This window comes from Ovis aries, chromosome 2, assembly GCF_016772045.2.
Source record: "Ovis aries strain OAR_USU_Benz2616 breed Rambouillet chromosome 2, ARS-UI_Ramb_v3.0, whole genome shotgun sequence".
Taxonomy (NCBI): Eukaryota; Metazoa; Chordata; class Mammalia; order Artiodactyla; family Bovidae; genus Ovis; species Ovis aries.
Genome location: NC_056055.1, coordinates 106248314 through 106392492, shown reverse-complemented (window position 1 = coordinate 106392492; position 144179 = coordinate 106248314). Strand labels below are relative to the sequence as shown.

Genomic DNA, 144179 nt, shown 5'->3' with positions numbered 1-144179 from the left:
TCTGCAGATATCCTCAAGATTTATCTTTTTCTTTCCACAGTCACAATCTAGTTCTAATTCCATGTCAACTGTACTACTGTGAGTTCTCTAAATGCTCTACCATTTCCCTCCCCCCTGCCCCACCATAATCTTTTCTCCTGTGAGCTAAGTTATACTGAGCAGTAAGTTATCCACCTCACACATTTTTGATCTATTATCTATCTATCTGTCCGTTTCAGGATCCTTTAATATTTATCAGCAAATACAAGAAACCTGCTAGTAAGTCGTATTTTTTTTTCTATCACAGTAAATATATACAACACATATGTTCTATGGAGGTGCTTGATTGTAAAAAGAGGAAGATGATAGGCAAGAGTCTTTAACATTGCAGGGAATCACAGTTTTGTAGATTACATCAGTTCAGTTCAGTCGCTCAGTCGTGTCTGACTCTGTGACCCCATGGACTGTAGCACACCAGGCCTCCTTGTCCAAAACCAATTCCCATATTTACTCAAACTCATGTCCATCAAGTCAGTGATGCCATCCAACCATCTCATCCTTTGTCATCCCCTTCTCCTCCAGCCTTCAATCTTTCTCAGCATCAGTGTCTTTTCCCATGAGTCAGTTCTTTGCATCAGGTGGCCAAAGTACTGGAGCATCAGCTGCAGCATTGGTCCTTCCAGTGAATATTCAGGAATGATTTCCTTTAGGATTGATTATTTGGATCTCCTTTCAGTCCAAGGGAATCTCAAGAGTCTTCTCCAACACCACAGTTCAAAATCATCATTTCTTCGGTGCTCAGCTTTCTTTATAGTCCAACTTTCACATCCATACATGACTACTGGAAAAACCATAGCTTTGACTAGACAGACCTTTGTTGGCAAAGTAATGTCTCTCTCTCTCCCTTTTTTTTTTTTAATATGCTGCCTAGGTTGGTCATAGCTTTTCTTCCAAGGAGCGAGTGTCTTTTAATTTCATGGCTGAAGTCACCATCTGCAGTGATTTTGGAACCCCCCATAATAAAGTCTGTCACTGCTTCCATTGCTTCCCCATCTATTTGCCTTGAAGTGATAGGACAGAATGCCATGATCTTCGTTTTCTGAATGTTGAGTTTTAAGCCAACTTTTCACTCTCCTCTTTCACTTTCATCAAGAGGCTCTTTAGTTCTTCTTCACTTTCTGCCATAAGTGTCGTGTCGTATGCATATCTGAGGTTATTGATATTTCTCCCGGCAATCTTGATTTCAGGTTGTGCTTCCTCCAGCCCAGCATTTCTCGTGATGTACTCTGCTGCTGCTGCTACTGCTGCTAAATCACTTCAGTCATGTCCTACTCTGTGCAACCCCATAGACGGCCTCCTACCAGGCTCCTCTGTCCCTGGGATTCTCCAGGCAACAACACTGGAGTGGGTTGCCATTTCCTTCTCCAATGCATGAAAGTGAAAAGTGAAAGTGAAGTCGCTCAGTCGTCTCCGACTCTTATTGACTTCATGGACTGCAGCTTACCAGGCTCCTCCATCCATGGGATTTTCCAGGCAAGAGTACTGGAGTGGAGTGCCATTGCCTTCTCCAGATGTACTCTGAATATAAGTTAAAAAAAGCAGGGTGACAGTATACAGCATTGAGGTACTTCTTTCCCGATTTGGAACCAGTTTGTTGTTCCATGTCCAGTTCTAACTGTTGTTTCTTGACCTGCATACAGATTTCTCAGGAGGCAGGTCAGGTGATCTTGTATTCCCGTCTCTTTAAGAATTTTCCATAGATTACATAGACATTAGAAAATTATGCTTTTCTTCTTAGCACTTTTCAAAATAAGGAATCATTGATTTAGTGTTTAATTTTTATCTCTGTCTCCAGGGAATGGACCACAGCTGTTAGTTCAATCTTATACTCACCACCTAGTCCATAGAATGGACACTATGCCTTCTCTATTTGTATAATTCTAATAGTGTTTGGTGCAGAATTCCATTAAGTGTTTGACCATAAAAATGCTCTATTTCTATCCTAAGAAACAAGTGATTATAGGGAAGAGGTAACAGACACCTTCAGAATGCTCAAGTTTTGTTTCCAATATACACAAGCTTGTTGATTAGAACTAGAAGCCAAGATTTTGGCAGAACCTGGATAATGATTCTGAATCTATATAATGGTTAGCTAGAGCATAGAGTTGACTGTTGCTCTCTTATTTGTCCTCTGAACTTACCTTTGGAAGCATGCCAAGAGAACAAACAAAAGAACCTTTACTTTCTATCTACTTTTTAATCTCTTCCTTCTCCTCCTCCTTCCCCTTGTTTTTCCTCCTCCTCCCCTACATTCTCTTTTTTCCCTTCCCCCTCTTTTTCCTACTTCTACTATTATTACCACACCTTTCTTTTTCTTCATCAATTTTAGGGTTGTTATTTCATTGCTAAATCATATCTGACACATTTTGCGACCCCAAAGACTCTAGCCCACCAGGGTTTTCTGTCCATGTGATTTCCCAGGTGAGAATATTGGAGTGGATGCCATTTCCTTCTCCATGGTATCTTTCTGATCCAGGGATTGAACCCATGTCTCCTGCTTGGCAGACAGATTCTTTACTATTGAGCTACCTGGGAAGCCAATTCCAGGGTTGCAGTAAATAATTTTGCAATTCCTGTCATACCCTGGGAATTATAGAAATAGTTCTGTTAATTTTAGAAATGTACAGTGGAAAGACTTAAAAAATAAAACTGAATTATTATATTTTTTGCTTTGGCCACTTTTCTTTCTTTTTATTTCCCTAGAAATTTGAGAAACATGGCAGGTAGTTCTATAGCTCCCAGTCTTGCCTAAATTCTTAGAAAAGCAGACAATCTTCTCTCTGTAATGTTCTTGTGCTTAATAATGCTACAGAAGATTGAGATTGATGTATGTGCACTACCATGTGAAATAGATAGTGGGAACCTACTATATAAGGTAGGGAGCACAGCTCGGTGCTCTGTGATGACCTAGATGGGTGAGGTGGGGGAGTGGGAGGGAGGTCCAAGAGGGAGGGGATGTATGTATATACACAGCTGATTCACTTTGTTATACAGCAGAAACTAACCCAACATTTTAAAGCAACAATACTCCTCTATAAAAAATGTTATGGAGAAATAATCTAGCTTGTTGAGATTTGTATGCTTCCATGTTGTTGATATCTATTATATGTGGCTGTGAGGGAAACTGAGAAATACAATCCAGAGAGTGTAAAAGTAAGGCAGTGCAATGGCTTGAAACCAAAATGGGGTTGTTAGGACAGGTGAAAGGGTTAGTTTTGAAAATGGGAGCAGGATATTTGTGACAAAACTGGAAAAGTGAATAAGAGAAAATAAGGTAATATTTTCAGATTAGAAAAGAAAGTCAACAAAGCTTACTATTAATGACTTAAATCTTTTCAATGAAATAGCCTCTGCATTTGGGTGTAAAAGACACATTAAGAGTTTGAGGAATATGAAAATGATTTAAACTAGCCTCTAAAGGAAATAATGAAGAAAAGGTTGCTAACTAGTTCAAGCTTTGTTGAATTCAGTCAACATGGTTTTGAATGACTACAATCAACAGTACTGGGTACAAGAACAGAGAACATGGAAACCATAGGATTAACCCCAAAGAGGGGATTATCATTGCTGGTATAACAAAATTCCAGGGAAATGAATAAGTCTATCTATATTTGTTTATGAACATCACTGAATTGACTTACTCTAAACGCTGCTGCTGCTGCAGCTAAGTCACGTCAGTCGTGTCCATCTCTGTGTGACCCCATAGATGGCAGCCCACCAGGCTCCCCCGCCCCGGGATTCTCCAGGCAAGAACACTGGAGTGGGTTGCCATTTCCTTCTCCAATGCATGAAAGTGAAAAGTGAAAGTGAAGTGGTGTCCGACTCCTAGCGATCCCATGGACTGCAGCCTACCAGGCTCCTCTGTCCATGGGATTTTCCAGGCAAGGGTACTGGAGTGGGGTGCCATCGCCTTCTCCACTCTAAAAGCTAGGCTGAGACAACAGAAAAAAAATGGGCCTGAGATACAAAAAAATTGTGGAAGCAAAATAAAAATGGAGTTGATACTGCAAAAAGACTCTCTAAAATGGAGCCAAGAGGCCATTTATGACATGGTGCTTTTAAGTATCTTGTAATCTAAAATAACTTGCAACAGCCTATCTACTTAACAGACCTCTATCCTAAAGTAACTTGTGATTCCTTAGACAAATATTTCCTGACTCACATCAGAGTCAATCACAAGTCTCACTGGCAACTTTTTTTTTTTTTTTGGATGTGGACCATTATTAAAGTCTTTAATGAATGTGTTACAATATTGCTTATGTTTTATGTTTTGTTTTTTCCACCCTGAGGTGTGTGGGATCTTAGTTCCCTGACCAGGGATTGAACCCATACCATTTGTGTCGGCAGGCAAAGTCACTAAAGTATTACTCTGTTCATCAACTAGCCACTTGCATTTCTTGACACATGACCTATTCATCTTCAAGCCAGAAAGGAAGCATTGGAATCTTTTCCCTGCTTCTTACCTCTGACTTGTTCTGCCCATAACCTTCTTTCATAAATATAAAGTATGATGGGGATTGTGAACCAGCTTAAAATCCTACAATACATTCTAAAGTCCAGAATAAGTCATTTGAAATTACATGTAGCTTTTTTTTTTGAAAAAGAGGTTTGTAACTTTTTTAAAAAATGTTTTTATTGAAGGATAATTGCTTTACAGAATTTTGTTATTTTCTGTTGAACCTCAAGATGAATCAGCCATATATGTACATATATCCCCTTCCTTTTGAACCTCCCTCCCATCTCCCTCCCAATCTCACCCCTCTAGGTTGATACAGAGGCCCTGTTTGAGTTTCCTGAGCCATACAGCAAATTCCTACTGGTTATCTATTTTACATTTAGTAATGTGATTTCCATGCTACTCTCTCCATACATCTCACCCTCTCCTCCCCTCTCCCCATGTCCATAAGTCTATTCTCTATGTCTGTTTCTCCATTGCTGCCCTGTAAATAAATTATTCAGTACCATTTTTCTAGATTCCGTATATGTGTGTTAGAATATGATATTTATCTTACTCTTTCTGACTCAGTTCACTCTGTATAATAGGTTCTAGGTTCATCCACCTCATCAGAACTGACTCAAGTGCATTCCTTTTTATGGCTGAGTAATATTCCATTGTGTATATGTACCACAACTTCTTTATCCATTTATCTATTGATGAACATCTAGGTTGCTTCCATGTTCTAGATACTGTAAATAGTGCTGCAATGAACAATGGGATACTTTTTCAACATTGGTTTCCTCAGGGTATATGCCTAGGAATGCGATTGCTGGGTCATATGGTGGTTTTATTTCTAGCTTTTAAAGGAATCTCCATACTGTCTTTCATATTGGCTGTATCAATTTACATTCCCATCAACAGTGTAAGAGCGTTCCCTTTTCTCCACACCCTCTACATCATTTATTGTTTGTAGACTTTTTAATGAGGGTCATTCTGACCAGTGTGAGGTGATATCTCATTGTGGTTTTGATTTGCATTTCTCTAATAATGAGCGATGTTGAGCATCTCTTCATGTGTTTGTTAGCCATCTGTATGTCTTCTTTGGAGAAATGTCTGTTTAGGTCCTTTCCCCACTTTTTGATTGGGCTGTTTGTTTTTCTGGCATTGAGTTTTATGAGCTGCTTGTATGTTTTGGAAATTAATCTTTTGTCAGTTGTTTCATTTGCTATTATTTTCTCCCATTCTAAGGGTTGTCTTTTCACCTTGCTTATAGTTTCCTTTGCTGTGCAAACCGTTTTAAGTTTAATCAGGTCCCACTTGTTTACTTTTGTTTTTATTTCCATTACTCTAGGAGGTGGGTCATAGAGGCTCTTGCTTTGATTTATGTCATCGAGTGTTCTGTTGATGTTTTCCTCCAAGAGTTTTATACTTCCTGGTCTTACATTTAGGTCTTTAATCCATTTTGAATTTATCTTTGTGTATGGTGTTAGAAAGTGTTCTAATTTCATTCTTTTACATGTAGCTGTCCATTCTTCCCAGCACCATTTATTGAAGAGGCTGTCTTTGCCCCATTGTATATTCTTGCCTCCTTTGTCAAAAATATGGTACCCATAGGAGCATGGGTTTTTTTCTGGGCTTTCTATCTTGTTCCATTGGTCTATATTTCTGTTTTTGTGCCAGTACAGTACTGTCTTGATGACTGTAGGTTTGCAGTATAATCTGAAATCAAGAAGGTTGATTCCTCCAGCTGCATTCTTCTTTCTCAAGACTGCTTTTGCTATTTGGGGTCTTTTGTGTTTCCATATGAATTGTGAAATTTTTTGTTCTAGTTCTGTGAAAAATGCCATTGATAATTTGATAGGGATCACATTGAATCTGTAGATTGCATTTGGTAGTATAGTTATTTTCACAATATTGATTCTTCCTACCGAGGAACATGGAATATCTCTCCTCTGTTTATGTCATCTTTAATTTCTTTCATCAGTGTCTTATAATTTTGTGTGTATAGTTCTTTTGTCTCCTTAGGTAAGTTTATTCCTAGATATTTAATTCTTTTTCTTACAATGATGAATGGGATTGATTCCTTAATTTCTCTTTCTGATTTTTCATTGTTAGTATATAGAAATGCAAGTGATTTCTATGAATTGATTTTGTATCCTGCAACTTTGCTAAATTCACTGATTAGCTCTAGTAATTTTCTGATATTATCTTTAGGGTTTTCTATGTACAGTATCATGTCATCTGCAAACAGTGAGAGCTTTACTTCTCCTTTTCTGATGTAGGTACCTTTTATTTCTTTTTCTTCTTTGATTGCTGTAGCTAGGACTTGCTGAACTATGTCGAATAATAGTGGTGAAATTGGACACTTCTGTCTTGTTCCTAATTAGGGCGAATGCTTTCAGATTTTCTCCATTGAGAATAATGTTTGCTATAAGCTTATTGTATATGGCCTTTACTGTAGATTCCTTCTATGCCCTTTTTTCAAGAGTTTTTATGGTAAATGGGTGCTGAATTTTGTCAAAGGCTTTTTCTGCATCTATTGAGATTATCATATGGTTTTTATCTTTCAGTTTGTTAATATGGTGTATCACATTGATTGATTTGAATATATTGAAGAATCCTTGCATTCCTGGAATAAACCCAACTTGATCATGGAGTATGAGCCTTTTTGATATGTTGCTGAATTTTGTTTGCTAAAATTTTGTTGAGGATTTTTGCATCTATGTTCATCAGTGATATTGACCTGTAGTTTTCGTGTTTTGTTTTGTCTTTGTCTGGCTTTGGTATCAGGGTGATGGTAGCCTCGTAGAATAAGTTTGGAAGTGTTCCTTCCTCTCCTCTGCAATTTTTTGAAAGAGTTTTAGAGGGATAGGCATTAGCTCTTCTCTAAATTTTGATAGAATTCTCCTGTGAAGCCATCTGGTCCTGGGCTTTTGTTTTCTAGGAGATTTTTTATCGCAGCTTCAATTTCAGTGCTTGTAACTGGGTTGTTCATAATTTCTATTTCTTCCTGGTTCAGTCTTGGAAGATTGAACTTTTCTAAGAATCTGTCCATTTCTTCCAGGTTATCCATTTTATTGCCATATAGCTGTTCATAATAATCTCTTATAATCCCTTTGTGTTTCTGCATTGTCTGTTGTAACCTCTCCTTTTTCATTTATAATTTTGTTGATTTGATTCTTCTCTCTTTTTTCTTGATGAGTCTGGCCAAAGACTTGTCAATTTTGTTTATCTTCTGAAAGAACCAACTTTTAGTTTTATTAATCTTTACTATTGTTTCTTTCATTTCTTTTTCAATTATTTCTGCTCAGATCTTTATGATTTCTTTCCTTCTACTAATATTGGGAATTTTTTGTTTTTCTTTTCCCAGTTGCTTTAGGTGTACAGTTAGGTTGTTGTTAGGTTGTCTATTCAATGTCTTTCTTGTTTCTTGAGGTAGGATTTTATTGTTATAAACTCTATGGATTTCTTTTGCTGCATCTCATAGATTTTGAGTTGTCGTGTTTTCATTGGCATTTGTTTCTAGAAATTTTTTTATTTCCCTTTTGATTTCTTCAGTAACCTGTTGCTTATTTACAAACTTGTTGTTCAATCTCCATGTGTTTGTGTTTTTTACTGTTTTTTTTTTTTTTTCTTGTAATTGATATCTACTCTGGTAGGGTTGTGGTTGGAGAAGATGCTTGATATGATCTCAATTTTCTTAAATTTACTGAGGTTTGATTTGTGACTCAAGATATGGTCTATCCTGGAGAATGTTCCATGTGCACTTGAGAAGAAGGTGTATTCTCCTGCATTTGGATGGAATGTCCTGAAGATTTGAATGAGATCCATCTCATCTAATATATCATTTAAGACTTGTGTTTCCTTACTAATTTTCTGTTTGGATGATCTGTCCATTGGTGTTAGTAGGGTGTTAAAGTCTCCTTCTATTATTGTGTTACTGCCAATTTCTTCTTTTATGTCTGTTAGTGCTTGTCTTATGTATTGAGGTACTCCTATGTTGGGTGCATACATATTTATAGTTGTTATGCCTTCCTCTTGGATTGATCACTTGATCATTATGTAGTGCCCTTCCTTATCTCTTGTAATCTTCTTTATTTTAAGGTCTATTTTGTCTGATAAGAAGAATGCTACTCCAGCTTTCTTTTGCTTCCCATTTTCAGGGACTATTTTTTCCCATCCTCTCACTTTCTGTCTATATGTGTCTTTAGGTCGGAAGTGGGTTTCTTGTAGACAGCATATATGTGGGTCTTGTTTTTGTATCCATTCAGCCAGTCTGTGTCTTTTCATTGGAGTATTTAATCCATTTTCATTTGAAGTAATTATTAATATATATGTTCCTATTGCCATTTTCTTAATTTTGGGGGATGCTTTTGTAGATCTTTTTTCTTCTCTTGTGTTTTTTTGACTATATAAGTCCCTTTAACATTTGTTATAAAGCTGGTTTTGTGGTACTGAATTCTCCTAACTTTTGCTTGTGTGAAAAGCTTTTTATTTCTCCATCAATTTTGAATGAGAGCCTTTCTAGGTACAGTAATCTTGGTTGTAGATTTTCCCCTTTCAGTACTTTAAATATATCCTGCCATTCCCTTCTGGCCTCCAGAGTTTCTGCTGAAAGATCAGCTGTCAAGCATATGGGGTTTCCCTTGTATGTTACTTATTGCTTTTCCCTTGCTGCTTTTAATATTCTTTCTTTGTGTTTAGTCTTTTTTAGTTTGACTAGTATGTGTCTTCTCATGTTTCTCCTTGAGTTTATCCTGTGTGGGACTCTTTGTGCCTTTTGGACTTGATTGACTATTTCCTTTTCCATGTTGGGGAAAGGAAACTATAATCTCTTCAACAATTTTCTCATACCCTTTCTTTTTCTCTTTTTCTTCTGGGACCCCTATAATTCAAATGTTGGAGTGTTTGATATTGTCCCAGAGGTCTCTGAGACTGTCCTCAGTTCTTTTCATTCTTTTTAGTTTATTTTGCTCTTCAGAAGTTATTTCCACCATTTTATCTTCCAGCTGACTGATGCGTTCTTCTGCTTCAGATATTCTACTATTGATTCCTTCCAGAGTAGTTTTAATTTCAGCAATTGTGTTTGTCTCTGCATCATTACTCTTTAATTCTTCTAGGTCTCTGTTAATTGATTCTTACATTTTCTCCATTTTGTTTTCAAGGTTTTGATCATCTTTACTATCATTATTCTGAATTCTCTATCAGGTAGTTTGCCTATTTCCTCCTCATTTATTTGGATGTCTGTGTTTCTAGTTTGTTCCTTCATTTGTGTAGTATTTCTCTGCCTTTTCATTATTTATTTATTTTTAAAACTTATTGTGTTTGAGGTCTTTTTTTCCCAGGCTTCAAGGCTGAATTCTTTTTTCCCTCTGGTTTCTTCCCTCCTAAGGTTGGTCCAGTGGTTTGTGTTAGCTTTGTGAGATTTGTGCTGAGTTTTGTTTGTTTGTTTTTTCTCTGAAGGGCAATGCTGAGTGAGGTGGTAATCCTGTCTACTGATTGGATTTGTGTTTTTGTTTTGTTTCTTGTTTAGATGAGGCATCCTGCACAGGGTGCTACTCGTAGTTGGGTGTTGCTGGGTCTTATATTCCAGTGGTTTCTTTTGTATGAGTTCTCACTATGTGATACCTCCTAGGGTTATTTCTCTGGTAGTCTAGGGTCTTGGAGTCAGTATTTCCACTCCAAAGGCTCAGGGGTTGATCTCTGATCAGGAATGAAGATTCCACAAGTGGCTTGTTATGGCATTAAGTGAGATTAAAACACATATCCAAAAATGAGAAACCAAAGAGAACCCCAGAAAAATGGCAGTTACAAAATCAGGCAAATAATAATTAAAATAATGGAATATGCACATATACATATACACCCATAAGCAAAATCAAAACAGTCCAGCAAAAATAAAGTACAATAGATTGACCTGGGGAACAAATGAAACCAAGAAATTTTCTACCAGAATAGAACTAAGTAAAGCACAAACTCAAAAACAAAATTAAAGCATAAACTGGGGAATAAAATAGTGAAAATAAAACTAACAAATATGTTGAGAGGAAAGGAGAGAAAAAAAAAGAAAGAAAGAACAAGTAGATATGCAAAGTTAAATAGAGGTAGATGAAGAAGATTTATATACATTAAAGATTAACTGCCAGGGGGAAAGAACAGTAGGAGAGGGAAGCAAAGGAATAAATGTAGAAAAATATAATAGGTTTAAAAAATTAAAACAAAATTATAAAAAAGAGAAAAAAAATGGAAGAAGAAAGAGAAAAGGAAAAAGAAGGAGAACTCCACAGAACTACAGAAGCCCAGCATAGAGGCAGAGGTTTAGAACAACAATAAAAAGTGTAACTGAATACACACATATACATATACGCTCATAAGCAAAATCAAAACTGTCCAACAAAAATAAAAGACAATAGATTTACCCAGCAAACAAAGGGAACAAAAAATTATGTCTACCAGAACAAAACTAGCTAAAGCATAAACTGGAACACAAAACTAAAGCAAGGTGCCAACTGGGGAATAAAGCAATGAAAATAAAAATAACAAATATGTTGAGAGGAAAGGAAAGAAAGAAAGAATATATATGCAAAGTAAAATAGAGGTAGATAAAGAAGATTTATATATATGAAAGATTTAACTGCAAGGGGAAAAGAACAGTAGGAAAAGCAAACAAAGAAATAAATGTAGAAAAAGTACTAATAGGTTTAAAAAATTTAAATTAAAAAAAAGAGAGAGAGAAAAAAAGGAAAACTTTCCTAGAACTGCAAAAGCCCAATGTAGAGGCAGAGATTAATAACAACAATAAAAAATCTGACTGAGGAAAAAGAGAAAAAGCTCAAAAGCTTAATTAGATTTCATAGTGCCAATAAACTCAACAACTACAATGGGGGGGGGGGCAGGGGAGGGTAGGAAAAGAAAAAGAAAAAAAATCCAGAAGAATCTACAGAACAAGTCAAAACATAAGAATAATAACTGTTTCTCTTGAGTCACTGCTGTCAGAGTCCTTTCCTTTGCTGGGTGTCTCAGTCCCCCTCACCTTCCTAGGATGCCCTCTAACACTGTGCTGGTCTCTGGACCTGCTGTGGGGGCAGCTCAGTGTCTAATCTGGTCTTACTCACCTGTGTTCTTGCCTCCAATGTCCACAGCTATCAGAACTAGTGTTTCCTTTTGTGGGAGTTCTCAATGACCTTTTGTATATTCCGTAGACACAGAGTCTGGCTAGTTGATCACGTGGATTTAATCTGCAGCTTGTACAGCTGGTGGGAAGGCTTTGGGTCTTCTTCCTTAGTCACACTGCCCTTGAGTTTCAACTGTGGTTTTATTTCCACCTCTGCACTTGGGTCATCCACTGGGGTTTGCTCCTGAGGCTGACCTGGAGGACTTGGGTTTGCCCCTGTGAGGGACAGGTGTGGAGGTGGTGCAGCTGCTTGGGTGGCAGGTATTCAGGGGAGTTGATGGCTAGGGCAGCAGGAAATATAGTGCTTTAGAAGAGTATGGTAACAAATATTGGCCAATATGCTCCAGTATTCTTGCCTGGAGAACCCACCTTTCCTGACAGAGAAGCCTGGCAGGCCACAGTCTACAAGTTCGCAAAGAGCTGAACACTACCAAAGTGACCCTGCACGTATAGAAAGAAAGTGAAAGTGAAGTCGCTCAGTTGTGTCCGACTCTTTTTGGACCCTGTGGACTGCAGCCCACCAGGCTCCTCCGTCCCTGGGATTCTCCAGGCAAGAATACTGGAGTGGGTTGCCATTTCCTTCTCCAGGGGATCTTCCCGACCCAGGGATTGAACCCAGGTCTCCCGCATTGCAGGCAGACACTTTAACCTCTGAGCCACCAGGGAAGCAGACTTTATTTGCCTGTGGCAGCTCTTGCCCCAGTGAGAACTGAATGTGAAGATGGCACGGCTGCCTGGCTTGTGAGGACCTTGGTGGCCCCAAGTGTGCAGAGACATGGACTGCCTCCACCGCGTGGGAGTTATTGTCTTATCCGTCTTTTTTCGAGCATCTTGTAGCTTGTGATCAGAAGACCTCTTTGGCCAGTCTTTCTCCATAGCTCTGCCCATTCAGGCACTTAGAGGGCTTCTTTGCCTGGGGTCCTTCTCTGTTGTTCGGCATGTCAGGCACATAGAGGGGGCCTCCCTGGCTGGGGTCCTACTCTGTAGATAGCGGGTCAGGGACTTAAAGGGGCACCCTGGGTGGGTTCCTACTCTGCAGTTCAGTGAGTCAGGCATTTGATGGGCCAGCCTGTCTACTGTTCAGCTGCCAATGATGGTGTGTGGTGGAAGAGTGGCTATGGTGATGGCTCCACCCCCTATGCATGACTCAGCAGTGTCGCCTTGCTTCCAGGGCTGCTCAGCTTTCCTCCACAGGCATTTCCCACCATAGTCTCCTCTCTCGAACATCCCCTCGATCTGTCTCTTTTCAGTCAACAGCAGTCCTCACCCAGGGATTGCTCTATGACCCCTAAACTCCAGCTCCCAGCTGCTGCATTTTCTAGGGGATCTGTGTCCCTCTCTAAGGTATGTATGGCTATGGCAAGGACTGCCTGATTCTCATTCCATTTAGGCTGCCAGAGATCAGCTGTTTCACTCTCAGCCTTAAATGTTTCTCCCTGACTCAGACAATTGCCCCTATGTGGGGATTGGACCCCTGCTTCAGTTCCCCCACCTGCCGAGGGAAGGCCCAGTCCTACTAATACTCCTGTTTTCCCCCCTAGTTCCTTCATCCTACGGAGTTTTTCATGGGTCTATATATTCTTTTCCACTCATCAGGTACACCAGTCCGCTATCAGCTGGTGCTCTGCATGCACTTTCTTGTCTGAAGGTGTATTCCTGATGTATCCGTGGAGAGAGATGTACCCCACATCCACCTACTCCTCCGCCATCTTGTTCTCCCCCCTGAAATTACATATAGTTTTGGTTGCTCTATTACTGTGTAAATTTGTAGCTTAAGTGCAGCTATTCCAGTGTAATGAGACTGAAGGATATAAGAATCATCCAAACTGGCATTTTGTTAAAAAAAAATAGATGGAATATTAATATAATCTATAGTTTGTGCCACAACCTTTGGATGGCTAAATGCAAATCCCTTGAAAAATAATGACCATCTTTTTCCTTTTTGTTATATATCATGTTTCTCTGATGTCTATCGCAATAAGTTCTAGAAGCATAATAGAAGAAATAGCCTTCTTTTATATACACACTAGTTCATCTATTTTGACTTTGTACTTACAACTCATAATTTCAGTCATTATTTACGCCAACTATGTCAAACGGCACTCATGTTTCTTTTCTATTTTTTTCTGTTTGGTGTGGCTTATGAATATGCAATTATATTTCCCCATTTCTGTTGTTTTTCTTAACCTGTTTTTCCAGAACAAATTCTCTTCATTGAGTAAAAATGCCACATTGAGTTAAGCTAGATCTTACTGATGACCTTGTGAGTGCTCTACTAATATATGCTGTCACTTTCTACAACAAAGATGTTAGTTAAAAGCATCAATTGTGGGATTTAACAATTTAATAACATTTTATTTTATTTGCTTTTGCATGGATTGATAAAACAAGAAGTGATGTTAACTTTTTGTTTTCATTTTAGAAAAGGGATGAATCTCTAATTTTTAACTTAGGATGTCCCATCATTGGATACTTTTAAGAATTTGATTTGTGTAACTAATATTTGTCACGTTGCCATGTATATAATCCAATCACCTAGACACTGTGCAAACATCTCTGGAACTTGGCGACAGAGCACAACTTTCCATAACCAGTGTATCAGCCAAGTCCCCAAATTCTCACTGTTTACAGATATCTGTCCTTATGAGACAACTCTGAGAAAAATGAAACATTTTGTGGTAAACAACTTTTCAAGCTTGAAGAATCTGTGCACTCTGTTTCTTTCATCTCAATCAGTAATTCAAAGGAATTAGAATTAGGAAAATTATTGTAAAACAGCAAAATCATATATTAAAATGTTTTTAAGCTGCCACAAAATGGCACTATCTGTGCAAGTGAACATATGGTTTAATCTACCTGCCAAATACCTAAATGTTTACCTCTTGGAAAATAGAATGTATAGGTTAAATAAATTTTCAAATATTTTTGTCTTGTAATGTCATTGACCCGGTATTGGGGGGCCGGGGGGGGGACGTTGTTTCTCTTCCAGGTGAAAGATATTCTTGAGTAGTCTCTCCCTGTTTCGTTGCTAGACAACGCCTCTCCCACTGGTCTTCCTTGGATTTTTATTCTTCTGGATCACTACCTAGATGTTTGTCCCTGTCTCAGTCTCAGAGATGAGGGATGTGTGTGTGATGTGACTGTGGGTGTGTGTGTGGGGGGTGTAGGTAAAATTTCCAGAAGCAGTCTTGTTTTGCAAAATGGATGCAATTGTCAAATGCAGTAGGCTAAATATCTCTGAAAATGGGTGACAAGTTACAATTTCTCAAGAATCAGATTGATTTTATTCTACTGATTTTCTAAGGAAACAATCACATCTCCACTGCTCAAGTTTTACATCATCATTCCCTGCAAAATTGTGCTTTCACTTTCCGGCTGAGAAACAAAAAATACAACACTTCACTTAATTAAGATAATAACTGGAGAAGTGGATGTGTTGCTACCCCCAGAAGGGAATGTGGTAACCAGAAGTTGAGCAGATGAAGAGCTAAAGTGACTCTCCAGCTTTTCTGAGTTAGGTTCTATGGTCTTTTTATTACTTTGTCTGAAATGCAAATTCCCAGAATGCCAGACACACCCATATTCCAATGCAAGTACAAAAACAAAATCGAAAGCCAACCCCTGTTGAGTATATTGCTAGTCATTTTGATTGGACTTACTCCCTCCCTGCTGCTTCTCACCTCTACTAATTTGGATTATCAAAACTGTCTCTGTTTATTGGGGATAATGCATATATTTAAGAAGGTAACACACAAGGGGCATTCCTCCGTAGAGATACTCAACTGATAAGAGTCCCCTCTTCTTGCTAACGACTGTGAACAATACCAGATATTACTGATGTGTTTTTTTCTTTTTGGGGGGTTGGGGGGAGCAGCTGACTTTTGTTGGGAAAAGTAATAGAAACGAACCCTTATATCCAGCCCTTGTTGCTCTTGGGCTTGTTTTCTTTTCTCACACAAGATTAAAGGATACGTTTACTTGAGATTCTACGTTCTGGCAAGCTTGTTGCTGAATTTGGCAGGAGCATTAAAATATCTTTATTAGAAGCCATGAATCAAGTTCCATCTCAGAATTCATAATCTTCCAAACCTGGCTGCCTTCTTTTGTCAAACTTCACAGAAAGATGTGGCTTAAACTGAAGCTAATTTTCATATGCAGACATCCAATGAAAATGGTAAGTCTTCTATAGCATATGTGGGAAGTCATTGTTTAAGTGAAAACACATCTACCTGTGGTTTAAATATCTGTCTATGGAAGTTCTGAATATAAGCCAGATAACTTTGCCTATGAAAAGAGTTGGGTTGTAAAGGAACTCTGATGGATTTTGAAAAGCGCCAATATTTTCTTTGAGTCTGATGAAAATCCATTGGCTCTGGTTCTTTAAAGATGCATGTTGGAATTGTTATAATGGGAAATTCTGTCAGTTCTTGCTTAGAGCAAAGGTTTGAAATTGCTTTCTCAAAATTGTTTCCAAGTTCTAGAAATCTAGCCTGAGGGAGCCTAAAATCTCAGAGATCTACAAGACTTAACCTGCCACTCAGGCATGAGTCCAGCTATCAAGGGAAGCTACAACAATGAGGGGATTTTTAAAATATTGGCAAGAGATTTTAGCATGTGTTGAGGCTCCTCTAAACTTGAGTCTTTTTTTTTCAACACCAGAACTGCAGCCACAAAGGCTTTTCACAAGTGAAAGGTGACATAAAACATATAAATCTGCAGAATGGGCCCAGAGAATCCCAAAGCCTTCTTTGATGCTAGAAATGGTAGTGAGAGAAGAGCAGAGCAGAAACCAGTCTCTTGATCAAGGTTAAAAGTGGGAAAATATAATCTGTCCAAGAGGTCAAGAGAAGCATCTTCAAGGTGAGTTTTGTGTGCACTATCATTCTATATGAGTGACAGTAGGTAGACTAGAGTAATAATTCTGGCTCGACTCTAAGAATCATAGAATTGTCCATATAATAGAGTTGAATGACATTTTTAGAAGACCATTAGGTAGCAGAAGGCAATGGCACCCCATTCCAGTACTCTTGCCTGGAAAATCCCATGGACGGAGGAGCCTGGTAGGCTGCAGTCCATGAGGTTGCTAAGAGTCAGACATGACTGAGTGACTTCACTTTGACTTTTCACTTTCATGCATTGGAGAAGGAAATGGCAACCCACTCCAGTGTTCTTGCCTGGAGAATCCCGAGGACGGCAGAGCCTGGTGGGCTGCCGTCTATGGGGTCACACAGAGTCGGACACGACTGAAGTGACTTAGCAGCAGCAGCAGCAGGTAGCAGATCACTGTTCATGTATGCTACAGTCGTGGACATCAATGCTTTATACACCTACTGCTTTGTACAAAGTAAAACTACTTTGATTGTTTATGGAAACACTGTTCATGAGTTGGAGGCATTAGCTTTATATTTTAAAATGCTGTGTTTTTAAGATTGGATGTGATTATTTCATAGAGAATAATTCTATGTTAGCACAGACTAGCAATAAGTCTATGTTAACAAAGACTGAAATAGCACTCTCTATTTCAGCTCCTATGACTGCTTCTATAATACCTCCTCGATAGTTGAGCTGTGGATTTAGTGGCTAAACAATTCAGGTACATTATGTCCCTTTAGGTCTCAGATGACCCAAGAATGCATTTTTTTCAGTTGTGTAATTTTTCAGCTCACTGAATACACTGTAATAGGTTGAATCCTGTTGCTGCCAGTGTCTGTCTTGTTTTTAATTGTTCAGAGCACTACACCAATGTGTGACCCTGTTAGTTTGAGACACAGAGATTAGGAAATGGAATACCTTAGCTAATTGTGAGTGCATTTAACACACCAGCTGGCACATCTCACAGCCACTGAGTGTTGTAAACATTTTCCTTGTATATAAAGTCTTACAGTACAAACTTGACTGAATGACTGAGGAAACAACATGCCATTGTTTCTCCTGCAGTTGGCATCTATTTAGAATGTTTGGCTTGGAAGTTTATCCTTCCCTTTCTATAGAGCTAAACCCTCTGTCAAAAATTAAATGGAGTTTGAGCAAATTCTCCAGGAACTAGGAGGTATTTGATGAAACTCTGTTTTGTTTTCCAAGGTAATTGCTGTGCCCTTCTTCTCTGGTACAGACTGCCTGTCACAGAAATTCCCATAAATTAAACTTATTTCCATGAGGTGGGGAGATGAGGAAAGAACACCTCTGTTTTAGTTTCCTCCGCGGAATAATACATATTTGCTTTATATCATGAGAGGGTGACAGGTTTAGATTCTGCTTCCAGATGTCCACATGGTTTAATTAAAAAGAGTAATACATAACTTATTTTCTTTTTCTGATCCAGAAAGAAACAGCTTCATGTCAGTTTGTAAGTTATAAGTCAAAGGAAACTGTTATGTAAATAAAGGAGATTGATAAAAGAGAAGAAAACAGGACAAGTTGAAGGCACTCTGCCCAGAAAAAAAAAAAAAGCATATAATAAAAATGACTTAAAAAATAAAACAAAGGCCGAAATGTTTATATGATTTAGCACAGTCTGAATTATATGTAGCTCTGGCCTCTGAGATCCTCTCCAATCCAATATATTTGTACACAGCTCATGTCCTAGAGTCTTTGCGATACATTTCAATAAAACTCTTTAAAGATGAAACTAAAAAAGAAAAGAGAAACAGTATGAATAAGCAGGTTAAGACTATGATGGCTTACCTAAGGCAGATATTCATCAATCTAGACATATACTACTTGGAGTAAGTTTAATTTATAAACATAAAATTCCATAACCCCTAAAAATTAAGATTTTCCTTTTTAGTATGAAGTTTGGTATATTTAAAGCCTCTTGACTTTGTTTTTAAGCAAAAGGATGTATAAGAATTTCATAGACTTGCTCTTTTGTTTTACAAAGTCCATTTTAAATAAGGAAGATTGAAAAAGTCTTTAAAGATCTTGGAATTCCATCTTGTTTCTATCAACAATTTAAAAACAACAAGCTAGTGTTTTCAGAGAAAAAAATAGAATGGAAAATATTAAATACATGGATTTTAGATGGAGAACTAAAAAGTTCAGTATCACACAGTATACATTATATTTGAGGCCATATTTAAAACTGAAATACTGAAAGGAAATCCATTTAATCTTTGGAAAAATGCTTCTTTTCTTTTATAATCATCTGCATGCAATAATTTAAGCATACTCATTATCTTATTACTGAATATTCTTAATGTTTGACAATTTAATACATGGAGATTCCTTGCATGTTTTTATTGAATATATTACACACACACACACACACACACACACACACACACACACACGTATATATATGTAGTACATATACCAGAGAAGGCAATGGCACCCCACTCCAGTACTCTTGCCTGGAAAATCCCATGGATGGAGGAGCCTGGTGGGCTGCAGTCCATGGGGTCGCTGAGAGTTGGACACGACTCGTGACTTCACTTTCACTTTTCACTTTCATGCATTGGAGAAGGACATGGCAACCCACTCCAGTGTTCTTGCCTGGAGAATCCCGGGGCAGGGGAGCCTGGTGGGCTGCCGTCTATGGGATTGCACAGAGTCACACATGACTGAAGCGACTTAGCAGCAGCAGCAGCAGCAGTACATATACACATATTATATATATATTCATGTATATATTCACCCAATCTATAAACATCAATATTTTGAAAAGTGCTGAATATTCTGAGAATTCGATTGAAAAATTCATGAATGAGTTTTAAAACAATTTATATATATTTAGATTCAGGAACAACCAGGCTATTCAAATAATTTCAGCTTTGAGTAATTGTGCTTGGATGACCAAAGCAATCCTGTTGAATTTTCCTAGTCATTTTTTGGGAGGGTTGGGGTGCAGGTGGAAGTAAAACTGTGCAGGCTGCAATGAGGCCTTGACAGACCTTAACCTTCTGGTCAGCTGGTGTTTCTGAGCTCAATATGGGACCTGTTGGGATACTTACTAATTGAGTAAAGATAAAAATTTTGATACAATTCACACAATAAAATAAAATTACTCAAGCACTTACTTAACACATACATAGATAATTATAGGTAATCTACTAGGCTTCCCTAGTGGCTCAGATGGTAAAGAATCTGCCTGGAATATGGGAGACCTAGGCTCAATCCCCGGAGAAGGCAATGGCACCCCACTCCAGTACTCTTGCCTGGAAAATCCCATGGACGGAGGAGCCTGGTGGGCTACAGTCCATGGGGTCGCAAAGAGTCGGACATGACTGAGTGACTTCACTTTCACTTTTCACTTTCATGCATTGGAGAAGGAAATGGCAACCCACTCCAGTGTTCTTGCCTTGAGAATCCCAGGGATGTGGGAGCCTGGTGGGCTGCCGTGTATGGGGTCGCACAGAGTCGGACACGACTGAAGCGACTTAGCAGCAATAGCAGCAGCAGGCTCAATCCCTGTGTCAGGAAGATCCCTTGGAGAAGGGAATGGCTACCCACGCCAATATTTTTGTCTGCAGAATTCCATGGCCAGAGGAGCCTGGCAAGCTACATTTCACAGGGTTGCAGAGTCAGACATGACTTAGGTGACTAGCAATTTCACTTTCATATATGATATATTAATTACGTAATTTCTCTTTAAAACTTACAGGAATCCAGTGATATAATTACTATTAATTTTGTTAACCCAATTTTCTATTTTAAAAAAATTAAAGTAGAAAGAAGTTAGTTACTTAGTAAAATGGAGATTCTTAGTAAATGGAGTTAGTAAATGGAGATTCTTCCATTTATGGCTAATCAGACCTGGCTTCCTGGCTTGGATGATGTTAAGGTCCTCTTTCTGATCTGTGCAGGAAGAAATGTGCTAAGATTTATTTGGCATGTGGCAGACCTGAAGTTAGACCCGAAGGTAACAGCTCAGACAGTTCTTTCTTTAGATAATGATTATTCAGGAAAAAGCAAGGGGTTGATTTTAAAAATCAAAATTAGTTCTGTCACAAAAGAACAGAGCTCATACCCAAAGGGAAAAAAAGTAACCTTAATTGGTGTGACCTTCTGCTGTTACTCAGAAGCCTTTGGAGTCTGTCCCTGTCCCTGATGAATTAGCCAATATGTAACTAACATATAAAAGAGAAGAACTTTAGACCTGCATTGGGGAGGCTGAGACTCTAAACTTCTAATTTCTAACCCTCTACCAGTGAGTCAAGTGGCTTAAAGTATGTCATGGGAACACTGGGTAACCTATTAACAGCACAAACAAAAGCAACATGCTCAAATGCTTTCAAAGAAAGACATTTTAAACACAAGATATTATCATTATTGTACTTAGAATAAGAAAATAAAGCCCATTGCTATAGCCCTAAAATATTTCCTCTGGAGCTTAATTTTCCCAGTATTTAATGAATGTTTTGGTCCATTTCCTTGCAAATGTGCGAGAAGGCCAGAGGAGAAGTAGAAGAAGGTGGGGCCCTGGATTATCCAAGAATAACACGATAGGAAAATATAGGAGCATTTAGATATTCAAAATCTAAAGTTTGCCACTGAACTATGTTTATTATTTATAGATTCTTTTTAAGACTTAGAAGTTGTCTTCTGATGTTTGGGTAGCTAGAAAGGTAAGAATAATAAATTATTTTTTTTTAATATAGACATATTCAGTATTTTCTCTATATAGAATCTCATGACTTCTGTAGTTTCATTTGTTTTTGTTTTTCCCCTCTAGGAAATATGCCAGGATACTGAAGGTTAGACGTCATACTGAAGACTTTACCTAAGATTTTAGCAAATGTCACATCTAAGGCTGGGATTTACACAATCAGAACTTCTATCATTAAGGCAGACATTTTCAGAGGAAAATACAAACTAAGCTTCCAAGTTTGCCTTTTGCCATTATTTCAAATTCCTTCTGATAAGTATTTCATGTATTTTTTAGAAGTTGGATTCAGACTCTTTGGCTATGAGAATAAATTATATTATCAACTGATCATGATGGCCATCGTGAGAATGGTGTGCTAATGGACTTCGCTAATTTTCATTTTTCAGCACCACAGTTAGAATTTTTTTTTAGAGATTTATAAATCCATTTAATTTGACCACTTGAGGCAAAGAAACAATTCACTGGAAAAGACCCTTGTGCTGGGAAAGATTGAAGGCAGGGGGAGAAGAGGGCAACAGAGGATGAAATGTTTGGATGGCACCACCAATTCAATGCACCTAAGTTTGAACAAACTCGGAAATAGTAAAGGACAGGGGAGCCTGGTGTGCTGCCATCTATGGTGTAGCAAAGATTCAGACCTGACTTAGGACCGAACAACAACAAACCCATTTAAATAGATCTTTCTACTGAGTCTAGGATTCTCTGCTAGACTGTACTTGATTTAGCAACTCCAAAGTTCCCTTCTGGATTGCATTACTAATTTCTAGGGTGGAACTGGGTGTGTGGGTTGAGGAGTAATGAGGAAAAATTAAGACTTTGTGGATCATATGGTTTGATAAAACTTTGATATTCTACCAGGCATAGACAGCTTCTACCAGAAACCCTATGGAGGAGGACAGACTGCTGGCAAAAGAGCTGCTGTGAAACGTAGAAGCTGAACCTAAGCACTGTAATTTTAAATATTTCCTGATTAAACAAAATGAAAGGTCAGAATCTCAAAAATAATAGGATATGACAGTAATTTACTGGTAAATTGGTACCATGAGGCTTGAATGGTGCTCCTTTTTACCCGAAAGCAAACCATAAACCAGATATACAGGACAGAAGTTTTCACTTTGTACATGACATTAGTTTCTCTTAATTTGAAATTTTACACACCAGAGAATTTTATTAGTATTATCAGTTTTTTCCTTTATAAAATATTAATTCAATACCAGGTGGTCAGGTTGTAGTTTTATACCTTAATATAATACCTGTGTGTGTGTGTCTGTGTGTGTGTGTGTGTGTGAGTGTCTCTGTCTTTCTCTCTCTCTTTTGGTTAAAAAGAAATTAAAACATATTTTTAAGGTCTTATTTTTTCTGTAGGGTAAAAAAAAATATATTCTTCCCAAACTGATCATATAGACATTACTCCTTCAAGCCACTCCATAAGTATCTGGACACCTCCCTTAAATCAAATGACCTTTTATCTGATATGTTAGGGAAAAGGCAGTTAAAGATGGAGTGAATAGATAACAAATGGAAAGAAAAAGAAGGACCCCATTTTTTTTTTTTTTGAAAAAGCAAAGTTTATTGAATGAAAGCTGAACCAGCTTTTAGCTATGTCTGGATGCAATTCTAGTAGTTAATCATTGCCTTTTTTCCAGTGAGACAAGTAGAAGTTTGTCATAAAACTGGTTCCTTTCCAGTTTGGATGGAAAGTGCAGCAGAGAAATCATGTAAATATCTTGTAAAGACACACTGCCAAGAAAATCACTGACTGGCAGGATCCGTGAAGTGAGGGGGTGGAGAGAGGGAGGAGGAAGGTAAATCCTAAGGTTTAGAATGTGGCATCTATTCAGTTTGCTCACAGTAGATTTCTAGCTTGAACCCTCTTCTAGTTCAAGGACAAGTTCTTAGGACTTTGCCAATTGTTGGTTTCAAGGTTCATATTCAGATATAGTCATGCATAGTCCAAATATTAAGATATAATTTATAAATGTTCTCTACATAGACTGGCTCTTGAGGAAAGAACAGAAAGTGAGCTTAGGTTTTTGAATAATCTTCTGTCTCTTTACTACTCTTTTCTCATCCCTACCTTATGATCTGGTCTCCACTGAGATTTGCCTTCCTCTTTAGTGAAGAATGATCCAGAACTCTCTTCCACCCCATTCCTCCACTTAATAATGTTTGTATTCTATTTCCTGAGGGTTGTTTCTCTGCTCAAGCTTCTGATAAACTAGTGCCTGCTGAGTTGTTAAGTAATAAATAATTGCTCTTTCTTTGCCCATCTAAGATTATAATTTCGAATAATAAGATCTTTCAAACCTTTATCTTGTAAGCATGACTAATGTTGGGCATTTTATATAATAGAGTAACTGGTTAGTAGAGAAAACATTTTAGATTAAGCAATCTCCCAATGGCTCATTCACCTTTCTGGGCATGTTTTTCAAACAGAACTTTCAAAGTTGGCATCCAACATTTATTTAAAAAGCACTTGAATTGATGACCATGTATATATTCTTAAAGGAGTGCTTGGTTCTGGTAAACTTAGTACTTGTTTTTTTTCCAGGAAATGCTTTGAATCCATGAAATCTTATAGTGAGTGAAAATAAACAGTAGTGATTCATTTAACCTTTGCTACAGTCTAGTGTTCACTCCCTAGATAAATTCACCTTCCCAGATGATTTATATATTAGTTGGGATGTTTTTGGTTTTAAATAACAGACCTCGAACACAAATTAGCATAAATTATAAACCAGATATACTGGCTCCCATGTCTGAAAAGTCTGGGCATGTTTTGATTGAGGCAGTCTCCCAGTTTTTTTGTGATTTCTTTGGCTATGCCCTCTTCTGCGTTCTGGCTTCACCTCATTCTCACTCTGGTTCTCATCACGTTCTCAAAATGGCTGCCAATAGCAACCAGGGTAACATGTATACTTGTTTCATAGCCAAGGAGAGAGTGTCACTTTCTATAACCATTTAATAAAAGTCTTGTGATTTACTGTGATTGGGCCAATCGCTGTGGCCAGGAAGAAACCAAATGCTGATTGATTGAGGTTTGGGTGAAAGGTTCTATTGAACTAATCTTTGTTTTAAGTGAGGAAAAATAATATAGCTTGGAGCTGGGATGGAGTCAATCCATCTGGAGCTCATGGTGGTTGGCACATTATGGGATGCGCTTTTGTAAGGAGAATCTGAGTGCAACTTGCCAAAAGGGAAAAAATTCTAGTGTTCGTCCCTCAGTCATGTCTGACTCTTTGAGATCCCATAGACTGTAACCCACAAGGCTCTTCTGTTCATTTAATTCTCCGAGCAAGAATACTGGAGTGGGTAGCCATTCCCTTCTCCAGGGGATCTTCTTGACCCAGGGATCAAACCCGAGTCTCCTGCATTGTCAGGAGGGTGATGTTATCTGCATATCTGAGGTTATTGATATTTCTCTTTTCAGTCTTGATTCCAGCTTGTGCTTCTTCCAGCCCAACATTTCGCATGATGTACTCTGCATATAAGTTAAACAGGATGGTGATATACAGCCTTGATGTACTCCTTTCCCAGTTTGGAACCAGTCTGTTGTTCCATGTCTGGTTCTAACTATTGCTTCTTGACTTATATACAGGTTTCTTAGGAGGCACATAAGGTGGTCTGGTATCCCCATCTCTTTAAGAGTTTTCCACAGTTTGTTGTGATCTATACAGTCAAGTTCACCACTAGTTATCTATTTTGCACATGGTAGTGAACATATGTCAGTACTATTCTGTCAGTTTATCCCACCCTTTCTGTCCCCCTGTGTCAACTTTAAAATTACAATTAAACAATTGATTTGAACTTGTGGTGTATGTGGCCAAATAGTGAGAGAGTCAATTCCTAGGCAGGTTGATAAGAAGTCCAGGGGTCCCCAAGGAGAGATGGGTCTGAAATTCTTAAGGAGGAAGAAAGGACAAATGTTTTTTTTCCCCTCTACATTCCTTAGGATTATATAACAATAATGTATCCTTCTTGAGGACAGTATCTGGAAAAAAACCTTCTGGTTAATCCTGTTATCTTAAAAAGTAAATTATGGGAGTGGGTCTAGTGAGGTCTTTACAACCTCCAGACATTTTTTTGATTCACTGTAATAAGTAATTAAAAAGTATAGAACTCCATTGCTCACACTAGTGAGGGGATACTCTTTCTGCCCTCTCCTGATGTCTATGTCAGAAGCTTTCTCTATCTCCTTTATACTTTAATAAAACTTTATTACACAAAAGCTCTGAGTGATCAAGCCTCATCTCTGGCCCCGGATTGAATTCTTCTCCTCCGGAGGCCAAGAATCCTGGTGTCTTTCGTGGTTCAGCAGCAACCTTACAATAGGAAAGGCTTTTTTTCTAAAACTTTAATGACTTCTGAAATTCTTGAGGGAATTTCAGGTTTGTCATATTTATGAGTTTGATATAGTATTGGGTTTACTAAAGTAGTTTAAATACTTGAGAAAGTACCTGGAGGAAATTTTGCTTGTCAAGTCAGGTCGGATTAGGCAACAAATACCCCAATCTTATGAATGTTGTCTAAAATGATAAAGGCACCTGGTTGCAAATTAGGAAAGAAGTACATCAAGGCTGTATATGTTCATCCTGCTTATTTAACTTATATTCAGAGTACATCATGAGAAATTCTGGGCTGGATGAAGCACAGGCTGGAATCAAGATTGCTGGGAGAAATATCAATAACCTCAGATATGCAGATGACACCACCCTTATGGTGGAAAGTGAAGAACTAAAGAGTCTCTTTATGAAAGTGAAAGAAGAGAGTGAAAAAGTTGGCTTAAAACTCAACATTCAGAAAACGAAGATCATGGCATCCAGTCTCATCACTTCATGGCAAATAGATGGGGACACTGTGAGAGACTTTCTTTTGGGGGCTCCAAAATCACTGCAGATGGTGACTTCAGCCATGAAATTAAAAGACATTTGCTCTTTGGAAGAAAAGTTATGACTAACCAAGACAGCATATTGAAAAGCAGAGACATTACTTTGCTGACAAAGGTCCATTTAGTCAAAGCTATGGCTTCCCCACTAGTCATGTATGGATGTGAGAGTTGGACTATAAAGAGAGCTGAGCACTGAAGAATTGTTGCTTTTGAACTGTGGTACTGGAGAAGACTCTTGAGAGTCCCTTGGACTGCAAGGAGATCCAACCAGTCCATCCTAAAGGAAATCATTCCTGAATATTCATTGTAAGGACCAGTGCTGAAGCTGAAGCTCCAATACTTTGGCCACCTGACGCAAAGAATGGACTCATTGGAAAAGATTCTGATGCTGAGAAAGATTGAAAGCAAGAGGAGAAGGGAATGACAGAGGATGAGATGGTTGGATGGCATCACCGACTCAATGGACATGAGTTTGAGTAAACTCTGGGAATTGGTGATGGACAGGGAGGCCTGGCATGCTGGAATCCACAGAGTCACAAAGAGTCAGACACGACTGAGCAACTGAACTGAACTGAACTGAACTGAATTTGTAAGAAACCTTGTTTAGTGAGTTCTGTAACTTGAGGGATCCAAACATCAATCAAAGGCCAGTTTGAAAGTCATTGTTAACTTCTGAAGGTATAAATACAAATTTATGATGTTTATCTATATATCTATTTCTCTATGTCTATCTATCTATAAACAATAAGATTAAGAGCCTAAGGGAAACTAAATTTTAGAATATTTACTTTTTTGGGGGCAGCACCACAAGCTTGTAGGATCTTATTTCCCCAACCAGGGATCAAGCCCCCACCATCTGCATTAGAAGCACAGAGTCTTAACCACTGGACTGCCAGGGAATTTCCCTAGGATTTTTTACTTTAATAAATTAAATATCAATTTAAGAGAATCCCAATAGTTACTATTTGTTCTTTCTTTAAAAAAAAAAAATTAGTGCTCTCAGAGAAACTGAAGCCTGACATTCATAAAAGCAAATCTTCAGAGAGAGAGAGAGAGACAAAGAAGATTCAAATAGATGAGGAAAAGGGGCAGTGCTAATACTTTGAGGTCTTGATCCCAAGTGCTCCTGTCATCAGCTGCCCATAAGTTATGAAATACATCTTAGTGTCCTTATAATTTTTTTCTCTTGAAACCAAGAGGGTGAACTCATGTTTTTCCCTAGAATCTCTTGTGCAGAAATGTAGTTTGTGAAACACAGACTAGAGACACTCTCATCTCTAACAATACTAACTACGAGAGACAAAGGACTTCCTTGATGGCTCAGCAGTAAAGAATCTGCTACAAAACTGGAGATAAGGGTTTGATCTTTGGGTCAGGAAGATCCCCTGCAGGAAGAAATGGCAACCCACTCCAGTTTTCTTGCCTATAAAATCCCATTGACAGAGAAGCCTGGCAGGCTACAGTCCATGGAGTGGCTAAAGAGCTGGGCACGACTGGGCACGCGCTGGTGCACACACATGCACACGCACACACATACACACAGGAGAGTTAGAAAAACTCTCCAGGATGGGAGTGATGAGACTGAGAGTTTTATTCCTGACCTGCCATGCTTTTATCACAGATGTGTCAATTTCTCTGTTTATTAAAAACAGATTTGATATTTGAGCCCTGCCTCAGGTGGCTGCGAAGGAAATAACTTCAAAATGTGTCAAAAAAAAAAGTGATTCTGGTTCAAGGTTGCTAATAATACTGTTGCATTTTAATGATGCTGTGGATGCTTTCTTTAACTTAGTGGTCTTAAAATTTTGAGTTGTCCCCCTTGTCACAGCTCACTTCCCACATGGCACCACTATTCTGATTCCTAACTGTGCCCTGTCTGTGTTTATATCTTCATCTCCATGGTTACTGGATGTACTGAGTTTGCTATCATCTATCCTATGGAGTTTTCCCACTTAGTTTTCCCACTTAGTTACCCAGGCTTTCAGGTCAACTTTTATCTATTCCATTCTGAAGTCATCTCAAAATCATCTTCTCAAATGCAAAAACACCTGTACTATTTCTTTTTAAATATTTAAGAATAGTCGCTTTACAATATTGCGTTACTTTCTGCCATACATCAACATGAATCAGCCACACGTGTACATACTTCCCCTCCCTCCTGAAGCCCTCTCCCATCTCCCACGGCATCCCACCTCTCTTGGTTGTCAAAGAGCACTGGGTTGAGCTCCTTGTGTCACACAGCAAGTTGCCACTTGTCAGACATCCTGGTGTGCAAAGTCAAGTGGCCCTTGGAAGCATTACTACAAATAAAGCTAGTGGAGGTGATGGAACTCCAGTTGAGCTATTTCACATCCTAAAAGATGATGATGTTTTCCACTTAATATGCCAACAAATTTGGAAAACTCAGAAGTGGCCAAGGACTGGAAAAGGTCAGCTTTCATTCCAATCCCCAAAAAAGGCAATGTCAAAGAATTTTCAAACTACTGTACCACTGCACACCTATCACATGCTAGCAAAGTAATGCTCAAAACTCTTCAAGCCAGGCTTCAACAGTACGTGAACTGAGAACTTTCAGATGTTCAAGCTGGATTTAGAAAGGCAGAGGAACCAGAGATCAAATTGCCAGCATCTGTTGGATCACAGAAAAAGCAAGAGAATTCCAGAAAAACACCTACTTCTGCTCCACTGACTAAGCTAAAGCCTTTAACTGTGTGGATCACAACAAACTGTGGAAAACTCTGAAAGAGATGGGAATACCAGAGCACCTTACCTGCTTCCTGAGAAACCTGTACGTGAGTCAAGAAGCAACACTTAGAACCAGAACAACAGACTGATTCCAAATTGGGAGAGGTTTATGTCAAGGCTGTATATTGTCACCCTGCTTATTTATATACAGAGTACATCATGTGAAATGCCAGGCAATGAAGCACAAGCTGGAATCAAGACTGCAAGGAGAAATAGCAATAACTTCAGATATGCAGATGACACTACCCTAGTGGCAGAAAGCAAAGAGGAACTGAAGAGCCTCTTGATGAAAGTGAAAGAGGAGAGTGAAAAAACTGGCTTAAAACTCAACATTCAAAAAACGAAGATCATAGCATCTGGTCCCATTCAGTTCAGTTCAGTCACTCAGTCATGTCCGACTCTTTGCGACCCCATGAGTCGCAGCATGTCAGGCCTCCCTGTCCATCAGCAACTCCTGGAGTTCACTCAAACTCACATCTATCGAGTCGGTGATGCCATCCAGTCATCTTATCCTCTGTCGTCCCCTTTTCTTCCTGCCCCCAATCCCCTCCAGCATCAGAGTCTTTTCCAATGAGTCAACTTTTCGCATGAGGTGGCCAAAATACTGGAGTTTCAGCTTCAGCATCATTCCTTCCAAGGAACACCCAGGGCTAATCTCCTTTAGAATGGACTGGTTGGATCTCCTTGCAGTCCAAGGGACTCTCAGGAGTCTTCTCCAACACCACAGTTCAATAGCATCAATTCTTCGGTGCCCAGCTTTCTTCACAGTCCAACTGTCACATCCATATATGACCACAGGAAAAACCATAGCCTTGACTAGACAGACCTTTGTTGGCAAAGTAATGTCTCTGCTTTTCAATATGCTATCTGCTGCTGCTGCTGCTGCTAAGTCGCTTCAGTCATGTCCGACTCTGTGTGACCCATTGACGGCAGGCAAATAGATGGGGAAACAATGGAAACAGTGACAGACTTTATTTTCTTGGGTTGCAACTGCAGATGGTGACTGCAGCCATGAAATGAAAAGACACTTGCTCCTTGGAAGAAAAGCTGTGACAAATCTAGACAGCATATTAAAAAGCAGAGACATTATTTTGCCAACAAAGGTCCATCTAGTCAATGTTATGGTTTCTCTAGTAGTCATGTATGGATGTGAGAGTGGGACCATAAAGAAAGCTGAGCACTGAAAAATGGATGCTTTTGAACTGCAGTGTTGGATAAACTCTTGAAAGTCACTTGGACAGCAAGGAGATCAAACCAATCAATCCTAAAAAAAATCAACCCTGAAAATTCACTGGAAGGACTGATGCTGAAGCTGAAGCTCCAATACTTTGGCCACCTAATGTGAAGAACTGACTCATTGGAAAAGACCCTGTTGCTGGGCAGGATTGAAGGCAGGAGGAGAAAGGGACAACAGAGGATGTGATGGTTTGGATGACATTACCGACTGGATGGACATGAGTTTGAGCAGGTTCCAGGAGGTGGTGATGGACAGGGAAGCCTAGCCTCATGCAGTTATGGAGTTGCAAGGCGTCGGACACGACTGAGCGGCTGAACTGACTGAATGCTTATGTTTCAGTGATACTGTCTCTGTTTGTCCTAATCTCTCCTTCTGGCACTGTGTCCCCAAACCTGTTCTCCGTTTGCATCTCCATTGCTGGCCTGCAAACAGAATCATCAGTACCATCTTTCTAGATTCCATACACATGCGTTAATATATAATATTTGTCTTTCTCTTTCTGACTTACTTCACTGTATAATAGTCTCTAGATTCATTCACCTCATTAGGACTGACTCAACATTCATGAAAGGTCCCCTACTGCCAAAATAAATTGTAGATCCCTTAGAATGACAGGATGCTTCACACCAGCTTTCAACCCTACATTTCATCCTGAACTCATAAGGAACTGCTTACAGTTTGTTGAACCAACTCTATGCACTTTCCCTCTCCTTGAAACATCTTTTGCCAAATTCATGAAAATCTATTAAAGTTGGGCTCAAGAGTCTCCTTTTTTTTACAAAGTCGCTCCTTTAAACAGAGTTTCCATTATAACTTCCTTATCTATCTGGTACATAAATCTGTTACAATCTTTATAATCTGGAATTGTAATTTTTTCCTCTGCATGCTTGTTTTCCAAACATGATTGTGAGCTCCTTGAAGGCAAACACATTTATTCATCCTTGCCGGCTTGGTTTTTAGGGCTGTGCTTGAAACAAGGAAGTTATCCAATAAATATATGTATCTGAAAGTAGATCTATTTATATTCTTGGCATTTACAATATTAAATGTAATTTAAACTTAAAAATTCACTCAGTGGATATCCCATTTCAGAGCCCTGAATTTTCAGAGAAAATTATTTAGTTTTCCTTACAAATTTCTCTTTAACAGAGCATTATATTAAAGTAAAGCAAATTTGTCTCTTTCTTGAGATAGAAGGACAGGGAAAAATAGAAAGGTCCTTTACTGCTTTAATGTTTAACATGCAGGTCGAAACATCTTTAAAGTAAGATTTGTCACAAGCTGAAACACAACAGGATTGATTGACTATAAGTTAAACAGGAGAGAGTTAAAAAAAGATAAGTTTTCTGCTTTATTGACATTCAGTTTTGTTGTAGAAGGGGAGAAAGGGCTTCCCTGGTGGCTCAGTGGTAAAGAATCTGCCTGCCAGTGCATAAGATGCAGGTTGGATTCTTGGACTGGGAAGATCTCCTGGAGATGGAAATGGTAACCCACTCCAGTATTCTTTCCTGGAAAATCCCATGGACAGAAGAGCCTAGCGGGCTACAGTTCATGGGGTCACAAAGAGTCAGACACTACTTAGTGACTAAAACAACAACAAAATGGGAGAACATCAATAGGGATGGACTTAGGGAAGCTTTAAGAATTCCTCTGGGGCTGACTCAGCCTCTTCTCTTCTATAAAATGCTGGTGGATTAAAGATCTAAATGTAAGATCAGAAACTATAAAACTCCTAGAGGAGAACATAGGCAAAACACTCTCAGACCACACCAGTCAGAATGGCTGCGATCCAAAAATCTGCAAGCAATAAATGCTACACTGAATGCAATCCCACTTGGGCATACACACCGAGAAACCAGAATTGAAAGAGACACATGAAACAACCTAGATGTCCATCAGCAGATGAATGGATAAGAAAGCAGTGGTACATATACACAATGAGTATTACTCAGCCGTTAAAAGAATTCATTTGAAGATGTATAACATCATGTGAATTGAATCGCCAGTCAATGCATGTAACTACCTCAATGAAACAAAGATACTAGCATTTGCCTTAGAAACCTCTACAAATGAGTTAGAAGGATGGAGTCTAAAGAAGAAGAATTTCCTAAAGCTGCAGAAGGATGAATAAAATTGATGCACAGACTGCTACCTCAAGTACAACTTCATGCTCAGTGGACACCTGATCTCAACGCTAAAACACAGTATTGTAAAAGATTTTGAAAGACCAACTACAACAAATTCCAGACATACAAAGCTATTTTAATGGTTTTGATGAAAGGAATTTAAGTTTTACCACTTTTCCTGCAGAAGTTTTAGCCACTTGTCTTGTCTTCTAAAGGCAGCAGTCTTGGGATGGCACACTAATTTGCAGCACTAAGAAGCCCTAAGATTCCTAAGTGTAGATTCTTGTCAGCAGCAAATGCCAAGTAAATGCAATTTAAAAAAATAAATAAAAGAGAAAATTTTAGAACTAGTTACAGATGTAGAGAACAAACTTATGGTTCCCAAGGGGGTGGGAGTGATAAATTGAGAGATTGGGATGAACATATATACACTAACACACGTAAAATAGATAACTAATGAGGACCTACTGTATAGCACAGGAAACTCTATTCAAGCATCTAAGGACCTATATTAGAAAAGAATCCTAAAGGGAGTGAATATATGCAAACTGACTCACTTCGCTGTACACCTGAAACTAACACAGTATTGTAAATCAACTACACTCCAATAAAAATTATTTTTGAAAAGGAAAGTTTTATTGGAAGTTTGCCATTTCTCTTCTTTCTTTCTACCCAATCAAGCCGTGCATTTGCGTGTCTGTGCATGAAGAGCTTGACAAATAGTGTTACTGTTCTTAGTTTGTTTTTTTTTTTAAGTTTTAAATATTTTACAGCAATGACAAAAAAAATAGGACTGTTTGGAATTTAGTAATTGTTGTTAGTCACTCACCACAACTTATAATAAGATGAAAAAGATAATGGGAAGCAGAGATCACACAGGGCTCTGTCGTCTGTGTGTGAAATGATGCTGGGTGACAGAGCAACCCCACAGCAGTGGTGCCTGGCTTGTTTTAGATGTTTTAGAACACAAGAAGAAGGAATAGTCAGGGATCAAGTCCTATGTTGGATGGAATATATTGGATGATGACTGATAAGCCCCCGTCACTAAACAGTTCAGGTAAACCAGCAAGTATTAACAATAAGCACTTTATGTGATAAGCATTTAACCAGTGAGGTATTGGGAACCACATGAAGGTATTTAATGCTGTGATTATAAGAAAATCTTATTCATTGTTCAGTTGAATGTGAATTCACAATGATGGCAAACATCTGTAGGCAGACAATTAGATTCAGAAATCTGTTCCTTATGTTTTTATACTAGGCTAAATATGGAAACCATATTTTTATGAAATGTATCCAAAAATTTTACCCAAATTACCTTAAGACCTCCATTATTCCCTCCCCCTTTTCCCAATTTTAAAATTCTTTCACTTGCAGGAATTCTATCTGAAGCATACCCCTGGCATATTCTTTTACTCTCTTCAATATGAGGGAGATTTATAAATGAGGATAAAAAGGAACGATAAGAAGCCAAAGCCAGGGTGGGGTCAGGGTGGATTTGAGGAAGCCTATAATTTGATAAGGATGAACCCAGATAAAGCAGGACTGATTAGCAGTGGTTTGATTGAGAAACATCTGGAATGTTCAGCTGAAGATCTGGATTTTGTGCCTCTGGAAATAGGAGGCAGAAGAGTCTGAGATGGGAGGTGACCTAAATGGAACGTGTGTTATGTTACACTAACTCAGTATTTAGGATTAATAGACTAGGAAAGACTCTGAAGACTTGAGAGCAGTTAATGAGAAAAATAAAAGTAAATTAGCACATGTAAGATGTTATGAGAACTTGATTTGGGGCAGTGGAAGTGAATCAGAGGGATGAGAGAAACAAAATATCATAGACTAGAAAGATCCCACTTTCTGACTCAATTTCATATAAAGCAGCTTATTCATCCATATAAAACCCTAGGTGTCTGTTTGTGCTATTCCTACAAACTTACAACATCCCCTCATTGATAAGATACAGGAAGAGGAAGCAACCAAAAAAGATCATTTTTGCCATAATACTTGAGCAGCCATCAGATAAGGATGATAAAATTTCCTTAAGAAAACCGATGCTCAAAACATCCTTCTTTCAAGGAACCCTCCCATTCCCATGGGCAGGAAGAATGGAGCAGGCCATTCATCAACTAACATTTTGTGAGCCTTTTGCCACAAAATCTGAATAAAATAATCTTTGGATTTATCCTGTTAGGTGGCCATTATGATGTTCATTTAAGAATGTCCTGCCAGAGGCTGAAAGTAGACGCTTGGCTGTATGATGGGGTTAGAAGCCACAGAAAAGCCTGTGTAGGGCCACAGAGTTTTGGAAAGCCTCCATATGTGAGATAGACAGGGGAAACCAGACATTTAAAAAAAGATAGAAAGGAAGCAAACTAGTGCAGGAATCTCATAACAATATTTTGTGATTAAGAAAAGTATTACCATGGATCATATTTACTTTGTATAAACTTTACTGCAAAGACCATTACGTAGTGCACAGAATAGAAATAAAGTTTAAAAGAGATATAGAGCTCTTTTGGTTCAATTTCTCACGTAGGTAGAAATGCTGTGCATGAGGTTTCTAATGAGGGGCTAGTGGGCATCAGCTTCAATCATCTCACTGAGCAATGAACTGTCTGCTTCCAGGGCAAATGCATTCGATTTTTCATTGTTGTTGTTCAGTCACTAAGTCATGTCTGATTCTTTATGACCCAAAGACGTCAGCAAGGCAGACTCCTCTGCCTTTGCTATCGCTCAGAGTTTGCTCAAATTCATGTTCACTGAGTCAGTGATGCTATCTAAGCATCTTATTTTCTACAATCTCCTTTTCCTTTTGCCTTCAATCTTTCCTGATTTTGAACCATTCAAGTTCAAACTGGCTCTATGTCTGGTTCTGTTACTTTTTGACTCACATACAGGTTTTCAGGAGACAGGTGAGGTGGTCTGGTATTCCCATCTCTTTAAGAACGTTCTAATTTGTTGTGATCCACATAGTCAAAGGCTTTAGTGTAGTCAATGAACGAGAAGGAGGTGTTTTCCTGGAATTCCCTTGTTTTCTCTATGATCCAATGAATGTTGGCAATTTCATCTCTGGTTCCTCTGCCTTTTCTAAACCCAGCTTGTACCTCTGGAAGTTCTCAGTTCACATACTGCTGCAGCCTAGCTTGAAGGATTTTGAGCATAACCTTGCTAGCATGTGAAATGAGCACAATTGTATGGTAGTTTGAACATTCTTTGGCATTGCCTTTGTTTGGATTGGAATGAAAACTGACTTTTTCCAGTATCCTAATTCTGATGGTACCTTAAATTGCAACCGTTGGACTTCCACTTATTTACAGTTCTGTTTCCTGGAGAAAACTTTGTCTATTCTATCTTCCTGACAATAACTCAAGTGAGAATTTTGTCTTAACCTCAGAGGGAAACCAATGGAGGTTATAAAGAGAAGTGTAGGATGACATATTAGGATTTGCACACTGAAACACCTAATATCGTTCTATTGGGTTCACCATTAAATGTACTGTTTTTTTCTTCAATTGTTTGTACTTATCAAATAATTATTATTAAAATTTATTCTCAGTTAGCTTACCAGTTATATATGATTTAAAAAAAGGATCTTCATGATCATGATAATCACAATGGTGTGATCACTCATCTAGAGCCAGACATACTGAAATGTGAAGTCAAATGAGCCTTAGAAAGCATCACTACGAACAAGGCTAGTGGAGGTGATGGAATTCCAGTGGAGCTGTTTCAAATCCTGAAAGATGATGCTGTGAAAGTGCTGCACTCAATATGCCAGCAAATTTGGAAAACTCAGCAGTGGCCACAGGACTGGAAAAGGTCAGTTTTCATTCCAATCCCAAAGAAAGGCAATGCCAAAGTATGCTGAAAGTACCACACAATTGCACTCATCTCACATGCTAGTGAAGTAATGCTGAATATTCTCCAAGCCAGGCTTCAGCAATACGTGAACCGTGAACTTCCTGATATTCAAGCTGGTTTTAGAAAAGGCAGAGGAACCAGAGATCAAATTGCTAACATTCGCTGGATCATGGAAAAGCAAGAGAGTTCCAGAAAAACATCTATTTCTGCTTTATTGACTATGCCAAAGCCTTTTACTGTGTGGATCACAATAAACTGTGGAAAATTCTGAAAGAGATGGGAATACCAGACCACCTAACCTGTCTTTTGAGAAACCTATATGCAGGTCAGGAAGCAGCAGTTAGAACTGGACATGGAACAACAGACTGGTTCCAAATAGGAAAAGGAGTACGTCAAGGCTGTGTATTGTCCCCCTGCTTATATAACTTATATGCAGAGTACATCATGAGAAACGCTGGGCTGGAAGAAGCACAAGCTGGAATCAAGATTGCTGGGAGAAATATCAATAACCTCAGATATGCAGATGACACCAGTCTTATGGCAGAAAGTGAAGAGGAACTAAAAAGCCTCTTGATGAAAGTGAAAGTGGACAGTGAAAAGTTGGCTTAAAGCTTAACATTCAGAAAACGAAGATCATGGCATCCAGTCCCATCAATTCCTGGGAAATAGATAGAGAAACAGTGGAAACAGTGTCAGACTTTATTTTGGGGGGCTCCAAAATCACTGCAGATGCTGACTGCAGCCATGAAATTAAAAGACGCTTACTCCTTGGAAGAAAAGTTATGAGCAACCTAGATAGCATATTGAAAAGCAGAGACATTACTTTGCCAACAAAGGTCCGTCTAGTCAAGGGTATGGTTTTTCCTGTGGTCATGTATGGATGTGAGAGTCGGACTGTGAAGAAAGCTGAGCGCTGAAGAATTGATGCCTTTGAACTGTGGTGTTGGAGAAGACTCTTGAAAGTCCCTTGGACTGCAAGGAGATCCAACCAGTCCATTCTGAAAGAGATTAGCCCTGGGATTTCTTTGGAAGGAATGATGCTGAAGCTGAAACTCCAGTAGTTTGGCTACCTCATGGGAAGAGTTGACTCATTGGAAAAGACTCTGATGCTGGGAGGGATTGAGGGCAGGAGGAGAAGGGGATGACAGAGGATGAGATGGCTGGATGGTATCACAGACTCGATGGACATGAGTCTGAGTGAACTCCGGGAGTTGGTGATGGACAGAGAGGCCTGGCATGCTGCGATTCATGGGGTTGTGAGGAGTCGGACACAACTGAGCGAGCAAACTGAACTATATATGATTTATCATATTTTACCCTAGGCATGCTTGATTTATTGATATCTAATATTAATTAGTGGTTTCAGCAAATTTTAGAAAATATAAATACCTTAACTGTGTACTCTTTAACATTTGTGCTTTCATATATTTTCATTACAATTTTAATATGATAATTTCACTGATTTAATTTAAATATTAGACTAAATTTAATTACCATACTAATCAACTTTTTGATTTCTGCTATTGTTTTGATGTGGAAGAATTGTTTTGCTAACTCATTGGAATTTTTGTGTTTATGTTTATTACAGAAAAAGTGTTATGGTCTATGCTTTTTAAGATAATATCTTTGGCAGGTTTTGGTGAAAATTAATAAAGGAAAACCTCAGGGACTTCCTTGGTAGTCCACTGGATAAGACTCCATGCTTCCAATGCAGGAATGCAGGGGGCAAGGTTTCAGTCCCTGCTTGGGGAACTAAGATCCCACATGCTATGTAGTATGACCAATAAATAAATAAAACAACAATAACAAAACCTCCTATTTAAAAAAATTAAATTAAAACATAAAGAAAAACCTCACTAAGACAGTCAGGAAGCCAGAAGGGGGAACTCTCAGGCAGTACCACCTGATGTCTATTATAGGAAGAATTGTCAATCACGCATCCCAACAGAAGAATCACCAACAGGAAAGAGCCATCAATCACAGGCCCCAACAGGGAGAGATGTGTGTCTCCTATAGCAAACTGACAATCTCAGCAACTCAGTTCAGTTCAGTCGCTCAGTCGTGTCCGACTCTTTGCAACCCCATGAATCGCCGCACGCCAGGCCTCCCTGTCCATCACCAACTCCCGGAGTTCACTCAGACTCACGTCCATCAAGTCAGTGATGCCATCCAGCCATCTCATCCTCGGTCGTCCCCTTCTCCTCCTGCCCCCAATCCCTCCCAGCAACACAGTCTTTTCCAATGAGTCAACTCTTCACATGAGGTGGCCAAAATACTGAAGTTTCAGCTTTAGCATCATTCCTTCCAAAGAACACCCAGGGTTGATCTCCTTCAGAATGGACTGGTTGGATCTCCTTGCAGTCCAAGGGACTCTCAAGAGTCTTCTCCAACACCACAGTTCAAAAGCATCAATTCTTTGGCGCTCAGCTTTCTTCGCAGTCCAACTCTCACATCCATACACGACTGCTGGAAAAACCATAGCCTTGACTAGACAGACCTTAGTCGGCAAAGTAATGTCTCAGCTTTTGAATATACTATCTAGGTTGGTCATAACTTTTCTTCCAAGGAGTAAGCGTCTTTTAATTTCATGGCTGCAATCACCATCTGCAGTGATCTTGGAGCCCCAAAAAATAAAGTCTGACACTGTTTCCACTGTTTCCCCATCTATTTCCCATGAAGTGATGGGACCGGATGCCATGATCTCCATTTTCTGAATGTTGAGCTTTAAGCCAACTTTTAGTGAGAAACCATCATCACCCTAAACACTCACTTTTCTCCAATAGACTTTTGTTCAAAACAATCCCTTTCAACTTGCCCTTTTTCAACTTTCCTTTTCATTGTCTTGGACTTGCCAACAGCTATTTCCATAGTTTGTTTTTCCCAAATTGCTGTTTCTTTGATATTCCTGAGTAAACCCATTTTTGCTGGTAAAATAATCAGCTGTTTCATTTTTAAGATCAATATTTTGAAATCAAGGTTATAAGTTGGAATTGACCTCTGAAAAAATCAGTGTAATGTTGGAATTGCTTCCCCCTTAAATATTTGAGAGAATTAACCAGTGAAGCCATCCGGGTAAAGACTTTTTTATGGGAATTATTTAATTATAGATAAATAAATTGGCTAGTTTGCAATCCCTTTAGTAGTTATCTAACTAATCCAATTTTCTTTCCCTTCTTGAGTCCATTTGAATAAGTTGTATATTTCTAGGTGTTTTCCCATTTAATGTAAATATTCCAACTTACTATTGTAATTTGTTAATAATATCCTTGTACTATCTTTTCATTTTCTAAAGAACCTGTTTTTATTCCTAAAGTTTTATTCAAGAATTTTCATTTTATTTTTAATAGTGTGAAGTGTTTTACCCGTTTCACCTAATTTAAACTTCATCGACAGGGTGCTATTGAGTGAAAGAGTAACAGCTATAGCTAACAGTCTTTTGATAAGTTCAGTTTATTAGTAATAGTTCTGGTAGGAAAGAAATGGCATTCTCTCAAACTGGGCAGTTTGAAGCGAGTTTAGTAAAACCTTATTTATAAAGTTATCTGTGGTGTTCAGGGAAACCACAAGGGGTAGGAACTGCAGTACATAACAACCACCCTTGGACCTGGAGGAGAAAAGGAGAGAATGGTCACCAGGACCGATGCATTGTGTGGAGCTGGGGGGTGGTGGGGTGGTGGGGAAGGACTCTCTGACAGATGCTGACACCAATAGCTCAGGAATGAAGCCAAAGAACAGTAGCCTAACCTCACTTTCTTTAGTCTTCCAGCCTGCTTTGAGAGCCTCCTGTTGACTAGACCAAATCAGGTGCTAACAGGCAAAGGGGTAGTTAGTCTTTATATATATCAGCAACCTAGGATGGCAAACCAGATATTCAGCACATTTTGGATAGCCATTCTGTTACACTTCTCGGCAATTGGGACACTCACAGACCCCAAATAAAGGATAACAAATCCTTTGGCAGGAAAACTGACCTTTCTTTACTTTCAATAAGAGTTGAAGGAGGAAGTAACTGAGTTGTCAGTTAATAGATTTCAAAAACAACACCTTTTTGAGGACAGATTATTGTATGCTTTTGAAATAAAATTCAGAGAGAATTCAAAGAAGACAACAAAACTCCTTTTATTCCCAGCTATTTATTTACAAAGTTTCTTAAATCTTGAAGTTATAATAGGAATAGATTTGATACTGATGCTTATTTTATCTACAAGTACTATTTATATCTATTCTTGAATACATGAATAATTTGGGGGAAAATCTCAGTTTCCATATACATTTCTAATGTATTGTATTTTTTGAAAGCGGACTTGGATTTTTAATATTTTTAAAAGATTATATATATTAATAATGATGCATTGTGCTTTTAAGAATAATTATCACTTATAAAAATTTAATATACTTGTTATTACTCATTTTAATGTTACCAAATCCAAAGGAAATTTTTTACCATCTAGAGCCTTATATGCAAAACAAAAATTAATTTTTAATTTGTGTGTATTTACACTTGTTGCAAAGAGTGATGGTCATACAATAATTCCCAGGAAAGCATTCTTTAGGATAAAATGCTATAGAAGATATGAGTATGAGCTAAACAATTAAAAAAAACATAAAAATTCTGACATTTCCAAAAATATTTATTCTTGAATTTTAGAGCAGATGATATGCATAAAGTGGTCATGGTGCTTATTTTTCCCATTGGATATTTTTAAATGCCAATATTTAAAATATGCAAAAGTACATACTTTGTAGTGATTTAAACTTGTATATTTATTCACTTAAGAGAATTGGTTTATTATAAAAAGATATAACTCAGGAACAGCTAGATGGAACAATGCACAGGACAAGGAAAGAGAAAACAGTGCACAGCTGTTGTGACCTCTCCAGCCTTCTCTCTTCACATTTCCATGTGTTCAACCTGGAAGCCATACATCAGATGTTTTAACTTAAAACTGAGAGCAGTATGGCAGAGATGGCTAGCTTTTTACCAAAGATTTATACCCTCCCTTTCCAGCGAGAAGTGTTTTGCTGGAAAGTGGGTTCTCTGGCCGGGGTTACACTTCTCAGCACTGCACCCCCACCTCTTGCATCTGGAGGGGGGTGTCTGAGCGAGTCTTCAAATGCTTTGTGGGTTGGAGTGCATAAGAAGCAGGTGCATCTGGCTACTCCGTGAGTAGACTCTGAGGCTCCAAAAGATGCTAGAGATGGAGGATGGGAGGGAGGAAGCTGAATCCTTGACTCAGCCCCTTCGAAGGCTGCCCACTCCACATCTGTATTAAATCTTTCTGAGAGGAACTCTATCTTATTAACCCCCTGCAGTTTTGGGATTTATCCCTTATAGCTCTGAACACTACCTTAGCTAATTCACTCAGTACCAGAACTAGAGCTGCCAAACACAACAACAACAATAATCAAACAACCCTAAAACGTGTCATTGACTTAGCAGGTAGATGGTGCTGCTGCTCAGTTGTGCTCAGCTGTATCCAACTCTTTGCGACCCCATGGACTGTAGCCTGCCAGGCTCCTCCGTCCCAGGGACTGAACCCGTGCCTCCTGTGTCTCCTGCACTGGCAAGTGGATTCATTACCACTGTACTACCTGGGAAGCCCTCAGGAGGCGGATACTTAAGACTACAAAGCTGAAAAATCCTGTGAAGCAAAGATGAAGCATCTGACAAGTATTTTGTCTTCCCTGACTCCTCAGGCCGATTTCTAGATGAAGAGGTTGGAAGAAGAAATGCTAGTGATATCTTTTGGTGCTCTCTGGTTACACTTAGCAAGGAATAGAACTAGGAGGTAAGTTGAGGCTGGTTTAGGCTAGTTTGTGGTAAAAACGAAAATAAAAGGAGAAGAGAGAATCCAAAAATGTGGAGACTTTTGGGTTGAAAACTCAACTAGTTGTAGACTCTGAAAATGCAAAGGTCCAATTCAGAAATGTTTTCTGCATTAAAGATCCATTAATGCAGAGTTCTGCCACAAAATGTAAGTGTTGAGTTCCCTCCAAGCTGGCTTACCTCAATGTAGTTGCACTTATATTGAAAGAAGAGATGGAATGGGGAGAAAAAAAATTTATCAGGCTGAAGAATTATGATTATTAATTATGAATATTCAATATATTTGGGCATTTTTCATGCAACTTAAATCAACTGGAAGCAAATAATCAGAAGCCTACACATTTTTTCAAATTGTTCAGCTAAAGAAATCATAAGCCAGACTTTTTCAGCCTTTAACTGTTTAAGACTGAAAAAAATCCCTCAGGTTTTGAAACTTGCATTGACAGGATAGATGTGTGAAAACGATACCACTTCCTCAAAGATCTGGTAGCAAAAACAGAAAAACCAAGAAGCCAAAAAACAAACCATGGAGGATAATACAGTAAAAAGAACTCCCCTTAGGGCAAAGCCAGAGTCCACCTCACTCTCCCCCTCTTCCAGCACAATGATAAAATCATTTAATTATGAATTGCCTTGTGGTTTTGGGGTAGGGGGGGAGGATGGGGGGAATGGATAATTAGGGAGTTTGAGATGGTCATGTACACACTGCTATATTTAAAATGGATAACCAACAAGGACCTATTGTACAACACATGGAACTCTACTCAGTGTTATGTGGAAGCCTGGATGGGAGGGCAGTTTGGGGCAGAATGGATGCATGCATATGTACGGCGGAGTCCCCTCAATCCTATCACATTGTTAATCAGCTCTACCCAAATACAAAAATAAAAAAAAATTTTTTTTAATCGTTATTCTCAAATTGAAGACTGCAGTAAAGTCAAGAAAGTTCCCCACTTTGGGGCAGAGATTTCACAGTGCCTGCTTGTAGGGTTTACCAGTGATCCCATTCTTCCCTTTTCTAAACGGGAGATTTGACTGTAGATTTTCTCTCTGCTTATGACAATAGAGTGTATGCACAGGCCAGATAAATTGTCCCAGGATCATGAGAAGCCACAGAATCTTAATGAGGTCCGTGCAGCTACTGGAGATCTGGATCCGAGTTGCGTACAGTAACTGAATGGAATTTTAGGATGTTTCTCTGGAATGGGAGTGAATGTATTCAATGTGAGGAACGAGGGGTTTACAGACATAGCTGATGTGGCAAAGACAAAAGATGTATTTGTCTCTTAAAAATTCATGCTCCCTTTCTATGGTGTAGAGTTGTTTCTGGGAGGCATGTATGTGTCTGCCTCTCCCAGCATCTTTTGCTTTCAGGTAGGGCTTTTACACTAGCTCTCATCAATGGGCTATAAGTAAAAATAATGACTGTTATTTCCAGGCTGAAATGTTTAAGAAGCAGGTATACCTTCTTCATTTTTTCTTCTCCAGTCAACTGGCTGGATTTGAATGACTCCAGAGTCCTACACGGTGGGGCTACAAGGCAGAAGCAGTCTAAACCACCTTTTGGAAACATGCTTACTGAATACCAGCATTGGACTCTTGTGTGACCAAAGGAAAACAATTCTATTATGTTAAATCATGAGTTTCAAGGTTTATCTGAATCCTCTGCTACTCATACTAGATAATTACAATGGACACATAGTTCTAAAAATTATTTTGTGGCTATAGGAGCAAATATATATTTATATGTCTCTCTCTGTATATTTCACACACATATGAATTTAAGGACAAAGAAATAAAAATTTACTTAAATTTATACATTTAGATTTTAGAAAATGGTGCCTGACTAGCATGCAATTACTTCAGGTCAACCTAAATCTAGGAATTTACCAGTTTATCCTTTTAATTTAAACCCAAGAGGTTAAACACAAAAAAATGTGATAGGATTTAATAAGGCCAGCAATGTGTTTTAATATTGTATCCTTGGGGGCTTCCCTGGTGGCTCAGATGGTAAAGAATCCAGCTGCAATGCAGGAGACCTACGGTCAATTCCTGGGTTAGGAAGATCCCCTGGAGGAGGGCATGGCAAACTGCTCCAGTATTCTTGCCTGGAGAATTCCACGGCCAGAGGAGCCTGGTGGGCCACAGCACATGGGGTCGCAAAGAGTCAGACACGACTGAGCGACTAACACTTTCACTTTCACTTTATTCATGGCTCTTAAAAACAACTTTTAGTTGGTGCTATGCTGGGAGGGATTGGGGGCAGGAGGAGAAGGGGACGACCGAGGATGAGATGGCTGGATGGCATCACCGACTCGATGGCCGTGAGTCTGAGTGAACTCCGGGAGTTGGTGATGGACAGGGAGGCCTGGCGTGCTGCAATTCATGGGGTCGCAAAGAGTCGGACACGACTGAGCGACTGAACTGAACTGAAGTGACAAGCGCAAGTCTACAGCAGGGACAATATCAGGAAAAATATCAAATGTATGTCATGCCTGTCATTTGTCTATTTATTCTCAAATCCATTCCTTTCCACTACACTGCTCAGTTCTGTATCACCAGGGGCTGACCCTGCAAACCACATGCAAGAAAAAGCTATTCATAAATGATACTTAATTTGTGAAGTGACTTAAATTTTTATTAAATATGTACACTGTCAGACCTCTTCACTGTCCTAAACTTATACACAGGGCAACATTAGAAATTATCACATAATCATTTCTATTTTAAATGTTATTATAAGTATATAAAATTATGTTCATATGGGACAACTAAGTGTGTGAGACATTTCAGTGTCATTATCCAATCTTTTAATCTTTTTTCAGTACCCATATATTTTTAGTTTTGCTATCTTGGGACCCCTACTTCACAGAATAAGAAAAATTGGCTCAAAAAATTATTTACATTAGGGTTTTCACTGAAAAAATCCATTTAAGATTTCACCACTCCCTTTCCTGAAAATTTACTATTTAGTTTTCTTAACCAGTATATACAGCAGCATATAACATTATGATTTATTTAAAGTTTTTTTAATAGAATAAACATTTTAATGTAAAAATAATCTTAAAAAATAGAACACATTCTTTTCAGTTTTACTCAGTATTTGGGTTTAAATGTCTGCATACTTTATTGATTTAAAAACAATAATTCAAAGCACAATGTATAGTGAAGGCCACCAGTACAAAGACTTCTCCATAAATTAAAAGCTTAAGCTATAGCTTTGAGCATTACAGTGGAAGACAGAGTAAGATAAATGGTATTCCTCATATCTACATCACTAACTGGTATGTTACCACCACAAGTTATGAACACGCTTGTGCCTAATTATACAACTTAACTTTTCTTAGATTTTCACTGATGTTCGCGTCTTGGTGTTTTTCAAGTATGTGGACATTTAGACAACAGTTCCTCATATTCAATCCACTCCTTAAAAGTGAAGGTAATAGATCTCTATGGCAGAATTAAAACAGCCATAATCTGACAACTCACCAATATCTCTAAGAAATCCATACTAATCTCACATGGATGGATTTTGCTCCACCTGGGAGCTTAGGAGCTAGCAGGCAGAATGAGTTACTTTTCAAAATTTCTACAAGGAAATGATTGATTTGGAAATCTTTCATGTCATTATTATTAGCATTAATTATTGCTTGCAAATAGCATTACCTGAAGCAGGTGCATTTAATGATCCTGTCTTAAAATACCTGACAGGGAAAATGGCAAAATACCACAGCTATTTTTACTTCTTGTTATTATGGCTTTAAAAACACAAAAACATCTTCAGTTGAGGCTGTCACAAAATTGGTTTCTTCTCTACATCTATACATAGAACACTGAGTAACTCATGAAGATTAGAAAAAAAATAGTTTTACTGAAAAGCAGGCATTTTTGAAATTGGCACAAATGAAGGAATCTGAAAAAAAAATACATTTGTATTTCTTTCTTAACAAGCGTGTCTTAAATACAACACTTACTAACTATGCTTTTTTGCTGTAGCTATTAAAAATTTCATTCCTGAGATTTTTGGAGTCAAAATTTTTAAAGCAAGCACAGAGGAAAAGCTGTTTTCACCAGATGGAAGGGTGAAGTAGATCAACACTTCAGCCAGTTATTTTTTGTCATTTTTCCATGCATTAGCTTTTTCATTTGGGATATATTCATACAATAATTTACTCCTTACCTACTGGGCCCTGAATATGCCATGTTCTCAAAGAGCTGAAATAGTCAGCTGAAAGATGGTACATAAGCAAAAGTTATTGCTACTAAATATTTGCCATTGTAGGTAGCTTCCTTCTTTTAAAGTGTGAACATAGAGACAAAATGAGCTTTTTACATCTGCTTTGAGTTAAATAACAATTCAAGTATCTGTTTTAAAATGAAGTTATGAAGAAATGAACATTTATGAATCACAAATTTAAATATATCTTCTGAAAGGCAGAATATTCCTGGAATATCCCTTGTTTAGACTATAAAGATCAAAACCTAGCTTTGGTCTATGTCATATTTTTTATAGTTCCTCATTTTTTAAAGTCTATATATTTAACTAATCATTTAGAGAAAATGAACATCACATGCGTGAAAGGAAGGCTTAAAACAGTAACATTTCACTTAAAAAGCTATATTCAATAGAAGATGGAGTATGCCATTTGCGCTTATTTTCAGTTAAAGCTGACATTTAAGATGTTCACTGCATTTTCGTGTGAAATGGGGTTGTGTCATAATCTTGAAAATGAATTCCCTTAGAAGTTGTGATCTTCATAATAGCACCATTCAAAGCATCATCCTCGATGAGTGTTATTAATCCATTGGCAATCATCGAAGGGCTAAATATAAAGGGAAAATCAATATTTTAAAATTAAAGAATAAGGCATACTTGTCACATCACTTTGAGTTATTTTTGAAGTATCTATTACCTTTAACAAATAATTGAGAAATGTATGTTATGAAGCACTGCTACCTGAGTTTTTAATTCAATATTTACTGAATTATAAATTTGCTGTAGATGTCCACACCTAACCTTGTTATTTTGATAGGAAGGATTCATAAATTTATCCTTATTATTTACATTGACTAAATGATTATTTTCCCACCTTTAGCCTATCAGCAGAATTTAGACCTATCAGAAATATTCTTAGAGTAGAAATTTAAAGAATTGTCAGTTTAGTTACTCAGTCATGTCTGACTTTTGCCATCCCATGGACTGCAGAATGCCAGGCCTCCCTGTCCATCACCAACTCTCAGAGCCTACTCAAACTTATGTCCATCGATTCAGTGATGCCATCCAATCATCTCATCCTCTGTCATCCCCTTCTCCTCCTGCCTTCAATCTTTCCCAGCATCAGGGTCTTTTCCAATGAGTCAGTTCTTTTCATCAGGTGGCCAAAGTATTGGAGTTTCAGCTTCAGCATCAGTCCTTCCAATGACTATTCAGGACTAATTTCCTTTAGGATGGACTGGTTGGATCTCCTTGCAGTCCAAGGGACCCTCAAGAGTCTTCTCCAGCACCACAGTTCAAAAGCATCAATTCTTCAGTGCTCAGCTTTCTTTATAGTCCAACTCTCACATCCATACATGACTACTAGAAAAACCATAGCCTTGACTAGACGGACCTTTGTTGGCAAAGTAATGTCTCTGCTTTTTAATATGCTGTCTAGGTTGATCAGAGTTCTTCTTCCAAGGAGCAAGTGTCTTTTAATTTCATGGCTGAAGTTACCAATTGCAGTGATTTTGGAGCTCCCAAAAATAAAGTCTCTCACTGTTTCCATTGTTTCTCCATCTATTTGCCATGAAGTGATAAGACTGGATGCCACAATGTTAGTTTTCTGAATGTTGAGTTTTAAGCCAACTTTTCCACTCTCCTCTCTCACTTTCATCAAGAGGCTTTTTAGTTCCTCTTCACTTTCTGCCATAAGGTTAGTGTCATTGCATATCTGAGGTTATTGATGTTTCTCCCAGCAATCTTCATTCCAGTTTGTGCTTCATCCAGCCCAGCATTTCTCATGATGTACTCTGCATGTAAGTTGAATAAGCAGGGTGACAATATACAGCCTTAACATACTCCTTTCCTGATTTGGAACCAGTCTGTTGTTCCATGTCCAGTTCTAACTGTTGCTTCTTGACCTGCGTACTGATTTCTCAGGAGGCAGAATTGTAGAAGGAGAAAGAATTTTAGAAGGAGAAAGAATTGTAGCCAACATTTACTGAATGTCTATTATTTATCTGCTGCTGTTTTAAGTACCTTCCGTTTATCAACTTGTTTGTAGACTTCTCCAAGTCCTATAAGCTTGTTTTACTATCACTCCCATTCTACATGTGAGAAAATTGAAGTTCCCAGAGGTTGACGGATAAGTTTGTGGTTGGTGGTGGAGTCAGGATTTGATACCAATGACTCCATCCTGTGAAATGTCAACTGCTCTAACTCAGACATGGTTAGGAAAGTGGATGAAGTTAAGGGCCACATGAAATGTCACGAAGGGTATATTTAAACATTGCTTGGAATTTAGGCAAATAAGGTATCGCTTCTTTGAAAGACAATTAAACATCACCTTTTAAAAAAATACTTCCTTATGGCTGAAGGTATTAATAATGCATTCTCTACATCTAAAAACAAAATCCATGATATATAAATACAGTCTATTCAGAAACCCAGAAAAAAAGTTTTTTTGCAGAGATTTTGCCAAACTAAACTTTGAAGCTCGCGTGAGTTTCTCAGATATAAAAGCTATTTTTTCCCTTTTGATTGCGTATGTCTAGATAGCCCTTTGCTTTGTCATATTAAAGGAAGATAGGTATAGCTTTACTTACTCCAAAATTCCATAGTATTTCATCATATCCTTGATAGGACCCATGTATTCTATATATTTCCCCATGTTTTCTTCATTTTCAATGGATTTGAGGATGGGTGTATCAACAAAGCCTGGGCAAATTGCGTTCAGTCTCACACCACTGTTCATGAGATTAGCAGCCATCTGTCGATTGGAAGTAGAAGGTTGCAGGTTTCAGGAGTTTCATAAACGTGTCATGTAGGGTAAACTGATAATTAAAGCTAGTTAAAAGACTCTGATGTGAAAATCACGAAACAGCTATCCTAGCTCTGTAAAGATGGCTATGGTAAGGCTGACTGATGGCAGAAAGTAAAGGAATACAAAACTAAAATGGTAAACTAATTCCCCAAAGCCTCACTTGATTACTTTCTAAAAAATTCAGTATTGGGCACTTCTGAAAATACTTGATTATCTAAAGTACTCTTACCTACTGAACATTGCAGGAAGCTGAAGGTAAGAAGCTAAGGCTTAGGCGGAAAGATGTATATGTAGGACTGAGCTCCTTCACTGTCCATCTGAAACTACCACAATGTTCTAATCAGCTATACCCCACCACACACACACACAGTTTAAAATAAAATAAAAAAAGAAGCTAAGGCTTTAGAATTGGTATCCAAAGTTTTCTTTGCAATGGGTTGTATTAAAGTATTCTTACTTGCTTAAAAATACTTTTAGTGGAAAATTTTAGGACTTTGATTATTCTAAAGACATTTAGTAATTGGCACTATCTGGAAGACAATTTTCGGAGAAGGCAATGGCACCCCACTCCAGTACTCTTGCCTGCAAAATCCCATGGATGGAGGAGCCTGGTAGGCTGCAGTCCATGGGGTCGCGAAGAGTCAGACACGACTGAGCGACTTCACTTTCACTTTTCACTTTCCTGCATTGGAGAAGGAAATGGCAACCCACTCCAGTGTTCTTGCCTGGAGAATCCCAGGGAGAGGGGAGCCTGGTGGGCTGCCATCTCTGGGGTCCCACAGAGTTGGACACGACTGAAGTGACCTCGTAGTAGCAGGAAGACAATTTTAAGTATTTTCAGACTAACAACTTTTGGCTTAATTTTCAACCTATAGGTTTTATCTGAACTATTTATAAAACAAAATGTAAGTCAATTGTTTGTAGATTCATTTTTCTTCCTTACTAAAATTTACTCGTAAGACCTCAAATTAATACTCATAGTGCTTTCAAGTTTATCTGTGGATAGAGAGTAATAAGAAATTTGAGTTGCCTGATGTGGACTAAGGTCAAACAAAACGATGCTCTGCTTTCTTGTTTCAGATCCTCTACCATAAATACGCATCCTTTTCAGGGTACTTGCCCAGGTTTTTCTCATCTTTGTGCTTTTTGTTGGCGATTTTACTATTTGAAATGCCCTCAAAGCATAGTGCTGAAGTGCTGTCTAGTATTTCTAAGTGCAAGAAGACTGCAATGTGTCTTATGGGGGAAAATACATACATTAGAGGAGCTTCCTTCAGGTGTGAGGTATAAATGCTATTGGCCATGCTATTAATAATACAATACATATTACACACAATACATATTAAATAAGGTGTCTTTAAATAGAAATATACTTAAAACTATGCTATATGTGGATCAGTTGAACAAGACATTGTGACAAGTTCCTTGCAGGAACTTAACCACACATTTCCCTTAGAAGTAATAGTTCAGTATCCTCTAATTCAGTCTTTGCAAGTGATTTTACAGAACATAACTAATGAATAATGAGCATCAACTATACAAGTTCCAGTCTTGTAACTGTAAATGCAGCATTTCTGGGCTTTGCTTTGATTTATTTGCCTCCCTGGTGGCTCAGCAGTAAAGGATCCACCTGCAATGCAGGATCTGTAGGAGACATGGGTTCGATCCCTGTGTCGGGAAGATCCCCCTGTAGGAGGGCATGGCAACCCACTCCAGTATTCTTGTCTGGAGAATCCCATGGACAGAGGAGCCTGGCGGGCTACAGTCCATGGGGTCGCAAAGTCTGACACCAGTGAAGCAACTTAGTGTGCACGCGTGATTGCACTTTGCTTTGTAATAGTGTTATGTGTTCATTAAAAGTTGATTTAAAGATTAAGACTTTGCAAGTTAAAATTTTCAGTCAGTTTCAATTACGAGTGTGACAGCTGCTCATCTTCCTTTTTGACTGAACATTTACCAGTCACCATCTGCTTTCTCTATGCTTATCATTGCTTGCAATTAACGATTTCCTCATCATCAGGCCCCTCTCTCCATCTCAACTAGACTAACCACTGCAGAGGTCTCTCAGCTGCTCTTTTGTCTTCTACTTTTGTCCTCTCTCATACATTTTCTTTGTTTGGTCTTTGGGAGCACCACACAGCCTGAGGGATCTTAGTTCCCTGACCAGGGATTGAACCCTCACCCCTGGCAGTGAGAGTGCAAAGTCATAACCACCGGATCACCAGGGAATTCCCATACGTTCTCTAAATAGTAGCAAGAATGGTCCTCTTCACATGGAAATGTAATCTTGTCACTCCTGTGCAGAAAAGACCCAATGACGGCTATACTTAGAATAAAGTCCAAGTTCATGACCTTGACCCATAAGTCGCCTTTGGTCTGGTCTTGCTTACACCTCCAATCAATCATCCTTCTACTTTACCCTTGTTCATCAGGCTCCACTTAAGCTGTACCTTTTTTTCAGTTATTATATTAAGGTACATCATACTATCAACGAATGTGGTCAGTTACGGCTAAAATATTTTTCTAATCTCCGCACACATTTACCCTAGATCTCTATGGAGACAGAATCCTTGACAATGCTACCAGGTAAAAGCTAGCCTCACCCCTTCCTCCATCCTCCAGGCTCTGAGTCATTTTTACCGTATCGTCAAGATAAGTAACGCCTTGAGCATTTAAGGAAGTCTATAGTTAATGATTTTTAAATTTGGAGTCAATTTCAAAAATAAAGACTATCTTTTTGCTTTTTTTAATCCTTAAAGATTTTTTCAGTAACCTGTGTTTAGAATCTACCTCATGTTAAAACAATCTACTCTATGCTGCTGCTGCTGCTAAGTCGCGTCAGTCGTGTCCGACTTTGTGCGACCCCATAGACGGCAGCCCACTAGGCTCTGCCGTCCCTGGGATTCTGCAGGCAAGAACACTGGAGTGGGTTGCCATTTCCTTCTCCAATGCAGGAAAGTGAAAAGTAAAAGTGAAGTCGCTCAGTCTGTCTGACTCTTTGCGACCCCATGGACTGAAGCCTACCAGGCTCCTCCATCCATAGGATTTTGCAGGCAAGTGTACTGGAGTGGGTTGGCATTGCCTTCTATAGTTGGTCCTTTATGTTACCTGGAAACTATTTTTAATAATAAATAAGGATGAGATGGTTAGCTAATATCACCAACTCAAAGGACATTAATTTCAGCAAACTCTGGGAAATAGTGAAAGGCCAGGAAGTCTGGCATGCTGCAGTCCATGGGATCACAGAGAGTCAGATGCGGCTTAGTGACTGAACAACAACTCTGAAGTATAATTTATTTTTCTATCTTTAATCTAAATGTATCAAAAAAATTTAAAGCAAATTTTGGCTTTTTTTTTTTTTCATAAAAATGTAAACATACAATGCACTCTACCTGCACTGTTTACTTTTCTGCTTTTTTTTTTTTTTAATCATACCACGGAGCATGTGTGATCTCAGTTCCTTGACCAAAGATTGAACCCACGCACCCCTGCATTGGAAGCGAGGAATCTCAACAACTGGACCACCAGGGAAGTCCATAAATGTACTGAATTTTAACTCTGTTCCCCTCTACTTTATAGAGCTCATCTGTCACATTTGCCCAGAAAGAGAAAGAGAGATGTTGTGGCTGTGTTCTCACCGCTGCCGAGCGTGTGAATCCGATTATGCCATGTTTTGAAGCACAATAAACAGGCTGCTGTGCAACAGGCATGAGCCCTGAAACAGACAAATAAAAACCAAAACAATTTTATTTAACAAAAGCAGACAAACCCCAACAATTGCCATGAAAATACATAATCTGTGCGTGTTCCATTTTAAGATTAATCTTAGAAAATACTCTAAGGTCATCACTGGACAACTTTGTAAAACTCACTGGTCCTAGCATCATATATTTCTAGCATGACCTCTGCTCTATTGTTCTGAATTTACAGTTGGTAAGTTACAGCCTAGGGATACAGGCAAGGGTGATATAAAAGTTTATCTGCCTCCTTGACAAAGTCAAGAAAAGTTGACCTTATCTAAAACACCAAAAGAATCATCTTGAAATCCAGTAAGTTATTATCTAATTTTCAGTTTTTAAGCCTGGATTTTTTAAAAGTGTATATTTTACATTTTTTAAGGCGGAAGGAATTTAGATAGCTTAAGCAGGATTTGGAGGGTTTTATTTGTCTTCATTTTAGGTTGGTCAGCATTTCTCTGCCCTGCCCTGAAAGATGCCTCTAAGTGTTGAAGAAAATTAAAAATTAACTTCTTTTGATTCTGAGGTAGCAGATGCCTATATCTTCTCATTCCATGACTTAGGAAAAGAAAACCAGAAACAAAAATATTTGATCCTATTTTATTTCCTTTCATAATTACATACTCAACAACAGAATTCAAGCAATTTTACAGTTGGCTTAATTTTCCATAGGCATGCAATAGTAACTCTTCAAATATATAATTAAATTCACAGTCCAGGAAAAGTAGTATTGTAGCATATATAGTATCTTTTCTTGCCTACTTCCCAGCCCAACAGCACCTCCCACCTAAAGAAATGAATCAAGAAAAACAAACTTTACTGTAGATATTTGTACTATCAAGCTTATTTTTTTTTAATTTTTTTTTTCTGTTTAATGGGAGCATAGCCAATTAACAATGTTGTGGCAGTTTCAGGAGAACAGTCTCAGCCATACATATATACATGTATCCATTCTTCCCCAAACTCCCCTGGATGGGAGGGGTTTTGGGGAGAGACAGTAGGTCCTTGTTGGTTATCCATTTCAAATATAGCAGTATGTACATGTCCATCACAAATTCCCTAACTGTCCCTTCTCCCATCCTTCCCCTGAGCAACCTCAAGTTCGTGCTCTATGTCTGTGAGTCTGTTTCTGTTTTGTAAGTAAGTTCACTTTTATTTCTCCTAATTGTCAATTCTCTATCTCAATCAACAGTGAAACTCTTAATTACAGCCATTCTTCCATCTTGGCTTTTAACTTCCTGAGTTAACATGCTCTATCATTTTTAAAATTTGTGCCTTCTCCAAATCAGGAAGCAGCAATCAATCCCTGATTCTATAATGTTATTACTATCATGCTAATACTACTAAATGATTCTGCTGAGATGTGCTCACCTCCACCCAGCTAACTAGTCCGAGAACATTACGGATGGATCGTGAGCCGGTTATGCCAAAGTTCAGTGAACCTTAACCACTTCCTGGGTGCCTGCCAGGTCTTAATTTATGAAGTGTGTTTGCTCAAGAGCAGTTTAAATCCCTGGGATGGTAGATCACACAGAGTACATCCACCCAGTGATCTCAAAGCATGGAACATGTGGTTCTCCTTTTCATTTTGTTTTTGTTCAGTAACATGTGCAAGTTAATTAAGGTCTTCAGTGTCAGTCAACAAGAAAGAATTAATGATTCTTTCACAGATGTATTAGGTATACAGGTGTATTAAGAGATCAAGATAAAGCAAATAAACAGGTACAGCCAGACACTGCTGCTTCTTGTTCTTATAAGTTAGTTACTGTTCTATCGTCTCCTTCACTGTTTATGAGGCCAAGGCAATGGTTGAAGGTGGTGTTCACAGACTGCAGGAAATGCAGAGTGAACCTGAATCAGAGATGAGCTAGTTGACAGCACAAAACCCAGAAGGACACTGTTCACAGATGTTGTCAAAGATGAAGGTGGAATGAATTTCTGTTACATATGTGGGAGCAATGAACTTCTGAACCCAAACTAGTTCAAAGTGTCACAGCAGAGAAGGAGATCTAATATTGTGTTGCTTCTAAGCAGCAAGCTACAAAATCAATGCACTTTCCTTTAAAGGTATATTGGAGATGCAATCAGAATTTGTCTGCATCTTTAAAGTGGCGCTTGGTCTTGTAACTCCCCTAGCGTTCCAGTGATATTTTCACTATGATCCCGCAAAATGTTTCCTCTTGCTCTGCTTTCACTTTCTGGTATTAGATCAAAGGCTGCATAAATCCTTTTCAGACATTCTAAAACCAAACATCCTTTTAAGATATTTTTACAGCTGGGTGGTATAACTGGCATAAAATAAACGGGCACATATTTAAAGTGTGTGGTTTGATAAGCTTTGACATACATCGACACTCACGAAACCATGACCACAATCAAGATACGAACACAAACATCCCCCCAAAGTTTCCTTGTTCGTACTCAGTCATCCCTTCCTTCTGCCTTCCCTCCCCTCTAAGCAACCACTGATCTGTTCTGTGTCACTATAGATTAGTTTGCCTCTTTTAGAAGTTTATATAAATATAAGCACACAACGTAAACTTTTCTATCTGGATTCTTTCAGGATAATTCTTATGGGATTCATCCCATGTTGTAACGTCTATCAATAAGTCATTTCTCTTTCTTTTTCTGAATAGTATTACACTGTAAGGATATACCTATCAATTGCATATACCTTGCTCTTTTGATAGATATATTCAGTTTGGAGGATGATAAAAGAAAGAAAATTCTATTTTTTCAATTATTTTATTTAGGCAAGTTGTAGTTAATTTAGTTAAATAGTTTTTCTTTATCTCCCCACTACATGCAGATTTTAACTATTGCTTCTTACATTTTGAACAGCTAAAGATCCTACAGGATTTTGTCCCCAGCTTGCCAACTGACTTTCAATGTAGACATTTGCTCTTTCTCCCTAAGTTTGCTGCTTTGGAAAGGAAGGTTAAAGGGAGAGAGAAAAGTGTTTTTCTTTTCTTGACAATGACTTTAACTGAGGTTGAAATGTTTCAGAAATCCAACATTTTCTCTTGGATCTCACGATCCAAGTATAAACATTATTTCTGTCGCAATCAACTTCAGTGTTGGTTAGCCATACTCTGTTACTGAACTTAGACTCACAGTACTAGCATATACTCATATATGGTTTCCACATGCTTCAGATAAAAATCTGTTCTGAGGCTAGAAATAAGGGTCAGCACAGAGAATTGTTCAGGGTGTGTGCAATATAACTCTGGGATCACCACTCACGTGGTAGTTTGTAGAAATTGTGCCCCACAGAGTTCCTGCAGTTTATAACCTGCACAACCATACATGGAAGCCCTCTACGGTAGAGGAGGATGAACCAGTGGAGGTAGGAAGAAAACAAGTTAAGCATCGTGTCATAGAAATTAAAGATGGAAATATTTTAAGAAGCCTACATTGGTTACTTTTATCAAGTGCAGAATCAAAAGAGAATCTCTTTTCTTTGAGATATTAACAAGTCTCAAAATCTCTCATCTAAAAATTGTAGCTGTCACCCAAAAGTGAATAAAAATTAAAAACTGGTGCCAGAAAATCCATGATGAACAACAAAAAAAAAATCAAACTTAAAAAAATAAATAAAAATAGTAGCCCTCTTGGTTTCACCTCTTTCTCCAGCTACCTCTGCATAGCTCATAGTTCACCCTAATCAGGCTTTCATCTGACCAGTCCAGTCAAACAGATCTTGTGGAGGTTGCCAGTGACCTATGTCTGCTAAGGCTAAGCCTTCATCTTGCTGGACACTTTTCTCAGCACCAACCAACACAGTGAATTAAGCTCTCCTTGAAGTACTTCCCTCCTTTCACTGGTGTCCTTCCACCTTACCCTTGCCAGCAGCTCCTCCTCCTCCTCAACCAGACCTAGGAATAGGCTGGAGGACCCAAGAGCTGACCTTGGCCCTCTCTGCCTTTTTAAATAATTGATTTATTTCTCTTTGGCTGTCCTGGGTCTTCCTTGCTGCGTGGGCTTTCTCTAGACTCAGAGAGTGGGAGCTACCATCTAGCGTACAGGCTTCTCACTGCAGTATCTTCTCCTGTTGCAGAACATTGGATCTTGGTGCGTGAGCTCTACGGTTGCAGCTCCTGGGCTCTAGAGCATGGCTCAAAAGTTGTGGTGCACAGCTTAGTCGCTCCAAGGCATGTGGGATTCTTCCTAGGCCAGAGGTCAAACCCGTGTGCCCTGCATTGGCAGGAAGATGCTTTACCACTCACTGAGCCACCAAAGAAGTCCCCTGTCTTTCCATGCACACTCTTTCCCTATGTGACTTTATCCAGTCTTGTGGATGCAGTTCATTCTCTCAATGTCTCTTTCATCCTCTCCCTCTCACAGAAACACACATGATTTTTAAATTTAAATTCCACATTTCCAGCCAGGATCTCTTCCTCTGTCTCGAGACTTCCCATTAGTTTTCTTCCCTTAAAACACAGTGTGTGCTAATTCAAAAGCTTTTATAGGAGTGAATTCACTTTAGAAATATGTGTTTGGTACCAATTAGGTGCCAAATAGAATGAAAACATGTTTTAAATTGTTAGTTAAAAATGTATAAAACCAAGGGGAGGATCACCATTTGACCAGAATGCCATCTCTTATATTATTTAACCATTTAAAAATGTCCTTTTAATTGAATTTGTTGAGAGGAATTACAGGAGTTTGGATCTGGGGTGCCAGACTAGCTGATCTCAAATTCTGAATCTACCACTGTGAGCTCTACCTTTGGAGGGGTTACTTCTGGATATCGTGGTGTTTTCCTTGTGGGAACTTGAGGAGTAATAGTAGCTATTGTGCGTCTTAACTGAGCTAATTTACACAAAATACTTAAAACTGTGCGTACCACATAATAAGCTCTACCTATCATTTGCTGTTATTTTTCTATAAATGCAAATTAAACATTTTTCTTAAGATGAAACATCTCAAAGTCTTGTTTTATTAATTAGTTTACCTGTTTATCCACAGTGTACCTTTTTACGAAAATGTATCTTTTAGACTAAAAATGCCACAAATCTGGTACAGCATCCTAACTCGATTTGGTTTCTAACCCTTGGCCAACTGTGGACTGTTGCTAATCCCAATTCGAAAGTCTTTACAGAGTGTCTTCATTTAAGAACTATGTATTCAGCAACTTTAAATACAAAGGATAATGAAGTAGTATTTAAAATATGCTCTGTTGAAATGTGTAAACCAAACCGGAGGGCCCCTTGTGCAGGGGTAGGGTAGAACTTTGATATTCAACCAGCCAGATGACCCCATCTGACTTCACAGGGAATTCTGCCAGTATAATGACTGCAGGCGCAGTTGCTGGAATGAATTTAGATATTTTAAAATCTTGCAAATTAATTCCCATAGGCACAGAGAAATTCTACTGTCTTCATGTTAAAGGATTTAAGAAAAACAAAACAAGGATTGTGACCAGGAGAGACCGGTCTCTAAAGAAATGTCATTTTGTTGGACGTTGTGGGGAAGCCTCAATTGTGCTTAAAAATAGATGCCTTAAATTATAAAAAAGTTAGGAGGTAACTTTTAATGCTTATTTATTCTAGGCCCAGCACTGTGCAAGTTTACTTAAAGAATTGCAAAATGGCTCTCTCCAAAATAGAACACGTCTAATTAGTAGCAGGTTTATGTCTGTCATAACTGAGATTAAGAGAAATAATATCAACAGAGCGAGACATCCTACTCATGAAACAGAGAAATATTTTCTACAACCGCTCAGGATAATAACACAAAATGATACAAACTGGTGGAACAACTATCAAAACCCGTTTAAATACTTGAAAATTAAACATGCAATTAAAGAATAAAGTCATTCAGAAAGATAAAATATCATTTCCATTTCCATTAGTTCTTCGACCTTTAACATTCTTTCTACCCATATTTACAAAAGATAGCTTCAACATCTACATTTCACTGACAGTAAAAAGCTCAAAAAGTTTTGGTGCAAAAAACTGAAATACGCTCAGATGGCAATTTTACTGAATCTGTGAACATACTTGCTTTTAAGTGGATAGAAACCACGTAAAATAAACTACACAGAAGTGTGAAAGAAATTCGACTTAGGAAAGTAAATTGAGAGTCTAAACTTACTGATTTCTTTGTGTGATAAACTTGGGCTCAGCAGCTGTGCCCAAAAGCAGGAATTGGAACTCTGCACAGTTTCGACCCATCTCACACTGTCTACCCATCTCTCTGCGTGTGACCACCTCTTCTCTAACAGAGGGGGAAGAGAGAGCCAGCGAGAATGCGTTTATCTGTGTTTATGCAGAAAGCTAACTGAAGTAACTGGTGGATGTCTTCATTATATGATCTTTCACACAGTAGAACACCTTATCTGATGCTGCTTTTTCCCCTCTCAGTCTCATGCCTGCCATTAACAAAGTATGCTTTGAAATGTGCCATGATGTAAAAAGTGGCTTAAATTTTCACAAAACGACTACATCTTCGTAATAAAAATCTTTCCAGTAGGTAACTTCAGTAGCACTTTCCAGGGATTGTTAATTCTCAGAAAGTTGCCCCTAATATACCATCAAAATACCCCTTCCTAAAAGTTCAGTTATTGCCTATGCTGGGTTTAGAGGAAACCAAGATGAGCTTTTTTAACCACTCAAAGAATGTCCCTGTGCAAACTTTAGGAGCCTGTTCCTCAAAGTTGGGGCCAAGGACTGGCATCATAATGGCAGGACCTTCCCCAGAGTAGAATTTACCTCTAAACAAAGGTAATATCTCTCATATTGAATTCTGAAAGACTATTCATTTCCTTAACAGTCTTCCTAACCCCCAACACGGCTAGGAAATGCTAAATTTTTTATCCATTTCTCAAAGGCCAATAAAATATTTGACCTTTCCTACTGCCTTATTTTAGTATGTGTCTTCTTAGTAATTTTAAGTCATAAGACAGCAAAATGGCACCATGAGAATGTTCTTTGGTACTAAAGGAGGGAGGTGGCTCTTTGGACCAATGAAGCTTCAGATAATGCAGAGTCATCCATTGTACAAGATACACTAAATCATTGTTGTTCAGTCTCTAAGTCATGTCCAGTTCTGCGAGACTGCAGCATGCCAAGCTTCTCTGTCCTTCATTGTCTCCCTAAGTTTGCTCAAACTCATGTCCATTGCTTTCTTAACTAATTCTCACCACTTTACCCAAGTTATGCAACTTGTTCAAGATGAGTTGTTCAACTATAAATTGGAGATAATTAAACAGACTTCTAGTGTAGGGAACTGTGAAAGTTAAATGTAACATCATACAGCCAATGGTTTATCACAATGCCTGGAACTTGCTAAATATGTTAGTCCCCCTTCTTTAAAGCAAGAAGAGTTACAGAGGGTTGTACCATGTGATAACCTGAAATTTCTGGTCTGTTGTGACATTGCAGCCCAAATGCTTCTCTTTGGGTGACATGAGTCTTAAAGACTTTCACTGCTTATTATGTTTCTGCTTCATCTATGCCATGATAACTAATGGGTTGGCCAAAAAAAGTTTATTTGGGTTTTTCCATAAGATGTGACAGAAAAACCCAAATGAACATTTTTGGCCAACCCAATATTTAGTGCTGCAAACTTACAACAGACACTGACATACAGCTCCTGACATATAACTTCCTTTCTGTAGATGTTCAGCATGTTTGGTTAACTTGAATGTGTCATTTAAAGTGGTAACCTTAGCACTTTTACTGTAACACAACAAATCATATTGTTCTAGATATGACATAGCTCAAATGAGTATGTCACGGGGCTGGTATTCAACTACAAAAAATTCTGGGATATCCAAATATTTTCACAGGACTCTTAATGTTTTCAATTCAGGGATATGACCTTCACAGTGTCACTCACAAAATGCCACTAAACGCCTTATTTCTGAAGCACATAGATCACCTGCAGCAAACACCAATTTTGCAGCAGCTGAGCAGCTGGGAACAGGTTTGGTGGGCAGACTCCTTTTCCTATGACGACTTCTCCCCTTTTCCCACTATTTGAGTAACTAAGTATAAAGAAGCATACTTGACTCCTATTGGATGTCTTGGGCTTCCCAGATGGCTCATTAGTAAAGACCCACCTCCCAGTGCAGGAGGCATGAGTTTGATCCCTGGGTTGGGAAGATCCTCTGGAGGAGGCAATAGCAACCCACTCCAGTATTCTTGCCTGGAGAATCCCATGGACAGAGGAGCCTGGCAGGCTCCGTCCACGGGGTCACAAAGAGTCAGACACGACTGAGCACTCATGCACACATATATGGGATGTCTTATGGGAGCAGAGCTGTTTGATTATCTGCATTAAACCAGACTTTGCTCTTCTCTGTTGTTCAACGTTTTCTTGCTTAATAATTAAGGATGAATGTGGCAAACTGAGTGCAGGTTTATATATTACATTTACAGACAAAAGCTCATCCAGAAGAGTCTATGTGGTTAACAGAGTTTGGAACAACTTCCCTGGCTCCAGACTGGAGACACCCTTCCCTCAACACAGCAAAGAATCACTCTCTACTGTAGCTACTCCTCTGTTTGTTAAACTTATTAATTGCATCTGATACTCTGTCTGCGTCAGTGGTCATTACTCATTAACTCCTCTGCCCAAACCAGTGTGTCAACTTGAGGTTTTTCTATGACACTAAATGATTCCACTGGATCTGGGCACGAGATCATGGGATGGACTCTGGTTGGACTGAAGAGTACCCATTATTCCTTCAACAGAGAGAGCAGTAGGGGAAAAGAGGAAAGGTCTATAGGGAAAAAACATCCGGAAAACACAGGAAGGAAGTACTAGAACTAGTTTTCCTACGATTTCATTTGTCAGTTATATCTCATATAAGCTGAGAAGTAAAAACAAACAAACAAACAAACAAACAAACTTTGACTCTGGTAATTCCCAAAGACTTTTTTGGTCATCTGGCGTCTGCCAACATGCTCTGACTTCAAGGGTACAAAATTTTCGATATTATTTCTGAGGAAAATGTGAAGATGTGAGATAGCCACAATTTATTTTCTGCTATACTATTACAAAATCTTGTATTTTTACCAAACTGATTTCATTAAGGGAAGATCAGAGGCTCATAATGAGTGGATAAGACACAAAACAGTACATTTTAATATTCTTTCTGAGATGAGAGAACCTCAGTGTCAAAGCCAAGGGTCAGAGGAGAGCTAGCAGGGGTTGCCCAGATGGGCCAGAGGCAACAAGGAAATGGTGTTAGATGTTGCAGGTGTGGAGGATGGGCATTATGAAGGTACCCAGTCAAGTGTAATGGACAGAGATGAACTAATGAACCATCATCAGTGGAATTACCCTGCCTATCAGGAGGAATATCAGAGGGAGAATCATTTTGGATTGCTCTGATTTTCACTAGATTGTAAGAGTGTCAGAAAGTAACTCAAAGCCAGAATGGCCTCCTCATTGAATTTCTATCCATTCATTGCTTTATCTACATGACTAGCAAAAGATTCACGCATGGTTCCCAATATTAACTCTGGGATAATGAAGAAGAGCTAATTAACACTCAGGATGGGAAGTGTGACAAACCAAGCTCTTAGCCAAGAAAGGCGAGTGGACATCTAAGGTGAGTGGACATCTAAATTGCTCTTCTGTTTGGCATGTTTTGACTTGTGACATTGGTAATCTCCCCACATGGTTCCAGGGCTTTACTCTGTGTGTGTCAAACAGGGCAAAAGCTTAAGCTTTCACTGAAGGTTGAGTAAGTAGTCCTGAGATTAAAATAGTGCCCAGGAGTCCTGAATATACTGGGACATCACACTGGCTTAATTAAGTTACAGGACTTCAGTTTCTCTTTCTTTATAGTTAGGCTAAGATAGACATGGAAACAGACACAGATTTAACAAACTCATAGACAGAAGAGATAGAAAATCTTGCGGTTAAGGCATAGGGGATCTCCTATCAGGCTGCTGTTATGAGAATTCCAACTCCCCAGCTTCCTTGCATATAAGGTTGTGCAAGATACTTATTACGCTCTCCAGACTAGGCTCCCTTATCTTCAAGATGGATATTATAGAAACTACTGCACAGGGCTGTTGAGAAAATTAAACGAGATAAGGACTTCCCTGGTGGCTTAGTCGGCAGAGAATTCACCTGCAATGTGGGAGACCTAGGTTCGATCCCTGGGTTGGGAAGATCTCCTGGAGAAGGGCATGGCAACCCACTCCAGTATGCTTACCTGGAGAATCCCCATGGACAGAGGAGCCTGGTGGGCTACCATCCATGGAGTCACAAAGCGTTGGACACGACTGAGTGACTAAGCACAGCACAAGGTGTCCATAGTATTTAAAAGAGTATCCTGTGAATGGTGAGTGCTCAGTTAAAGTTAATTGCTGTTACATGTTTAAATAATTTCACTGGATATGAGGCAGTACTACATTGCATTTCTCTGTTCATGCTCTTGGGGGAAACTGAGCCTCTTCTGCTATAGAATCTCTCCCAGAGAATCCTATATTGATTCAACACTGAGGGCTTCTAGTCTTCTTGAGACTGAAATCAGTGCCTCCAATGATACAAGGTCAAGGGTCTCCCACTATGTGGCATTCATGTTTCTCCAAGTGTTATGAGACCTTTTAACTTTAAGAGGGAATGCACGGAATTACCTTTTGATTGCCTTCATAGGTTCTTTTCCATGTTTATATTTTAATAAACTATTAAACATTTTTCTTAATTTTCCAATCATTTATATATTTTTCTTAGGATTTTATTTCAAAGGTATATAGATTTAGCCTTGACAATTTCCCTTTAGGATTCCAGTCTCTGAGAATCTAAACTTCAGTCCTTTCTTGGATCAAATATGTCTTTTAAGTATTTCCCATGCTTTCACCTTTTTCTTGGACTTGAAGTATTATAATTTGTAAGTAGATGTCACATTAGGAAAACTAACCAGATTACCCTGAACAGTTTATATAACTACATCTATAATAACTCTAGAGATGTCATTTTTGTCTTGAAGCAACCCAGAAAATGAAATGCTAGTTTATTTTTGAGAACCTTTGGTCCCATCACTTCATGGGAAATAGATGGGGAAACAGTGGAAACAGTGTCAGACTTTATTTTTTGGGGCTCCAAAATCACTGCAGATGGTGACTGCAGCCATGAAATTATAAGACGCTTACTCCTTGGAAGGAAAGTTATGACCAACCTAGATAGCATATTGAAAAGCAGAGACTTTACTTTGCCAACAAAGGTCTGCCCAGTCAAGGCTATGGTTTTCCCAGTGGTCATGTATGGATGTGAGAGTTGGACTGTGAAGAAAGCTGAGTGCAGAAGAATTGATGCTTTTGAACTGTGATGTTGGAGGAGACTCTTGAGAGACCCTTGGACTGCAAGGAGATCCAACCAGTCCATTCTGAAGGAGATCAGCCCTTGGATTTCTTTGGAAGGAATAATGCTGAAGCTGAAACTCCAGTACTTTGGCCACCTCATGCGAAGAGTTGACTCATTGGAAAAGACTCTGATGCTGGGAGGGATTGGGGGCAGGAGGAGAAGGGGATGACAGAGGATGAGATGGCTGGATGGCATCACAGACTCGTGGACATGAGTCTGAGTGAACTCCGGGAGATGGTGATGGACAGGGAGGCCTGGCGTGCTGTGATTCATGGGGTCGCAAAGAGCCGGACACGACTGAGTGACTGAACTGAACTGAACTGAAAGGAGATGTCTACATTTCTACTCGGGTGAAGTTCACAGTGGTTTAAGCACTATCTGACAATGATTCCCAATGGAATGAGAAAAACGCAGAGCCTCAGACATGTACATAATCACAGGCACCTCTAATGCTGATGCTTGCAATGTTACTGGAGCTGAGGGGTGGAGAACAGGAAGTGGGCACACTGATTCTGCCATTACCACAATAACTGAAACCAGTCTGATGACTGAAGAAAGTCTCATTGTTTTTAGACACAGATAGTTTAGACTTGGTGTCAATATTGGTCAGGTTTATAAAATTTCATGACTCCGCTTGAACTATTCAAGAACCATTCATGACGATTTTCCTAGAATTTTCAAAGTGAAATCTTTTGCTCCAAAAGCTCCTGCCATAAGGATTATAGCTGCTGCTTGTGCTGTGCTTAGATGTGCTCGACTCTGTAATCCCATGGACTGTAGCTTACCAGGCTCCTCTGTCCATGGAATTCTCCTGGCAATAATATTGGAGTGGGTTGCCATTTCTTACTACAGGGTATCTTCCCGACCCAGGGATCAAACCTGCATCTCTAGCGTTTCCTGCATTGGCAGTGGGTTCTTTATCACTGTGCCACCTGGGGAACCCTAAAGGTTTATGGCTTATACCAAGCAAAATGATACCAGCTGATCACAAGTCACATAGCCCTGAATAAAACACAATTTGAATGGCATATTGTGGAAAGAATGATCAGCTCTCTGCTGATCATTGTGTGCAGGCTAGGCACACAACTAGCCTGCATTTCCCAGACTCCCAGCTTCAGCCAGCCTGGTTTCCCAAAAGGTTGCCTACAGAAAAGGTTTCCTGCAGCGAGCATCCTGCCCTACGTTGATCCATGAGTGGTGAACAAGTTTATGCTATATTTAAGCCACTACCCGTTTGGGTCTATTTATGAAAGAAGTTTAGCACTGGAAGGAGGTGGAGTATGGCATCTCAAAATATGTCACCTGGGCATAAGGGTGACTTTTGAGCTAAAGGCACTTGTAAAACAGCAGGTGCAAGGGAACACTTTAATCTCTCTTTTCTTCCTGAAAACAGGACACAGAACTTCCATGCAAAAGATGCTGTCCCAGTCCCAGGAGGAAGGAAACTTTATCATCAGAGACTGGTGTCAAGAAGAGACATCTATGCAGATCTTGTTAAAATAACTCTTATCTTTCTTGAGTCTCCTTATATATTTTAGTTACTTTCCCACAAATGCCTCGCTTCATTCAACCTAGTTTACAAACACTGAGGTCTCACCATTTCTTTGGATCTTCGTTTTCCCATGGGGGCTCTCATGGACATGTGAGAACCTGTATACTTTGTTCCTCTGTTGATCTATCTTATGTCAATTTAATTCTCGCACTGGGCTAGAGACACCAAGAAAGAGATAAAGTTTGGTTTCCCCTATAGCACATCCCAACTAACTATATATGCCATATTTTAAAATTATACAGTTAGTACCATCACACATGAGTAGAGATACCTTAACTTCATTGTAGTCCTTTTCAGTTCATCAAAGGTGTTTTTACAAACTTTACTGTTTAGGAACCTCACAATAACCTTTGACAAATAGCAATGCTAGGAAAATATATATGTATAATCAAAGCTATAGCTTTGTCAGTAGTCATGTTTGTACGTAAGAATTAAAACATAAAGAAGGCCGAGTGCCAAAGAATTGATGCTGTCGAATTAGGATTCCAGTCTCTGAGAATCTAAACTTCAGCCCTCTCTAGGATCAAATATGTCTTTTAAGTATTGCCCATGCTTTCACCTTTTTCTGGAGAAAAAGATCTTCTCCACCTTGTGCTGGAGAAGACTCTTGAGAGTCCCTTGGACTGCAAGGAGACCAATCCAGTGGATCCTAAAGGAAATCAACCCTGAAATTTCATTGCAAGGATTGCTGCTGAAGCTGAAACTCTAATACTTTGGCCACCTGATACAAAGACAACTCATTGGAAAAGACCTTGATGCTGGAAAAGATTGAAGGCAAAGGGAGAAGGGGGCAGCAGAGAATGAAATGGTTAGATAGCTTCATTGACTCAATGGACATGAATTAGAGCAAACTCTGGAAGAGGGTGGAGGTCAGAGGAGTCTGGTGTGATACAGTCCTTGGGTTTGAAAGAGTCAGATAGGACTTAATGACTGAACAACAACAACATGTTTCTTGAAAACAGTACCGCATTAGGTAACTTTAAAGTCACAATTTAAAACAAAAGAAAGAAACTTTGAGTTCAAACTTTTGATATTATGAAACAGAAAATCCCACAGAACCAGTAAAAAGAAAAGTAAACCAAGTTGCTATCTCAAACCTGAGTTGGTAATTAATGCACTTTGAAGAGATACTTTTGTAGTCCAAATGACCAATAAGAAATCATCATTGACATCATAATTGTCCTTACCTGCTAAAGAGGACATATTAATAATGATACCACCTTCACCTCCATTTTGCTTGCTCATGTAATCCAAGCCCAGGTAGGTTCCACTGATCACAGAAACCTAGTCCAGGGGCAGAAATAGGAAAAGCAACAGAATAATTATATTTTATGATATAGCCACACCCCAATATTTCTATTGTTATCCCAGACACTGATGGAGATTCCTGCAAAAGTTATCAATGAAAGGTTATGAAATGGCTGTATTTTTGTTTTAAGTTAGTCATTAACTCTTTTGTTTGCCTAAACTTGTAGAGCTCATCACATTTCTGCAAAAGTTCACTTAGTTGCCCAATTTCTGAGATTTTATGATAAATGTTATATTGCAAAAGTATCTTATTAACTTTCATTAATTCACAGCACCTTCAATAATTCTATGTATTCTTTTTGTCTTCTAAATACTGGCCAAAATTTATTCACCCTGTTTAGCCCATAGTTCTCTTGCCCAAGTATTCTACATCTATCTGCTGTGTTTCATCTCTTGCCTCTTGGAATATATCATAGTGGATACCCTTGATTGCCTGTACAGTTCTCATTTCCTTCTTTTTTGCATTGGTATCTACTTCTTCATGTAATACAAAGGAAGGTGATCTCTCTTGCTTTAGTGCTGACAGTGGTTAATCTAATTGAGTCACAGAAATCCCATTCCCCTTGCCTGTGACTGGTTTAGGAGATGAAAGTGACCCATTTCCCAGCCAGTAAGACCAGAGAAGGAGTCAGCTGCAAGTCGGGTCCAGATTGGGGAGGGTGATGAAAGAGTACGCTACAGAGAAAATTTTCAGTGCTCTTAAGAAAACCAAATGATTGCATTACTCTCTTTTCATTGCTTTGTATGCAGGGAATGGCAGGGACATTACTTTGAAAAGCAGAGATATTATTTTGCCAACAAAGGTTCAGTTCAGTTGCTCAGTCATGTCTGACTCTTTGCAACCTCGTGGACTGCGGTACAGAAGGCTTCCCTGTCCATCACCAATACCCAGAGCTTGCTCAAACTCATGTCCATCCAGTCAGTGATGCCATCCAACCATCTCAGCCCCTGTCATCCCCTTCTCCTCCCGCCTTCTATCTTTCCCAGCATCAGGGTCTTTCCAATGAGTCAGTTCTTAGCATCAGGTGGCCAAAGTAATGGAGTTTCAGCTTCAGCATCAGTCTTTCCAAAGAATATTCAGGACTGATTTTCTTTAGGATGGACTGGTTGGATCTCGTTGCAGTCCAAGGGACTCTCAAGAGTCTTCTCCAACACCACAGTTCAAAAATATCAATTCTTCAGTGCTCAGCTTTCTTTACAGTCCAACTCTCCATCCATACATAACTACTGGAAAAACTATAGCTTTGACTAGATGAACCTTTGTCAGCAAAGTAACGTCTCTGCTTTCCAATATGTATCCAGAATGGTCATAGCTTTTCTTCCAAGGAGCAAGTGTTTTTTAATTTCATGGCTGCAGTCACCATCTGCAGTGGTTTTGGAGCCCCCAAAAAGAAAGTCTCTCACAGCTTCCATTGTTTCCCCATCTATTTGCCATGATGTAATGGGACCGGATGCTATGATCTTAGTATTCTGAACGTTGAGTTTTAAGCCACCTTTTTCACTCTCCTCTTTCACTATCATCAAGAGGCTTTTTAGTTCTTCTTCACTTTCTGCCATAAGGGTGGTGTCATCTGCATATCTGAGGTTATTGATATTTCTGCCAGCAATCTTGATTTCAACTTGTGCGTCATTTAGCCTGGCATTTCTCATGATGTACTCTGAATATCAGTTAAATAAGTAGGGTGACAATATACAGCCTTGACATACTCCTTTCTCGATTTGGAACCAGTCTGTTGTTCCAAGTTTGGTTCTAACTGTTGTTTGTTGACCTGCATACAGATTTCTCAAGAGACAGGTCAGGTGTTCTGGTATTCCCATCTCTTTCAGAATTTTCCACAGTTTATTGTGATCCACACAGTCAAAGGCTTTGGCATAGTCAATAAAGCAGAAGTAGATGTTTTTCTGGAACTCTCTTTCTTTTTCTATGATCCAACGGATGTTGGCAGTTTGATCTCTGGTTTCTCTGCCTTTTCTAAATCCAGCTTGAACATCTGGAAGTTCATGGTTTACGTACTATTGAAGCCTGGCTTGGAGAATTTTGAGCCTTACTTTGCTAGCATGTGAAATGAGTGCAATTGTGTGGTAGTTTGAACATTCTTTGGCATTGCCTTTCTTTGGGATTAGAATGAAAACTGACCTTTTCCAGTAGTCATGTATGGATGTGAGAGTTGGAACATAAAGAAGGCTGAGTACTGAAGAATTGATGCTTTTGAACTGCGGTGTTGGAGAAGACTCTTGAGAATCCCTTGGATTGAAAAGAGATCAAACCAGTTAGTCCTAATGAAAATCAGTTCTGAATATTCATCGGAAGGACTGATGCTGAAGCTGAAGCTCCAATACTTTGGCCACTTGATGCAAAGAACCAACTAATTGGAAAAAATCCTGATGCTGGGAAAGATTGTAGGCAGGAGAAGGGAGTGACAGAAGATGAGATGATTGGATGGCATCACCGACTCAATGAACATGAGTTTGAGCAAACTCTGGAAGTTGGTGACAGACAGGGAAGGCTGCCATGCTGTAGTCCACGAGGTGGCAAAGAGCTGGACATGACTGAGTGACTGAGCAACAATGCTGGAATGAAGTTATAGAGATAGCATCTTTAAGAGGGAACCACCATGAAGGGCGGCAGATGGGAAAGATGACAGGGACTGTCCTGATGATATCACAGAGCTGCAGCATCAAGCAGCCCTGAACTCAGTGTCCTGTGAGATCACATAGCTGTTTCACCTAGACTGAGTGGGGGATTATTGTTCCCTGGACACATGGTCTTCAGTAATTAAACCACTTAATTTTGTTCATCATTCTTCCAGCTACCTTTTTGATAGCTAATTCTGTTTTATTACTGACACCCACACATAGGCCCCTTTTCGGTATTCTAACGTTTAAGAATGAATTGGCGCTTCTATGGTGGTCCAGTGGTTAAGAATCTGCCTTGTAGTGCAGAAGACACTGGTCTGACTCCTGGTCCTGAAAGATCCCACACGCCACAGAGCAACTAAACCCATGTGCCACAACTACTGAGCCTGTGCTCCATGACAAGAGAAGCCTGTGCATTGTAACCTGAGATAGCCCCTGCTCTCCACAACTAGAGAAAGCCTGAGTGCAGCTACAAAAACCCAGCACAAGCAAAAGTAAATAAATAAGAACTAACCACTATTAAAAGCAACTTGTGACATGCAACGTATTTGAAACCGTACATTCCCTTTTCGGAGAAGGCGATGGCACCCCACTCCAGTACTCTTGCCTGGAAAAATCCCATGGACGGAGGAGCCTGGTAGGCTACAGTCCATGGGGTCGCTGAGTCAGACATGACTGAGCAACTTCCCTTTCACTTTTCACTTTCATGCATTGGAGAAGGAAATGGCAACCCACTCCAGTGTTCTTGCCTGGAGAATCCCAGGGACGGGGGGGCCCGGTGGGCTGCCGTCTGTGGGGTCGCGCAGAGTCGGACAGGACTGCCGCGACTTAGCAGCAGCAGCAGCAGCAGCATTCCCTTTTAGAATTAAGAACGCCTCTCCCTTCCAACTCAGACTTCTAATAGAAAATTTCCTTTTGACATCTTAATTCTTATGACTTTCATTTTTTACAATACTGGAAAGAAAACAATATAACAGAGAATGAGATAACGAGTCTGAACCTGAGGGCATATATTGATGGTTACCTTCTTTTTATTTTAAAAATTCCTTTTGGAGTTTTCTTGACAAGCATTCAGGTATACTCTATACCTAACAGTAGTTTTAACTCAAAGAAGTAAACTGAAGATTCAAGCCATGTATCAGTGTGATATTAAGCAAACTCAGGGAGATTGAATAAAACTTGCACATGATTCCCTTTTAAAAGGAAAAAAAAAAAAAACCACCTTCAGTGGTTTATATAAGAAGGATTAAAAAATGTACATGACTGGAATTACTGAAGTCAGATTCTGTGTGTTTCTGTCCAGGTCTCTGCATGTCTGAACAGGATTTCTGTTTATGCGTATTGGCACTACTCCTTTATTCTCAGGTTAATTTACAGCTTTGCTGACACCTGTTTTGGGTTTTCAACATCTACATGATACAGCCAGATAGAAGATTGAGGAATGTTTCCAATTTTTTTTAAAGCTATATTTATTTCCTGGGTTGTTTTTTTTTTTTTTTTGATTGAGGAGGAAAAGTAATTGTCATGCTATCTATTATCAGGTTAAGAATTGCATACTTTTTCAAATGAAAGTATTCTTCAAATAAATCTACAAGAAAAAATCTCTAATGTTTTAGCTGAACATATACGATATTTTCACCTCTTTTCCTTTACTATGACAATCTCTTCCACATCCCAGATCATATATTAAGGAAAATTCAATGTCTAATTTTACATGTGGTTAGTCATTCAGTTGTGTCCGACTCTTTGCAAACCCATGGACTGCAGCCAGCCTGGTTCCCTGTCCATGGGAATTCTCCAGGCAAGAATACTGGAGTGGGTTGCCATGCCCTCCACAGGATCTTCCCAACCCAGGGATCGAACCCAGGTCTCCAGCATTGCAGGTGGATTCTTTACTGACTGAGCCACCAGGGAAGCCCTAATTTTACACAGTGAGAATAAATAAAAACTTGACTATTGACAAAATAATCTAATGAACACAGGCTTACTCAATATTTTTGGTTATGAGAGAATTTTTATATGTATACTGAAATTACAATTGTTTAGTATTCCAAATCTTAAAGTAGTTTTTTTCATGAATTAAGGCATTCTGTAACTTAAAAATCACTCTCATAAATTCCCCTATCCTGGAAATGATTCTCTAGTAATAAAGATAAATGCATAAATGAACTTAGCTCCTCTCATTAAGCATCATGTCTTCTATTATACACACAAATATGTATAGACAGGCTTCTCTGGGGGCTCAGCAGAAAAAAAACCCACGTACAACGCAGAAGACCCAGGAGACATGGGTTTAATCCCTGGCTTAGGAAGATCCCGTGGAGGAGAGCATGGGCTTTCCTGGTGGCTCAGACAGTAAAGAAGAATCTGTCGGCAATGCAGGAGATCTGGGTTTGATTGCCAGGTTGGGAAGATCCCTGGAGAAGAAAATGGCTACCCACTCCAGTATTCTTGTCTGGAGAATTCCCTAGACAGAGGAACCACGGAGTCACAAAGAGTCAGACACAACAGAGCACCATACACACACGTATATGTATATATGTTCTGTTTATATTTGTGTGTGTGTGTGTGTGTGTGTGTTTACTACTGAAATTTTCTAATCTGTTATTTCCTTTATCCCATTTCCCTCCACTCTGGAGTTGCTTTCAGTTTATTTATGATTGTTGTGCCACATAGTAACTAAAGCAATTATAAAAAATTCTGTCATATAATCATAAAACTCTGCCTTTTAGGATCTTGTTTTTCCTCCAGTCAGTTTTCAAGGGATACTAATAGAGATGATCATTTTTTTCCTGAAATCTACTTTCATCTTTTTTTTCTTCCATGTTCAATCTTTCAACATTTCTGCTTATTTAGGGGGTAAATATGATTGTGTTCCCCCTTGCAGAAGCTACTTATAATTCAGGAAGCCTTGCCTAACTAACTAAAATAGTTCTATAGGGTCTTTAGGTATGATAGAGTTGCAATAACAGAAAGTAGTTATTAATTTAAGTTGTAATCAGCATGCTTGGGAGCCAAGAAAAAGGAGTATGCTTGACAACAGTGTTTCTATCTGTTTTCTCAACTCTTCATTAGAGGCAGAGTAGAGCAGAAAAGTCTACCTCATTTAGAAATGGGATGGTGGGAATGAAGAAAATGTGACTTCATACAAATTATGCTTTATTGAAGCTTAACCAACCTTAGAGGTAAAAGGATTATTTTCATCTTTTTCCAATCTGGGAAATACAAAATCAGAAAAATGAAATAAAAATTCATAAACTTTAAAAAATATCTTATTTATTTTACTTTTATTTATTTCTTCGGCTGTGCTGGGTCTTAGTTATGGCATGTGGGCTCCAGTTCCCTGACCAGGGATCAAACTCGGGCCCCCTGCATTGGGAGCATGGATGCTTACCTATTGGACCATCAGGGAAGTCCCAAAAGTTCATGAATTTTAAATTCAGGTATGGAACAAATCCTTTTAAAGAGTCCCCAGTGATAGCCATCAATTTTATTTACTTTTTATTTGAATATACTAATGGAGTCAATACAAGTTAGTCATATGTCCAAATTAAGTCGTAAGTCCCACCCAAGTGTGAATGAGTTATTTAGGTTTATTAAAGTTTCAAGTAGTGAAGTAAATACATTACCAAATAACTTTATCAGTATTCAAAGTTAAGTCTACCTCTGCTCAATGGCCAGACCAACCGATAGTTATGTAAAAAGTATTTCTTTCCTGAATGTTCCTTGTGAGTCTGAGCAGCTACAAATCAGGCTCCTGTGGCTGATTTCAGACTGAAAAGGAAGGACAGAGAAGTCTCATGGGAAAAAAAGACTGGGAAGAGGTTTACTGGAGCTCTTGAGTGGGACACACGGTGAGAACCACTGTCTGAAGAATAAAGAAGGGATAAATTTGGTAAGGAATAAAAGTGAAGGCTAGACGATACTGTCTGCAACACTGATGTAATAGGAAACCATCCAAACATCGTACTGAAACACTAAAACGAATATCCATGTCTGCAAAATATCACAGGATAGCAGTTTATTTTTCTAATACATTTTAATTGAACATCTACTAAGCATGCAAAACAAAAATGTTCTGCCTTGAAAGAACTTACAGCATATAAGCATAGGTTGTACACGTTTCAAAATAATTCTAACAAAATTTCAAAAACCAATAAGCCCTATGAGGATAAGTTATGTTATATAAGCTTTCAGAAGTGGGAATGATATGTGGTGAGGTTCTTTAACTAACTGGTGACACTCTGACATGGACAAGAACATGGAAAAACATGGAAAAGACCAGACACGAAATTGTATAATTCAAGGAAGCAAATTATATCCAGAGCAGAATTGAAAAAAAAACATTATACACAAACCACACACAAATATTTGCATTCCACCACCAGAGGTAATCCAGCTAGGAGGACAATGATTAGTCAGACTCTAATCTACTCTTGCAATGAGTATTGTAGGTAGCAGTGAAGGAACTTGTTTTTAAGTTATATATGGGTGACAAAGGTTATAGCTTGTTCTCTTTCTGTAACATTAAACAAATGTCATCAGTCTCTAGAGTTAAGCTAAGGAGTGGCCTCTGTCAGCAGAGTTCAAAGCAAAGTAAAGGCCAGTTGAGTTTCAGTGAGGAAGAATCCTGGAGAGTGAGCTATAACCAAAGGGGACAAATAAAATTCCCATCTTCCAGAATTCTCTATTTGAAGATAATGCAAGAACTTCCCAGCTTGGAGCAGATGTTTATTCACCTGTGTATTTATTAAAATAAAGCAAACATGCCTGCTCTGCTGGATGAAAACAGATCACTAGACTCCAACCTATTCCCCCTGTGATATCTCTTCACTATTTTCACGTTTCTTTATATTAACTCTAATCATTGCACATGTTTTCTGACAGCTGATTTCTCAGAGAAAAGACACAGTAGTTACCCATTATGAATGAACTGAATATGGAAAATTTACATCCTAGGGACCTCTATCTATAAAATATCTGGAGTTTTACTGATGAAATGAAAATAATAGTGATACACAAGGGAAAGAACTGTTGTGTAATTTTTTTTATTAGTATAGCTCAATTAAAAAAATCTGGTCAGTTTATGTGGTTTCAGAGAGTGGCATAAGTTCATAAAAATATATCTTCTTTAAATTCCTGAAGTTTCCAATTGGTTGCATGTTCAAAACCAATATGTTTTTAAGTCTGGCAACCAAAGGATATACTGAAGTATGGTTCATAATCAGTCAGGGATAACCACCAAAAAGTATGCATAAAATGTACTATTTTCTTACCAGCCAAAGAAAATTAAGGCTATCCAATGGACTTTAAGATAAGCATGGAAACAGAACATAGACAAAAAGAAAATTTAGTGAACATGAAGTAGGAACTAAAGCAAAAGGAATAAATCCTAACAGAAGAGTAAAAATAAATATGAGTGGCTTAAATTCACAAATATAAGAAGTTCTAGGATGTGATTTGAAAAATAAGATTTTACATTATACTGTTAGCAAGAGATAAAATTAACATAAAAGGTTATTTTCATTTTCAAAATAAAGAAACAGAAAAAAGTATGCCTAGGTAAATGAGAATCAAAAGAAAACATGGATGCCAATTTTATATCTGGAAATAGAAAACAAATAAAAAATCCCAGGTTGCAATAGGGTTACAACTTTAAAAAGTCAATAGTAGATAAATTATGATCACCAGCCATTTATGCAGAATTAAAACTGACAGGATGACTGAAAGAGGTAGGCAAATTGACAATTGTCATTTGAGATATAACTACATTCTATTCAGAAACAGAAAAATGAAGGAGATAAAGTAAGCAAAGGAATAACTGACAGCCAAATCAAATAGAAATATTTTCAGAAAATGATAAGATCTTATCATTCATAACAGAGACAGGAATATAAAATTAAATTAGGTGTTAACTAAGCAAAGTCAACGGTATTAGACATTGATATACCGTAATATAGTAAGATTTAGCCAAGAGATGTAACTATGGTTCACAGAATGAAAATATTTCATTTTACTTATCTATACTATTTGTGTAAAGTAGAAGAAAATCAAAGAGTTGTCTCAACTCAGAAACAGCAGTTGTGAGGTCTCTAAACATACACACACACATCAGAAACATTTTGAGAGACATTTGACAAACCCTTTTAAAGTTATTTTGAAATATGATACCCAGGAATGCTTGAGACAAATTTTAGATAGAACTAGAAGGAGGGTGTTTGCATTTTAAAATAGTACCTTTTGATCTGGGTCAAAGGATTTTAGATATCTGTCAAGCTTGGGGTGCAACTCTGTACCTTAAAAAAAGTAGTGCTCACATATCACCTTTTTTTTCGAGTTAGGGTAATTCTCATCAATTCTATCAAGTTGTTACAGTTAAGTCATTACTCATGAGAATGTCAATTCAAGTAAAATATTTATTGACTAAGCACTATCTTCAGGATATTGTGTTGATTACTGAGAGAAGAACAAAGAAAAACATCACATGGTACTTGTTTTTAAGAAGCTGGATATGGTGAAGTAGGGAGCACTCCCTATGTGTTTATATACACACCGTAGCCCCTCTGCACTTTACACATGCTTGCTTTGCAAGACTAATAAAAAAGATTACCAAATAAAAGAAATTACCAAGGGCATGGTGACCCCATGCCCAGCCCAGCTCTGACATCTGGCTTTAGCTAAAGTTTCAGTATTTCTAAACCCCAATGGTTTATGTCATGTGCTTATAAAATGGGATAATCAGTAAGCTTGTAATACAATGCAGAAAACAAATTTTATTTCCTAATTCTACATTTTCACAATTCAAGAAAGAATTAAATAACCATCAAACATTGTAGAAATGACACACGTATATGCACACACACACGCATACACTGGCATTAATAATAAAAATCTTAATTATTACAAAGTACAATGGTCACTTTAGCCTTGTTTTCTATTGTAGTCCTGGAACTAAATCTAGTTTTTAAATAAATAATGTAAGGCAGAAATTGGAAAGATTTTTTTTTCTGAAAAAATTCAAATGGTAAACATTTTAGGCATTGTGTATCACAGGACCACTTTCACAATTATGCAGCTCTATTGTTGTAGCAGAAAAGTAGCCAGAGACAACATGTAAATAAAAGACCTTGGCTGTGTGCCAATAAGGCTTTACAGACACTGAAATTGGAATTTCATATATTTATACATTTCATTTTTTTCTTCTTTTCATACTATTTTTTCAACTATTAAAACATGTAAAGCCCATTTGTAGCTTGCAGGTCATACAAAAACAGGTGGCAGGCTAGTTTGGCTGAAGATCATAGCTTGACAACTATTAAGTTATTCAATAAATGATGTTTTTTTCCTATTTCCTTTAATATTTTAAGACAGATTTATTTTCATAATTGAAAATCTCAAATGTCTTCCTATTTGTGAACGGAAGTGCTTTTTCCCCTAGCTTTTTGTAAATTCTCTTTTTCTAAATTGTAGGTCATTATATTGTTTCCATGAAAAAAACTCTTTTTTCCTTTTAAGACATCCTTTTATGAAATAATTGTAGAGAATGAACATGGTTTAGACAGCTTACCAAATTAATCTGCAGAGTTTTTTCCCAGTTTTTCTCATTATTCACTCCAGCATTATTGACCAAGATGTCCAGCTTTCCAAAGTGGTCTACAACTTTCCTAAAAGTATCTAGTAAAAAAAGAAGACGTTATAGATCCGTTCTTACTTTGCCCAGACACATTTATCACAGCGTATGCCCTGAAATGATGTTTTAACTTCTGCAGTCTTCTGGTGAAAATTACAGTCTTAGACTGTGGCTTATTGCTTTGCTTCTCAGTGTGGTTTGGAAGCCAGCACCATCAATCAGAATTACCTGGGAACCTGTCAAAAACGCAGAATCAGTGGTCACCACAGACCTACGGAATCAGAATCTTAACCTTAGTAAGATCCATAGACAATTTGTATGCACATTAAAGTTCTGTAAGCAGTACCTCAATGGGGTAAATTTTAGAGAGCTGAGCACCCTGTGCTAAGTGCTCTCGGAAGTCAGTTTGGGCAGCCAGCATCTCTGTCCCTGAGAAGTTACTAAAGTTCTGTGGCTTAGCCTATGACAAACATCCTTTTAAAAATAAGCCATATTATCTTCAGAAGGTGTCATATTAAACACTTGTGTATTCAGATCCATTATGACCTTTTCAGTGCATCTAGTACCTAGTAGGCTTCCCAGGTGGTGCTAGTGGTAAAGAACCTGGCTGTAAATACAGGAGGCACAAGAGATGCGGGTTCGATGGGGAGATGGGCATGATAGCACACTTCAGCATTCTTGCCTGGAGAATCCCATGGACAGAGGAGCCTGGAGGGCTACCGTCCACAGGGTCACAAAGAGTTGGACATGACTTAAGTGACTTAGCAGGTACACACACACTCTTCAGAACTCCACAACCACCTTACAGGAAATTAGGTTGTCAAATACTAATGGCGTCTCACTTTTGGGCTCAAGCAACTTACAATCTAGGTTTTGCTGACATTTAAATGCTGTGGCATCCTTTATAATTTGCCTAAACTCTTCCTGTTGCCTTTTTTTTTTTTCATCTGTAGGTCATCTCCAAGAACTTTTTCACCTCTGTACTTTTATGATTTCAATGACGTCTCTTGGGCCACGTGTCTACATAGTTTTAAGAGTTGTAGGCCACACTAAATCCTGAAACTGGAAGAGTCAATGCCAAGTTTCCCTAAAATGCAAATAAACACTGATGTCCAGAAAACATGTGGCTTTCTCATTGACCATCATGGCTTCTCCTGGTCACTCATTATGTGTCTGGTTTCCTCCTCCACAATCAGTTATCCTTAAGGAACGTGTTTACAGCCAAGGTACTAATTTTAAATACTGGAAGCAAAACAATTAAGGTTAAATGTCATGTGAAAAACTACATAAATTCAGACAGAAATAGCTTTCAGATGACCTCTACTGTTCCCTATTCTATCATCGTGGCTGTTGGGATTTGACATGACTTTACCCTTGAAGAAAAATACCCTGTGCAATCAGCAAAACTTTATCCTCTGGCAAAATACATAGCTCTGGCACTGTGTTTACAGGTCTCTTCTGCTCACACTTATAATCCATGTTATGGATCTTTATAAAATTTTCAGTTTAATTACATAATTTTCTTTAAAACAATTTCCCTGAACAATTTGTTTCCTTTTAACATACCACTCCATTTTCACTCTTTCACAGAACACTCCAACATTAAAAAAAAAAAAAATCACACACAGACTCATCCATGTTAAGAAGTACTAAAATGACTTTCATGGAAGTTTTTTGGCCCGTTAAAGATGTGCCTAGCAATTTTTTTTACTTAGTCTTTTCAAAAAAAAAAAAAAAAACTTTGTGAAATACAAATGTTCTATTTTCTCATTTTTCCTCGAAATACATGTATTTTCTCATACCGATCTGTTGGACTTCTAAATGACCAAATCTGTTTTTTTGTCTACACCAACACTGTCTCTGGATTGGTCAAGTAGATCCGTCTGTCTTAAGCGAGTAGACAGAAACAGGAAAGCATTGAGGAAAATCTGACAGGAACTTTTCTTCTGCAATACAACTATTATTGTTTTTAAAGCATTTCATAGGGGAAAAATCAGGGAGAACATCTGGTCAAAAGCATCCAGCACAGCTGTGACGACAACCCTTGACCTTGCATTCTAGCATGTTCCAAGGAGAAACATTGCCACATTTGACTGCCATTGGATTCTGCCGTCTTCCAGCTTTCTGGGAGAAGCAGTCTGCCGTAATCCCCTAGCCTACTTTATCTTTCTAAGTTCCATTTGCAAGTTCAATCATTTAATAACTACTGAAGCAGCACTATCTTGGAATACACCAAGGAATTTTGATTACATTATGCGCTGCCAAATGACTAAAAGAAAAGGATTTCTCAAACATGCTTGGCTTTTCTTCCTCCTTAGTTTTTGTATGTCTATTGGGATGTCAGATATCCCTCCTTAGTTTTTTAATGTCTATTGGGATGTCAGGTAGCAGTCGGCTATCTCTTGGAGCTCGGAGGTAGTTACTCTGCAGGAGGTAGCCCCTCCGCCACCCCAAGCTAGCTCTCTGGCGCAGGCTGCCTTCAGGTTGCTACTTGCTCAAAGCGCGCTCTGCGCTGATGGATTGATTTTCCCCTCGCTTACCTCTCAGTTGTTCCTGATCGGCCACATCGCACTGAATAAACAGAGTCTTCTGAGGTTCAAACTTCTCATCCAGGGCAGCTTTACACTTGACACCTGCTTCGAGATTCCAATCGACCAGCGCTACCTACGGACAAAAGGAGAGGAATCGAGATCCTTCGCGCCTGGTAAAACAGGCAGACAGACCGACAGTACAGAGACAACAGGAAGCTCCTCGTTTGGACCTGAGATCGGGCAGTTTACAGATCGGGTTCTCTGTCAGCGCATTCGAAGTCCGCTGGAGTGCGCCAGCCTGGACAGCTCTGGAGGCGGCAAGGAGAGCACCGGGGGCGCAGCCTGGGGCGCTCACTCCCCGGGGCCTCGACTGGAGAGCGGGTCTCGGGTGGGCCGTGCGCCTCGCCGCGCTTACCTTGGCGCCCTTGAGCAGCAGCGCCTCGGCGGAGGCTCGGCCGATGCCCTGGGCCGCGCCAGTCACCAGCGCCACTTTGCCGTTCACGTGCATGTCGCCGCCTGCGCTCGGTGGGCGAGCTCGGCGTCTCCGCGCGGCCGCGGCTTTTAAGGACCCTGCGCGCGCGCATGTGTGGCCGGGCCGCGCTCGCCTGCCAGTGGGCGGGGATGAAGCTGTCAAGCAGCGCCTGCACCCAGGACTGTGTCACCTGGCCCTGAGCGCTCCGGCCCGGCGATCTTTGCCTTCCTGACTCGTAGCCAAACCTGGGAGCCTCCTCCTGCACTAGGGCATGAGACATACGGTAAATAAACATCTCTGCCTCTGTGGAGCTTGTAACCTAAGCTAGCTGGGGAGATGATGATTTGGACGCAGGCTGGCTGGTTAAAGAGCACGCAGAAAGGTTACTCCCCAAGAAGAGATCCCTTCCGTGTGCTGAAGACCACCCCATAAAAGGAGGGCAGAGGAGAAGCTGAAGAGCTTGGAATCCTCCTCTGTGCCCAGGTCTTCCTCCCCACCCCACTCTTCCCCCACACCCCCACCCTCCAAATAATAGAAGAAGAAAAAACAAAACAAAAAACAAAAACAGTAAAGCACGATTTTAGGGGCTGCCCTTTTGTCTTGATCTAAGTTTTTAATTCTTATCTCATGGACATCGAAGTGGGGATGGAGGGAGCAGAGGTGACTAACACCGTTTTTAGGTTTCTTTTTTTTTTTTTTTCTTACTGAATTGTGCTTTAAAGTGCACTGTGCTCTGAACAGAAACCCATGGATCCTGTCTTTCAAGGCTGGAACTTTTAGCAGTCTTGTTGACACCCGGGTTTCAGATCAGTGTCAATTCTGGGTCACTCTGAGAGTGCCTAGCAAGAACTGTCATCACTGACTGCACTGGGCTTCCAGCCTCGCTGTCAGCCTGGTGAGGCGCAGGTTCAATGGAATGTTTGCTGGTTGAGTCATACTAGTTCTGGAGGCTTCCAGTTAAGTATGAGACAGAGGTTCCTGGTCCTCCAGGAACTTGAGCTTGAGCTGTTGCACTAAGATGCATTCAGTTGGGGGTATTCCGCTGACTTTGTCTTTCTCTCTTTCCTGTTATCATCTGCAGGCTTCAGTTCTAGTTCTGTAAACTGAATACCTGCCTGGCATTTATTTTCATGATCAAAGAAATCCAAGTATTGGGGAGACAGAGGTCGGGAAGAAAGCTTACACAACAGGGGATGAATCCTTTGTGTACTTCTTTGTTGCTCCCAAGAGGCAGCAGATGAGGTAACTGGCACGCAGGCACGTATGGGGAGGTTGTGTGAAATATATGTTGTCAGCACACCACTGAAACAGAGGTCTTTATATTGAAAGAGAACAGCAGAGAATTAAAAAAAAAATTAAAAGGAAGCAAAGGAAAACCCAAACCTCTAGAAGCACGTACAGAACATAGCAGAAAGGAAATGCTTTTCTTTATCAGGAAAGAACTAACATAAGAGCCAGAGAGGGAGCCGCTGGAGTGACACAGGGACATGTTCAAAAGCATATGGGAAAAGAGTTTCAGGGAATAAAGGAGTTATTACTAATGCAAAGCACTCTGATAAGCACAGGGAAAGAAGGATGAAGAAATACTTTAAAATTTTCCAGACAATAATTGGTGTCAGTATATTTGCTTTTTAAATTTGATTTTTGTTCATCATGGCTTTTTTTTTTTAAATCAATGTTTATGTTTACTTATATTTTGGCCACATCCTGTGGCTTGTGGGATTTTAGTTCCTTGACCACGGATCAAACCCATGCCCCTGCAGTGGGAACACAAAGTCTTAACCACTGGACCCCCAGGGAAGTCCTGGCGTCAGTACATTTAGATGGCACGGAAACCAAATGCTGAAATTTAAGGAAAAAAATGATGACAAGGTGAACATTGCAGAGGTTTAAGACTAACATGACATGGAAAGCAAGAGATTGCACGGTAGTTGAAAAGACTAGCAAACAGATGAGTTATTCTTTTACGAAAGGACAGGGATGGATTCAGATTAAAAGCCAGTCAGTGCGAGTGAAAAACAGGGGAATAGAAGCAGAAAGGGGGTGGGTGGGTGCGTGGGTGGGGGTGGGGTACATCAGCTGCAGATTCAGAGGTTTGGGTCTTGTCTCTCTGCTCCTGCCCTGATTGTGTGACCTTGAGCTAGTTGCTTCAGCTTTGTGTTTTCAGAGCCCTTATTGGTAAGTAGCAGTTCCTATCAGACTTTAGGGACAATGAAATTAGGTCTGGCATAAATTGATAACAATTTTACTTCACATGAGATGGAGAAAAATGTGAGAAATAGTTTTATTCGTAGAAAGGAAAGACTGCGAGTTCGAGCACAGTTGGTAACCCCCACCCCTTTCCTTCCCCTTGGTTTCCATGGTGACTGTCTTTGTTCAGACCCTTTATACTTTCTCTTCCAATACAAAAAGCAGTTAGACTCCCGAATTATTTCTTTGCCTCCAGATAGCATTGACATATATACACTGCCATGTGTAAAACTATCCCTGCTGTATAGCCCAGGGAGCTCAACTCAGTGCTCTGCAGTGACCTAGAGAGGTGGGATGGGGAGTGGAGTGGGAGGGAGGTTCAGAAGGGAGGAGATATATGTACACATATAGCTGATTCACATTGTTGCACAGAAGAAACTAATACAACACTGTAAAGCAATTATCCTCCAATTAAAAAAAAATTTAGTTTCCACACTCCTTCCAATAAAAATCCTAAAACACAAATCCGATTATGTTTAGACATTCTTATGTTTAAAACCCTTAAATTATCTCAATCCTTGGCATGGCATGGGAGGCATTCCACATCCCTTATCTTTCTTGTAGCTCCGCTTTGCAGCCTGGGAAGCTGCATCCATTAAAACTGACCTCACTGCCCAGGCTCAGGCTTTGGCATACCAGTACAGTATCTACTTACCCGAGCACAGTCCTCTCCTACCTTCTTCACTCGTCTTCCTACTGAGCTGAAGAACTACAGTGGAAACACCACTCGCCTTATTATAATTACCTTCCTGTCTCTGAGTGTCTCCAAGGACAGCTGTGTCCTGAGCATTCAGGGCAGGATGACCCAAAGTGAGTACTTAGTAAATGTTAGTAGTTTAGTGTTAGTCGCTTAGTCATGTCTGATTCTTTGGACCCTGTGGACTGAAGCCTGCCAGGTTCCTCTGTCCATGGAGTTCTCCATGCAAGTATACTAGAGTAGATAGCCATTCCTTTCCCTTCTCAAAAGGAATCTTCTGTACTCAGGGATTGAATCCAGATATCTTGCACTGCAGGCAGATTCTTTACCATTTGAGCCAGCAGGATTGAATGAAGAAAAATAATAAGTATGATATGTGAGATAAATGTAAGATATGTGTTCAAGAAAAGACAGAAAATTTGAATTATTAAGTGAAGGGAAGTCGCTCAGTTGTGTCCGACTCTTTGCAACCCCATGGACTGTAGCCTACCAGGCTCCTCCCTCCATGGGATTCTCCAGGCAAGGGTACTGGAGGTGGGTTGCCATTTCCTTCTCCAGGGGATCTTCCCAACCCAGGGATCAAACCTGGGTCTCCCGCATTCCAGGCAGACGCTTTAACCTCTGAGCCACCAGGGAAGTCCCTGAATTTGAATTAGATGGTGAAAATTCCTATATACTGTGATTACATTTTTACACAACTTAAACATAAGATTGGAAAAAAAATGCATAGGTGTTATATCTTTGGACAAGAATGTTTTGAGATCATATTATATTTTATATGAAAGGTATATTTTCACTTAAAACTATCTACAGGATATTATGTACAGTATATTTGAAAATCATAAAAAGGTACTCTTTATTCAGTAAACAAATCCTCTATTCCTCTATGACTTTTTGATAAACATTTCTCATCTTCTGTGCTCCTAACATTAATTTCGTTTACATTAACTTACTGTGATTCTATCATCAATGTAATTTATGTAATTGAAAACATAACTCTTAGTTAAAACTAGGCTAAATCCGAAACAAACCATATTCATATGATTTTTGAAAGCATTCCTACTGATAGGTTATGCTTTAGTTTGTTGTACAAAGTCCTCTTAAAATAAAAAACAAAAATTAAGAGTCAAAAAGGATTAGTTTTTCTTTAATGCAATTGTAAGTATTAGGTTATGACCAACCTAGAGAGCATATTAAAAAACAGAGACATTGCTTTGCCAACAAAGGTCCATCTAGTCAAAGCTATGGTTTTTCTAGTAGACATGTATGGATGTGAGAGTTGGACTATAAAGAAAGCTGAGCACTGAAGAATTGATGCTTTTGAACTGTGGTGTTGGAGAAGACTCTTGAGAGTCCATTGGACTGCAAGGAGAGGCAACCAGTCCATCCTAAAGGAGATCAGTCCTGAATATTCATTGGAAGGACTGATGCTGAAGCTGAAACTCCAATACTTTGGCCACCTGATGCGAAGAACTGACTCATTGGAAAAAAGACCCTGATTCTGGGAAAGATTGAAGGCGGGAGGAGAAGGGGACAACAGAAGCTGAGATGGTTGGATGGCGTCACCGACTCAACGGACATGAATTTGAGTAAACTCTGGGAGTTGGTGATGGAAAGGGAGGCTTGGCGTGCTGCAGTCCATGGGGTCACAAAGAGTTGGACATGACTGAGCGACTGAACTGAAGTATTAAGTATTTACTCAGAGGCAGGCATTCCATAAAGGCTAAATGTACAGCCTCTGGAATCCAGCTCCACCAACTACTCCTGTGTGACCTTGGGCAAGTGACTTAACTTCTCTGAATCTCAGCTTCCTCCTCAGTAAAATGAAGCTGATGATAGTACTTATTTCAAAAAATTGTTATGAAGACTATACCAAATTGAATAAATGTAAGTCAAGTGCTTAAGCCAATGACTGACACATAGCAAGTGTTATGTAAATGCTATTATCATGAAGCACTATACATATATAATTGCATTTATTATTTACAACCAGACCATGAGGCAGTTATTATTGTGGTTATTTTACAGATGAGGAAAACCAGTTTGGGGAGGTTAGGGAATTTGGCCAAGGTCACTTATCTCGAAAATTGAAGGAGGTGACTTTGACTCTAAGTGTGGCTGACTCCTGAGTGGTGCTTCTTTTTTTTTTTTTCAATTAAACTTCATATTTTTTTGAAAGTATTATAGCTGAGCAGTACTCGTCACCATGATTGAATAGTGATTTCTTTAAAAAACACAAATAGACTGTAATTCAAATCAGATTTCCTTGTTCACTTTATATTTTCACACAGCCACTAGACTTTGTTAGCTCAGCTCTGACTCGTCGAGATGGGCCAGTCTTCACTTGATTTTCCTTTGTCCTGTTCTAGAGGTGAGCACAGACATCCCAAAAGCACCTTGTCACAGGCCCCAGTTTAGACGGAGGCAGATCAGTCACTTAAAAGCCTATTTAATTTATAAATGATCACATATAAATCAATAGAGAAATAAGCTTTTTTTTAAATTGAAACTGAAGGGCCTTGCTGAAACAAGGCAATTTCTGCTGATATTGGCATCAGGGATTCTTTTCTTGGCTTTGCCTCTGAGACAAACTACAATAGAGGGGTTGACCACTTTTGAATATCTACTGCATTCTTATTCTTCTGCATATTATCTCATTTAATCCTTTCTCCAATCTTGCAAAGTAAATATCACACTATCCTCATTTTACAGATGAAGAAACTGAGCTCATGGAAGACAAATAATCTGATTTAAGATCAGACTTGGATATTTAGCAACACTTCTGGGTTCAAGCCTTTGCTCCTACCAAACTCAGTTCTCACAGAGATGCACTTTCAAATGTCATCTCTAACTTTGTGCTTATGGTGTGATCTTGGGCTGGTTACTCAACCTGTGTGGTCCTAAGTGTCCTGGGCTGTTATGTGGAGAATAAATTGGCATTCATGAAGCACCCATTATAGGGCCTGCCCTGTACATGTTGACCAATGAATGAATCCTTGTTATTAGGTTCTTCTTTAATGTTCATATTTATTTCTAGATTTAGAGGTAAAGACAGTTGAAAATGGAAAATTAATGATGATATAGATAGATTTTCAGCTCCAGAATGCAAGTTAAATATTTCTAACTTTTCATAGTGTACGAGTCTGCTCAGATTGCCACAATAAAACACCGTAGACTCTGTGGCTTCAACAACAGATATTTATTTCTCACAGCTCTAGAAGCTGGAAGTCCAAGATTAATCAAAGTGTTAGCAGGAGTAATTTCTTCTGAGGCCTCTCTCCTGGGCCTGCAGAGGACCACCTTCTCTCTGTGTCCTGACATGGTCTTTCTCTGTGCATTACCTGGTGTTACCCTGTGTATCCCAATCTCTGGTTCTTATAGGATAATAATTAGATTAGGGCCCCATCATTATGGCCTTTACTTTAACTTCACCCCTCCTTTAAAAGCCCTATCTCTAAATGCAATCACATTTTGAGGTCCTAGGGTTTAGGGTTCCAACAGATGAATTTATGATTGGTGGGAGGAGAGTTCATCCCATAGCAGGTTTTCCAGTTTGAAAATGGGATTCCATTTATTGACTCTACTAAACTGGAGAACCTTGTAATCTACATGGCATTTGAGGCTGAGTTGGTCTTGTGACTTGTAATTGACAAGGCATCACATTTTCCTGAGGGCATTAAGACCTGGAAGGCAAAGGAAATGGGAGGAGAGTTAAATGGTCAAGGTCACAGCTGCTAAATGCTCACTTGGTGGTGATCTGTGATGGGGGTATAGGGAGCAGAAAAAGAAATTCCTCACTTGGTGATGATGGTGGGGGTTGAAGTAATGGCAGAAGGTAAGGCTGGAGAAAAAGCCAAGAACCAGATCCCAGGAACCTTGTAACTAACAAAATGAACATCAGATTTCACTCTCGGACATTAACAAGTCACTGAATGGCCTTAAAAAACCAGAGATTGCTCTCAGATTTAAGTGTTTAAAAGTTTATCTTTAAGAAAATTATTTTTAATGTTGGTTAAATGTTTGATGGAGAGGATGTACAATGATGTACTAGCAATTCCTTAGCTGTTGAAAGCTAAATTCATCTCTACTTTTCAGTTAATGGTATAGTGAATAAAGATTATTAGACAACAAATGCTGAAAAATTAGAGAATCTTCTGATATAGCAGTAAGCTGAAATCCTAATGGAATGGAATGCTAAACTCAAAATACAACAACACCAAAATCTTGATTAAAAATTATGTATATTGCTTGTGAAAACAGAACTGTTAGAAAATCTATCAATGCTTTAATGGTGACAGTTTTTTAGTGGTGAGATTTGGGGTAATTGCTATTTCCTTCTTTACCATGCTGTCTACTAAAGAGAATATATATATATATATAAACAATTTGAAATACTTTTTCATTGCCTTATGATTTTATGTAGTGGAATATAGTCCAAATAAAAGATTCATTAAGCATTTTTTAAAAAGTTTATCTTGATTCCATTTGGAGAATGAGTTGGAGTTGAGGGCAAGGGAATAAGATCAACTGTATTTATCTTGTTTTACACTGACAGAGTCTAGGGGTTTGGGAGGAATGGTTCTGGTGGGGACAGCAAGAGAAGAGAAGATTCCTTCACCACACTGACCACAAGAATCCACCAAGCAAGATAGAATCAGGAGGATGCCTGTCAGTGAAACTTCCTGGGACAGCCACTTAGTCACATTTCCATTGAATTGTTTCTTGTTTTTGAGTTTGTAGCACTCTTGATAAGTGAAAAACAAATATGTTGTGTATGTATAATGCTGGATGTTAGGGCTTATACATCTGGTTTTTTTTATGTATAATGCTGGATGTTAGGGCTTATACATCTGGTTTTTAATCTTGGGGAAGGAAATTTTCTTGGTACTTGGCTGAGCTGCTTTATCTTTAGAATGTTATTTATTCTTTTTGAGTTTTTAGGTAGTGTCCTAGAAAATTCTTTAACACTAGCCCTTTTCTTAAATTTCTTATTTATTTTTATTGAAGCATATTTGCTGTACAATATTATGTAAGCCACGGGTGTTCAATATAGTGATTCACAACTTTCAGGATTGTTCTCCATTTATTAGTTATAAAGTATTGGCGGTATACTCCCTGCATTGTACAACATACCCATATTTTATACCTAGTGGTTTGTATGTTTTTATTTGGAAATTTAACCATTCTAGTCACAGAAAGGTAATCAGATTAGTCTTTTCTAGTGCCATAGTATGATGGGGAAAATGAGATGCAAGTTTCCTGCACTGAAGGTTTTCTATGCAATTTTTAGACCCTCCCATGCACCGTGGAGAAAACACTTCCCCATTCTTTTTTTTTTTCAATTAATAATCACAATGGAAATTTAATTGTTTAATGCAACCACTAATCTAATATCACCAATAAAATCTAAGCAGTTATATCATAAAACCAGGCTTATGTTCAGTGGACATGCATTAATAATCTATACAATTTAACATTACACCAGAAAAGGAACTGAACACAAAATTTTCCTTGATATTTGGTGGTTTTCAAACTTCATGGCACAGATTACCAAAACACTTCCCCATTCTTTAGGTTCTCCAGTAAGAGGACTTACCAGACAGGGAGACTATGAAAGGTTTTAGCGAAACTGGCCTGTGTCTCACTATGCTCAAATACACAAGCAAAGTCTTCTTTGGAGGAAAGATTTAAGAATTCAGAAGTGTATATGTTGCTCATGTGCCATTGGTGATCTGAGGGTTTTTTTTTTTTTTTGGTTGTCAAAAAAGTCCCTGCTCTTTAGCACCTGGTAATGGTTTTTGTGTTATTGTTCAGTTGCTCAGTCGTGTCCTACTCTTTGTGACCCCATGGACCATAACTTTTCAGGCTTCTGTCCTTTGCCATCTCCCAGAGCTTGCTCAAACTCATGTCCATTGAGTCTGTGATGCCATACAACCAACTCATCCTCTGTTGTCCCCTTCCCCTCCTGCCTTCAGTACTTCCAAGCATCAAGGTCTTTTCCAATGAGTCAGTTCTTTGCATCAGGTGGCCAAAGTATTGGAGCTTTAGCTTCAGCACCAGTCCTTCCAATGAATATTCATGACTGACTTCCTTATGATTGACTAGTTTGATCTCCCTGCAGTCCAAGGGACCCTCAAGAGTTTTCTCTGACACCACAGTTCAAAAGCATCAATTCTTGGACTTGGGTGATTATTTTCTTCCCCATTTTAAGGAAGTTTTCAACTATTATCTCCTCAAGTATTTTCTCATGGTCTTTCTTTTTGTTTTCTTCTATGATTCAAATGTTGGGGTGTTTAATATTCTCCTGTAGGTCTCTGAGATTGTCCTCATTTCTTTTAATTCATTTTTCTTTTTTCCACTCTGATTCATTTATTTCTACCATTCTATCTTCTCCTTCACTAATCCTATCTTCTGCCTCTGTTATTCTATTGTTTGTTGCCTCCAGAGTGTTTTTGATCTCATTTATTGCATTATTCATTATATATTCACTCTTTTTTATTTCTTCTAGGTCCTGGTTAAAACTTTCTTGCATCTTCTCAATCCTTGTCTCCAGATGACATGATCCTCTACACAGAAAACCCTAAAGACTCCACCATAAAATTACTAGAGCAAATCAATGAATATAGTAAAGTTGCAGGATATAAAATCAACAAACAGAAATCCCTTCCATTCCCATACACTAATAATGAGGAAATAGAGAAATTAAGGAAACAATTCCATTCACCATTGCAACAAAAATAATAAAATACTTAGGAATATATCTACCTAAAGAAACTAAAGACCTATATATAGAAAACTATAAAACACTGGTGAAAGAAATCAAAGAGGACACTAATAGATGGAGAAATATACCATGTTCATGGATCAGAAGAATCAATATAGTGAAAATGAGTATACTACCCAAAGCAATCTACAGATTCAATGCAATCCCTATCAAGCTACCAACAGTATTTTTCACAGAGCTAGATCAAATAATTTCACAATTTGAATTGAAATACAAAAAAACTTGAATAGCCAAAGCAATCTTGAGAAAAAAGAATGGAACTGGAGGAATCAACTGCCCGACTTCAGGCTCTACTATAAAGCCACAGTCATCAAGACAGTATGGTACTGGCACAAAGACAGAAATATAGATCAAAGGAACAAAACAGAAAGCCCAGAGATAAATCCATGCACCTATGGACACCTTATCTTTGACAAAGGAGGCAGGAATATACAATGGAGAAAAGACAATCTCTTTAACAAGTGGTGCTGGGAAAACTGGTCAACCACTTGTAAAAGAATGAAACTAGAACACTTTCTAACACCACACACAAAAATAAACTCAAAATGGCTTAAAGATCTAAATGTAAGACCAGAAACTATAAAACTCCTAGAGGAGAACATAGGCAAAACACCCTCCGACATAAATCACAGCAGGATCCTCTATGATCCACCTCCCAGAATATTGGAAATAAAAGCAAAAATAAACAAATGGGATCTAATTAAACTTAAAAGCTTCTGCACAACAAAGGAAACTATAAGCAAGGTAAAAACACAGCCTTCAGAATGGGAGAAAATAATAGCAAATGAAACAACTAACAAACAACTGATCTAAAAAATATACAAGCAACTGCTGCAGCTCAATTCCAGAAAAATAAATGACCCAATCAAAAAATGGGCCAAAGAACTAAACAGACATTTCTCCAAAGAAGACATTCAGATAGCTAACAAACACATGAGAAGATGCTCAACATCACTCATTATCCGAGAAATGCAAATCAAAACCACAATAAGGTACCATTTCACTCCAGTCAGAATGGCTGCGATCCAAAATTCTACAAGCAATAAATGCTGGAGAGGGTGTGGAGAAAAGGGAACCCTTTTACACTGTTGGTGAAATGCAAACTAGTACAGCCACTATGGAGAAGAGTGTGGAGATTCCTTAAAAAAGACTACAAATAGAACTGCCTTATGACCCAGTAATCCCCCAGCTGGGCATACACACCAAGGAAACCAGAATTCAAAGAGACACATGTACCCCAATGTTCATTGCCGCACTGTTTATAATAGCCAGGACATGGAAGCAACCTAGATGTCCATCAGCAGATGAATGGATAAGAAAGCTGTGGTACATATACACAATGGAGTATTACTCAGCTATTAAAAAGAATACATCTGAATCAGTTCTAATGAGGTGGATGAAACTGGAGTCTATTGTACAGAGTGAAGTAAGCCAGAAAGAAAAACACCAATACAGTATACTAATACATATATATGGAATTTAGAAAGATGGTAACGATAACCCTGTATGTGAGACAGCAAAAGATACACAGATGTATAGAACAGACTCTTTTGGACTCTGTGGGAGAGGACAAGGGTGGGATAATTTGGTAGAATGGCATTGAATGGCATGTATAGTATCATATACGAAACAAATCGCCTGTCCAGGTTCAATGCAGGATACATGATGCCTGGGGCTGGTGGACTGGGATGACCCAGAGGGATGGTATGGGGAGGTAGGTGGGAGGGGGTTTCTGGATGGGGAACACGTGTACACCCGTGGCAGATTCATGCTGATGTATTGCAAAGCCAATACAATATTGTAAATTAATTAGCTTCCAATTAAAATAAATAAATTTAAATTTAAAAAAGAAAAAAAAAGCATCAATTCTTTGATGGTCAGCCTTCTAGTAATGGTAGAGGACAACTTTCAGAGATATCTAGTGCCTAGACTTGCAAGGAACTTGTAAAATGCATGATTTTCCATGTTTTGTATAAGTTGGGGCAGGGCATTAAGGCAATCGATTTAATGGCCTTTATACATGAAGGTTGAAAAATGTTCCTCAATGAAGCTATTTTTGGTTCTGAGAGTTAGAATATGCAACAGAAAACCAAATTCAGAAACTGCTAGGATCTATGACTTGGAATCCTGGAGAATTTGCCCCTCTGCAGGCTTTGTGGGTATTTGCCAAGTGAATCCTCAGTTGTCTGGTCCTGAAGATTAGGGCTTGGGGAGATGGGAGAGCTCCTCCCTAACCTCCCATCTTCTTCCTTCTCTCTCTCTGCCTCTTTCCTCCGCTTTGCCCTGTCCTCCAATTCAGGCTTAGAATTTCTTGAAAAATAGGGAACAAAGAATGTAAGCAGGACAGGGAACTGGGTATCAAGCGGACTTCTTCCTTGGTTTGGAGGCTTTGCATGTGCATGTTCGGGACAGGCCCCTCTGAGTCCCGTGAGTCCTAGTGGAAGAGGGAGAAGGTGGAAGATGGGAGAAGGCATCGTGGAGAGTGGGGCAGACAAGTTTCAGGGGTTCACATATGTCCATTCCACCTACCACATGCTCTCTGCTCTTGAAATATTGGTGAAGATCAGTGACACATGATAACACAGAGTCATTTGAATGAAAAAAAAATATGATGGACTAGATGTAGCATTTTCAAGTACTATGAAATTCGAAGTGTATGTCTCAGTTATCTTGGATCTAATACCACAAACACATAACATATATTAGGATATGGAATCAGAACTAGCCATCTCTATACCGGAGGCCCATGATCAGACACATCTATTTCAAATAGGGACAACTAGGTTAACCTTTAGTTTGGAAAAATAAATAAATAAATAAAATAATAAAGTTATTATCTTTGATCCAGAGCCATTAATATTTAAGAACTGACTTCCTCAAGGTGACCTACAAATAAAGGCTAGTTATGTGCTGTATAATTTATTGGTTACATTTCAGGAACATTCTCTCATTGATCTGGGAACACAGTGGAATTTCTGGAGCTCTATCTGACCAAAGAAGACTTTTACTTTCTCATTTGCTCTTTGACTCACAAAAGGCCATAAATAATTGGAGAAGTTAGGCAAGTGTATTTTTCCAGACACCCCTTAAAATGTTGTACTTTGTTTAATTTTGTTTTAAAATATATCTGGACACACCTAAATAACTCAAACAGTCAGGCTCTTTAATTGAAAACTGATACTGAGGTTGTCTTTTCAAGACTTTAACCTTTGGGAAAATATGCTAGCTTGCTTTCCCTCTGCTTTGGAATTTAGTTTTCTTAATTGCTGTCAAACTTTGGAACCGATAAGGTGAGACCTTATATTATGCTGTCTAAATAACAATGGAAGCTAATGATGGAAAAATTCCTGCTGACAGGCACTAGGGGTTTTAACTGTAACTATGCAAGTAACCTGGGTATCTTGTGGAATTAGAGTCAATAGTCTGGCTTAGAATGTGAGAGAGAAAGGACAGAGGCAGAAGCTGAACGAAGAAGGAAGAAAGAAAGGAAGGAAAGAGGGAAGGAAGGGAAGAAAGGAGGGAGAAAAGATGGATGGAAGGAAAAAATTTCAGAAGAAGGAGGACATAATTAGATAAAATTAAAATCCAAATACTTTGGCTGGGTTTCCCAGTAACTTTTTTTTTTACAGAATGATAATCTTATTAAAAAATTTTTTTTCTCAAACTTTAAACAATGTTGTGGTAATTTCAGGTGAACAACGAAGGGACTCAGCCATACATATGTGCTCTGTGTGCATCCTAAGTCGCTTCAGTAGTGTTGGACTCTTTACAACCCTATGGACTGTAACCACCAGGTTCTTCTGTCCATGGGGTTCTCCAGACAAGAATACTGGAGTGGGTTGCTATACGCTCCTCTAGGGAATCTTCCCAACCCAGGGACTGAACCCATATCTCATGTCTATTGCATTGGCAGGCGGGTTCTTTACCACTAGTGCCACCTGGGAAATCCAGCCATACGTATATATGGATCCATTCTCCCTCAAACCTCACTTTCATCCAGACTGGCTATCATCGAAAAAAAAGAAAAATCTACAAATAACAAATGCTGGAGAGGGTGTGGAAAGACGGGAACCCTCCTACGCTTTTGGTAGGAATGTAAATTTGGTCAACTGCTATGGAGAACTGTATGGAGGTTTCTTGAAAAACTAAAAATAGAGCTTCCATATGATCTAGAAATCCCACTCCAGGGGCATATATCTGAAGAAACACATGTTCCAAAGGATAAATGCACCCCACGTCTCACTGCAGCACTGTTTACAATAGCCAAGACATGGAAGCAACCTAAAAGTCCATTAACAGATGAATGGATAAAGATGTGGTACATATATACATTGGAATATTACTCAACCATTAAAAAGAATGAAATAATGCTATTTGCAGCAACATGGATGGTCCTGGTAACTCTTAAATGAAAGCAACAGGAAAATGAATAAGAAAATGTGACTGATTTGGAGTAATGAATAAAATGACATTTAAACTAACCAGAAAGAGGTAAACTAGATCTCTCTTATTACTGGGAACTAGTGAGATGACAGTCAAGACTGGAATATGGCAGGCTAAAAGCGTCCTTGTATTAGATCTCTAAGAACAGGGACAGGGGAGTAGACAGCATGTCCATAATTGAAATTCCAAGAAGGTGAAGAAGAAATTATTGGGCCAAGAAAGAAAGAAAAGGAATATTCAATTCAATTTCACCTAAAGCTGTTGTTCCCATTTATAGTCAGACTCTGCTGCCTAGTGGTGAGGATTTGAAAAAAGGAATGAGCGAGTCATGACTTAAAATAACTTACTCCCTGGAAGCTGTGAGTAGAGCAAGCAGACAACACTCTCCCAGAAGGAAGACAGGAAGACAGGATCATGGGGCAGTGGACTGTGTCTCTTTTCAACTGAAAGAGCAAAGCATGTGAAATATATTTGATTTTACTCATTCTCAATCTCAAGAGAGATGAAGGAATAAAAGGAAAAGTGCAACAATGTTGCATTCTAATCTAAAAGGAAGAACTGATTTGTATACTGAGATTTTGTAATAAGTTGGGCGTCTTGTGTTCACATTGGACAAAGAAAGAAATGCTAGAATTAGAATCAGTCTTGAGACTTCCCTGGTGGTGCAGGGGCAGACTCAGAACTCCGAATGTAGGGAGTCCATGTTTCATCATTGGTCAGGGGACTAGATCCCACATGATGCAACTAAGACCCAGGGCAGCCAAATTAATAAACAAACTTTTTAAAAAAGAATTAGTCTTTCAAAAGCCAGATTATGGAAAATTCTGAGAAAGTATGAGAACGATCCCATGACTAGATGTCAATATAAAGAAATATTACTGGAAATATCTGTGAGGTTTGCAGTAATAACATTCCACTTTATAACTACAAGTGGTCACTGTTATAAGTACAAATTTGAGAGGCATTCCTAAGAAGCCAATGAGGAAAGCCGTACTCCATTTGTGGAAAGAAGGCAGATGACATCAGCTGAGACTCTCATTCATTTAAGGAAGGCCAATGTTCAGTCTGTTCAGGCCAGGAGGGCACCCCCAGTTGTTCACTTCTCATCCCTGTTCTGATTGTCCAGTGTCTGTCCTGTACCAGTTAATGTTTGGGGCATCAGCACTGTATTCAACAGATATTTATTTGATATTTACTGTGTGCTTGTGTCAGGACTAAGCCCTAGGGTGTCAGTAGTTGTCCTGCCTTCATGAAGCTCACCTTCTAGCTGAAGAAGACCGAAAAATAATTATTGCAGGTAGGAATAAGTGGTACAAAAACAATAAATCAGGACTAAGTTCCGGTGATGTGGGTGGGAGAAGTGGAAGGATTTCATGAGATCCAGCCATAAAAGGAGGCATCTGAGGAAGTGCCTCGGGAGTTGAGAGGAAACAAGGAAGAGGAGCTTTGTGAAGGTTGGTGGAAAAAAAGCAAGTCCAAGGTTTGAAGAAGAGTTTTATGACGGTCACGCTTCCCCGGTAGCTCAGACAATAAAAAATCTTTCTGCAATGCAGGAGACCTGGGTTTGATCAGGGTTGGAAGGATCTCCTGGAGAAGGGAATACTGACTCCAGTATTCTTGCCTAGAGAATTCCATGGACAGAGGAGCCTTGCAAGTTACAGTCCATAGGGTTGCAAAGAATCAGACCAGACTGAGTGACTAACACTCCAAGCCTCTCCTGAACTGAGATTTCTAAACTGTGGATGGGTTACAAAATGCTTTTTAAAATGTGTGAAAAAAGTAACACATATGTGTGTATGTTTATGTATAGATAAATGTATGTGAAATGTATAAAAACAAAAATATGTACATATACATACATATATATATACACACACATATATACACACACACAAATATGGGCTCCCGGTTCCAGCCAGTGGTAAAGAATCTGCCCGCACTACAGGAGACACAAGAAAAGTGGGTTTGATTCCTGGGTTGGGAAGATGCCCTGGAGAAGGAAATGGCAACCCACTCCAGTGTTCTTGCCTGGGAAATCCTATGGACAGAGGAACCTGGCGGGCTACTGTCGATAGGGTTGAAAAGAGCTGGACACAACTGAAGCGACTGAGAACCCACAGCATGCAAGTACACAAATATATGGCAAGGAGCTTACAGACTGGCTGATGTAACAAATGATCATGAATAGCTGAATATCCATAACACTGTGGTGTTGCTATTTATTTGTAGCCATCTTTGAGAGCATTATTTACACTAAAAAGAACAAAACAAATGTGGTCTGAAGATCACAAGAACTTTAGAAGATTGAAAGGTCTAGTTTTAAAATGAGTTACTTGTTAATCCAAACAGATGACATTCTTCAACGTCTAAGTATTTTCTTTTATGATTGAAGATCTGCTAAGATTCTTGGAGGGGACTGTGCCCGGTGTCAGATGACCAGAATGCACAAATGGCTATGTTTTCAAAGGACAAGTCAAAATGAGGGCGGGGAAGCAAGTTGCGGGGAGAAGTTAGCATAGGAACATTCCAGAATTTGTAGTGGGATGACTTTGACATCCATCTCCAGCATACTTTTATGCTCTAACATGAATCAATGTTTTTTAAGCTCTCAGGGAGTTGGGATGGTTAACACTAGGAGCCAGCCTGGGTTCCATAAGAATTCCTCATGTCAAACAAACCCAATATAATTTCCACCCAATAGTTTAGTAGGCAAAACAATTCTAGATTTGAGAAAGGCATATGAGGAAAAAGCTTGGTTTAATAGCTTGCTTTTTTAAAGTTATTTTGCAAAATTTTCAAATTTCCTTTATTTTCAAAAATTGCATAGCTACATTAGAAATGGCAGTTTTATTTGCTGGTAGTAACATAGCATGTAATTTTGTTATTAATCTCTTTCTCACTCTCTTTCATCTTAGTGATTTACATTCCAAATAAAATGCGCAAGGTAAATGGTAAAGTGTTTTCAGTAAATAAAATACCCATTTTTGCTTTGTAATAAACTAACAAATTCCAAATCTGCCTTTGAAGACTAAAAGACAGGATAAATCTGTTTATAATGAATATGTGGCTGTATCTACATCTGGTAAAACAGTATATGACCCTATGAAACACTGAGTTTATTTATGCTTTGAAAGTGAAAATCTCCCATCAAGATGTGGAGTTAAATAATACATGTCAATCAATGATAAATAAAATTATGTACAGAGGTATTGTCTGCCTGGTGTGTTAGTGAGTCATAATGCTACACATGTGACTTATGAATGAATTCACTTGGTAAGATTTTTAAATTAGTCTTTATTTTGGAATAATCTCAAACTTGGAAAAATATCCAAATTATAATAAAAGGAACTTTTTCCCCACTACCATCTGAGAATAAGTTATCAACACATTGCCCCATAACCCCATAACATTTTGGGTCAATAAACAAGAACATTATCCTACATAAGTATAGAATAAGCATTATATTTAAAAGTTAAGATGAAAGATATAATGGGTAAGTTGCAGAATAATGCCAGACAATGCTTTCTTGTTACTCCATGCTGCAAATACTATATCATCTTTATTATTGTTGTTATTATTAATAATCATTTGATAAATGTTTCTGTACATATATATTTGTAATTCTTTTTTTATTATATTTTTGTGAACATTATATGTTTCAAATGTCTTTCTGTTGTACTAAAGTCATGTGGTCTACAAAGCATTTATTAACTGAATATTGATCGCTTGGATTATACTGCCATGGACACACTATTTCCAACACATGTATGACTTTGCTAATAAAATGTCAACATTTAAACACACAAACAAATCAGTGTTACTTATATTTACATAACAATGTGATCCATAAAGGAAAGTCATATTTTAGACTTCGCACATGAATTGAAATACATTTGCTATCCTATTAACCGCATTATCTAATTTTTTAAAACTTTTAATTTTATATTGGAGTATAGCCAATTAACCAACTTGTGATAGTTTGGGTGGACAGCAAAGGGACTCAGCCATACATATACATGTATCCATTCTCCCCCAAACTCCCTTCCCATCCCGATTGCTACATAACACTCAGCAGATTTCCCTGTGCTATACCGTAGGACCTTGTTAGTTATCCATTTTAAATACAGCAGTGTGTACCTGTCGATCCCAAACTCCCTAATCACCCTTCTCCCATCCTTACCCCTGGCAACCATAAGTTAATTTTCTAAATCTGTGAGTCTGTTTCTGTTTTGTAAATAAGTTCATTTGTATCATTTCTTTTTAGATTTTCATACAAGGGATGTCAAACACTATTTCTCCTTCTCTGTCTGACTTACTTCAACCAGTATGACAGTCTCTAGGTTCATCCATGTTGCTGCAAATGGCATTATCTCGTTCTTTTAAATGGCTGAGTGATATTTCATTGTATTTATGTACCCATCTTCTTTATTTAACATCATTATTTTAAATGACACATATTACTCCATGAAAGGAAATATCTTATTGTGGGATATTTCAATTATTTGCATTTTTACTTTAAAAAACCCTTTACAATTATGTCCTTAATTTAAATTCCAAAAAGTAAAAGTTCTGAGTTAGGATATACCAGATTAAATTTCCAAAAATGTGATACCAATGTATACTCCCACCAACTAGTATAAAAGTGACCATTTTCCTACCAGCTAATGCTGTCATACTTTTAAATTTTTGCTAAATTTGAGCAAAAAAAATTATACAGCTGGTTGTTGGTTGTATTTGAATGTGTATATCTTGATTGCTAGTGTAGTTGGGTATTTGTTGTATGTTTATTGGTCAATTTTAATTTTTTTATTCTGTGAATTGTAAACTCCTTCACCTTGTCCATTTTTGGTCATAGTTTAAATATTTTTATTTTGTGTGATAGCTATTAAGGCTATGTAATTACACTTTAGAAATACACTCTGAAGAGGTTATGCATTAAGTGACAGGCTGTCTGAACTTATAAGTAAAATAACCCTGTAATCTGGTGGAGACTGATGATGCAAGAATAGCTGTGAGAAGACAGTCAGCGAAGGACTAGGGCTTCATAACAGGGCCCTCACCATTTGTATGGCCATATCAATATCCACTGCAAGTGAATATCCACTCTCAGAGTCCTTGCACCAATAATTTTACAAGTCACAAAGGATGGATGTAAAAAGGCTGAAAAGAGACTTTTGGTATCAAAGATTTAAGCATGTATCAAAACATCAAATTATACATTTAAAATCTGCAGCTTTCTCTGTAATAGCCCCAAACTGGAAGGAGCCCCAATGTCCATTAACAGCTAAATAGATGAACAAGTAGTGGTATATCCAAACAGTAGAATACTACTCAACAACAGAAATAATAAACTATTCACATAAACACTGTTTTTGAACCTGAAAATAATTATGAAGCATGAAGAAAACCAGATTTTTTTTTTAAAGCAAATGTTATGATTCCAGTCATGGAAAATTCTAGGAAATTTAAATGAGTTTATTGTCAAAGAAAGTAAGTCAGTGAATTCCCAGAGGGCTGGTGAGGGCAGGATGAGATTATAAAGGACACAGGGTGAACATAGGGGCAATGGATGTGTTCATTAGCATGGTTACAATGGTTTCATGGATTTATACGTACCTCACGGAGTCGGACGTGACTGAAGTGACTGAGCAGCAGCAGCAGCATACAAATCTAATTGTACACTTTAATTATATGCAGTCTATAGCATATCAGATGTCAATAGAACTTTTAAAAAATGATCAGTAAAAGTTTCTATCTATATTTTTTCCAGAAACCAGAGGCTTTGGCAAGCTTATAATTACTTGACCTTCTGTCTCTCCATGCCTTGGGAAGAGCAGCCCTCCTTAGTAGCTGGCCACACTGGCAAGCAGTAAAAATCATCTCTATCTGAGTCAACAAAACTCTGGCTGCATGATAAAAGACTATACGATTTCTCTCTCCTCTATCTTCATTTTCTTGACTGTGCAGCAATAGCCTTAAGGTGAACAGTCTGGAGGCTGTGGGAGTAAACAAACCCTTATTTGCTCTGACAATGACCTCAGTTCCAGGAAGAGTCCTAGTATGGGGTGTACACACTCATCTCTTATAGACTTTGTCACTGGGACATCTGTGGATGCACTTTCAGAAAAGGCACCTTCTCTCTAACTCAGGGCAGTCAGCTCCAGACCCTATTAATCATACGCAGTGTCTCTGCTGCTGCTGCTGCTGCTGCTAAGTCACTTCAGTCGTGTCCGACTCTGTGTGACCCCATAGACAGTAGCCCACCAGGCTCCCCTGTCCCTGGGATTCTCCAGGCAAGAGCACTGGAGTGGGTTGCCATTTCCTTCTCCAGTGCATGAAAGTGAAAAGTCAAAGTGAAGTCACTCAGTCATGTCCGACTCTTCGCGACCCCACGGACGGCAGCCTACCAGGCTCCTCCGCCCATGGGATTTCCCAGGCAGGAGTACTGGAGTGGGGTGCCATTGCCTTCTCCTCAGTGTGCTGCACCAATTATGGTTTCAGCTTGGCCCCTGTCAACTTACCACAAGTGATTCTAGCAAACCAAATTCTGCACGCTCCTTTGCAGTACCTGGGAACAGCTCTCCTCCTGTATGCTGGGTGTTATGTGACATCCCCTGGGGAAAAGAGAATCAATTCATCCTTCTCCTGAAAGCACTAGAGACTGTCACAGCTTCCTCCTCCACAGGGCAACCTCTGGACCCTCAAAAAACCATGGCATCCAGAACACAAAATAGTACCACAGAGCCCTGTAATCTTTTCTAGGTGGGGTTTGTCAGCAACTCAAATTAGATTGAAACTGGAAGAACATAGTTTTTTGCAAGTTGCCAGCAATATCCAGTCTGGGTCTTGTTTTCCAAAATGGGGTCAGAACCATGTCCTAACTAGTCAGAAAGGAGAAACGAGCTGTTCCTAAGAGGTAGATTAGGTATATTAGATGCGTTTTTGACTTTTGATATTTTCAAATTACAGGACACAACCCCATTATAAGTCAAGAGAGATCTGTGTAGTTACTGATCTTCATCAGAGGAGCAAAGACAATATAATGGCGTAAAGACAGTCTTTTCAACAAACAGTGCTGGGACAGCTGGAACACATTTTTTCATGTGCAAAATAATGAACAGGCACAGACCCTTCACAAAAATTAACTCAAAATGGATCACAGGCTTACATGTAAAATGCAAAACTATAAAATCCCTGGAAGGTAAAATAGGTGGATATGTAGGTTGACTTTGGGTTTGATAGTAAATCTGTACATCCAGCATGAAAGAATTGCTTAGCTGAACATATGAGGTTTTTAAACTTGCACCTCCATATCTTCAGGCATTCTCCTTGCCTACCTGGCATCTCATTTTCTCTGATCCTCATCTTTTGTGGCCTTCCCAGGTGGCACAGTGGTAAAGAATCTGCCTGCAATGCAGGAGACATGGGTTCAATCCCTGAGACAGGAAGATCCCCTGGAATTGGAAATAGAAACTCACTCAAGTATTCTTGCCTGGAAAACTTCATGGACAGAGGAGCCTGGTGGGCTACAGTCCACAGGGTTACAGAGAGTCAGACATGACTGAGCAACTGAGCACACACACATATTCTCTAGGATCCACAACCCATTAGTGCACTACCTTCTTGCCAATGACCTAAGCACCAATGTTCATATACTGGATGAACTATAATGACAAATCTACCCAACTTCTCTATTTTCAAATTCAGGCCTCGGGTCCTACGAGGGCATTAACTCTAATGATAAGAGTGACCCTCTTGGCAGTCCTCTCTCTCATGCCCAACTCTTTGCTGTCCTCTCATACTCAGGGGTAATAATTCAAGGATTCAAAGTCTCTACTAGCCCTTCTATCTCTATACTTTTCCTTTTACTGTCAGGAGGAGACCTTATAATTTCCCTGAAAGCATAAAGTGTTATTATCATAATATTATTATCTTATTATCTCTCTTTATTATTATCATACCCATGACTTTTTCCTCCTTTTTCCTTGCATCTAGACCACACTAGCAATGTCACATCTTTGGCATAACTCTAATTTTTCCATCTGTACTTTAAAATCCAGTCCTTTCCTCTTCATGGCAATGTTAGTTCACCATTTATCTGCTTTTTTTCCCCCTTATATTCAGTTTCTCTTTCTCCATTGGCATCAATCTTATGGAAACACTTTAGAAAAAAAAAAATCTGTTGCTTTCACATTGGCTCAGCGGTAAAGAATTCGCCTGCAATGCAGCAGACCTCAGTTCAATCCCTGGGTCCAGAAGATCCCCCGGAGAAGGAAATGGCAACCTACTCCAGTATTCTTGCCTGGAGAATCCCATGGACAGAGGAGCTGGTAGGCTACAGTCCCTAGGGTTGCAAGAGAGTTGGACAAGACTTAGTAACTAAACAGCAACAACAACAATTTTGATATCGGTACATACTAATCATCTTAAATCTATCACTTCCTATTTATTCTTTAATCCATTAAAATGGATTGAAGAATATAAAATTTCTTTTTATGTTTATAAAAATAAATACAAAAATTATTAATTTACAATAAAAAGTATCTTTATTGTCCATCTTACCTAATTCTGGCAGGGATGCACAACAAGGGCAAGGGTTTGGGTGTTTTGGTTCTGATGTAGCCCAAGCCTGAAAGAGCAAAAAAGAGCTCTTTTCTTTCAAAAAAACTCCATTTCTTGGGACATAATGGGTTAGTCGCTCAGTTGTGTCCAACTCTTTGCGACCCCATGGACCACAGCCCACCAGGCTTCTCCATCCATGGAATTCTCCAGGCAAGAACACTGGAGTGGGTTGCCATTTCCTTCTCCATGGGACATAACAGACCCTCAACAAATATTTTTTGAGCGAGCAAATGATGGTGGATCCCAAGCTAGATTCCCCACTGAGAGTGGGGAGAGGAAACAGAACTGTGTTAAATTTCCCTTGAGGTGACAACTGTACCCACACCACAGGCCCGTGCACATTTCAATCTTGATCACATTTACTTATCTTACCCACTTGACCCTTTCTATAACTTACCTGTTGAAACATTTTCTTGTCCTGAATTTTCCTGAACTTGCACTCTGCATTTTTCCCCTCTAATTTTTGAGTCTTTTCATGGTTATTTGCAAAGTCTTTTTATTAATCTGTTGAAGTCAACTTCTAAATGTTAAAACCTTCTCTTGTTTTCACACATTATGCAGACTCCCTGCTTATGCATATGTATTTTCTGGCATCGGTTTTATCTAAATATAGACTGGTTCCAAATAGGAAAGGAATACGTCAACACTGTTTATTGTCACCCTGCTTATTTAACTTATATGCAGAGTACATCATGAGAAACGCTGGGCTGGAAGAAGCACAAGCTGGAATCAAGATTGATGGGAGAAATATCAATAACCTCAGATATGCAGATGACACCACCCTTATGGCAGAAAGTGAAGAGGAACTAAAAGCCTCTTGATGAAAGTGAAAGAGGAGAGTGAGAAAGTTGGCTTAAAGCTCAACATTCAGAAAACAAAGATCATGGCATCTGGTCCCATCACTTCATGGGAAATAGATGGGGAAACAGTGGAAACAGTGTCAGACTTTATTTTGAGAGGCTCCAAAATCACTTCAGATGGTGACTGCAGCCATGAAATTAAAAGACGCTTACTCATTGGAAGAAAAGTTATGACCAACCTAGACAGCATATTGAAAAGTAGAGACATTACTTTGTCAACAAAGGTCCATCTAGTCAAGGCTATGGTTTTTCCAGTGGTCATGTATGGATGTGACACTTGGACTGTGAAGAAAGCTGAGCACCAAAGAATTGATGCCTTTGAACTGTGGTGTTGGAGAAGACTCCTGAGAGTCCCTTGGATTGCCAGGAGATCCAACCAGTCCATTTTAAAGGAGATCAGTCCTGGTTGTTCTTTGAAAGGAATGATGCTGAAGCTGAAACTCCAGTACTTTGGCCACCTCATGTGAAGAGTTGACTCACTGAAAGAGACTCTGATGCTGGGAGGGATTGGGGGCAGGAGGAGAAGGGGACAACAGAGGATGAGATGGCTGGATGGCATCACTGACTCAAAGGACGTGAGTCTGAGTGAACTCCGGGAGTTGGTGATGGACAGGGAGACCTTGGGTGCTGCGATTCATGGGGTTGCAAAGAGTCGAACATGACTGAGTGACTGAACTGAACTGAGACCATTCTCAAATCTAAAGTCCAGTTCTTGAACCTGAAATTTCATCTATATAGATCACTCTCCCGTTCTCACCTGGAACGGACTCCAGAATTAGGTCCTGCTCATTTGTGCTGTGTCTCTATCTCACTTCCCCAAATCAGAAATCATTGTGATATCCTTACTATTTCTTCATCTCTTGTTCCCTTTCCTAATCATTTTTCTTCTCCAGTCAATTCAACTCTGCAATATTTTCAGAATGACAATAAGAGCAATAGGTATGTGAATACTTTTTTACTCACTAACGATCTTAAATTTACCCATTATTGTAGAAATTATTATAAGTAAGTGAATTCGCTCAGTCATGTCCGACTCTTTGCGACCCCATGGACTGTAGCCTAACAGGCTTCTTCTGTTCATGGGATTTTCCAGGCAATAGTACTGGAGTGGATTGCCATTTCCTTCTCCAGCAGATCTTCCTGACCCAGGGATTGAACCCAGGTCCCCCGCATTGCAGACAGACGCTTTACCATCTGAGCCACCAGGGAAGTCCAGAAATTATTATGCTGTAGTATAATTGTTCATTGGTCCCTTTCACTCAAGAAAGTGTAAATTCCTTAGTGGTAAGATTGTTCTCTTTTATATTCCCAGCTTCTCACACCTAGTCTGGAAGTTATGTAGTTAAAAACATTTGTTGGAAGGATAAGAGATTCTAGATAAATTATTCAGTTCAGTTCAGTCACTCAGTCATGTCCGACTCTTTGCGACCCCATGAATCGCAGCATGCCAGGCCTTCCTGTCCATCACCAACTCCCAGAGTTCACTCAGACTCATGTCCATCAAGTCAGTGATGCCATCCAGCCATCTCATCCTGTGTTGTACCCTTCTTCTCCTGCCCCCAATCCCTCCCAGCATCAGAGTCTTTTCCAAAGAGTCAACTCTTCACATGAGGTGGCCAAAGTATTGGAGTTTCAGCTTAAGCATCAGTCCTTCCAAAGAACACCCAGGACTGATCTCCTTTAGAATGGACTGGTTGGATCTCCTTGCAGTCCAAGGGACTCTCAAGAGTCTTCTCCAACACCACAATTCAAAAGCATCAATTCTTCAGCTCTCAGCTTTCTTCACAGTCCAACTCTCACGTCCATACATGACCACTGGAAAATTATAATCCTATTTAACTGTTTCAGTATTTTTGAGCTTAATGAAGTACATAACAGCTGAAAGTGTATATGGGGCAGATTTTAAAGATTTATTTTGATAGAGGAAATAGTTTCAGCACTATAGATTTGAGTCTATGTATATATACACACACACTATTTGAGGGGCTTCCCTGATGGCTCAGTGATAAAGAAACCACCTGCCAATGCAGGAGACATGGGTTCAAACCCTGGTCCAGGAACATCCCTCATATAGCGGATCAACTAAGCTTGTGTGCCGCAACTATAGAGCCTCTGCTCTAGATCCCAGGAGCCTAAACTACTGAGCCCATGTGCTGTGACTCCTGAAGTCCGAGCGCCCCAGAGCTGGTGCTCCACACAAGAGAAGCCATTTCAATGAAAGGCCCATGCACTGCAATAGAGATTAGAAAACCCTCACTCAACCCCAGCCCCCAGCTCACTGCAACTAGAGGAAGAGCCCATGCAGCAACAGAGGTCCAGCACAGTCAAAAATAAATAAATATAGGCATACATATCATTTGAATATAATCTATTAGTATAATAAATTCATCATACAGTTTATTAAAAAGTTCACATAGAATCCTCAAACAAATACTACTACAACTGAACATGGAACTCTTCCCTTGCAAAAACATCTACTGTGAACATTAGCAGGCTGCTGACAGGCAGAAAAGCATGTTTAGAAGTAGGGAAGTTTCCCTAAGGAGAGACTTGCTTTGCCAAGTAATGATTATTGGCAGTGTGTCAGAAATGTAAAGAATCTGAGATAGTCAAAATATAGCTTGGTCAAATTAACCTTAATATGCTGACCCTAGAGTTTTTAAATACTCTGATGGCAGTCATAAAGTTTAAGAAAAAAATTTAACACAATTAAGGATGTGAAACAAAATTGTGACCCCCTACGCATTCTATTTTTCAGGACATCTTCTAAGTGAATAGATTTAAATTTTTAGAGCACTTTCAGGTTTGCAAAAAAATTGAACAGGAAGTAGAATTCCCGTGTAGCACAATGGAAACAAATTATCTGAAGAGGTGGATAAGTGGAGGGTAGTTCAGTGTTTCCCAGAGGAAATGATTTTTAAGCTGGGTTCTGAGAGGATGGGGTTTTGCCAGAACGAAAGAGTCATCCATCTCTTCTACTCTGACAATTCCAGGAGCCATTTATACTATGTTTCACACACACCACGACTTGTATATCCACACCCCTTCTGTATATCCTTGATGCAATCTAGGATTATAGTGACAGTGTAACCTGGACACATGAAAAATTGAAACAAGAGAGCAGGATTTAAAAGTCTTGCAGCACATATGCAAAGCATGATGTTATTGGCCCAATCTGCATGTACTTTGACTTGTTTTTCTGTCGTTGATGATAAATTTGTGACAAATACAGCTGTAATCCTTTAAGGATGTCAGAGATTATAAAAGAAAGTCATCTGTCACACAAAGAGGCTAAGCATATGACCTTCAGCCCTCTGCCAGAATAAACTGTTAAATGGCTTAAGGGTTGTTTGTTCAAACATAAATATATGTACAATATATGTCCAAAAATATTCCTGATTTTTCCTCTAGTCAACTTCTTACAAATTTACAAAACTCTACAATTTCTCACAAAAGTAATCCAATGAATCATGATAGACTATTTTAAGTATTTTTATTAATTTCCATGCCCCTTTAGTATGCTTTGAGTATCTGTAATTATAAATGTGAATTGGGTTAGAAAAAAACTCATAAATATATGTTGGATGAAAACATAAATACAAGATTTATGATCCAGAGAATAAAAAATGGGAAAGTAAATATCACATTAAGATTTTAACTTTTTTTTTTAACATATTTCCTCCAATTCCTTATTCGTACCATCTACTTGGACCATATAGTCTGGATCATTGCAAATAACTCTGAAAACATGGGGTTGGGGGTCTTAGCATTGACTTATTACTTGAGATAATTGAAGTAAATAACTCCCTGGGTTATTGGGCACAGCAATCTCATGGAGAAATTTGCAGGTGATGGACATGGCTTTAATTGGCTACTTGCCTCAGATCTGGAAGACTCAACCTTTAGTCATGCTTTAAATAAAAAGAAATACAGAGTGGCTCCAGTCATTTCCTGTACTTAAAACATTTGGCAAAACTGAATTCCAGGGTTGTTAAAGCTGGCCTGTTCTATTTTGGCAGCTTCTTTTGTCCTTAGGGTGCATTGTAACATCTGCTATTCCATAGGGCATATGCTAATCACGAGATATCTTGCTTTATTACCGGCTTTTTCAATCCTTAAACATACGGGAAAACAAAACTTACAAAAGCCTTCTAGGGTAATGATATGGTAAAATTAATTTATTTGTAGACAAGGTAGGGAAAAATTTTTTTTCTTCATTTAAGTCTAAAATGTATGAATTGAACATCTACAAAATAAAATTTTTTTTTTCATGCAAAAAAAACACCCCTTAATAAAATGAAGAAACACATTTCCTGAATTACATTATTGAAGACAGTTTGTGATGATTGTCAAAGGTGGAAGATGCTATTCCAAAATATGTCCCTTTGTCATAGTGATTGTTTTAATATGAAGGTAAATGAGAAGTAGATGTAAGAAAAGCTCTCTGCTCTCTCATTATTTGCCCAAGATCAGGATATAAATTTGTGTAGGTGTCTCCTATCTCCTTCCTACCAGGAAGACCAGATGATAATTACCTGAGACAATGCTAGACTTGTGTCAGCCCAGAGGCAGCACTAGAAGAATCTATACAACAAACATTGCTTAAAGTAGCTCTGATCTACCATCAAGTTCCCCAATATATTAAGTCCCTTACATACGAACTTAGCAGACTTTCAAAGATGCGAATGGTCATTGACCTGTCGAATCCGGTAAGTTAGATCACGTGTCTGGTGTACATTGCTATGTGCATGAATCCTCTACAAGTGGTTGCGCTTTTCTGTACTTTACTGTATAGTCCTATATAGAGTACGGTAATACAGTATCTTTATTTCAAGCCCAGGATGTCTGAAAGCAAGGGTAAAAGCAGTGATTATGTGGCTAGTACAGCTATGCTTTTCAAGGTACTGTACCATAAGAGTAAAAATGTTTTCCTTATTTTCTGTGTTTGTTGTGCATTATTTATGTGAAAAGTATTACAGACCTATTACAGTACAGTGTTATATAGCTGATTATGTTAGTTGGGTATCTAGGCTAACTTTATTGGACTTAAGAACAAATTGGACTCACAAGTATGCTCTCAAAATGGAACTTGTTCCTATGGAGGGGACCTCCTGTGTTTGCCTTCCCAGAATTCGCTTCCCTTAGAAGCTCAAAGGGGGGCTTCCCTGGTAGCTCAACTGGTACAGAATCTGCCTGCAATGCGGAAGACCCCAGTTCTATTGCTGAGTCAGGAAGATCCCCTGAAGGAGAAATAGGCTATCCACTCCAGTATTCTTGGGCTTCCATGATGGCTCAGATGGTAAAGAATCAGCCTGCAATACAGGAGACCTGGCTTTGGTCTCTGGGTTAGGAAGATTCCCTGGAGGAGGAAATGGTAACACACTTCAGTATTCTTGCCTGGACAATCCCCATGGATAGAGGAGCCTGTCGGGCTACAGTTCAGGGGTTGGGAAGAGTTGGACATGAAAAGGCAGAGGAACCAGAGATCAAATTGCCAACATCCACTGAATCAAGAAAAAAGCAAGAGAGTTCCAGAAAAACATCTATTTCTGCTTTATTGACTATGCCAAAGCCTTTGACTGTGTGGATCACAAGAAACTGTGGAAAATTCTGAAATAGATGGGAATACCAAACCACCTGACCTGCCTCTTGAGAAATCTGTATGCAGGGTAGGAAGCAACAGTTAGAACTGGACATGGAACAACAGACTGGTTCCAAATAGGAAAAGGAGTACATCAAGACTGCATATTGTCACCCTGCTTATTTAACTTCTATGCAGAGTACATCATGAGAAATGCTGGACTGGAAGAAACACAAGCTGGAATCAAGATTGCTGGGAGAAATATCAATAACCTCAGATGTGCAGATGACACCACCCTTATGGCAGAAAGTGAAGAGAAACTAAAAAGCCTCTTGATGAAAGTGAGAGAGGAGAGTGAAAAAGTTGGCTTAAAGCTCAACATTCAGAAAACGAAGATCATAGCATCTGGTCCCATCACTTCATGGAAAATAGATGGGGAAACAGTGGAAACAGTGTCAGACTTTAATTTTTGGGGCTCCAAAATCACTGCAGATGATGACTGCAGCCATGAAATTAAAAGACGCTTACTCCTTGGAAGAAAAGTTATGACCAACCTAGATAGTATATTCAAAAGCAGAGACATTACTTTGCCGACTAAGGTCCATCTAGTCAAGGCTATGGTTTTTCCAGTAGTCATGTATGGATGTGAGAGTTGGACTGTGAAGAAGGCTGAGTGCCAAAAAGAATTGATGTGTTTGAACTGTGGTGTTGTAGAAGACTCTTGAGAGTCCCTTGGACTGCAAGGAGATCCAACCAGTCCATTCTAAAGGAGATCAGCCCTGGGTGTTCTTTTGGAAGGAATGATGCTAAAGCTGAAACTCCAGTACTTTGGCCACCTCATGAGAAGAGTTGACTCATTGGAAAAGACTTTGATGCTCGGAGGGATTGGGGGCAGGAGGAGAAGGGGACAACAGAGGATGAGATGGCTGGATGGCATCACTGACTAGATGGATGCAAATCTGAGTGAACTCCGGGAGTTGGTGATGGACAGGGAGGCCTGGTGTACTGCGATTCATGGGGTCACAAAGAGTCGGACATGACTGAGCGACTGAACTGAACTGAAGCACACCCCAGAAGCTCAAAGTCTTTCTCCTGGTTTGCCATTTCTTTATAACATCGTTCTTTTTTTTTTAAGATGCTATATAAACCCAAATTTTAACCACCTTTTAAAGTTACTCATCACTGGGTGTTTCCATTTGTATGTGCAATAAACGTGTTCATAAACTTCTGCTTGTCTTTTGCTTGTTAGTTTTTTGTCAATCTGACTTACAGAGCCCTAGCCAGATAACCTAAAATGGGTAGAAGGAAAAGACATGTTTGCTTCCCCTACAACCTGAACTCCCATTGATATGCCCCAAGTATTGTTTCTTAATGGGGCTTCCCAAGTGGCACAGTGGTGAAGAATCTGCCTGCCAATGCAAGAAACACGAGTTTAACCCCTGGGACAGGAAGATCCCCTGGAGTAGGAAATGGCAACCCATACCAATATTCTTGCCTGGGAAATCCCATAGACAGAGCAGCCTTGTGGACTACAGTCCATGGGGTCACAAAAAGTTGGACATACATGCACACACATACACACGCACATACACACATCAGTTTGTAAGAAATTTCTTCCCAGGTTTGGGTACTTCTTTTCTCTCTAGCTAGGAAGGATATATCCCATGAGCCCAGAAGCCCTTGTGCAGCTATTTCTGTGATTACAAAACAGCTATTCTAGTGTTAATGAACTACATGTTGAAGAGAAATTGCAAGCTACTCCCTTGCTAACAAAGAGTCTTGGGTTTTAGAAAGCAGCTTCTCTCATAGTCCAAAGAACAAAGAGATGTTCTTTAGCCCAGGCATCCTACAGCTCTGGCGTGTGCATAGGTGTGTGTACTTTAATATGAATTAAACTTAATATAAGTAGGATTTCAGATGCATAGTTTCCTAAGGGATCATTTATGCCTGTATATAAACAGCTGTTTTTGAAACAAATTTCATTTTTTGAAAACAGTTTCAGGTTTAGAGAACGATCATGACAGTACTGAGAGTTTCCCTATAGCTTGCATCCAGTTTGCACTATTATTAACATCTTAAGTGACTAGCGTACATTTGTTACAGTTAATGTACCAATGCTACCTATTACTGTTAGTTTCGGTTTTGCTTTTAGATATTTTTTGATGCATTCCACTTTAAAGTCTTTATTGAATCTGTTGCAATATTGCTTCTCTTCTATGTTTTAGTTTTTTGGCTAGGAGGCATATAGGATCTTAGCTCCCTGACCAGGAATCAAAGCTGCACCCCCTGCATTACAAGTGCAGAGTCTTAACCACTGGAGTGCCAGGGAAGTCCCACCTATTATTATTAATAAAGTCTAAATGTTACGCATATTGTCTTAGTTTTTAACCTAAGGCGGTTTTTTGTTTACCAAAGTCTATCCAAGATGCTCCACTGCATTTGGTTGTCAATATCTTTTTAGTCTCCTCTTGGCTGTGATCGTTTCTCAGATGTTCCTTGTTTTTGATGACCTTGGGAGTTTCTGGGAAGGCTGGTCAGGTTTCTTTTTGTTTGTTTGTTTTTTGTTTCGTTTTTTTGCATATTTTTTCCATTAACCACTCTCTTAAGAACTTACTCTGGCCATAGCCAGTGGGTATATTTCCCTTAGTGTAACTTTAGGGATGTAGCAGGGTTGGCAGTAATTTCCTTGTGGTGAACTCAATGTGACCATTGCCAGACCTCATTTGCAAGAAGCCTCAAGAAGCCTCTTTGGTATAAGGGCTTCCCTGGTGGTTCAGACAGTAAAGTGTGTGCTTGTAATGTGGGAGACCCAGGTTCGATCCCTGGGTCAGGAAGATCCCCTGGAAAAGGAAATGGCAACCCACTCCAGTATTCTTGCCTAGAGAATTCCGTGGATTGAGGAGCCTGGTGGGCTACAATCCACGGGGTCGCAAAGAGTCGGACATGACTGAGCGACTTCACTTTGCTTCACTTCTTTGGTATAAAAGATTAGATTTTCTTCCAGAATTCCTGCTGTATGAAACAGAAATTTTATCCTGTTTCAGATTCCTAAAAGGTCCTCACATTTTTAGGGGCCTTCTTTTTAAAATACATTTTGTGTAGTGTCCTTGTAAACTGTGAAGGTACTTCTATGATGATCTTAGTGGCTATTGAGGCAATCACGGGTTTTTCAGTTGATAACACTCAGTATTTGTTGTTGTTTAGTCACTAAGCCATGCCTGACTTTTTGCAACCCCATGGATGGTAGTCTGCCAGGCTCCTCTGTTCATGGAATTTTCCAAGCAAGAATACTAGAGTGGGTTGCCCTTTCCTTCTCCAGGGGATCTTCCTGACTGAGGGACTGAACTCATGTCTCCTGTGCCTCCTGCATTGGCAGGCATATTCTGCACCACTGAGCCACCTTTAGTATATCATCAAAGTTTGCAGCCATCTTTTATTCTAAGATATCTGAATTTATGTGTTAAAGAAGGATGTATATATTTGTAGATTCCTGGACTTGAAGTCTTTTGCTCAGGGACCATGCTAGGTCATTCTAACTCTTTCTCATATACTTAACAAGAAATGTGTTTCTTTTTAAGGACCCACCTAAGGAGTCTGTGGGCAGTTTTCTTTTCATCAATTATACAATTGCCCCTCTGCCTCTTAAGAAAGTAATAATGACTCAAAACACTTATTTTTCTGTAGTAGAGAGCCAGGGAATTCTTCAAAGTAGTTTCACTATGGGATCTGTCACCAACCCTTCCCACCCCCCACAGAATTTTTCACCTTCAAGCAGAAGGCAGAAGCTTTGTGGATAAAACCTAAATACTCATAGAACATTACATTTATAAATGTGTAATGAGAAATGAATGAGCACATGAAGCCCATGGGCCAATTTCTTTCTTTCAGCATCATAAATGTACTATCCTATAGAGATTAAAAGAATGAAGGTAGTGCCTAACTCAGAGACAGGAGCTCCCTCTAACTTTGTGCAGCTCCCAATTAGTAACAGTTATGTTTCTCCAGCTCAACCAGCCATAGAAAGTCTTTCCTTATTCTGATGCCAGTAAACCAATAAAATGTAGCAATTTTTGGATCAAGGTCCTACATGATAAAAGCAGAGAATTTAATAATAGCAGTTTATTGTATTTGTTTGCTAAGGTTTCCATAGCAAATTGCTCTAAACTAAGTGCCACTTATAGCTTTCGGGATCCTCAGTTCCCCAACCAGGGATCAAACCTGAGCACTTGGCTGTGACAGTGCAGAGTCCTAACCACTGGACCACCAGGGGAGGAATGGATTGGGAGATTAGGGTTGACATGGACAGAGGAGTCTGGCAGGACATAGATAAATAGAACCCCTATCTATCCCACATAGATAACCAGTGGGAATTTACTGTATGAGGCAGGGAACCCACAGTCAGTGCTCTGTGACCACTTAGCACAGTGGGATGGGGTGGGGGGTGGATGGAGGTACCAGAGGGAGGGGATGTATGTACACCTATGGCTGATTCATGTTGATGTAAGACAGAAACCAACACGATATAGTAAAAGAACTATCCTTCAATTAAAAAAGAAATGAAAGCTAATAAATTCTTTAAAAACCTAAAATAACATGCTGTCTTTTCTTCTAGGATCTATCAAGATAGTTCCTGAGGCATATATAAGTACGTTTCTATGTAAGAACCTATTTCTGAATCAGGACAAATTATGATGAATATTACAGACTCCTTGTTTCTTGTTTAGCAATAACTTAAACAGGCATTGCAAGATGTTCAGAAATGGTTTCATGTGTATAGCTACTGACTAAGCAGGAAAGCAAAGAAAACAACTAACAGGCCCCGCTGGTTTCTCAGAAGCAGCTCTGAATATTTTAAGAGGCCTTCCTTAGGAATCCTCCAGCTGAAAGGCAAACAAGCTCACACCTCTGCTTTCAGTCTGTGCTGCAAGAAATCTGCACAACTGTCACCATCCCAATGCGACCATTTTGTAAGAGTCCTCATCCAATGTTTGCATGCCTTGGATTACATTCCTCATTACATTTCTCATTCCTATCTACCAGGCTTCCTTTCACACTTTCAGAGTCCTAAAACGTACCTCCCCTCCCCCCATCCTGGGCATCTGCGCTTTTGTTGAATAGCATGGACCATTATGAAGTCCATTATGAAGTTTGTTATGTTGAGCAGCAAAATACTTCCTAACTTGAAAAAGGTCTATTGTTTTAATTCTATCCCCAGGGATGACAGAGACCCACTCGGCTTCCCCCTTCCTTGTGTTATTTTCTCAAATACTTGGAAGTGACCATGATATTTTGCCTAGATATTCTTGTTTTCATCACAGCTATTTATAGTTTATTCATTAGGAGATTTTAAGTCTCTTTACAGTCTTTTCCATTTTTTTTCCTCTGACCATATTTCAAATTAGACAATATCCCAATCTGAACACTAAATTCTAATAATATGTGTGCTGTGTGTAATAATGGGGGGGGGGAGTATCAGATGGTTTGATTCTTATGATGCACATAATTAAATGAAAGTGTCAACTATTTTTCAGATACATTATCTTACCTCTTTCTCTGTATTGTACTTTAAAAAACAATCAATTTTCTTTTTACTCAATATTTGAATCTTAGGGATTTCCCTGGAGTCCAGTGATTAAGACTTCGCCTTCCAAAGCAGGGAGTGCAGGCTTGATCCCTGGTCAGGGAGCTAAGATCCCACATGTCTTGTGGCCAAAAATCCAAAAAATAAAACAGAAGCAATATTGTTACAAATGTAAAATAATACATTGTTTTCAGCTCTATGCTTCTCCGTGACTATCGTCTATCAATCTTTGTCGTGCGTGCAGTTTTGAATCCGGATACAATATTTTCCTGCCAGAAGCCAATGCTTACTTCTCATTTGTTTTCATTTCCTGTTGCCTTCAGAGCTCCACACAGAGAAGGTGCTGGATCTGCTATCACTAAGACGTGCTCCTTTCCCAGGCAGATTGTTTATTTAATGAAAAAGATAGAAGAAAGGTCCACTCTATTTGTTTGGAGTTATATAAATATTCTTAAAAAGGAGGATTTCCTCATTTATTCCACTTCAGCCTTCCTGTTCAGGAAAAGTTTTAAATACACTTTTCATCACTATATGATGACAGCTAGAGTTACAGTTTTGTAATTGTACCAAATAATTAGAGACACTGGAAATAAGGAAGGCAAGATGCGATAATAATTCTGAATTTCTTTCCATATATATTATAAATGCCAGATTATAACATATATATTCAAAACGAGTTTATCATTATAAAGCCAATAATAAACAACAGTAGATAAATTGCTATAATAATAACAGAAATGTGGATATAAATTATGAAACAAGAAAATGATAAATCATTGTTCTGTATGTCAGTCTTATGATTTTATTTTCCTCTTTATTTCACATTCTTCTTCACATGGAGTTTGTTCACCAAGTTGTCATTGTTGCTTAGTGGCTAAGTCATGTCTGACTCTTTTGCGCCCCTCATGGACTGTAGTCCACCAGGCTCCTCTGTCCATGGGATTTCCCAGGCAAGAATATTGGAGTGGGCTTCCATTTCCTTCTCCATCACCACGTTATAGTTGAAGTAAAAAATTTATTTAAAAAGGATCATAATAGAAGAATATTCTTAATCAGAAATAATTTATTTTATATTCTCCTAGACATTACCTTGTGACTTAAGTTTTAAAATAAACATAGAACTCAGTTGAGTTCAGTTGGTCAGTCATGTCTGACTCTTTGCAATCGCATGAATTGCAGCACGCCAGGCCTCCCTATCCATCACCAACTCTCAGAGTTCACTCAGACTCACGTCCATCGAGTTGGTGATGCCATCCAGCCACCTCATCCTCGGTCGTCCCCTTCTCCTCCTGCCCCCAATCCCTCCCAGCATCAGAGTCTTTTCCAACGAGTCAACTCTTCACATCAGGTGGCCAAAGTATTGGAGTTTCAGCTTTAGCATCAGTCCTTCCAAAGAACACCCAGGACTGATCTCCTTCAGAAAGAACTGGTTGGATCTCCTTGCAGTCCAAGGGACTCTCAAGACTCTTCTCCAACACCACAGTTCAAAAGCATCAATTCTTCAGTGTTCAGCTTTCTTCACAGTTCAACTCTCACATCCATACATGACCACTGGAAAAACCATAGCCTTGACTAGACGGACCTTTGTTGACAAAGTAACATCTCTGCTTTTTAATATGCTATATAAGTTGGTCATAACTTTCCTTCCGAGGAGTAAGCATCTTTTAATTTCATGGCTGCAATCACCATCTGCAGTGATCTGGGAGCCCAGAAAAATAAAGTCTGACACTGTTTCCACTGTTTCCCCATCTATTTCCCATGAAGTGATGGGACCAGATCCATGATCTTCGTTTTCTGAATGTTGAAATTTAAGCCAACTTTTTCACTCTCCTCTTTCACTTTCATCAAGAGGCTCTTTAGTTCCTCTTCACTTTCTGCCATAAACGTGGTGTCATCTGCATATCTAAGGTTATTGATATTTCTCCTGGCAAAATTGATTCCAGTTTGTACTTCTTCCAGGCCAGAGTTTCTCATGACATAGAACTCAGTTAACATTATTAATGTCTAAAAATATTTCACATGATTGCAAAGACAATTCTCAAATATTTAACTAAGATGGGACAGATGGCACTATACAGAGAAGAGAAATAACAATGAGTAAAATAATACTAAAAAAATCACTTCATAATAAATGTCAATATTTCCTGTAATATTTGATATATACTATTTCTATATATTACATACACTGCATTTAATATTTATAATGCATATATTACATTATATTATATATTTAATACATCTTTTATTATGTATAATGTAAATTGTACTATTTATAAGACATATATATTTAATATAATAAAATAATAACATGATAGTATTTTGTGGTTGATGTGTTTCAAGACCCATGTAACAGACTTCATAGATCATCTCTTTAATGATTGTACTTCTCAGTGACGTAGGCCCTATTTATCTCCTTTCTTTACAAAGGGAACCAGGAGGAAAGGTGTTAAGTGTTATGTTGACAGCAAGAAAGATAATAAGTGGCTTGGGTGAGACAGTGTGCCTGTTCAGTTGCTCAGTTGTATATGACTCTTGCAACCCCTTGGACTGTAGCCCACCAGGCTCCTCTGTCCATGGGACTTTCCCAGCGAGAATATTGGAATGGGCTGCCATTCCCTCCTCCAGGGGATCTTCCTGACCCAGGGATAGAACCTGTATCTCCTGCATTTCTTACAGTGCAGGTGCATTCTTTACCACTGATCCACCAGGGCAGGTGGGGTGGAGAAGCAGACAGTTCAGAGAAGTATTCTCCTGACTTTGTGATTTGTCACAAGACCTTAATTTTTAAATTAGATTTACCTTAAAAATTATGTTTAGCTTAGTATAATATTGAATTGATTTTGCCATTCAAGAGCAGAGAATTTGCCAAGTGACTAACACTAACCAGGGCTGGGATTGTTACCTTGCAGGGCTAACCTACAAAGTAAATAATTGTGTGGATAATGGCAAAGACTCCCATTAAAAACTGGGAGAGAGGATTTTTTTTCCCATTTTTTTAAGGTCTTTATTAAATTTGTTACAGTATTGCTTCTGTCTTATATTTTGGTTTTTTGGCCATGAGGAATGTGGGGTCTTCGCTCCCCAACTGGGGATCAAACCCACACCATTTGCATTGGAAGGCAAAGTCTCAACCACTGGACTGTCAGGAAAGTCCCCAAGACAGAGGATATTTTGAATGATGGTTTTGACAGGACTACCTCTATCCATTAGAAGTGATTTAATAACAATAAAAGAAACTTGTTCTAAAAATGTCATATTTACTATGATGTTTATTATTATTATTATAGACAAGGAAAAAAGACCAGATGAAAATAAAAGTAATAATCAAGCAGAAGTTATAAACTATGACCAATGTTAGTACAATAGATATCAATAGATACTGTGTTTTCTACTTTATTGAAAAATCTCTACAGGCACTGATGGTAAAATAGTTTGATAATAAACTTATATGAGAGCATAGATGTGAAAAATGCAAAATCTCCAAGAGTTCATTATCAGACTACATTTAATTTCCAGAAATTAGCATACAGTTAACTTTGAGGCACTGCTGTGCAGGAAGAGTAAAAATGGAGACCGGATCATGAGGTCTATGTAATTCAGTCTTTAAAAAACTACATCTGATTTCTATTCAGTTAATAATATGCTTATTAATCTGGATTATAAATATCATTTACGCAATATCTCTGTTACCTGATGGAGTTTTAATTTCTACTTCTTCATTATTAAGGAAATAAGCGTAATTTAATTTTCTATTTGAATTGAACAGTTAGTCACATTTAATCTTGGAATTCCTAAAGAATAAGGGCCTGTATCCTTTTATTTCAGCTTTATTTTTTGACCCTAAGACATTATGAGAGTAGGCTAGATGTATTGGAATTTTGTTCTGCTGAGGTTTGAATTACATTAGGGCTTTTTCATTCTATAGGGTGAATTAAATTGTAAAGATGAATATCAGCTACCTGTGTTTTTTTTCAATTCTCAGAACATTTTTAAAGTACATTAAACATTCTAGTATAAAAATAGTGAAGTAAAAATCACCAAGCTGATTATTCTAGCCAGCATAATTACTTAAAGAAAATAAGCTAATAGTAGTAAATAATTTTATCTAAATGATGATACCCTCAAATATAGATGTCCTTATTTAAAGAGAAAAGGAATATATACAAACTACCATGACACAGCAGAGAAAGAAAAATGTCATGGATTCAGTGTCATGTAAGACACAACATGTTTTCTTTAAATAATAAAAAGAGGTTGTCAGGTGTTTCATCACAGTCGCTTGAAGTTGACACATGACCTTTAGATTTGTCATGCATGGTACATGATTTTCTTGTTTGGAGTTGTAGCAAATAAGTTTCCAGTTTGCAGTTTTGTTCTGCAGTGAATTACATTAATTATTCTGTTCTTCTTCTTATTTAGAATTTTGGACATTATTTCCAGAAGGGTCATAGTTTGAAGTGCCTCAAAATCTTTGAACTCAGAAAGGTAAAGGAAGTGGCTTTATGTCACAGGCTATGATAAAAGCAAAATAAAAAGCAAACAAACACTGAATAAATATTGAAAATCTTTAAATAGCTTTCTTTGTGTTGATCTCAAGCATGTCAGTAACTCTCTTAGTTTAGTTGCTAAGTTGTGTCCAACTCTTGTGACCCCATAAACTGTAGCCCAGCAGGCTTCTCTGTCCATGGGAGTGGGTGGCCATTTCCTTCTCAATGGAATCTTCCCGACCCAGGAATCAAATCCGGGTCTCCTCCACTACAGGCAGATTCTTTACTGACTGAGTTACCAGGATATTAGTTGGTGTAATAAATGTCATAAAAGAATTGTGACTCTGGAAGCTTCCTCTTGGTTCCTTTAGGAAGAACCGCATCTGAAATAAACTGAAGTAAGAAAAAATACAATTGTGCAAAAGAAATGAGGAGAGAATTTTATGCACTCCCTCAGCAACTTTCTATTTTGCTCAGCTGTGCAACTGCACTGCCCAGTCATTCGTCCTTCCTTTCTGATCATGTTCCTTTTTCTGTAAGTCATGATATGTTATTGCTTTCTCCTCTGCCCCAGGTTTGGGTCACATGAATCCACCACTAACTTATGCCAGATGTTTCTCTGACCAAGATGGCTGATTCTTCTCTTTCTCCTCTGGGTGAAGAATTACTATTGTTTTTTTCTATCCTCCAAATATGGTTTTTTTTAATCATTTTTATTAGAGTATAGTTAATTTACAATGTTGTATTAGTTTCATGTGTACAGCAAAGTGAATCAGTTGTACATATACATATATCCACTCATTTTTAGATTCTTTTCCCATAACAGTCATTACGGAGTATTGAGTAGAGTTACCTGTGCTACACAGCAGTTCTTGTTAGTTATCTATTTGATATATAGTAGTGTGAACTAATGGAGAAGGCAGTGGCACCCCACTCGAGTACTCTTGCCTGGAGAATCCCTTGGACAGAGGAGCATGGTTGGTTGCAGACCATGGTTGAAGAACCGACTGAGCGACTTCACTTTCACTTTTCACTTTCATGCATTGGAGGAGGAAATGGCAACCCACTCCAGTGTTCTTGCCTGGGGAATCCCAGGGACGGGGGAGCCTGGTGGGCTGCCGTCTCTGGGGTCGCACAGAGTCGGACACGACTGAAGCGACTTAACAGCAGTAGCAGTAGCAGCAGTGTGAACTATAATTGCTGGAGGCCATCACTGGAATTTTTTATCAAATCTTTCATCACCATGATGATTTTCTTTTATGCCTTTTCAGAGTCCTCCTCAGCTTTGGAAACTAAGCCTAGTTATCACTGACATAAATGGCCACCTTGATTTCCTTGTTATGGTTTTCTTGATAAGATTTCTCTTCTTATGATACCTTTGAACTACTTCTACCTACTGGCCTCATTATTTTATGACTTCTTTCTTTGCATCTTCTAAGATATTAGGACAAGAAAGTAAATGTGAATGAACTCAGTGTGGATTAAAGCTGAGTGCTTTTACTTTATTTTTAATTTTTTATACTCTTTATTTTATATTGGTGTATAACCAATTAACAATGTTGTGATAGTTTCAGGTGGACAGCAAACGGACTCAGCTAGACATACACATGTATCCATTCTCCCAAACTCCCCTTCCATCCAGGCTACCACATAACACTGAGCAGAGTTCCCTGTGCTGTACAGTAGGAACTTGTTGGTTATCCATTTTAAATGTACCAGTGTGTACATGTCAACCATTAACTCAAATGGGGTGGAATAAAGCTTGAGTGCTTTTAAAGAGAAAGCTCATACACTACTGAGATTTTATACTGCCAGAATGGAAAGACAGCTTATTCCTTATTTTGCAAAATATGAGACCTAAATCACAAGACTTTCATTACCTTAGAAAACATCCACTATACAGAATATTTCCAGCTGACTGTTATTAACAAATAGAGTATCTGTAATATCATAGTGATGTAATTGTTGCTATATAGATCAGCTCAGAGCCTGTTTCACAAAGAAGTCTACTCTCGGGTCTGACCTATTTTGTTCTGAGATGGATTTGGAAATTTTGCATAGATTTTCTTCTCCTAACCTGTCTTCAAGTGATGTTGCTGCTATAACCTATAGCCACTGGGCTTAGGTGATTGTGGGAATTCATCACGGATTCTTCTCAATTCGTAATTATAGTTATTTATACCTTAAGTGGGTGGTATGTTCTGGAATTAGTCTACAGAGCAAAACTCACACATGCTAAAAAATCAGTGAGACTATTTTAAAGAGCCCATGAAATACACTGAACACGATTGTGTGCCTCAAAAGTTTGAGTATATTATTATTTTCATACATACACTAAAATATGAAAACTACTAAACTAGACAAAAGAAAAAAACTAAGGCAAGATCTATAATGTGAACGTTTGTCCATTCAAACCGGTCTTCTTTTAAGACAGACATGGAATTCCTACTAATGAACTGGAGATGAATTGGTAATTCCTAGTAATGAATTGGTCCATTTTTACTGTATTTCTGTCTTCACAGTAAGCTTTATTCACGTCAACAGTGTTAAGATGAAGATGACAAGAGATGTAGTGAAGTCACATCTATGCATGTGGATGAGATGGTCATCGGGTTCCAAAGTTAGGGAGTAGGTTAACTGGGTACCATTACATCTTCCTTGTCATGGTCCTTATTCTGAACTGTCATATCTTTTAACCTCTAACTCCTGTATGGATTACCATATTCTCTCTCATGATTGGTAGTTATTTTAACATTTGTACTATCTGTCTGTAGAGCCAAGGTCTAAAATATATATTAATATTTCAACTCAATAAAGCATAGGCATTTGAATAGCTAATTTCTCACCTCCAATTTTCTAATTTTTTTCTCATTAGGAGGAAAACAAAGTTCAATATTTATAAGAAGTAATGAACATTTTTTTTAGATATAACATTTTCTAATCCATTCTTCCATATTCTAGTGCATGTCCACTCACATAGACTGTGGTTCTTCTTTTTCCTTCCATCACTTCAATTTTTTAATAATTAAAAAAATTATGCATTTATTTACTTAATTATATTTGAGCAGAAAATAAGGAGAATTTCCATATGTCCTTTCCATTCCCAGGCTCCCCCATTATCAATATCTCCCACCAGATAGCATGTTTTCACAAGCCATGAACCAACATTGATACAAAATTATCACCCCAAGTTTACCATTTGTATTTGGCTCACTCTTTGTGTTATAATTTCTATGAGTTTTGACAAATGACTAAACACATGTGTCTACCATTATTGTATTGATGTTATACAGAACACTTTCACTGCACTGAAAATCCCATGTTCTACCCGTTCAACCACTAACCTCTGGCAACCACTGATCTTTCTACTGCCTCCATAGTTTCGCCTCTTCTAGAATATCATATAATTAGAATCACACAGTGCAGAGCCTTTTCAGAATGGCTAATTTCACTGAATAATGTGACTTTTTTCCTCCATGTTTCATTGAATGTTAAATGGGAATTTTAAGGAGCCACTAATAGCAATATTTTTATTTAACTCTGAAAAGAGATGTAAATGTGCTTTTTGAACAAAATTATTGATTATTTTAATAACTCCTGCTTCTTCAATAAAGTGTGGTCAGGAAGATATGAAAATTATGACAGATTAATTGTTATAAAAGCTAAATAATAGAAAATGTAATGACAACGAGATAATTAATTCTGACCTAGGTTCACTGGACAGTATGAGCTGTTGTACAGTGAGTTTTTAGTATTAACCAACTCTTGCTTGTTGCAAGTAGGAACTGAATGTACATTTGTAGAATTGGATTGAATGAACTCTAATGATATGTTGATGCTGTGAAAGTGCTGCACTCAATATGCCAGCAAATGGAAAACTCAGCAGTGGCCACAGGACTGGAAAAGGTCAGTTTTCATTCTAATCCCAAAGAAAGGTAATGCCAAAGAATGCTCAAACTACCGCACAGTTGCACTCATCTCACATGCTGGTAAAGTAATGCTCAAAATTCTCCAAGCCAGGCTTCAACAATACATGAACTATGAAATTCCAGATGTTCAAGCTGGTTTTAGAAAAGGCAGAGGAACCAGAGATCAAATTGCCAACATCCACTAGATCATGGAAAAAGCAAGAGAGTTCCAGAAAAACATCTATTTCTGCTTTATTGCCTATGCCAAAGACTTTGTGTGGATCACAATAAACTGTGGAAAATTCTTCAAGAGCTAGAAATACCAGACCACTTGATCTGCCTCCTGAGAAATCTGTATGCAGGTCAGGAAGCAGCAGCTAGAACTGGATATGGAACAACAGACTGGTTCTGAATAGGAAAAGGAGTACGTCAAGGCTGTATATTGTCCCCCTGCTTATTTAACTTATATGCAGAGTACATCATGAGAAACCCTGGGCTGGAGGGAGCACAAGCTGGAATCAAGATTACTGGGAGAAATATCAATAACCTCAGATATGCAGATGACACCACCCTTATGGCAGAAAGTGAAGAACTAAAGATCCTCTTGATGAATGTGAAAGAAGAGAGTGAAAAAGTTGGCTTAAAGCTCAACATTCAGAAAACTAAGATCATGGCCTCTGGTCTCATCACTTCGTGAGAAATAGATGGGGAAACAGTGTCAGACTTATGTTTTTGGGCTCCAAAATCACTGCAAATGGTGACTGCAGCCATGAAATTAAAAGACGCTTACTCCTTGGAAGGAAAGTTATGACCAACCTAGACAGCATATTAAAAGGCAGAGACATTACTTTGCCAACAAAGGTCTGTCTAGTCAAGGTTATGGTTTTTCCAGTAGTCATGTATTGATGTGAGAGTTGGACTATAGGGAAAGCTGAGCACTGAAGAATTGATGCTTTTGAGCTGTGGTGTTGGAGAAGACTCTTGAGAGTCCCTTGGACTGCAAGGAGATCCAACCAGTCCATCCTAAAGGAGATCAGCCCTGGGCGTCATTGGAAGGACTGATGTTGAAGCTGAAACTACAATAATTTGGCCACCTGATGCGAAGAGCTGACTCATTGGAAATGACCCTGATGCTGGTAACGATTGAGGGCAGGAAGAAAAGGGGATGACAGAGAATGAGATGGTTGAATGGCATCACCGACTCAATGGACATGGGTTTGGGTGGACTCCGGGAGTTAGTGATGGACAGGGAGGCCTGGCATGCTGCGGTTCATGGGGTCACAAAGAGTCGGTCACAACTGAGTGACTGAACTGAACTGAACTGAATGTTATGTTGCCTGAAAGGAAGGCAAATGTTTAAATGTTATATTTTTTTCTAAATTTAATCCAATTATTTGCATGGATTGAAAAAAAATAGTTTTATTCTAATTTAATTAAAATGCAGCATAGAGAATTAGGACAGTCATTTGAAGTTCATGGTTAAATAAATGTAACTATGGTGAAATCTGTCACAATAGAAAATAAAATCTGTTTTTCTATGCTTTAATTCTTATGTCCTATGTTTCTTTAACAGTAATATTCAGACTCTTAGATTTTAAAGGAATTTAATATGTCATCAAACTTGAGGAAATAGTCAATTACTGTTTGACTGAATGTTCCCCTTCTCAAGTGGTTGTTTTAATGCAGATATTAACTATGATACTTACCAATGAAGAATTGCTATTGAATTTAAGTCATGAAATCTATTCTTCAGCTTTTCTCCAATCCTATCAGGGGATTTACTCAGTTAGAAGCTTGATACACACCGCCACTAGGAAACTGATTACATAATTATTGTCAATGGTGAGAGATTATTTCTGAAAACATGTATATAAACAAAGAACAGTCCCAGTTTTTTTACAATTGCTTTAAAAGTAATTTCATATTATTAACCTAAAAAATGAGTTCTAATATACATGAGGTGCAGACAAATACTGTTTGATTCCACTGATACAAAAAGTACCTGCTGCTGCTGCTGCTAAGTCACTTCAGTCGTGTCCGACTCCATGCAGCCCCATAGACGGCAGCCCACCAGGCTCCCCTGTCCCTGGGATTCTCCAGGCAAGAACATTGGGGTGGATTGCCATTTTCTTCTCCAATGCATGAAAGTGAAAAGTGAAAGAAAAGTCGCTCAGTCGTGTCCGACTCTTCCACAGCCCCATGGACTGCAGCTTACCATGCTCCTCTGTCCATGGGATTTTCCAGGCAAGAGTACTGGAGTGGGGTGCCACTGCCTTCTCCAAAAAAGCTCCTAGAATAGTCAAATTCATAGAACCAGAAAGTACACTGGTAGATGCCATGGGTCAGAGGGTGGGTGAGAGGGAGGGAGAATGAGGAGTTTATGTTTAATGGGAACAGAGTTTCAGTTTAAGAAGGTGAAAAATTCTGGAGATGGATGATGGTGAGAGTTGTACAACAATGTGAATGTTCTTAGTGCTACTAAACTGTACAATTAAATATGGTTAAAATAATATGTTTTATATTATGTGATTTGACTAGAATGAATTTATTTTTATTTTTTCAATAGTATTTAATAGATATTGTGTTTGTTTTTAAAATTTAGTTTTGAGCTTTAGCTACCTATATTTAGTTACCATCCAGTCTTCACTTTAAGGCAAAATTCAATTGAAATTTACATCAAATCTGTCAGACACATATAGCAATTGTGTGAAATCAAGCAAATCCATTAAGTATAACTTTTCAGCATCAATCATTCTAATAACAATTGTTCAAAAGACCTCATTCTATACAGAACTTGATTTATTTTAGAGAAAATGAAGTAGAAAGATTAAGTGAACTAAAATAAACTCAACATCTCTATAATATTTTATTTTATAAACTATTTATATATCAAGTAAAAACACTGGCTGGAAACTGCTGAAATCAGATAACAGGGCTCTATGAATCTTTTGACTCTAACGGAGTGCAATTAACTGATAAAGGGGATGTGTTTACACATCTTCAAAACTATCACCACGCTTTATAAAACGGATCTGATTCTTCTTTGGCAGTAATATTCTATGGGAAAAGAATACAATTCCATTTTGCTTTCTAATTTTAACTTTGGAAGACAAACTCTCCAAAGACTGTTTGATTTAATTCTAATTAATAAAGTTAAAAATTCAGGGACTTCCCTGGTGGTTCAGTGGTAAAGAATCTGCCTGCTAATGCAAGAGACCTGGGTTCGATACCTGACCCAGAAAGATCCCACATCCTGTGGAGCAACTAAGCCTGTGCACCATAGCTATTGAGCCTGTGCTCCAGAGCCCGGGAGCTGCAACTATTGAGCCCACATACCCTAGAGCCTAAGCTCCAGCAACATGAGAGTCCACTGCAATGAAGAGGCCAGGTACCAAATCAAAGAACAGCTCCTGCTTACCAAAACTAGAGAAAAACCTGTGCAGCAATCAACACTCAGTACAGTAAAAAATAAAATAAAATAAAATAAAATAAAAATTCAAATTAAAAAAAAAATCAGTGTTCAATTGTTGAAATGTAATTAAAAAGAAAACCTTTAACTCAGAAAACCTTTTACAAAGAGAGTAGAAAATAAATCAGTTTTATTCATAATCAAAAATGAAACCAGAATGTGATACACATCACAACTGGTTAAGAGACTGCAAAATCAGAAAGAAACCTCACCTTTCTGTATATCCAAGCAGATAAAACCCATTACATGCATGTTCTCAAAATAAGCATCACTAGTTCACAAGGAAGTGAACCTGATAGCACTTTTTGTCTCACTGATTCATCCTAACTTTATCATGGTATTTGGGGAGACCCCCTGTGTTATCTATCTAGAAGAGAAAAAAAAAATCTACTAAATTCAAGAGCATACAGGCAAGTTAGACTCTTCCTTTCCCGAAGGACTGAGGAGATAGGAGTGCTGTCTACCTCAACGTTTGCCTTTCAAAAAGATGGCTCACAGAACCTTGTGAAAACATTCCCTAGCTATGAAACTGGCAGAGACTAATTTAGTCATTATAAAGATTTACAAACATTTGAAAAGGACAGAAAATTCTAGAGCCAAAGGAGGAGAGAGGGAGAATTAATCATTTTTTTAAATTGGAATATAGTTGCCTTCCAATGTTGTATTACTTTGTGCTGTATAGCAAAGTGAATCAGCTATACGTATACATATGTCCACTCTTTTTAAAATTTTCTTCCCATTTAGGTCACTGTAGAACACTGACTAGAGCCCCCTGAGCTACACAGTCAGTTTTCACTAGCTATCTGTTTCATACATAGTACTGTACATATGTCAATCCTAATCTCCAAATCCATTCCACCCCCTTCTTCCCGCCTTGGTAGCCATACATTTGTTCTCTATGTCTGTGCCTCTATTTCTGCTTTTCAAATAAGTTCATCTATACCAATTTTTCTAGATTCCCATATATGCATTAATACACAATATTTGTTGTTCTCTTGCTAACTTACTCCACTCTGTATGACAGTCTCTAGGTCCATCCACATCTCTGCAAATGGCACAGTTTCATTCCTTTTTATGGTGGAGTAATATTCCACTGTATGTATGTACCAGATCTTTTTAACCATTTCTGTGTTGATATAATCTTATTTTTAATTCATATTTGCCTTGATACCATGTGAAGGAATAGAGAAATAGTGTTTTAAATTTATTATAATTCCCTTCCTCCTTTTTCAATCACCTGGAGAGCTTTCTTCAGGTGCTACCTATTTTTTGAAACAGCTTCATTAAGGTGTAGCTGACAGGGACATATAATCCATTGCAACATTTAAAGTGTACAGTTATATTTGACATATATACACACTTGTGAAACTATGACAACATTGGGAAGGAAAAAGCTTTCCTCTACTCTTCTAGGTTCTTTTGGCTGTTTGAATAATTAAGTTGGCATAAGACAGATTAACAGGAGAAAAACAAATTTAATTACATATGTACGAGAGCCCCATGAGAATACAAGACCCATGGGCAGTCATGCAGTGAGGTTTACACACCATCCTGAGCTATGGAGAATATGTAAAGGTCTGGGACTTCAAAGAGGGAGGAAGACAATTTACAGGAAGATGGGAGAGGCAAATATTTGGCAAACAAATGTTTGTAGTGCCATCTGGAGACATGCGGCCCAGAGAGGAATTTGAACAAACCAGCTTGCCTGAGCTCCCCAAAGCCCACTCACCCTCTCTGTAGTTGTCCCTGGTGATCGCCCTCTTCCTGGACTAGACCCTCCATCCTAGTTCTTTTAGTCAGTTAAAGAGGAGGTTAAAAAGCTCCTCCTGAGTCTTTCAAGCCTTGATTGTCTTCAGCTCAAGATAACCCGTGTGCCAAAGTGGCAAATCTGGGGGAGGCTCCTTCTGAACCCCTTCTACCACAGTCCAGACAGTGAACCTATTCATCATCCTTGAACGCTTTCTCCCGCTTCTAATTCCTTCTCTCCACCACTCCCACTCCTCCCTTCTCCAGGCACATACTGTTCTACTCTCCATCACTATAAATTAGTTCATGTTTTAGAGTGCTATATAAATGGAATTATTCATTAGGCACTTTTGTAGGTCTACTTTTTCACTCAGTGTAGTATCTCAAAGCTTATCCATGTTTTCACAAGTTAGATAGGTATTTCTATTCATTGCTAAATAGCAATGAAAGTGTATACTAAAAGTGTGCTAATGCACACATCTATTAATAGACATTTGACTTGCTTCCAGTTTTTGACTATTACGAATGAAACTGCAGTGAACAGTATGTGACTGGTCCTTGGATAGACATGTATGTTCTATTTTCCTGGGTAAATACCTATTAGAGAAATGACTGAACTATATGGGAGTAAAGAGTAGCTGAATGATGATGTTGTTGTTCAGTTACTCAGTCATGTCCGATTCTTTGCAACCCCATAGACTGCAGCGCACAAGGCTTCCCTGTCCTTCACTGTCTCCCGGACTCAGTTCAAACTCAGGTCCACTGCATCAGTGATGGCATCCAACCATCTTGTCCTCTGTCACCCACTTCTCCTCCTGCCCTCAATTTTTCCCAACATGAGGGTCTTTTCCCATAAGTCGACTCTACATCAGGTGGTCAAAGTATTGGAGCTTCAGCTTCAACAGTAGTCCTTCCAATGAATATTCTGGGTTGATTTCCTTTGGGATCGACTGGTTTGCCACCCTAAAAATATGCCTCTTTAGCATAAGGATTAATTTGAGTGATTGTTTTTTAATATAGAGCTGACACAGGAGAACCTCTGAAAACAGTGTAGGATTTCCTTTATTTGTGAAATTTACATTTATAAAGGAAATCTCCTTTGGTATGGATGTCTCCCTTCTCTTCCAGGAAGGAAGGATGACTCTAAAATTCAAAAAAAATTTATCACTGGTGAAGTCAGTGACTTAAACCTGCCTAACAAACATTCTTGTTTATCTTGCTTTTCTAGGTACCTCCCCATAACTGTACCTGCCACCCAATGCACAGTTTCTTTTCTTTTGTTTTTAGCTGATGATATTCAAACTGGAGTTCTAAGCCTCCTTGGAGAGTTACTCATTTTTTCTTGGGTAACTCCCCTGTATGCCTGAGATATACATGTTAATTGTCTTTTAAGAGAAGATTCTCAGCCAAAAGCTCAGAAAGGTAGAAGGAAATTAGGAAGGAAAATTATTTTTCTTTTCCTATAGGAGGCCTGGGCTTCCCCAGTGGCTCAGCAGTAAAGAATCTGCCTGCAATGCAGGAGACCAAGGAGATTGGATTCAATCCCTGGATCAGGAAGATCCTCTGGAGGAGAAAATGGCAACCTACTCCAGCATTCTTGCTGGGAAACTCCCATGGACAGAGGAGCCTGGTGGGCTGCAGCTCATGGGCTCGCAAGAGTTGGGAGTGACTGAGTGACTAACACTTTCACTTCACTTTTACTTTAAATATCCATGAGCAATGTATGGCACCCACTCCAACATTTGGTATAATATGTTTAGTTTTTTTCTTTTCCTTTAATTTAAGCCAGATTAATAGCTTTGCGGTGACATCTCATTATGGTTTTAATTTGTGTTTTCTTAATTATAATGATACTGAACACATTATGATATTCTATGAAGTGCACTGGAATAGGCCACTCCAAATATGCCGCTCTGGCATAAGAGTTACTTTGAATTGAAGGTAATTGAGAAGCAGCAGACACAGGAAGAACTCTCTGTCCTCTCTTGTTCTGCCTGAAAAGCAGGACATAAATTTCCCTTTATAAAGATGACATAAATGTCCATATATGAAGGCGTTCCCCTCTCCTGTACCAGGAAAGGGTGAACAACTCTTATCTGCTTAACACACCTTATTAAACAATCCTTATGCCAGTTTCCTAGTCACCTTTTCCACCCCCAGGAGCCCAGAGCTTCTTTTCTGCTATCTCTTCACCTCTCTACAAGGTATTGCTCTTTGTTAAATGATAAATAAGCTCTGAGTTAAGCCACCTCTGGGTTTTCACTTCTTTCCTGTGAATTCTCCATGCATGTAAAATTAAAAGCATCAATAAAATGTATGTACCTTTTCCTCTGTTCATCTGTCTTTGGTCAGTGTGATACTTATGCCTTAGATGCTGTACTGAAGAGGATGGAGATAAAGGCTTTTCTCCCCCACAGCATCCATATATTTGGTGAAGCATCTGTTCAAATTTTACTTTTACTTTTTTTTTTTTTTGGCCAAGCTATGTGACATTTTTTTTTCTAACATCTTCAGCATTTAATCAATAAATTGTTGCATCTGCCTGCAATACAGGAGACCAGGGTTTGAATCCTGGATCTGGAAGATCCCCTGGAGAATAAAATGGCAAGCCACTCCAGTATTCTTGGCTGGAAAATCTCATAGATAAAGGAGCCTTGTGGGCTACAGTCCATGGGGTCCCAAGAGTAGGACACAACTTAGCAACAAAACCACCAAAGAATGTTCAAATTATCGCACAATTGCACTCATCTCACACACCAGCAAAGCAATGCTAAAAAATCTCCAAGCCAGGCTTCAATAGTATGTGAACTGAGAACTTTAAGATGTTCAAGCTGAATTTAGAAAAGGCAGAGGAACAAGAGATCAAATTACCAATATCTAGTGGATCATTGAACAAGCAAGAGAGTTCCAGAAAAACATCTAGTTTTGCTTTATTGACTACACCAAAGCCTTTGACTGTGTGGAGCACATCAAACTGGAAAATTCTGAAAGAGATGGGAATACCAGACCATCCTACCTGCCTCCTGAGAAATCTGCATGCAGGTCAGGAAGCAACAGTTGGAACTGGACATGGAACAATGTTCTGGTTCCAAACTGCGAAAGGAGTACGTCAAGGCTGTATACTGTCACTCTACTTATTTAACTTATATGCAGTGTACATATTCCAAAATGCCTGGCTGGATGAAACACAACCTGGAATCAAGAATGCAGGGAAAAATATCAATAACCTCAGATATCCAGATGACACCACCCTTATGTCAGAAAGTGAAAAGGAACTAAAGAGCCTCTTGATGAAAGTTAAAAAGGAGAATGAAAAAGCTGGCTTATACTTCAACATTCAATAAAGAAAGATCATGACATCTGGTCGCATTGTTGCTGCTGCTGCTGCTGCTGCTGCTGCTAAGTCACTTCAGTCATGTCCAACTCTGTGCAACCCCATAGACAGCAGCCCACCAGGTTCCCCCGTCCCTGGGATTCTCAAGGCAAGAATACTGGAGTGGGTTGCCATTTCCTTCTCCAATACATGAAAGTGAAAAGTGAAAGGGAAGTCCTTCAGTCATGTCCGACTCTTAGCAATCTCATGGACTGCAGCCTACAAGGCTCCTCCATCCATGGGATTTTCCAGGCAAGAGTACTGGAGTGGGGTGCCATTGCCTTCTGCGATCTGATCCCATTCAGTTCAGTTCAGCTGCTCAGTCATGTCCGACACTTTGCGATCCCATGAATCGCAGCACGCCAGGCCTCCCTGTCCATCACCAACTCCCAGAGTTCACTCAGACTCACGTCCATTGAGCTCAAGATGCCATCCAGCCATCTCATCCTGGGTCGTCGCCTTCTCCTCCTGCCCTCAATCCCTCCCAGCACCAGAGTCTTTTCCAATGAGTCAACTCTTCACATGAGGTGGCCAAAGTACTGGAGTTTCAGCTTTCGCATCATTCCTTCCAAAGAAATCCCAGGGCTGATCTCCTTCAGAATGGACTAGTTGGATCTCCTTGCAGTCCAGGGGACCCTCAAGAGTCTTCTCCAACACCACAGTTCAAAAGCATCAATTCTTCAGCACTCAGCCTTCTTCACAGTCCAACTCTCACATCCATACCTGACCACAGGAAAAACCGTAGCCTTGACTAGATGGACCTTAGTCGGCAGAGTAATATCTCTGCTTTTGAATATACTATCTAGGTTGGTCATAACATTTTTTCCAAGGAGTAAGCGTCTTTTAATTTCATGGCTGCAGTCACCATCTGCAGTGATTTTGGAGCCCAAAAAAATAAAGTCTGACACTGTTTCCACTGTTTCCCCATCTATTTTCCATGAAGTGATGGGACCAGATGCCATGATCTTCGTTTACTGAATGTTGAGCTTTAAGCCAACTTTTTCACTCTCCTCTTTCACTTTCATCAAGAGGCTTTTTAGCTCCTCTTCACTTTCTGACATAATGATGATGTCATCTGCATATCTGAAGTTATTGATATTTTTCCCAGCAATCTTGATTCCAGCTTGTGTTTCTTCCAGTCCAGCGTTTCTCATGATGTACTCTGCATAGAAGTTAAATAAGCAGGGGGACAATATACAGCCTTCACTTACTCCTTTTCCTATCTGGAACCAGTGTGTTGTTCCATGTCCAGTTCTAACTGTTGCTTCCTGACCTGCATACAGATTTCTCAAGAGGTAGGTCAGGTGGTCTGGTATTCCCATCTCTTTCAGAATTTTCCACAGTTTCTTGTGATCCACACAGTCAAAGGCTTTGGCATAGTCAATAAAGCAGAAATAGATGATTTTCTGGAACTCTCTTGCTTTTTCCATGATCTAGTGGATGTTGGCAATTTGATCTCTGGTTCCTTTGCCTTTTCAAAAACCAGCTTGAACATCAGGAAGTTCATGGTTCATGTATTGCTGAAGCCTGGCTTGGAGAATTTTGAGCATTACTTTACTAGCATGTGATATGAGTGCAATTGTGCTGTAGTTTGAGCATTCTTTGGCATTGCCTTTCTTTGGGATTGGAATGAAAACTGACCTTTTCCAGTCCTGTGGCCACTGCTGAATTTTCCAAACTTGCTGGCATATTGAGTGCAGCACTTTCATAGCATCATCTTTCAGGATCTGAAATAGCTCAACTGGAATTCCATCACCTCCACTAGCTTTGTTTGTAGTGATGCTTTCTAAGGCCCACTTGACTTCACATTCCAGGATGTCTGGCTCTAGATGAGTGATCACACCATCATGATTCTCTGGGTCATGAAGATCTCTTTTGTACAGTTCTTCTGTGTATTCTTGCCACCTCTTTTTAATATTTTCTGTTTCTGTTAGGTCCATACCTTTTCTGTCCTTTATCGAGCCCATCTTTGCATGAAATGTTCCCTTGGTATCTCTAATTTTCTTGAAGAGATCTCTAGTCTTTCCCATTCTGTTGTTTTCCTCTATTTCTTTGCATTGATCGCTGAAGAAGGCTTTCTTATCTCTTCTTGCTCTTCTTTGGAACTCTGCATTCAGATGTTTATATCTTTGCTCTTCTCCTTTGCTTTTCACCTCTTCTTTTCACAGCTATTTGTAAGGCCTCCCCAGACAGCCATTTTGCTTTTTCGCATCTCTTTTCCATGGGGATGGTCTTGATCCCTGTCTCCTGTACAATGTCAAGAACCTCATTCCATAGTTCATCAGGCACTCTATCTATCAGATCTAGTCCCTTAAATCTATTTCTCACTTCCACTGTATAATCATAAGGGATTTGATTTAGGTCATACCTGAATGGTCTAGCGGTTTTCCCTACTTTCTTCAATTTGAGTCTGAATTTGGTAATAAGGAGTTCATGATCTGAGCCACAGTCAGCTCCTGGTCTTGTTTTTGTTGACTGTATAGAGCTTCTACATCTTTGGCTGCAAAGAATATAATCAATCTGATTTTGGTGTTGACCATCTGGTGATGTCCATGTGTAGAGTCTTCTCTTGTGTTGTCAGAAGAGGGTATTTGCTATGACCAGTGCATTTTCTTAGCAAAATTTGGTTAGTCTTTGCCCTGCTTCATTCCGCATTCCAAGGCCAAATTTGCCTGTTACTCCAGGTGTTTCTTGACTTCCTACTTTTGCATTCCTGTCCCCTATAATGAAAAGGACATCTTTTTGGGGTGTTAGTTCTAAAAGGTCTTGGAGGTCTTCATAGAACACTTCAACTTCAACTTCTTCAGCGTTACTGGTTGGGGCAAAGACTTGGATTACTTCATGGCAAATAGATGGGGAAACAATGGAAACAGTGTCAGACTTTATTTTCTTGGGTTCCAAAATTATTACAGATGGTGACTTCAGCCATGAAATTAAAAGATGCTTGCTCCTTGGAAAAAAAAAGTCATGAGGAACCTAGACAGCATATCAAAAGGCAGAGACATTCCTTTGCCCACAAAGGTCCATCTAGTCAAAGCTATGATTTTTTCACTAGTCATGAATGGATGTGAGAGTTGGACTATAAAGAAAGCTGAGCACTGAAAAATTGATGCTTTTGAACTGTGGTGTTGGAGAAGACTCTTGAGAGTCCCTTGGACTGCAACGAGATCAAAATAGTCAATCCTAAAGGAAATCAGTCCTGAATAGTCATTGGAAGGACTGATGTTGAAGCTGAAGTTCCAATACTTTGGCCACCTGACGTGAAGACCTGACTCATTGGAAAAGACCCTGAAGCTAGAAAAGATTGAAGGCAGGAGGAGAAGGGGATGGCAGAGGATTGAGACGGTTGGAGGGCGTCACTGACTCGATGGACAAGAGCTTGAGCAAACCCCTGGAGTTGGTGATGGACAGGTGTGATGCAGTCCATGGAGCGGCAAAAAGTTGGGCATGCCTGAGCGACTGAACTGAACTGATGCGACAGGTGAGATATTAGTTCTCCAGCCAGGGATCACACACGTACCCTCTGCATTGGAAGGCAAAGTCTTAACCACTGGACTGCCAAATTTTACTTTTAACTGGGTTACATGCTTTCTTATTGTTGAGATTTGAGAGTGCTTTACATAGTTTTATATAAATCCTTTAACAGACAGACGTTTTGCAAAAGTTTTATTCTAGCCTGTGACTTATCTTTTCATTCTCTTACCAGTTACTTTTGAAGAGCAAAAGCGGTTCATTTGATGAATTTTTTTAAATTAGTTTGTTCTTTAATGGATTGTACTTTTAGTGTCATTGTTGTCATTGTTTAGTCACTATGTCAGACTCTTTGTGACCCATGAACTGTAGCCTGCTAGGCTCTTCCGTCCATAGATTATCCAGTCAGGAGTACTGGAGTGGGTTGCTATTTCCTTCTACAGAGGATCTTCCCAACCCTGGGAAGATCAAATTCATGTCTCCCGCATTGGTAGGAAGATTTATTTTTTACCACTGAGTCAGCAAGGAAGCCCCTTTTAGTGTCATATCTAAGAACAATTTTACTAACAAAATCACAAAAGTTTTCTCCAATGTGTTCTCCTTGAAGTAGTATAGTTTTAACATTTACATTTAGCACTAAACCCATTGAGTTAATTCTTTGCATATGGTATAAGATATCAAGCAAAGTGGGGTTTTTCTGGCTTTTTTTTTAAACTTTAGTTTTTGTTTGTGCCTATAGATATCTAGTTATTCCAGCACCATTTTTTGAAAAAGCATGTTCTTTGACCACTGACATGCCTTCATACTTTTGTCAAAGCTCAGTTGTCTTTGTATGTGTGAGTCTATTTCTGGATTCTTTATTACGGACTATTAATCTAGTTATCTCTATTTACTTCCATAAGTATGTTTTAATTGCAGTTGGTTAATATGTCTTGAAATCTAATAGTGTTCATGCTCCACTTTGTTCTGCTTTTTCAAAGTTGCTTTGGTTATTTTGTCCTTTGCATTTCCTAAGAATTTTAGAAACAGCTTGTTAATTTCTTTAAGTTTCTTGTTAATAAACTTTTCTATCAAGGTTTTGTTTGCGATTGCCTTAAATTTAGGCAATTTGGAGACAACTGACATCTTAACAATACTGAGACTCCAACCCATGAATGAGATATGTCTCTCTGTTTATTTAGGATTTCTTTAACTTCTTTAATTTACACACAGATCACAAACATGTAAACCAGTAATTACAATAAGCCTATGAGCCCACAAAGGAGAGGCTACTAAATTCTACCTGCAGTTTCAGAGAAAAATTTTGAATAGAAGGTAATTTTTCTTCTGACTCTTGTGGTAAACATGTGAACATTAGGTAAACAAGTGAGCTCAGAGACAAAAGAAAATTTACTAGGGTGTGAGTTAGGATTAAACATTCAAAGAAATATGTAGTTATGGTTTGACATGTTGGAAGTCATTACTGGGCATGAGAATTAAGAACACAGATATGTGTTTAGCCCTTGATCTTGGTGCTCCTGGAAGATAACCAGTCTTATTCCTGTGAGCAATAGGGGATATTAAAGAATTTTAAGCAGAGGAGCCACAGCATGTTGAAACCATCATTCTGAAAGTTGAGTGACTTGTTTAAATATTTTTAAATATGTTTATATTTTAACCCATATAGACTCCTGGGGGTTAATCTCCATATTTGTGGAATACCATGCACATTGTATAAATATTATTTATTTTTGTTTGACCTAAATTTATCTCTTTTTAGCATTATAAAATACATCTTAGCTGTATTGACATAGGACTCCAGTGAGCAGGTTTAACCCTAACACTGTACCTGATTCTGACGTTTTTCATGTTTTCTAGTTTCAGGTTTTTTGTTTTTTTTTTTTTCAATTCTTTTAAGCTTATTCTCTGGTATCATCATTTAACCATACAAAAGAGTTCCTTTTTTTTTTTTTTTAACTGTACTGATTTTGTTGTTGTTTTTATTAGATTCAGTTATAAACTCCAAAAAAGATGTCCTTTTCATTATAGGGGACAGGAATGCAAAAGTAGGAAGTCAAGAAACACCTGGAGTAACAGGCAAATTTGGCCTTGGAATGCGGAATGAAGCAGGGCAAAGACTAATAGAGTTTTGCCAAGAGAATGCACTGGTCATAGCAAACACCCTCTTCCAACAACACAAGAGAAGACTCTACACATGGACATCACCAGATGGTCAACACCAAAATCAGATTGATTATATTCTTTGCAGCCAAAGATGTAGAAGCTCTATACAGTCAACAAAAACAAGACCAGGAGCTGACTGTGGCTCAGATCATGAACTCCTTATTACCAAATTCAGACTCAAATTGAAGAAAGTAGGGAAAACCGCTAGACCATTCAGGTATGACCTAAATCAAATCCCTTATGATTATACAGTGGAAGTGAGAAATAGATTTAAGGGACTAGATCTGATAGATAGAGTGCCTGATGAACTATGGAATGAGGTTCTTGACATTGTACAGGAGACAGGGATCAAGACCATCCCCATGGAAAAGAGATGTGAAAAAGCAAAATGGCTGTCTGGGGAGGCCTTACAAATAGCTGTGAAAAGAAGACAGCAAAAAGCAAAGGAGAAGAGCAAAGATATAAGCATCTGAATGCAGAGTTCCAAAGAAGAGCAAGAAGAGATAAGAAAGCCTTCTTCAGCGATCAATGCAAAGAAATAGAGGAAAACAACAGAATGGGAAAGACTAGAGATCTCTTCAAGAAAATTAGAGATACCAAGGGAACATTTCATGCAAAGATGGGCTCGATAAAGGACAGAAATGGTCTGGACCTAACAGAAGCAGAAGATATTAAGAAGAGGTGGCAAGAATACACGGAAGAACTACAAAAAAATTCTTCACGACCCAGATGATCATGATGGTATGATCACTCATCTAGAGCCAGACATCTTGGAATGTGAAGTCAAGTGGGCCTTAGAAAGCACCACTACAAACAAAGCTAGTGGAGGTGATGGAATTCCAGTTGAGCTATTTCAAATCCGGAAAGATGGTGCTATGAAAGTGCTGCACTCAATATACCAGCAAGTTTGGAAATCTCAGCAGTGGCCACAAGACTGGAAAAGGTCAGTTTTCATTCCAATCCCAAAGAAAGGCAATGCCAAAGAATGCTCAAACTACAGCACAATTGCACTCATTTCACATGCTAGTAAAGTAATGCTCAAAATTCTCCAAGCCAGGCTTCAACAATACGTGAAACGTGAACTCCCTGATGTTCAAGCTGGTTTTAGAAAAGGCAGAGGAACCAGAGATCAAATTGCCAACATCCACTAGATCATGGAAAAAGCAAGAGAGTTCCAGAAAATCATCTATTTCTGCTTTATTGACTATAACAAAGCCTTTGACTGTGTGGATCACAAGAAACTGTGGAAAATTCTGAAAGAGATGGGAATACCAGACCACCTGACCTACCTCTTGAGAAATCTGTATGCAGGTCAGGAAGAAGCAGCTAGAACTGGACATGGAACAACAGACTGGTTCCAAATAGGAAAAGGAGTAAGTGAAGGCTGTATATTGTCCCCCTGCTTATTTAACTTCTATGCAGAGTACATCATGAGAAACACTGGACTGGAAGAAACACAAGCTGGAATCAAGATTGCTGGGAAAAATATCAATAACATCAGATACACAGATGACACCATCATTATGTCAGAAAGTGAAGAGGAGCTAAAAAGCCTCTTGATGAAAGTGAAAGAGGAGAGTGAAAAAGTTGGCTTAAAGCTCAACATTCAGTAAACGAAGATCATGGCATCTGGTCCCATCACTTCATGGGAAATAGATGGGGAAACAGTAGAAACAGTGTCAGACTTTATTTTGGGGGTTCCAAAATCACTGCAGATGGTGACTGCAGCCATGAAATTAAAAGACGCTTACTCCTTGGAAGAAAAGTCGTGACCAACCTAGATAGCATATTCAAAAGCAGAGACATTACTTTGCCGACTAAGGTCAGTCTAGTCAAGGCTATGGTTTTTCCTGTGGTCATGTATGGATGTGAGAGTTGGACTGTGAAGAAGGCTGAGTGCCAAAGAATTGATGTGTTTGAACTGTGATGTTGGAGAAGACTCTTGAGGGTCCCTTGGACTGCAAGGAGTTCCAACCAGTCCATTCTGAAGGATCAACCCTGGGATTTCTTTGGAAGGAATGATACTCAAGCTGAAGCTCCAGTACTTTGGACATCTCATGCAAAGAGTTGACTGGTTGGGAAAGACTCTGGTGCTGGGAGAGATTGGGGGCAGGAGGAGAAGAGGACAACCCAGGGTGAGATGGCTGGATGGCATCACTGACTCGATGGACGTGAGTCTGAGTGAACTCCCAGAGTTGATGATGGACAGGGAGGCCTGGCGTGCTGCGACTCATGGGGTCACAAAGAGTCAGACAGGACTGAGCGACTGAACTGAACTGAACTGAACTGAACTGAATAACCCCTTTATTCATTCCTTATCCCTGATCTCTGCCTATGCTCAACACTGACACCTATTTTCAGTCTCATATCATTTAAATATATATGATGGTTTTCTATGACATTATTTCTTGCAGTTAACTCTCTTTGTGTAAACAACTCAGTTGCTTTTACTTCTTAGGCTTTTCTCTGTAGGGGGACAACATCCATTCATTGTTCAACTTACTCTCCCCTTCACTATGATCTAATCAAGGGTGGGACGGTGACCTCTTAGTACTTTTTTGAATTCCTGTGTCCCTTCCTAAAATCCTGCCTTGCTATCAACATACATTTTGTCCAACTTCTATAATGCAAGTGAGTCCATTTTATCGCACACAGTGATGACTCTATAGAGAACACTGACTAATTAGGTAACCCAGGTATTATGGGTAAATAGTTGAGTCAAGGTTTGTTATGTTGTTACTATTTAGTTGCTAAGTCTTGTCCGACTCTTTGCAACACTATGGACTGTAGCCCACAGGCTCCTCTGTCTGTGGGATTTCCCAGGCAGGAATACTGGAGCAGGTTGTCCTTTCCTTCTCCAGGGGGACTTACTGACCCAGAGACTGAACTCACGTCTCCTGCTTAACAGGTGAGTTCTTTACCCCTGAGCCACCAGGGAAGCCCCTGAGTCAAGGTTTCAGTCAGTCAATTCAGTTCAGTCGCTCAGTCTAGTCAAGGTTTAGAGACAGTAAAATCCAGTCTTCTGAATTCCCAGTCATGTTTCCTTTTCACCTTTCTGTTTCAAAGTTAATTTCTACTGTTTCAAAGAAAACTGTGTTTTTCTCTAGCTAAATATTGCTCCTTGATATTTTTTTCTCTTCCTATATCATTTATTTTGGTTGTTGACTATTCTTCCATCTTTAGCTCTGAACTTCTGATTCTCCTCTCTAAGTAGGTTCCTCATTGGTCTTAAAACAAACAACTTTCTTTCCCACCATATCAGCTTTGTTTGTACCCTTTAAAGAAGGTGAAATAATATTTCTGACTGAACTTCAGTCTTCTTTGACCCAGCTGTTGACCCAAATACTTTCAAATACAATAATTCCTAAATTAACTATGGGATCTCAGAACACATGTTCCTGAACACGTTTCAATTTTCCCTACAAACCTATTGCTTATTCTCTATAATCTTTCAAACATTTGACTATAGAGTTTTATCTTAATGCCTAGTTAGTATATGCTTGCTTTTTTTGATCAAGTATTGCTCTATTTTTTTTCAAGTATAGAAATATTTTTCAAGTATATAAAATTTCAATTATAGAAATTTGCAAGCCCAAATTTCAGTTTGGGCTTCCCTGATAGCTCAACAGTAAAGAATTTGCCTGCCAATGTTGGTAAGATCTCCCAGAGAAGGAAATAGCAACCCACTTTAGAATTCTTGCCTGGAAAATCACATGAACAGAGGAGCTTGGCGGGCTACAATACATGCTGTCACAAAAGAGTCAGATACAATTTAGCGACTAAACAACTCTATCACTTAACTGCATTTTGATTATTGGAATGCTTTTTTGGATTTTTATTAACTTGTATAGCTGTCTACATTTAATATATAGTTTATATAAATCTCTCTATTAACAAAAACTCCAGTCTTTTGAAACTAATCTCTAATATGACCTATGGAATGATTTGTGTCTAAAGAACTCTTCCGCTTATATTATGAACAGTTCTGTCATGAATAATTAGCAATTACCCCTGATTGAGTAATAAGAAGATGTGTGTAAAGGTAATAAGTAGTTACGTTTTCTTTTTCTCATGGTACTTTGAATAAAAGTCAAACTAGGTTGCTAAATTTAGTGTGGTTCATAATCAGAGTAATATGATATTTGTTGAAAATTTCAACTGAGACAGACTAAAATACAGATCAAATATATTATTTTACCCGAGACTAAAACAACCACTGTAAATAATAAATTGGCCTTTTTCTCTTGATACAAACTTCAAATATTATATTAAACTCTCCCTCACTGTTTTTAAATATTGTTAGGGTGAGATAGTCTGAACACGGTAGTAATGTAAGTTTCAGAACCTTTTCATGTATGCAAAACATTGTAGAGTCAACTGCCTAAAAATAAACAAATTGTGACAATTTTTTACTGTGAATCCAAACAACATTTTAAGTGAATCAATATTTTTACAACTCATAACAGTACTCTCATACATTTAAAGTAGCAATATACAGAAGTAAGTGCCGGGAGCCAGTGTGAGGAATCCTGCCCGTGACAAGGTCATGAGGAAGGAAGCTGACATATGCAAGGCATGCTCAGACTTCAGGGACCCCTCTGGAAATTCCTAAGCATGTACCCCAACAAAAATCTGCCGGCTTTTGTGCTCTGCTTTTCCACTCTTTTGACATTTTCTGGAAAAAGTCAATTCAGGGCTTTAGTCTTCTGCATTTGAAAGAGTGTTTCAATCCAAATAACCCTCTGATGGCTTTCTAGCCTGCCTGCAGCACTCGTACAGCTGCGCGTGTGATTGTTTGAGGCCTCCTGACCGCAGGAGGCACAGGAAGCTTAAAACATCCCAGGAATGTAGGAGCTTCCGAGGAGTCAAAATCTTTAGAATAGGACTGATTAAAGGTTTCATTTGTTGAGTCAATGTTTGCTGCCAAATTTTCACATCCTTTATTTGTAGATATAGTTGGTATACAGACAAACAAGTAGTAGACCTTATATTAGCAACATTAGATCTTTGAGTTAAGTACCTTCTTTGTTATATCCCACTGCACCTTTGTTCTATAGAGATGTAACTTTAATGTTAATGCTTTAAGGAGATGTAGATTAAAGAAAAACACTTCAGGGGAAACAAGATTAACATTCATTAAGGAAGAGAGCCAAAAAGTGTTAAACAAGCCTCTTGGCCAGAAGATAATGTAAATCACCTGAGACTTTTTGTATACAAAATGATGTATAGAAAGAGCCTGAGCTGCGAACGCTACATAATCTTGTGTTACCCATTGATCTCTGTGTTTTATCAAAAGTATAAAAGGCCTTCTGAACAATAAAGGATGGGGCCAGCTTCTGGGGCCAGGGGCCAGCTTCTTGGACCAGTTTCTCTAACTAGTCTCCCAGCCTGGTTTCTTGGGGCTCTGGCTCCTCCCGTGTCTCTCTCTCTCTTTCTTCTTCTCTCCCTTTCCTTTTCTCTGCTCCTTACTTTAACTTCAGGCTGAATCTCCACCTGGGGCGCGGAGGCTCACCAGGTCTACTTACTTGCCCTGGCTGTTAAGACCCGCGAGAAAGGGAGCTTAAGGCGAGGCACCCTTAGATATTCAAGCGGGCGCCGGTGGCCCAACGTAGATGGTGCGAATTCCTTGTCTGGAATTTTATTGGCATTCCGCGTAAACCAAGCTATTCAGCCCTCTTCCTCCACTTAATCTTCTTACTACACTATAGTTTCTTAATCTAATCTTACATTAATAAATAAACAAGTCTTTCCATGCCGACGCCGTCCACCCTTCGAATTCCCTGGATCCACCGGGGCTGGACCCCGGCAAGTAAGGGGCTTCCCTGGTAGCTCCGCTGGTAAAGAATCCACCTGCAAGGCAGGAGACCAGGTTTGATTCCTGGGTTGGGAAGATCCCCTTGGGGAGGCCATGGAGACCACTTCAGTACTCTTTCCTGGACTCATGGACAGAGGAGCCCAGCGGGCTACAGTCCATAGGGCTGCACAGAGTCGGACAGGACTGAAGCAACTAAACAGTAGCAGCAGCATTTATAAGGGCTTCAGACGGTAAAGAATCTGCCTACAATAGAGGAGACCAAAGTTCTATCCCTGGGTGAGGAAGATCCCCTGGAGAAGGGAATGGCAACTCAGTGCGGTCTTCTTGACTGGGAAATTCCATGGACAAAGTGACCTGGTAGGCTACAGTTCATGGGGTGGCAAAGAGTTGGACACGACTGAGCAATTAACACATGCATATATAGAAATGTGAAAAATCTACCTTTTATTCATCTTCAATGTTTAGAACCAATGTGAGTTCCCAGATACTTCAGATGATTAATGGGTAGAAGACAGATAGGACAGTGGGGTTTGGCAGGGGAAAGAAGAGTGGAACTCAAAAAACTGGGTCTAGGGGAGTTAGAAATAATTGATTTCCCTTGGCAGCTTTTGGTCAGAGATCCACACATTTAGTATCCCTAAAACAAGGAATGTAACAGGCATTTCAGGACAAAGGGAGGACAGGCTGAATGTTGAGATATGTCAGGCAGAGAATGCCATGCAGTCAACGCATAGCTCTGTGTTCTTATTTTTATTTTCAGAGTCTCTGTCTCTGGG

At 38.9% G+C, this 144179-nt stretch overlaps 1 protein-coding gene and 1 long non-coding RNA gene across 3 annotated transcripts; one reads left to right on the top strand and one right to left on the bottom strand.

The window, feature by feature from the left end:
• Positions 1–45041: 45041 nt before the first annotated feature.
• On the bottom strand, positions 45042–80218 carry HPGD (15-hydroxyprostaglandin dehydrogenase). Of its 2 annotated transcripts, XM_027964620.2 has the most exons (7): positions 80097–80218; positions 79691–79814; positions 77088–77194; positions 66763–66859; positions 52600–52676; positions 48744–48907; positions 45042–46762 (listed from the first exon to the last, which is right to left on the bottom strand). In XM_027964620.2, the coding sequence occupies exons 1-7, from the start codon at positions 80187–80189 to the stop codon at positions 46624–46626; spliced, it is 801 nt and encodes a 266-aa protein (XP_027820421.1). In that variant the 5' UTR covers positions 80190–80218; the 3' UTR covers positions 45042–46623. The 2 variants fall into 2 exon arrangements, with proteins under 2 accessions (XP_027820421.1, XP_027820422.1); XM_027964621.2 differs by lacking the exon at positions 48744–48907.
• Positions 79810–91743, top strand: LOC132659302 (uncharacterized). Its single transcript, XR_009599566.1, has 2 exons — positions 79810–80436; positions 89609–91743. It is a non-coding gene; the product is annotated as an uncharacterized LOC132659302 (long non-coding RNA).
• The last annotated feature ends 52436 nt before the right edge of the window (positions 91744–144179 follow it).

Coding starts and splice junctions, on each gene's coding strand:
- HPGD (XM_027964620.2), bottom strand. CDS start 80,189: ATGCACGTGAACGGCAAAGTGGCGCTGGTGACTGGCGCGGCCCAGGGC. Junction 77,195..79,690: donor CGATCAGGAACAACTGAGAG/GTAAGCGAGGGG, acceptor TTTTTTTACTAG/ATACTTTTAGGAAAGTTGTA. Junction 46,763..48,743: donor AAATACTATGGAATTTTGGA/GTAAGTAAAGCT, acceptor CTTTATATTTAG/CCCTTCGATGATTGCCAATG.